Raw genomic sequence first — 144,179 nt, forward strand, 5'->3', positions numbered from 1 at the left:
TCTGACAGGTAGGTATGATACAACACGCCATAGCAGAGCACAGTATACTCTGCAGATCGGTGCATAAATCAGAAACAGAGCAGTCCAAGCTACTTAAAAGAGGTCGAGCATCACTTCCAAAGAGCACAGTAGTTGCAAGATGGTCATCTATGCTGAAGAAGATACAGAAGAATAGAAATGCAAGGCAAACATACCACATAGTTTGGGATTTTAGAGGCCCTCCGGAATTTCACAAATCGTGTCTTTAGGGGAGCTCATGTCGTATTAAAGGAAAGATATTCTACTCTTTTCCAGGTTCATACATGTATTTAGTGTTTCTACTGGAACGTATTTACAAGCTGTAATGTTCAAAAATCTGTTTATTTTTCTCATACTGCTCATAGCTGCAGAAACCCTCTCTGTCGTTGCAACAGAGCGTCTGCGCCTGTCTCTTTAACCCCCCTCTTTTAATCCCAGACAGCTCGGATTGGTCGGCTCTTCCTGGTCTCCGCTTCGCTCTGTCTCCTTGCTACTGGGGAGGACTGATGACAACTGAGTGTACAGTAAGATTTTCTACTGAGCTGTGTGTAGCTGTACTTCGCAAAGTACCACAGACTCTGGATGGATAGATAGATAGATAGGTATGGTAGGTAGGTAGGTAGGTAGGTAACTTTATTTATCCAGAGGGGGAAAATTAGATTAGATTACATTTTCCAGATTTCTTTTTCCTGAGGTCATGGAGCTCTTCAGCTACAATCTTTGAAATATGGCTTTAACACATGCCTATCACCAAATAGACTGGGAAATGTCAGTCGCACAGTTCACTGTTTGTCTCGCACAGTTGGTTCCGGATGCATGATCATAAAAACACTGTGTTTGCATCGCAAGGTTCCTATTTTACCGATCAGCAGCAGGAAGTTTAACTGCCAATCATGTAAAAAATGAAAAGGGTGTTTACTTTTTTTTTTTTTTTTTTACGAGTGAGGCAACGGAAGCGAGCTGTTAAACCCTTCTGGCTAACAGGCGGCATTTTTACGGCCCAAGAAAAGTCAAACAGAGAAGTAACAAACAAACAGAGGAGCCATTAGTGGGACAGCGTGCCGTTTCTCTGTTTGCTCTACCTGTCCCCTGTGTGCACCTATTTGAACAGGTGTCACTGTGTGTGTGTGTGTGTGTGTGTGTGTGTGTGTGTGTGTGTGTGTGTGTGTGTGTGTGTGTGTGTGTGTGTGTGTGTGTGTGTGTGTGTGTGTGTGTGTGTGTGTGTGTATAAACTACAATCAATTACTGTTAGGGACATATCCTGAGTTCAGAATGACACTGACTGTAACTCAAGAAGCGTGGGTGCCGGGTCTTCCTCCCTCCGCTTCTTCTTTCTCTTTCCACTCCCTCCTTCCTTTGTCCCTGGCCTCAGTTTATCGCCTCATCCCCTCCTGAAGGGGTTTAAGGGGGAACTTCTGTAAAGATAATCCTCCTGTTTTTCAGATACAGACAGGAAACAGCAGAAAAGAGAGGAGGAGGAGGAGGAGGAAAGAAGAGGTTCTGTTGACTCAGTTGGGAGCTAAAGATAATGTTTGACTTCCGTCTCGTACAGGCTAAGAAACTTTACCATGTGAGGTGAAATGATAGTATACGCAGAAAGGTTGTGGCCAGTTCTGAAAGTAAAAAGAAATATTTTTGAGTAGAAGTAGTCAGGAAGCAGAATCGCCTTCTTGTCAGGTGGAAGAACTCCTAAAAAACAACGCCGGACCCTGGAGGACACTCAAACGCAGACTCTATTACCAGGTCTTTAAGAGGAGGGTGACTCACTTGACCTATTAAACTGCAGGGGAACTTTTTAACCTACTCTCTATATTGTTGAACAGTTAAAGGGCTGATTAACCTGAAGCACAGTCCAGCAGTTTTTACTGTGAGAGGCTTAATTTCCTTTGCTAGAAACGAGTTTCTATGACAACTGTTGGCAGGGCGATCTGTAGATTATCCAGAATGAATGGGGCGTTAGTTCTGGATTAACACTTTTGCCTTTTGACTCTTTTCAATGTTAATTAATCTGTCGATTTTCTAGATTAATCGATTGGTTGTCTGGACTTAAAGATATTCTGGTTATTGTCCCAGAGGAGAAAGCAGAAAATATCAGGGAGGTGTTCCAGGCACGTCCAGCTGGAGGAGGCCTCGGGGAAGACCAAGGACCAGGTGGAGAGATTATATCTCCACACTGACCTGGGAACGCCTCAGGATCCCCCAGTTAGAGCTGGTTAATGTGGCCCGGGAAAGGGAAGTTTGGGGTCCCCTGCTAAAGCTGCTGCCCCCGAGACCTGACCCCGGATAAGAGGCTGAAGATGAGATGAGATGAAGACACTGGAATAGGATGATTTTGATCGATTATTAAAATAGCATGCGATAAATGTGATAGTTGACAACTAATCAACTAATCGTTACCGCTCTAACTCTTTCAAAAGGTACTTTCTGCAGCGCAAACTTTTTTTCCAGTCACCTCCATCGTGTTGGACGAATACAACTAAAACAATCTGCTAGATACCACCGGAGGTAAGAAAGACAATGTTTTTGCAAATCGGATGAACTGACCCTTTAAATGGACAAACCAATTTTCATCTTCTACCGCTTGTCCCTGTTGGGGTCGCGAGGGGGGGCTGGACCCAGCTGACATCGGGCGTGAGGTGGGGTCCACCCTGGACAGGACGCCAGTCTATCACAGGGCACATAGAGACGAACAGAGACAGACAACCATTCACACCTACGGGTGATTTAGAGTCATCAATGAACCGAACACCTGCACGTCTTTGGACTGTGGGAGGAAACCGGAGAACCCGGAGAAAACCCACGCAGACACGGGGACAACATGCAAACTCCACACAGAAGGGCATGGACATCTATCACATCAGCAGCAGACACAAGCAGGAGATTACTGATATCTGATAAAAGGTCGATATAGTTTCTGACAAATCAAGACGTATCTGTCCCAACACTAACATGTATTGAAACATTGCTTCCACAAATACTCCAACAGTCTATAAATTCAAGGACGCAGATATGCAAACACACGGTTCCGCAGTCGACTTTGAGCGTGCGCTCGCGCCGGTGGCAAATCAACAACAGCACCGGCTGTAAGAGCTCCTCTCACAATATCAACAGGAAGCCCCTCCTCCAGGAAGCTATTAACAGGTTATGGGGTTCATGTTCACACACACACACACACACACACACACACACACACACACACACACACACACACACACACACACACACACACACACACACACACACACACACACACACACACACACACACACACACACACACACACACACACACACACACACACACACACACACACACACACACACACACACACACACACACACACACACACACACACAGTAAAACAAGGCCTGTGTGCACTTAATGAGGCCGAAGCAGAAGTGAAGGTGGAAATTAGTTGTTAAGTCTTTGCTTGCGAGTCTCTCTCTCTCTCTCTCTCCTCTCTCTCTCCCTCTCTCTCTCCTCTCTCTCTCCTCTCTCTCTCTCTCTTCCTCTCTCTCTCTCTCTCTCTCTCTCTCTCTCCTCTCTCTCTCTCTCTCTCATCTCTCTTCTCTCTCTCTCTCTCTCCTCTCTCACTCTCTCTCTCTCCTCTCTCTCTCTCTCTCTCCTCTCTCTCTCTCTCTCTTCTCTCTCTCTCTCTCGCACACGAAAGGGTTTTGCAACAGAGTTTGTGTGTCCACGTGTTTCCACTTGTATTGAAACAAGAACAAGAGTTCTTGAGGCCTTCGGGGAACATTTCTGCTAAGTGAGGTCATTTTGGCTGCTTCACAGTTCTTCAAGGAGTCACATTAAGGTTCAGCTCAGTTCGACAACAGTCCACGTAGAAATCATTATGCGGTGCTCAGTGCTTTTCAACATTTGAAATGCTTTTCATTCTTCTGAGCCCTTTGAAGACTTCTTCTCCGTGTTGGTTTATAGCATGAGCTTGAGGGTTCAGGCTTGACCTTGGAAACAGTAGCGGACAAAACAATCTCAGCTCAAGGTCCATTCACACTTCACAGAAGCACTGCAAACCTAGACATTATCTGGCGGAGCTGTATGTGAGAACACAAATATCAGGATCAGTTGGACTGTATATCAAACGCTCTTTTCCCTGCCATCAACCTATTACAGAGACAGATTAATCTCTGGGTAAGCCCATATGTGAATACACTACAGACAAATCCAATGAACGGCAAGAGACTCGGTTGTTTATGACCAACCTACAAACTAGAGGAGTAATCCACGTCATGTCCAGCATCCTGCCACGGTGCCACCAACCCTCTCCTAAACCAAACGTAGTATCTGCAGTAGGTGAGAACATATACTCTATAAGCCTGTGAATGTTCTCATTTGTCCAGGTCGTCGTTATCCTCAAAGCAATTTCAGTCAAAAGCAACTGGACTTGGTTGTTTGTCTAGGAAGACGTTTCACCTCTCATCCAAGAGGCTTCATCAGTTCATGTACGCATCTGACCAGGCTGGGACTGGACCAGGACCAGGACCAGGACCAGGACCAGGACCAGGCTGGTGTGGAGATCAGGGTATTTAACCTCTCACAAGGCCGATGGATGTCACTGGAACCCTTTGTGCTCCAAGTGTCAACGAGTTCATTTTATTATCATTTTATTTTGCAACATAAAAAACACCATACTGTTAAACAAACCCCCCAAAAAGACCCCAGGAAGTCCCTGTACTGAAAAAACTGTCAATTTGAGGATCTCCCAAGTATAGGAAGAGAAATGTTTTGAGAGCTGTTGTGATAGTTATTTGAAAATTGACGTGTCTGTTTTTGTACTTCACCTATTTACGCATCTTGTCTCTACTGTCGCATGAAACCCCAGGTCTTCCACCGCGTCAATAGTCTCCTCCGTGCAGTGGAGTGAACTGGATTTGGTCCCCCATCCCTGCAAGCAGCACCATCTTATGTAACTGGGAGACAGAAAAAAAGATGCAGGAGAAGAAGGAAAACCATAAAGCCAAAGAGGAAGCAAAGGATGTGGTGGGGAGAGCAAACAGCAGCCGGCAGAGAGATCGCCCTTTGTGTGGCTTTTACTGCTTCCTCCCGACCCGGCCGCGTCGCTCACCACATCTCTACCGCTGGAAGAGCATAAACGGCTTAAGTCTCAACCACGGGTGCGAGCAGCCAAAATATTTCACAGACACTGGTGAGACGAGAGGCACTATGATATGAAATATCACATGAACGAGCATTACCAGATCACAAGCTTGCAATTGTTCTCAGAATCAGAAATACAGGGGGAATTACTCCAGCTACACAAACAACATATTTAACAGAAACAATATTATACAGAGAACATATATTTGGAAAAACAGAAATATATATCATTCATTCATCTTCAACTGCTGGTCCCTATCGGGGTTGCGGGGGGGCCGGAGCCGATCCCAATTGACATCGGGTGTGAGGCGGGATACACCCTGGACAGGACGCCAGTCTATCACAGGGCACATAGAGACAACCATTCAATTTAGAGTCATCAATTTACCTAACACAGGCACGTCTTTGGACTGTGGGAGGAAACCGGAGAACCAGGAGACACAGGGAGAACATGCAAACTCCACACAGAAGGGCCCCAGCCGGGATTCGAACCATTAACCCTCTTGCTGTGAGGCGACAGTGCTAACTACCACATCTATACTACACATATATATATATATATAAGAACACTTCCACCAAGAAAACTTTGATTGTAAGTTACAATGTTGCCTTTGATGCTCTGTGTCCATAAGGAGACACTGAATCCAATTAGGTTAATTGTGCTTTAATGCAATGGGTACACTACATTGCTAAACCTCTCTGCTGTCAATGACAAGGTAAAGAATACGTACTTTACCATCTATTTTTCTCTAAATGGGACCATAATCAACTAAATCAACACCATGCTGTGTTGAAGAAGACTTGAAACTAGAGATTGAGACCATAGACTAGGGCTGCCCCCGACCAAGAACTTCCTTGGTCGACCAGTGGTTGCCATTCAGAGCGATTGGTCGACTAATCGTGGCATATGGGGGGTGATTTATATATCCCATATTTTAGACGTCTATCCCGACATGAACACTGACAGTGAGTGTCAAGACTTCCTGTATCTGGCCCTTCAAATTAAAAGCCCGCCAGCCTTCAGTCAAATAGATTTTCACTTAATTTTGATAAGAAACGGCTCCAAAATCTTTTTCCTGCGACCAATCGACCAATGAAATTTTGGTCTGCTTATGACTTTTGGTCGATCAGTGCTTTGTCGACTATTTGGGGGCAGCCGTGCCATAAACTAAGGAAAATATTTAATGAGGTATGCTCATTTTCTCATTGACTTCTATACAATACACTTCTTCTGGGAGCCAGTGGAGTCGCCCCCCGCTGGACATTAGAGAGAGTGCAGCTTTAAGGCACTTTTTCATTGGCTTCACTTTTTAGACCCCCAAGCTACAAGCTAATTTTTTTTAAAAGTGTATGGCGACAACATTGCTTTCAAAATAAAATTCAGAGCGCAAAATCTTTATCTTGAAAAAGACACAGACGATATTAACAATCTTAGTGCAATATAATAAATCATTTATTCATATAAATTATGTGATGTGTATTTGAGGCAATATACAGCACATTTTAAAATTACAAAAAAGATGCAAAGAGATTACAATAAAAGACACCGAGTGCTAAAACATGACCTAATACAAAGACACACACACGCACACACACACACAAACAAACGCACATACACACGCACGCACGCACACACACACACACACTGTCTGTTTTCATAGTTGCAGCTGTCCCGATTGAATATAACATCCATATCAACACAACAACACACACACACACACAAATACGTACGCACGCACGCACGCACACACACACACACACTGCCCCAGTCAGACTGTGCTTAGCTGTTCAGCTGGATATCCATAAGCAGTGAAGAAAGACATGGGAGAAAATATGTTGGTATAAAACACACACACACACAATCCTGATTAACCCACTGACCCCTGAGGGAGACCACCAAGGTGGACATTCTCTCACACACACACACACACACACACACACACACACACACACACACACACACACACACACACACACACACACACACACACACACACACACACACACACACACACACACACACACACACACACACACACACACACACACACACACACACACACACACACACACACACACACACACACACACACACACACGTCGTCCTCAGGTGAAATGGACAGGTGATCCCTGCGTCTCCTCCTCGCTCCCCATCCTCCGCCTCTCTCCCGGTGATCGCATGTCCTTCAGGATCTGGGATTGGTTGAGGAGACACTCCTTCAGCTTGTCCTCTGTCAGGGTGAGACGCTCCTCCAGCACCGACACAGTCTTTGGGTTTGAGGAGGGGGCATGGGGGAGGGGGGTACAACAATTATGAAAGCATTCATAGAATAATAAATATAAAACCTGAAGAGCAGAGATCAGTCTGAGAGCCTTGAAATCGATCCTGTCGCCATTATGGAAAAATAACACAAGAGCTGAAGAGAAGACAGAAGAGGCGTTTGACCTCGTGTGACACACCAGGGTGTTTTTTCAGGACAGCAGCCTTTTGGCCTCCATGTCTCTCATTTTTAAAAGCCTGTCTAGACTGATTTACAGTTCAATATGTTCAATTTTTGGGGAATTATCACTTATTTAAGATGGGAGGGAATAAATGCACCAATCTTCTAATTATGGTCGGCGGTTTTGTCTCAAATACAAAGTAAATCGAGCAGCAAACTGGAGTCGTCTTGTGTTTTCTGGAGGTGATTTGGTGATAAATGCACAGCAAAATGTGTTCATACTTGTCTGATGGGCTTTTCATTTGCCTGCATATATTTTATGTTGGCTGTTGATAAATATATTAGATGTGAAATGGGAAGACGGAGCTTTAGAACGCCGTTGGTATATGTCAAATTTACTACTACGATAGTTGCTCTGTCCTGTTAACGATGGGGAACTTTGCATTTTATACCATTTTTTCTCCACCACCATTTATTGTTTGTTTTAAATATAATATAATATAATATAATATATGAATATATATATATATATCCATCCATCCATCCATCCATCTTCAACTGCTTGTCCCTATCAGGGTCGCGGGGGGGCTGGAGCCGATCCCAGGTGACATTGGGCGTGAGGCGGGGTACACCCTGGACAGGACGCCAGTCTATCACAGGACACATAGAGACGAACGGAGACGGACAACCATTCACACCTGCGGGCAATTTAAAGTCATCAATGAACCGAACACGTGCACGTCTTTGGACTGTGGGAGGAAACCGGAGAACCAGGAGAAAACCCACGCAGACACGGGGAGAACATGCAAACTCCACATAGAAGGGCCCCAGCCGGGATTCGAACTTCAAAACGAATTAAAAAAAGAAGTTCAACAAAACATATGAAGAAATGAATCCTCGAACAAACACTGCTTCAGTCTGCTAAATCATAAATCTACTGTCTGCTCCGCTACTACTGACACTTGCTCCAACAGGTGCAGAGCGGAGGCAGGTAAACCATATAACTTACATCTACTGTAGTGGCTTCTGCTTTTTGTTTTTATGCCTTTTTTAAATTTGACTTGGTCTCAGATGGAAAAACGTCGAGGGGAAGGGAAGGGGGTAGTCTGGACCTTTACTAATCACCGACCTGTGTGAGAATATCCAACTGTTGAACGATGTGCCTCAGGGTAGAGTCCAGACTTGATGGATGACCGGAGAGAACCTCCAGGGGGTGCGTCTGCGCTCTCTCCTCTTCCTCTTCCTCTCTCCTTCCTCTCCCTCCCCCGCCGTCCCCCGACTGGCTCCGAATAGTCGCACCTGCCCTACTGCTACTTTCGTCCCCCATCCATCCTCCCGTGCGTCGCGCCGGCAAACCGTTGGAGTGGCGACTGTTGGCAGCGGCCTGCAAGTGCGTCAAGTGTGTCTGTCCATTTAAGAGCTGGAGATTAAAGCAAGAGAGAAAGAAAGAAAGAAAGAGTGGTCTTCAACTGATTGATTTTGAATACATTGTGCTCTCCTGTTTTTTAATTGCCGTGCTCAGGTTTGTCAGTATTTTTTACCCCATCAAATGCATTGTATCCCAGAAGAAAGCCACACAGAATCAAATCACCATTGTGACACATTGACATTGAATTGAGGACCTTACACTGAAAACATTGTGTTCTTAAAATAAGGCCCTGCTAAAGGCATCTCTAAAGTCCCACATCAGATACTTTTACTTTGAAAAACCCTGTGAAAATGAGCTGGAAGCACATCTACTCCGTCTCCTTCATTGAGAAATTCTGGATCTGGTCTCGTCCTGCCCACCATCCTTGCTCGCACTATGGTCAAGACTCGTTTGCTGATACATTATAGTATCTCCCGAGGTTTACGGGTTAATCACCAAGAATATTTCTGGCCGGTTACGCACGTCGGCCTATAGCATGAGTGTCAAACTCCAATTCACAGTGGGCCAAATGTAAAAACTGGGACAGAGTTTCAGGCCAAACTCAATATTTACAAAAAAAAAAAAGAAAAAAAGACGGCAAACTTGCATGTTTCCCTTCTCTCCAGATGTGTAACGTTGAACCTTTCCAGTGCAGCTCCTTGTTCTTGTCCTGGTGTTTCTTCTGTTTGATTCTTTGGTCACAGCCACGGTGACAAACAGCTCTTTACCTGCAGACACAGATCATCTGCCTTCCAGCGCTGCTGAAAGATCCTGTTTCCATCTTTCTTTGGGCGTTTTTGGGGAGGGGTGGATTCAGTGTGTCTGCAGAGACTGGTAGCATGGATGCTCATGTGTGTTAACAGAAAAGTAGACGTGTATGTGCTTTATACTCGAGGGCCAGCTCTCAGAGAACCTTGATATGATCTTGGGGGACAAATATAATTTCACTGCGGGCCAGATTTGGCCCACGGGCCTGAGTTTGACACCCCTGGCCTATAGGTTAATTTGTATACATAGTCACAGTCTGCTAATGGCTTTGCTAGCCAGCACAAGGTAAAAGTTGCTCATCAAGCCTTTGCTGAAGTTGCCTCTAGCTCCGAGGCTGACCCCCCTTCACTTTAATTAGGTGGCATGAAGAACAGGGGAACTTGGCTTTGGTCCTGAGGGGTTGTAGCAGTTCTTTGTTAACAAAATATGTAATGTAGCGCACTGCACTGCTACATTATTGCTTAAAAGGAGCCTGCTGCTTGTATAAAATCTTTAAAAACCTGACAGGGACGAGGCTTGCTGGCAGAAACCCTGCAGGTCTGACCATAGACTGCTGAGCAGCTTTCACACGAATGCTACATCACAAATATGTGTGCTGTAAGCTATGTTTTTGTCTTAATTTCTTTAGTTTGTAACGCACGTTTATAATGACTGTGCTTACGCAAGGAGGCCCTGTACCTCCTCAGTAATTCAAAAGCACAACTCAAGAGTTCAACACGTAAGAACGATCCGACAGAATCCTGTTGGCTTGCCGAAGAGTAGACTGCTCGAAAAGCTGTCTAGCCAACTTTATTGCCCTGTCTGAGATGTAAAGCAAAATGAATAAGCCTGGCTAATATCCATTGGTGATACATAACGCAATGCAGGTGTAGCCAACCTCCTTCCTGTCTCATTGTTCGGTCAGTGGAGAAGGCCTTGGCAGACTGAAGGAGGTGGATGACTCATGACTGTGATGACTGGATCCCTGCCTGAACGACTCCGTGACCGACTGACTAACTTTCTGGCAAAAGACAGAATGGACAAAACTTCCCACAGTTGAAACTACCCAGGATAATTACTAAGGGCTGACGTCTTTAAATCGCTTGTATCGTCCGACCAACAATCTAAAACACAAAAATATTCCATTTACAGTGATTTAGAGGAGAGAAAAGCAACAAATCCTCACATTTGAGAATGTTTGGCACTCTTTGGTTGCTAAATTATTGATTAATTACAAAATAATTAGGATTTTATATCAAATGAATGATTGATTCTCTCGCGAACAGCACAAACGATGACACTTTGAACAGCTGTACTCAGTACGGTGTCTAGAGTCTACTCATAAAGAGCACCGAGTGAAGAGAAGTTGGGCTTTCACCCAAAATAATGGTAGTGTCTCTTGTGTGAAAGGTGGACATGGGGGCGGGTGGTGTATGTAGAGGAGCAGAAGTGGGGAAATAAATGAGGGATGTGTCAGGAAGATGGAGGAGGAAGGAAGAGGAGGGTGTCACACATTCCTGGCCCTAATGCATGGAGCAATCGATTCCGGCTCGCTTCCTGCACACTGTCCTCACTTCAAAGAGAGCGTGGAGGGAGGCAGGAGAGGAAGGAGGGATGAAGGGAGACGGAGGAGGAGTGTGAGTGTGTGTGTGTGTGTGTGTGTGTGAAGAAAGGAGGGAGAGTTACTCTTAACTATTAAGTGGTCATGAACAAAGCTGTCAGTGTGTGGATCGTGAGTTGCTCTTGTTATCTCTGTTCGTCCCTCTCTCTCTCTTTTATTCCTCCATGGACACATCTGGCCAACATCTGCTCAGCTCATTTACACTCGGCAGATGCAGAACTCCATCCACCCCCTGCCACCCCCCACCGCCAGGAAGTTTGGGTGCAATCAAACATTTAACAGGCAGGGTACCCCGGCCGGCCTGAGTGTCAAATCAATGCACACACGCAAGCCAAATCAAACACATAAAAACACATACACACACACACACACACACACACACACAGGAAACGATCCCAACAGCAGCAGCCAAACTGGGAAAATAAAGAATTTTCAAAGGAAGCGTAACATGTGATTAAATCAAATTATTGAGAATTACGCAACAAATTTACACAAGAAACTTGTCAGATATTCACAAATTAGACATTAGAATAGGGTTTCATTCGCTTATTGTTATTATTTATGTGCATTCATATGCAGATATCTGTTTATCGAGACACCGTCTCTCAGCCCCATTCTCGCATCTCAAGTTGCTAATCGGACCGGACACAGTGACTGCCGACGAGGACGAGTGACTGAGTGATTGAGGACGTCTTAGCTCAGATATCCACTGGCTAAACTGGAAAAAGCCAGAAATATTCGCTGTTGGCCTAAATTGTCATCAGATAGCCGATTCCACGATTGCTTGCACATTAATTAGCAATGTGCAGGTGGACTAGAGACTGCAGAGAGAACAGATTGAAATCCTGCTTTTCTACATGACTGGATGTGTAACTCAGCCTGTAGTTTTAACTGAAGCTAGGCTATAAAAGCTACGACTATGCTAATTTAGCTAACTTTAGCTATCAACATTAACAATGTCTGTCTGTGTAGTCACATGAAAAGCCAGTGAGACACCGCGGATCCAAGTGTCACTTATCTTCTGATCATGTATGTAGTATATTGTAGTATTTGCTTTTTACTGCTAAGGTTTTATTGCACAGACAGCGACACAGAGTGGAGATGGAGTGGGGGCAGCTCAGTACCGACAGGGACAGAGGATATGCTGCTGTGTGGTAATTAATGACACCAAAACAAGACAAACTACAGATAAAAGAAAGGTACTACAGAGTTTAATTATTGAGCCATGGGGCCTGTTTAATACCGGGTTTTGGTTCCCATCTGTATTCAGAAGAATGTGCAAAATGCAGATCTGCAGTCATACAAGTTCACTTAATCAAATGTACTGACCCAAGCCCATTACTTCCAGCATATTAGACAGAAGCTCCATAAGGACACTGTGCCCCTAATGCATAAAATACGTGTTAGATTAATTATAATTATTTCAAGGCACATAAAGCAAAAGCATGAAATGTAAAACTGGAACCTCAATAATTATAATGGTTATTTCTGAGATAAAATCGTATCTGGTCAGCTCTGTGAAATGTCAGGGGTCATAGCTCGCTGTGACCGCAGGCAGCAGTGGCAGGAATGTGGCGGTGGCGTGATGCCAGCCAGGGTTTTTTGTGTGATGGGAGATGAGTGGGCGGTTAGGCCGGGGGTGGCAGAGCAGAGCAGAAAACTAGCCGCTGTGATAATAAGGGGGGCAGTGGGAGTGACAGGACAGTGCCCCTGTGATTACAGCAAGGCAACAATGTCCACGTTGTCTCCGAGTGTTGTTGTGCATGAAGGACTATTGTGCATCATTGCAAACTATGGGATAAAGAGGATCGCTGCAGAATGTTTAGTGAAAGGTTAACAGGTTATGAGGGGTTTTGATTCAATATATATCTATATACATATATATATAATAGGTATGTACTTTTATTGGTGAACATTTTCTGGTTTCTTTAATCCTTTGACAATAAACTGAATAGCTTTTTTGTTTTGAGGACGCCATCTCGGGATTTGCCTCATTTTCTGACATCTAAGGGCGCACTCACACTGTCCTTCCGCACCGGGCCAAAACAGGTTTTACGGGTAGAGTCTAGTGCGTTTGACCAGTGTGAGTGCAACTGCTCGGCACCTAGCTGCGGCCAGCTTGCCGTCCACAGCCCGTTTGAGAGAGGTGGGCCTTTGTAGAGCGTGTTTGCACATGTACGAGCACGAGCGTGTGCACGTGTACGAGAACGAGCACGACGTCTACGGGGGCTCTCACGTCATTTATGTGCGCCTGTTCGGACATAGAAAAAAAAAAAAGACGGACCATGCGCGGACATTTAACAACAACAACAATGGTGGCGAAAGGTTCACGTTGGTGTGATGCGGAGGTGGAGTGTTTACTGCAGATTTGGTCGGATGAAAAGATTCAAAAACAGTCGACAAGACGCACAAAAACTCCGAGGTCTATGGAAAGATTTGTAAACAAAGCCACGCATCGCGATGACGTCAATCAATGCGTGTGACGTGTTACGGCATGAGGACACATGGACAGGCAAGAAGCATTTGCGTGAGGCCCAGGTAGGGTGAGTACAAACGGGTTGGCCAGAGGGGGGAGAGGAAGGGGGGACAAGTTCCCTAAAGCCCAGGGCGCGGTGCGGAAGGACAGTGTGAGTACGCCCTTATAGACCAAACAACTAATTTAATAATGAAAAAATTCATCAGTTGCAGCCCTGTTTCCACAGAGCTTATAATCAGATGTAGCGTTTGAGATGCTAATGGATGTTTTTGCATTGCTTAAAGCGTTTATAACTTCACGTGACTGCAGCAGATTTACCTAACATGGCAATGTTATCAGCAGAGATCAAAAGGATCCTCCAGAGAAAACAGATCAAAAATAGCCTCCCCTCCTTATCAAACTCAAATCACAGATGTCTGATCAAAAACATGATTAGCATAAGGGCCAGAATTAGCTGCACTCTCTCTGTAGGCAGGAACCCTCAGACACTGTGACCCTCACATGAAAAAGCTGTTTGATGTTAACTCAAGGGCCTCTCTGATGTTATGTCTCTACCTCAAGCCGCATACTCATCAACAAATGCCTGCTGTTTATAACTCAACATTGAAAATCTCCCTCACGCTGTGATTTAAGATCTTCCAATGTTAATAACTTGTATTCGCATTATTCTTGGCATTTTGGGTGGTATTTTATTATTAAGTCGCTTTGGATTTAATCAATTAATCATTCATTTTGGAATTAATGTAATGTATTGTTCCGATACCATTTTTTCTTTACTGATACCGATTCCAATACCTGAACTTGTATACGGGCCGATTCACTGTCAGTTATAACTGAAAAAGAACATGAATAAAAAACTTTAAAGCAGATTTTTTTGGCGGGGTAAATTAAGGGCACACTCACACTGCCCTTCCGTACCGTGCCCAAACAAGTTTTACGGGTAAAGCCTAGTTCGTTTCACCAGTGTGAGTGTAACCTCACCGCGTCTAGCTGCGGCCCGCTTGCAGGCCACGGCCCGTTTGGGGGAGTTTGGCTTTTGTAGAGCGTGTTTGCACATGTACGAGCACGAGCACGGGGCCTACAGCGGCTCTGACGTCATTTTCTGTGCACCTGTTGGGACATAGAAAAAAGAAGGAGGGACCATGCGTGGACATTTCAAACAATGGCGGTGAAAGGTTCACGTTGGTGTGATGCTGAGGTGGAGTGTTTACTGTAGATTTGGTCGATGAAAATATTCAAAAACAGTCGACAAGACGCACAAAAACTCAGAGGTCTACGGAAAGATTTGGGAACAAAGCGACGCATCGCCATGACGTCAATCAATGCGTGTGACGTGTTACGGCGTGATGACGTATAGGCAGCAAGAAGCATTCTCCGAGGCCCAGGTAGTGTGAGTACAAACGGGCCTGGAGGGGGGGACAAGTACCCTAAAACACGGTGCACGGTATGGGCTAACAGTGAGAGTGCGCCCTAAGTAGTATCACATCAGTGCATTGACTTGCGTACTCGCCGATACCAATACCAACATTTTAGGCAGTAAAGCTATCTGAAGCATTTAAATCACATTTAACTTTTTCACCAATACTTAATCTGCCAGATGCGATCTTACTTTGGAAAGAAGCTCTCGCTGATAAAAACTGTGATAAAAAAATATACTCAACACTCATATATTCTGTATATATTCAACCATAAAGAGACACATTTTAGAACTAGATGTGACTCTAATGCTACAAACGTCCTTCTGCAGGTCAGGCTTACTTTTTGAGTGACACTAAATTGCTAAAATCTAAATTGCAAATATAAAATAAGCAGGGTGAGCAGTGAGCACGCCTCATAATGTGGTCAGTCACGTTGGTCAGACGCCTCATAATGTGGTCAGTCACGTTGGTCAGAGTATCATCGTCTACTTGTGAGGATCCAGATGGATCAAGCCCTGTGATGTTTAGTATTCACGTTGAGTTGCCTGTCCTCGTGATGCCAAGCACTGACTGTGTTTATATGCCGACAATAATGCAACAAATATTCTAAGTGCTACTTGAGGGTGAGAGCGTGACTGCACCAAGTCTAAGTGACACTCAAATTACCTATGTGACATAAGGGTTAATGGCTGCATTCAAATGGAAATTATAGCTATAATAACCTCTTGCAACAGGAGTTATTCAAGTTCGAAGTTGTGTAAAGACGAAATGCAGGTAAAAGTCTAGCTAGACACATGCACGGGCAAGTGACAACGAACAGTAACCACCAAAGAAACTTACAAGTTCAATTCAATTCAATTCAATTTTATTTATAGTGTCAAATCATAAAAAAAAGTTATCTCAGGACACTTTACAGAGTAGGTAAAGACCACACTCTATGACTTATTTATGATAAACATAGACCCAACAATTCCCCCGTAGAGTACGGTGGCAACGACAACGTTCCCTATAACAGGCAGGAACGTCAGACAGACCCAGCTCTGTGGAGGACGGACATCTGTCTGCACCGGTTGGGGAGGAAGAAAAGGAGAGAAAAAGAGAGAAAAGACAGACTATAACATCTATAGTAATGTGAATATGAGTGTTTGTTGGTGTTACTTTATCATCATGAGTGGAAATAGTCGTGCCAAAGAACAGAACAGGAATCAGGAACAGTCTTTGATAAACGGTAAGTGGATAAATGTTAGATGCAGGTTTGCAATGTCTGGACATTAAAGGAGCAGATTAGGGTAATGCGATACTAGCTGTAGGTAAAGCTTAAGCCCCTTTCACTCATGCATTGCATGCACCTGAACTTATCCATGCTTATTTGATGTGAAGAGGATGAATATGCCAACAAAAACGTCTAACAGAAGAGACGACGACGACTTTCAGGAAGTTCTGTCGGAAAGGGCACGCGCCCAAGTGGTCAGACAAATTCAACGAACAGCAAGAGACTCAGTTGTCTGATCAAATCTACCCACAGCCACGCCTCATCGAAACAGTATTTCAAGTAAGTGGCAACATATCTGATAAGGACAATGTGCAGAAAAACATGTACGGTAAATTCTATTTTGGTTTGCTTCCATGGACTAGCACCAGCTCCATTGAAAGACTTCCTAAAGAAAAGCACAAATTGGTCCAGAGGTGATTGTCTTGTACCATTTAGGAAAAGTGTTTTAATATGGAGCGGAGCAGACCTGAAAACATGACACCAAGCGTGCACAGGCTCATGGCTGGCAGGCTTGTGTTTTGTATGTATTGGTGCTTATATGCTGCTGTGTGCGCTTATGTGTTTACGTGCTCTTGTGTGTCTTATGGCTAAATCTGGCACATTTACACATTGGACTCAAGTGCTTGTGTTAATTAATTAGCCTCCCTGTTGTGTGCTACATGTCGGAAAGTCTGCACCTGATTCGTCGATAACATTTAATTTTGGGGGGAAAATCAGTGCTGCTCACCAGTTTAAAGAGTATAAGTATAAAACTGGTAAAAAAGGATGTATAATGGCGTTACTTTTGACATTTTTACCATGAATCCTTGCTTAAGGGCTGGCTTATTTACCATTATAAGCAGTGGACAGATCCACAGGACACACCCAGTAAAAGAAAAAAAAAAATTGTGTAATTTTGACTGGTTCCCAACGACGGATATTTAAGGGCGCACTCCCACTGTCCGTCCGTACCGTGCCCCGAGCTTTAGGGTACTTGTCCCCCCCTCCCTCTCCCCCCGCGCCCTAGGCCCGTTTGTACTCACACTACCTGAGCTTCGGAGAATGCTTCTTGCTGCCTATACGTCATCACGCCGTAACACGTCACACGCATTGATGACGTCATCGCGATGCGCCGCTTTGTTTACAAATTGTTCCACAGTCCTCAGAGTTATTGTGCGTCTTGTCGACTGTTTTTGAATATTTTCATCGACCAAATCGGCAGTAAACCCTCCACCTCCGCATCACACCACCGTTAACCTTTCGCCGCCATTGTTGTTGTTGTTGTTAAATGTCCGCGCATGGTCCGTCCTTCTATCTTCTATGTCCGAACAGGCGCACATAAATTACGTCAGAACCGCCGTAGGCCTCGTGCTCGTACACGTGCAAACTCTACAAAAGTCCACCTCTCTCAGGCAGTTATGCGCGGAGCGGGTGCACTCACACTTGTCAAACGCACTAGGCTTGACCCCAAAAACCTGTTTTGGCCCGGTGCGGAAGGACAGTGTGAGTGCGCCCTTAATCTCTCTTGCTGGCATGTTTTTGGAAAAAGACACATACATATTCTAGGTTTTTTACGGATATCTATGCTGCATGATATTTTTTATACTGTCCCATTCTCACGTTTCACTAATTAAAAACATAATTTCACAACCTCCCAGAGGTAGAAATACGCACACAGCTCTTCCCGAACAGTGGGAACACACACTAAACACACAGTCCAATTAGTAATATTTGTAAGCTCTTTCAGCAGAGTAGCATGAGTGCTTCAGACAATCAACCAATCAAACAGGCCAGCGGGTGGTTCCCTTTGTCGCTCTCTGCGCCGCTCACAGGAAACAAACTATTAGCAACTGTCAAGCTCCATCTGTGGAGACAGAGGTAAATAAACCGCTGCTTGACTTCCTCCTGAGCTTTTTACTCAGAATGTCATGATGACATGGCAGCATGGCTTTATCTGGGAGGCTACGAATGACGGGAGAGGAATAAATAAATAATTATTTTCTTTATGGGAGTGAATCTTCATTAAACTCTAAAAGGAAAAAAAGAGGTTGTCATGTCAGTCAGCATGTTGGTGAGTAGGCGCTGTGAGTGAGCACTATTATTATCAAAAATCTGAAATGTCCGCTGTGTCACCTCTGTTTGATATGATGACTGTGACTCAGTTTGATTGCTTACACACTCATCGTATTATGTGATGTTGAGAACTTATAATAGAACATTCATTCATTCATCTTCAACCGCTTGTCCCTGTCGGGGTCGCGGGGGGCTGGAGCCGATCCCAGCTGACATTGGGCCTGAGGCGAGGTACACCCTGGACAGGACGCCAGTCTATCACAGGGCACATAGAGACGAACAGAGACAGACAACCATTCACACCTACGGGTGATTTAGAGTCATCAATGAACCGAACACCTACACGTCTTTGGACTGTGGGAGGAAACCGGAGAACCCGGAGAAAACCCACGCAGACATGGGGACAACATGCAAACTCCACATAGAAAGGCCCCAGTCGGGATGCAAACCTGGAACCTTCTCACTGTGAGACGACAGTGCTAACCACTACAGGCTCAATACTGCTCAATACTAATAAAACGTTAACGAGAGTTGCTGTTGGTGTAAAAATCAGTTTTTAGAAATAAATCCATCTGTATTTAGAAGTTTGTCAAACTCTAGTGCCATCAAGTAACGGCGCCACTGTTCCCTGAATTAGACATTTACTGTGGTACTGAAATTGGTCCTGTGATGGAGAGGGAGCGTTTCCTGGTCACAGGATGCCATGTAATGCCGTTAATAAAGCAGGCTCCATGGAGGGAGGAAATCCTTGTTAAAAATCAAAGGGGGAATTATCTGGGCCTGACCCTGTGCCCTGGTTTCACTTTTTTTCTATTTTTGCAGACCAACACACCCACGGACATGCAAGCAAATTGTTGCCCTCTGGACATGAACACGCACACATGCATTCCAAGCATCAATGGTGGCACGCACTCACACATGCTATTGGCTGCCGTCGGTACCAAAAGATGGACACACACAAACAATTATCGACTCAACAACTAGCGCAGCGCACCCAAAAACAACTCACACAGCTTGAGTCACTCTCCAGAATTTTGTCCTTGATTATTACCAGCAGTCGGGTGCTACTCTCCTCTCAACACACAGTCACAGAGGATGACCTCTTGAACTCTAGGATAATGTCACAGTGGGTTCTGTGTGTTAAAGTGAGCCCGACCGTTTCTACTTTCCACTTTCCAGACTCGCTCCAGTCCTCACCCAACATTACACACGTCTCAAAAAACAGCTTTTTTTGAGCAGGGGCCCACGTTGCTGCAAGAGGACACAGGAAATAAAAAACAGTACAATGGACTGTCACATCTCTCTATCACAGAAATGTGATCCAATCCATGCCTTTTAGTGTTCATTACATATTGATGTGATGTTGTAAGCACTTCAAACTGCATTACAGATGGGGAGCAAAAAATAAATAGGACCCCTTCGGGCGACACGGCTGCATGAGATGACAGGAAACATGAAAACAGTACATTGATGTTTCAGAGGCAGCAGCAACAGTCTTTGGCCAGTGTTCAGAGGGTCAATGGCACTGTGTGAATGGCATTGGTGCAGAGGGGATGCCAAACCTCTCAACTTGTGGGGTGTGGCAATGCAAGGTCATCCAGCAAGGACATGCGTACAAGAACGCATTCCTGGTAGACTTTGTAACGCCAACGTACATTTCTACTGCTAACCTCGCGATCGTAGAGATGAAAGATGCAACGATTGTTACTGATAACCTTGTGTCACAGTTTTTATAAACTGCTGTGCAGTGTTTTGATATTTGATAGGCTTTAAAGTCATGGATTTATTACTCAAACCAAACTCCCCCGATCCTATTTCGTTGTCCACCGTCACTTGAAAGAACTTCAACAAATCTTTTTTTTGTCTGAATTCCCACTCAATCGAAGTAGGACTAGTACTATTATCAGCATTAGTTATTACCGGCAGTAGTATCAGGAAAAATGGATCAGTGGCTCTAATACTGTACTAGCAATAGAAGCAGCATTGGTGCTCTATTTACAGATTAACTGCTACAAGTGGAATTAAATATTACTCTCCTTAAAGATAAAACGGTCTCCAGTGTGGCAGCTAAGACTTCCTCTTCCGAGCGGCGGCCATTGTTTACGGTCCGATTAGCAACATGAGACGCAAGAATGGAGTTGGAGTTGCGAGACGGCTTCTCTATAAACAGATATCTGCATAGGAATGCAGATAAATAAAAACAAAAAGCTAATGAAAAGCTAAGTCGTCGTCTGTTGATAGCCGATGGGTTCTGTGACTGCATGACGGCCAATGCGTTTCGCCTTTTTAGCTCTCCACACATACCGTTTACCTGTATGCAACCAATGCATGCTCCAACGTGACTACGAATGGAAACTAGACCGCTTCCACTACCAAAATCTTGTCCTGTTGCCTACATTCATATACTGAATCTGTTTATCAAGATTACCTGTGCGGTCATATAAAGAAACACCTTTTAACGGGAAGTCAGTTGGCAGGTAGAACTGGCCAGAGATCTGAAGCGTCTGAAGGCCGTTTCCTGTCGGTATTGCCCAGACACCACATCAGAGGATTCATTTTCCATTCATCTCTGTCACATCTAATTGTCATGTACACAGGTGCTCTCTCCACACCCGCACCATGGTGGTGTAGCTCTTCAAACAAAAAACACACACAATTATGGATGTTCTCACTCACACACGGACACACAAAGTGACACATCAAAACAAGTGCAGACTGGGAGAACACAGTCACATGGACACAGACACACGAGTCATTTAACTATAATTTAGCTGGAACCACTCATCTGATCTAACAGGATCTTTGTCAGAGGTGCGGCAACATTGGTGTTTTTTTTTAAATGCCTGTGGTGAAAGACGAGCAGGATGCCGAGACAAGGTTCATGTGGCTTTGAGGAAGTGGATACATCCTCTTTATTCTCACCCTCCCTCTCTCCCCCCTATCTGTCTGTCTCCAACATCCGCACAGCAGCCACCCACACACTCGGTCAAAAATATCCTGCTCGGCAGCGGATTGCCATTAAATACAGTGCATTTTCTGACCGCATCACACTTGCACATAAATGGGGACGGTAAACACCCTGACCATGGTCAATAAAAAGAAAACAGCACAACATAAATTCAACGATACAATACACACACCAAATGCACTCTGAACTTTATAGAAACACATCACACACAAACACACATCGACAGAAAACAGTGTGTTTCTTACATACACATAACAAGGACACGTGCGAGCGAGCAGTTCATGAGAAACCACGGTCCATGTCCAAGCCAAAACACACGGCTCCTCTGTAAACACAAATTCTGTTGAATGAATGCAGCGCCGCAGCAATCCATTCATATAAACGCTCCTCACTCTGAGGCTTTACGTAACAGAGGTCCCGGTTGGCTCTGCTGTCATATCACCGTGTCAGCATTTATTTGATAAGATCCGCATAAATGCTGCGTCTGAATAGAAGTTGTGGATTCAGTCCTGACGGCAGACTCAGTCCGTCTCCCTGCAAATGTGTGAACATTGGCAGATGGAGACAAAGAAAAGCGAGAGAATAAAGAGAGAAATAAAAAGGACGAATAAAACAGAATAACATCTCATTTCAATGTAGATTAAATTCATTATGTAGTCTTATGATTGTGAATATAACAGCATAACGCCATGGCAATCAGTCTATTTATATACAAACTAGATCTGGCATATTTTAATGGATCATACCGGCTGACATAAAGCCCATCAAAATCTCCTCACTGAATCTACTGTGTTTTGTCCACCTCCGTCTGTTGATGTGCAGAGCTGCTGAACGTGAATTATTATTATATGCTATTGGCTGGGTTAAAGTGCTCCCTGCAAGCCGGTGTATGTTCTCAGTCAAAGATTTGTTTATGATAACAAAGAAGCATTTCTAAAACTGCCCACTGTTGAGGGCTTTTATAGTTCCAACAACGCCAACATCTTCTCTCTAGTGATTTTGAATCAGGACCTTTAGTATTTGGATCTGGCACTTTGTAGTCTGGCTCAACGCATATACAGTACTGGGATATAGTCTGACATCCAGTGTGTATCCTCTTGTTGTCCCCTTCCCTCCGTTAAAACCCTTTAAGTACAAGAATCAGGAAGTGACATACAGACAAAAACAAAAGTGATTTGATCGAGACTGAAGGCAGTCTCGGAGCACAGGTAAAGAATAATATAAGTGAAAAAGGAGGAAAGCTGTACTATACTGGTGTAAAGATGAACTCCGCACTCTGACCCAATTCGGCCGGACGAACGAGCGAGCATTTGTCTCCGAAACCCACTAAGGATGAAGATGACTTATCGCCCGGTTCTGCTTAGCTCACTCAGAGAAAGGAGTAGAGAGAAAAAGATGAAGAGATGGAGAGAAAGAGAGGTGCATCCCTCCACTTGATCACTCGTAACCAAGAGCATCAGATGTCCATAAGGGAGTGATGAACATGTGGAGAGGTGGGACCCTCTGAAGAATCTGAAACACTCATCAGCAAAGAATGCTCAAAACTCACTGCAACTGGGACTGAACTTCTATTCCAACACACGTCTCATTCACGGCTAAACGCCCACCAGTACGAACCAAATATGGATTCTTTTATGGTGTATTATCTTTTTAACAGGAACTTTAACGCTGCACTGACGCACAGACGGTCATCGTACACGACTCCAAATGAATGCTAATGTTGTCCCATGTCTGCTGGATTTGAAAATAGGCAACTCTTTGCCAACACAGTCACTATATCGACTTTATAAGGTGTTATTATTACGTCATTGTGTTTTCACCAAGTGGCAATAAAGTTTATTTAACCAGCTTCAAAGCCCCCAGGGGTGCTGCTAATATAGTTCAACATCTATCAAGATCTTTAAAGATGCTTGAACGAGTCTACAAAATTAATAAATATTTCAAACGAGGCAGCATCCGAAAACAATAATCTGCTTAACCGAACGAGATGCTCATGGTGTTGGACAAAGAGCTGCGTTCTATGAAGCCAAACAACAGCAGGAGAAGAAGAAGAAGAATTCCTTTATTTGTCCCGCAATGGGGAAATTCAATTTTCACTCTGTTTTTTTCATTTTACACACACAGGCCCGATATACACACACATGCACAGACAGGACCCATATACATGCAATTAATGGAGAGATGTTAGAGCGAGGGGGCTGCCAGTGACCGGTACCCCGAGCAGTTGGGGGTTTGGTGCCTTGCCTTGAGTTTATGCAGACCTGTACGTTCCAGAAGGCCCAAGTGTTGGCTTGTAAACAATCTTTTCACATGTTCAGTGTATCAGAGAGTGGCCAAAACCTTTGAAAAAAGCATGTTTGTGAGCTCACAAGCTCAAATTAGAAATGTTAAATATAGCAAACCCATTGTTGTAGGTCAGATAATGTAAGAGCAATTATAGCTCATGTGTGTAGGTGAACTAATTATGTGTTTTTAATCCTGCTTCCTTTATTGGATAGAAAAAAAGCACTTACTTTGGTCGGGTTAAAGGTTCCCATTCAAGATAAAAATGGATTCATACAATGATAATAGAGGGCTTTGGTTGAGAGCGTCCTATAAAAAGATTGTTCACTGTTCATTAGATATGGAAAAGCACTTGTAGCGTTGGTGTGGAAACCATGAAGTGACCATGAAGTAGATTGTTTTGGGACCACGAGACAACAACAGCTATTTACCCCCTCCTCATTAAGTAGGATGAGTCACAACAGAGCGCCAGTCGTGATCTGGGCCACTGGCTGGTGAGAGGCCACTTATCACCAGTTAAAAAAACAGACCAATGTTCATGATAAATGCACTAAACGTCCTCGATTACAACCATTTTCTAATAAAGGAAAGGTCTGGTTGAGAGTTTTACAATGGCCGCAAATGTCCAAACAAAGATCGCAGACTGAAAGGGTGCTTCAGTGGATAGATGCAATTCTTTGGTAACATGGTCTATATCATAAACTCATGGGAGTCTAAGGCACGATGCAAAATATAAAAACTGTTAATAGAAAAATGGGAATCATACACAGGGCATATTGCAACTGAAATACAATCAGAAGTGACACAGGGTGTGCAGGTGTCCTAGTGAATCTGTAATCACATCTCAGTCTAAGTCAGCCGGGTGTTGATGCAAGTAGTCCAGTTTGCCTGCCTGCCTGCCTTTGCGAAAGACTGTCTGCCTGTGATCTGGTGTTCTTGTGACAGGTTTTAAGAGGACACTCCTGCCGCTTATGTAATAACATCATGCCAAAGATGAGTCATCGTCATGGGACACGGAGGTTAAGCTTCCTGCAGCTCCCATGAAAAGCAGCAATGCTTTCGTTTTAGGGATGTAAAAGAGAACATACAAAGATACAAGATACAGATACAGCCAGGCTCGCATTTTCATAGTTTTGGCCAATATTTGTCTGGGTTATATATATATATATATACAGGTATAGTGATACCAAGGTGTACAGTATGCTTTGGTATCACACTGTTAGGGTGGGTGATTTTGTCACAACTTCACCGACTCCCACAGTGGACAGAAAGCGATCCTACGTCAAAGGTCAAAGTCTTATGTAGGTCAATATTTCAGCAACAAAAAAAAAACGGATTATTGCCAGGCAGACAGATTTTAGCTCCTGTTGAAAGCCACACAGTACGTTGAAAGTTATGAATTGAAGTGTTGCTGGGGATTTTATGCTACACATTATTCTTATAAATAACGATGGTGATGCAGAAAAACACTGTCATTTGACAGCAACTGTAAGAAAATTAGCTAATATGAAAAGTGAACTTAAATATATTTGTAGTTCATTCATCTTCAACCACTTGTCCCTGTCGGGGTCACGAGGGGCTGGAGCCGATCCCAGCTGACAATCGGGCGTGAGGCGGGGTTCACCCTTGGACAGGACGCCAGTCTATCACAGGGCACATAGAGACAAACAGAGACAACCATTCACACCTACGGGTGATTTAGAGTCATCAATTAACCTAAAACGTGCACGTCTTTGGACTGGTGGAGGAAACCGGAGAACCCGGAGAAAACCCAGGCAGACACGGGGAGAACATGCAAACTCCACACAGAAGAAAGTGGTGACAGTGCTGACCACCATACCACCGTGTCGCCCTATATTTGTAGTCAGCTTTGTAAATGTTTTATAAGGAAGTAGATTCATCACATTAATAAGGCCTCAGTTACAGACAGAACCCTTTTTGCTGGGAAACAACAAAAAACTCCATGAATTATCTTCAACAAAACCGTATCATTTACATACAATTAAGTATACAAAGTACAAGAAGGTCAAACCTGAACTACAAAGTAGATTTACAAAATGCACTTTCGTTGATAACTTCACCTTCATCTTAATTTTAACTCAACCTTCCCCGAAAGAGTGGATAATTGTGTCTTTGGAAGCAATTAAACAGTGCAATCTTGTCAATGATTACCACTGTACGACACGAATGCTGTGTTGCATGTGTTCTGCGTGTAATTTCAGAGCTGAGAACAGCTCATTCGTGTAACAGTGAGGTTAGACGGGCAGGTTGTGGCGGAAATAAACAAGCATGTGTGGCAGTGTGGCTGTAATGCATGAGAGCAGGAAGCTATTAACATGGCATTACCAGACCAACGAGGGGCAGGAAATTAAATTTGGTTGCCTCTGAGAAGGTTATGTCCCAGCCCGCCCTCGTGGTGAGTAATTGATTATCATGGCTCTACAGCTTCTGTACTCCTAAATACATTTTCCACTCAATTATTCCATGTTTTCTACATTTTTGGACGGCACAGACCCTTCGCTCAGCTTTGGGGGCAGAGCACTTGGCAGACGGGTCGTATACTGTAGTGATGCACATAAAATAAACTTGGGATTTACGTTTTTTTATTCTGTGCAAGTGCAGCTAACAAGCCTACAGGAAGTCAGATTGAACCCATATTGAAATATCACTGCCCCCCCGTGCCCTCCCAGTGCCACGAGATGACATAACAGTTTTTAAACATGGTGACAGGTGAAAGGAATCAAAGCTACAGTGTTGGCATGAGTGGTTTTTACTGTGCTTCTCGTCTGAGCGGTGACGAGAAAGCACCTTAACTATCTACACTAAAAAGAACGAGGCTTCAGGCTGTGACGATCACCTAAGATACACGATGTGGCAGTTCCAAACATAAGGTACCAAATTAATGTTGTATATCCCAATTTAATTGTATTACTTAAAATGAACTTTAAAACACAGTCACAGGGTTTATCAGTCCTATTGACAACCCTTTTATCACTGCATATTTTGTGAAAATGGAAGATGTTGAAGATGTCATACATATCTGATGAGCAGTAAAATAACTCAAATGGGGCAGCAGTAGCTCAGTCCATAGGTGGCTTGGCTGGGAACCGGAGGGTCGCTGGTTCAAGTCCCTGTGTGGACCATGGACTGGTGGCTGGAGAGGTGCCAGTTCATCTCCTGGGCACTGCCGAGATACTGTTGAGCAAGGCACCGAACCCCCAACTGCTCGGGGCGCTGGTCACTGGCAGCCCATTCGCTCTAACATCTCTCCTTAATTGCATGTATATAGGTCCTGTGTATGCATGTATGTGTGTATTTCGGGCCTGTGTGTGTGTAACATGATTAATAATAAGAGTGAAAAAATTTAATTTCCCTGTTGCGGGATAAATAAAGTAATTCTTCTTCTTCTTAAATACATACTAATGATCACTCTGCCTTTAAAATATGTTGACTCTCCCTAACTGAAAATATGACCTGACTCGGATCATTAGGGTCAAACACCACCCGTGTCCTGCCGTGACTTTCTTTACACAAAGATAAGAGGACAAAGCAAACATAACCTACATTTACCGGGATTATGACGAGGACAACAAAAGGGCACTGAAATTTCTGGTGTTGATTTTATGTAAGATTAAATGTACTGAGTCGAGGTCGTAACAAGACAAATACAGTGGGTCAGTTCTGGCTGTGCGAGGAAAACTCTCAGCCATTCTCCAGTTTTTACGTCGAGCTGACATCCAGATGATAACTGTAACTTCACTACAAAGTTAGAAAAGGTCACGGGGCTAGAAGGAGAGAGGGGGGAAAAAGTGAGCTGCCATTTAACACGAGTGCGGTTTAGGAGGGAGGAACACGTTTTCCTGACTAGGCTGTATTTCACTCTGCAAACACCCACAGAGCAAATATGCTAATCCTAAAGTGCATATGTGCTTTGGAGGCCTTAACCCCAATGGATGCACACATATGCTATCACACACATTCACACCTGGGACAACAGTGTGCACACTCCTACATGATCACACCCATGCAAACACACCCACACAATTCCGGCCTTTGTCCTGATGCTGTAAATTGTGTTTACCACAGGCTCTAGAGCCCCTATTCGATGTGTTTAACTTCAGCCATTTTTTTTATTTGCACACTTTCCCTCATCTGGTACCTTAAGGCTGTTGCCATGGCCAAGAGGAATTGCCTTCAATATGCCACAGAGTCTGGAGTCCTGGTTAGCCTCTGGTAGCCTGGATGCTCTGTGAAACCAGGTAATTTACGGCCCTTCAACAGGGAGACGTGTTTTCCTGTAACCGCTCAACTTTTGTATTGTTTTGGCCGACCATCCACATGGAGCCGGCGTTATCTGAGCCTGAAAACGGTATCTTTTGAAACCAGGGCCCAGAGTGAGAATATCTGAAAAGGCTCACCTTGGCGTTGTCGTCTGGATGGCGAAAATGCGTATTTTGTTAAACTATTCTTTTCCGGTTCCGGCGCTGTGTAAAGCGGCAGCCAGCAACAGTTGCTTTTTGCCGACCGCGTCTCCGTCTGGACGCAACAATGCGGCGGCTCCATTGTTTACACCCGTGAACAGCTGTTGTCGCTAACACCAACGGCGCTAATGCGGGAGAGGCCTGAAATCCCCAAAGACCTGAGGAGAAAGTACAGGGGATGTAAGGCTGGACGTAAACAACGGGAAAAGAAGAGGAGATATAAACCATCTCTCCCTTCCATCACCATGGGGAACGTGAGGTCGCTGGCTAATAAGATGGACGAGCTGGCGGGCCTGGTGAAGACTCAGTGGATGTATCGTGTGAGCAGCGTGCTGTGTTTCACGGAGACGTGGCTCCACGAGGACATCCCGGACTCGAACGTAACTGTGGACGGCTTTCAGACTGTTCGGGCGGACAGGAGTCACCGTGAGAGTGGCAAGAGGAAAGGTGGGGGACTTGCTATTCTTATTAACAACAAGTGGTGTCATCCTGGACACGTTACTGTAAAGGAGCGTGTGTGTAGCCCGGACATTGAGCTGCTTGCCTTGAGTCTGCGGCCATACTACCTGCCGAGGGAGTTTTCACACGTGATCGTACTGGTTGTTTACATTCCTCCGACTGCAAACGCGGCGCGCGCGATTGACGTCATCCACACCGTCGTCGCGGGACTTCAGACACGGCACCCAGACGCATTCATTGCAATATCTGGGGACTTCAACCACATCACTCTGGCTGCAACACTGCCCACTTTCAAGCAGTTTGTGGACTGTCCCACCAGGGAAAACAAGACACTGGACCTGCTGTATGCTAATGTTAAGGAGGCTTACAGCTCCACTGCCCTTCCTCCTCTTGGAAGATCAGATCACAACCTCATCCATCTGCAGCCCCTGTATAAGCCCCAAGTCCAGCGGCTTCCTGTGACCACCAGGACTGTGAGGAGATGGTCACAGGAGACTGACGAAGCTTTACAGGGTTGCTTTGAACTCACAGACTGGGATTTGCCCTGTCGGTGTTTTTCTGTATGTGCTTTCTTTCTGTTTTCCGGTTTGAGTCTGTTTTCCTGGCAGGTGATCCTTGTTAACATTGATCACCTGCAACTCTGTATATTAACCCGGTACTGAGCCTCATTCAGTGCCGGATCATACCCTCTACATACCCTGACGTCTCCCTGTGTACCTGTTCCTCTTGTGTCCATTCATCGTGTCAGTTTGTATCTAGTTCTTCGTGTTTTTCCTTTGTGTTAGTGCACCTTTTTGTAAATAAGTTTTATTTAATTTGTTAATACCGTCTCCGGAATTCCGTGTCTGCATTTGGGTCCCCTCCTCCGTCGTCACACACGACAAACAGCCAGCAACAGTTTTTTTTCATATGATAAAGAATAACCTACAATATTACTGCACTGCGTTTCTGTTGAAATAGTCTTATTACATACTTGGAATATAAAAATATAAATGACAAACCTACAGTTGCCACTGCCATTGCGAGGTTTAGCTTTGCACTGACCTCGGGTGGAGGTGAACACCATAGTTCCAGGAATCGAGAGGCCACCAGAACTAAAGGCAGGAACTTCATCATGAATTAAAAGTAATTTGTATGCATTCCTGTTTGCGTTTCCAATGTATGTGAAGAAGCGTGAAAATGAAACAATGATTGAAAATACTCAATTGGAAGAAAAAAGTCACCATTAAAGGCTGTCGTGTGCTAACGGAGACGCACACAACGCAGAAAGTACAGCTGATGGCCTTGGTGTCTCGGGTCCTTTATGGCCTCCTCCAGTCTCTTACAAAAGTGCAATAATGAATAAAGAAAACATTTATTCACTTCTCTTCAGCTCTTACTTAGACTTGTAATATTCTGTACTTATTTAATAGTTTTCAAAGAGCAAATCCTCTTTTTTTTCTTGTACGTGCTCGCCAGGGAGGTCAGAGGTCAGTGTCAGCAACAGAACAGTGCCGCTGAAATAATCTGAGTTTTTCTCAAGGGCACTTCTGCAGGATGTTTACGCTCACGAGGACTTGAACAAGAAACATGGCTCTCTAGATCACTTGGTGAATAGATTTAATCAATGTTGCACATGTTGATAATGTTTAAGAGTGACCTACCTGGCAAAACATGAACTAACAACCTCACACAGCGCAAAGCGTGACTTCAGGCACAACAATTAAGGTCGTCGACCTAGACACCAGAGAAGAGGGTTAGTTTTTCCCTGTGCTGTAACTTTCAGTTCCTTTCGTTCTTCGGCTCGTTTTGACTTCTTGGTACATACTATGAGTCAGTCAGCAACTCTGGTTCCTCTTGTGTTTTCTCCCTCTCTGTTCCACCATACTTCCTCTTTAGAGTTCAACTTTTAACTTTTCGTTACGTGCCAAGTGGCAGTGCCTCTTTATGTTATCTGGTTCCCTGAAACTTTGGGCATGCCCTACAATAACCGTTTGCTTAACATCCACTAAGACACCTCTGACCAAAAATGGGAAGACTATGTCTGTGTTAAATGTGTGTTGTTAGGCCATTGTCAAGGCAACACAATTAAGAAATATTCAGAACGTTGCATAATCCCTGTTTGCTATGATTCATTGCATTACAATCCAAGTTAAGTTTGGAGTTTTATGTTGAAACCCTTGCCATCTTATTGGAACTGCAACAGTTTTCTATTTGTCATGTTGGGGTAGCAAGCTGAGTTTTTTTGCTGTTTCAAAGGCACCACTAAATTTCCGGTCCAACAAAGTGTGGGTGGTTTAACGGTCTTATGAAAGAAATCAGGAGTACTCGAATGTGATGCGATCCATTAGCTTAAGGTAAGGGAGCCACACAGGAAAACCACTTTGTATTTAACCAATCTGAACGGTATCAGTGTTGATAATTTAAGCCTATAGCTTTAGCATAGCATTCTTTTTAAATGAGCCTTGAATGAACTGACATCACACAGCAGAGGTTCCTAAGAAAAGTATCTTGTTAGAGAGGAAATGAGGCTTTCGTTGAGAAGTTCAGTAACTCATATCCCAACCAGAGGTTTTTCTTCAGTTTCTTTCCCACCAAAGTCTCAAGTGGAGGCGAATCCTTTCACAGTGAGGAAGTGAATGAGCGTCATTGTGGCTTTGCATGGGATTAGCCCATTTTAAAGCCCCTAAGTAAGATTTACCCACATTATTCACATTTTAATGGACATTCCCACCCACACATGCACATGCTGGCTAAAATCAAAATCTGTGGCGATGAAATGTGGCGGCAGGAGGCTTAATGCAAGGGAAGAAATTTCAAGGTTTATTGACCTCACTCGAGTGTGAGCATTGTGCGGCTACAACGAGAGTATAGACATTATTGAAACGGGGAAAGCAAATATAGGCATTGTACCCTTTTGTATGAGTGAGCGTACAAAACGTTCATGCAGCAAAAGTAAGTCATAATCACTCAGGGGAAGCAGGTGCATGGAATACTGTGTGTAATAAAACATGAGGGTGACAGCGAGCCAGGTGCACAGCACGGCTCTACATGGTCATACTTTTGGGTTTCAACAAAAACTGACAGAACAGCCTCCCCACATCCATAGGGGCTGTCCAGCGAACTCAACGTGTTATGGAAATACAGTATGACTAGGGTCTATTTTTGTGCATTACAGTGTGCTGCTTGTAAAGGGGATGAGAGGAACCAATGTGATTGGACACTGCCCGATGTAACTCCACCTGCTGGAACGGCATTCCTCTAATGTATTTATTACATTATGAACACTGTGCTGGGCTGGGAACCGTAGGGTCACCAGTTCGAGGGGTTACAGGTACAGGTTACAAAGCTCTGGTTAGCCACTCAAGAATTTGGGCAAATGCATGCTGGTAAAGTATCCTGATTTAATTAGCAGTCAGTTCTACGTCACTTAATTAGAAGCAGCACTAGATGAAAGTATAATAAATAATGTCGTGGTGGCAATGAAAGCTATCTGTAGCGGCTGAAAAAGACATATTGGGCTTGCAAACAGAAATGTCAACAACGATCCACAGACAACTCTCGGGCTCCACTGTGGGAAACTCATAGCAGGTGGCTAAATGAAAACAAGGAAGGCCAGCTGATTGGGCTAGAGAGGCCCTCACTGATGAAGCAGCTTGCCCAGCCACCATTGAGTAGCATCAAAGGGAAAGAGCACTGGAAGGGGGCAGGGGGAGTGGTGGGTGGGTTTTTTGCTTGCCAGACTACTTGATTGGCAGCTGGAGCAGTGGGGGGGTTAGAGGTCATGCTGTGTCTTTGCCCTTCACAGTACAGGCAGGAGGGAGCAGAAAGAGCGGCCCCAGGCCCTGGTAGCCACAGGTGGGCTTTGTGGTCTGTCATCATGGGTCCTATAGCACCAAGCTGCCTCTCCGCTCTTTATCAGAGAGACAAACAACAAGCAGGCTTTTCTGTCCACGTATGTGCCCATATGTATATGTGCATCTTCATCTCCGTGCTCCTACTAATATTGTGAAAGGTTTTGCATTCACGGAAACTGCAGTCTACAATGGTTACACTGAAAATACAAACGTACGTACAGGACCAACATAAACATCTCGGGATCTGTTTTTAAAGGAGTAGTGTGGCTTTATCGAAGTGGGGATGTATGAGGTACTTCTTGATAGTCAATGTATTAACCTACAGTAGATGACTGTAAGCACGTCACCAGTTTGGAGAAACAGGAGTAGAGACAGTGTGACCCACAATCAATTCCAGGGAACATTTAAGCTGCAGATCTCAGTTTAAATAAAGCTCCTCCTCTGAGGTGTGTGCCCAAAACAGATTAATTCAAATGGCAAAAGCTATGTTCGGCCTAAGCAGAACATTGTCACCATCCAGACCGGGACTCAGGAATTGAGAATAATACTATGAGATATCACTCAAACAAAAGTCCTCTAATAATGTTTATTGGATCAAGTCTGTGTGCTCCAGACCACATCTCTGAAGTCTGTGCTGATCTAACAGAAAATGCACTAATCAGTCAAACGTAGAGGCAGTGTCAGGGTTGTGTAGATAATTGTATAGGGGAGCTCAGACACAAGCAGAGCTGGAAGTGGGCGGTGTGGGTGGGTGCTTTGGGGGCACAATAATCTACTTTTTGAATTGCTGGAGATGTGATGAGATTAGTTGGCAGAAGAGATTTTTCTTTTGGTAACCCCTGTGACATTCCTGCGCTCACCCGCTTCCTCTAACATCAAAGCCTGGGTTTTACGTAGGCGTAGTCTGAATACCACAAGGGATGGTTACATCAGATTCTATGTAGTGCTAAAATATCCTGTTCACTTCTGAACGCTTGAACAAGGTTTCCAGGTTCCCATGGTTTGCCTGGTTTTGTTCTGCCCTGGCACTTTCAAAGTTACACTATGTGTAGGCTAAACTGCACCTTCGAGGAGACTAAAGAATGCTAATAGAACTTAGCCAGACCAAACATGCTTGTAGAGTAGGAGTAATGTAAGAATAGCTGGTTCAATAATCATGTATAATGCATATAATATAATGCATATAATATAATGCATATAACCCTAAGTATAATACTAAACCCACGCTTGACATTTATCAAAATGGTTAATTACGTGCACAGCTGACATTGCGAAGGGATAAAGTTACTTCCTGGTTTTCTTCTGAGTCACTTTACATTCCCACATTTTTTAACGATAATAAATCTGATGGCTTAAATGGGCTGTGCCATATGCATGCCTGGGGCTGGTGTTTCAACAGTGTGGCCCACTCAACCACAAACACGGGCATGCAAACAAAGAGGGGGTGTGGGGATGTACAGTACACATACAGTACATACTGTACATACATTCACATGTTAAGGTATGACTCTTGTTTTGCATGTAGCCCCTCAAGAACCCCAACACAGCCTGAAAAAACAATGTCAGCTGTGTTCAGGCACGTTGGCCCTTAAAGACCAGTAATCTATGATATATTGTATTCATTTGTTATTTTAAGAGGGGATAGATGCATACTACAGCTTTAAAGAAGACTTTGCAGAGGAGGGAAAAGACTCAAGAGGTAGGAGAGGTCCTACTAAGGAAACAAGGAAAATATTTCAAACAGTATAGCCTTTCTCGTCATTTTCACGGTACCACCTCCACAAGGTCCAGGGGTTGACGTCAAACAAGCCAAACCTTGAAGCCCACTCTGTCCTGAATAAAGGTGGATCAGCAGACTTTCCTCCTGGGCACTTCCAAACACCGAGATCATTGTGCTCTACACTGAGCAGTAGGAACAGAGGGGATGTGGTCGATCATGAAGGCAGTAAGAACATAGACAGCGTGAGAGAGGGTTTGGGAGACGACAGGTGTGAACAGAGAACAAAGATGAAGACTGGGAACAGAGAGAATAAATGGAGTGTGTACTGTAGGAGCAGCAGTAAGATTACTGGTTCGGGAAACCAAATTGTCCCTGGCACTTGCTTGAGCATTCAGGTGGTTCTGTCAGAGTATCCTTAAGTAAGACATCAGAATCCCAACCTGCTCGTTTCATTCTGGGTGCACATTTTGGATAAAGTCCTACAAACCACTACTATTAAGGAATAGTTGTGGAAAACATGCAGGTATCTCTTGTGTATAGCCCAAAATCAACAATAGTTCCTGACCAAACCCAAGCTCACTAAGAGGGAGGGAGAAGAGACGTGTTTACGTTCATGATGATCAGTCACTAGGGCTGTAGTGTCCCACAGAAGATTCTAGCACCTTGTCAACCAACAGATTAGTCGGTGGTAAAAAAAAAAAAGATCCAGATTAATTCAATCTTCTTTTAATTCTTTGCAACGGGAGTGTCGTGCATTGTACCGCTACAAGCAGCAGCGGCAGTTTCTGGTTGCTGAAACTTGGGCGGCATAAAGCGCTGCACTCGTCACTTTCACTGTTTTTGCCCGGCCATCCAATCACAAAGTCATGTGAGAATCACATTTTCAGCTGGGATTAAATGCTTCTGCGGACACACGGCCTTGTGTAAGCAACACCAGCGATTGTCGGACCAATGAGATTTTGTTCGGACGAGAGTCACCCAGTCACACATAAACCTGTAAGAAATTGCACTTCCAATGCTAACACTAGCAACTGGGCAGTTTAAGAAGTAAAAAGAAATGAAAGTCTTCGCTGCTGCTCTTCACAGACAACTACCGCAGAGGTAGTCAACACACAATTGTGGAAAGAACATACAGTGTGACACCATATGAATCCAAGGGAATTTCTTAGATAAATTGGATTCCTGACACCTAATCCAATTGATCCATATCAAATCCAGGGACATCAATGTGCTACTTGTTGACCAGAACTCTTGTCGATTGCCCTCACATGAGTCGTTCCAAACATAGCTCCAGTTGTGTGGCACAAGAAGACTGGATGTTTCTTGACAGGGGCCATGGCTGTCGATTCAGACTGAGGTCTTTGAAGTGGTGAAACTGATTCATCAGGGCAGCGAAGGGACTTTCTAAGAATAACTAGCTGTGCAGATGGAAATAAATGGGTGACTTCCTTTCATTAGGTTCACTTAAGTGTTCAAATATAGCCGGTCACATGGGGGACTCGCAGCACAAAGGTGGCATGTGGACATATTCATTAAGAGAGCGGCGGTGGGTCAGAGTGAAGACAATGATGTTTGTTCCGTTTATACAGTTTACTTCTATACATATAAACCATTATCTCAGTGTATTTATACTTCACTTTGTGTTGCATATATATGTAAGGTCAGAAATCACCATTTGAATTACTCAACTACTCTTTCATTGATTCTGATTTCAGCTGTCAACTCTGATTTTTTAAGGAATCCTGGTACATTTTCTTCAATGCAAAGTAACATATGAGTCATTTCACATTACTATAGATATTATTATAGTCACTGGAAGTGTGTCTGTCTCTGTCTTTGTGTCTGTCTCTCTGTCCATCTGTGCGTCTTCTCTCTCTTTCTCTCTCCTTTTCTTCCTCTCTCCGGTGCAGACAGATGTGCGTCCTCCACAGAGCTGGGTCTGTCTGACGTTCCTGTCTGTTATAGGGAAGGTTTTCAACGCCACCGTACTCTACGGGGGAATTGTTGGGTCTCTGTAAATCATCAATAAGTCATAGAGTGTGGTCTTTACCTACTCTGTAAAGTGTCCTGAGATAACTTTTGTTATGATTTGGCACTATAAATAAAATTGAATTGAATTGAATATTTGTAAAAAGAGAAAAATCGAATTGTATTGAAATTAAAAACAACTGTTAATTCCAGCAGATTCAAACTACCACAAACAGCAATTTGTCATAGAATAGAATATACTTTATATTTCATGTCACCATGAAAAATGCCTTTGGTCTTACTGTTAAAACACATGGGATATATTAGAATTGACACATCCATACATGAAAATTGTTGAATGGTCGGTGTTTCCCATTTATTTTTTATATAAGCTGGACGTGCTAGGACTACCTGAGATTAGGACTATGACATTAAAAATGTTGTATCATACCGTGAAGCAGGAATTGCTTTGTCACCTCCCAAATTAGGCCTAAACTTTAACTTTCATTAATCAATACATTGAAAACAAAAGCAAATTTCTTAGTGAGTATTGGTTGTTATACAATTGTAACCAATATCAATTCAGATCCAGTTCTAGATTAAGATTATCTACCACTCAAATGGGACAAAACAAAACTACAAAAGTGTCAATTTAAGCGTGTTTTATTAGTGTATAACATTTGTTTCTCAGCAGCATCACATGTGTGTGTGTACTGTCTAGCAATACAGGAGCAGTCAACTGTAACGCAGACCATTCACAAGTTGTACCGTTCCTCTGAATGGCGGTTACATAATGCTGTGCAGCTAGACGCACAGTTAATGCTTAAACAACTGCTTCATGACCAAAAACAATAAACGTGGCTTGAAGAACGGATGCTTGTGTTTGAGGAAGGAATGCGCTGCCATATGGTAGGCTTAGGCGTATGTAGGACAGTGGGTTAGCCTTTCCGGGTAATCTTGAAAGATATCCAAACATGAGCGTGACTTACATCCCATTATCTCTGAGAAAGCCAACGTGGAGATTACCGGTACGGGTAAACAACTCGAGACAGGGAGAATAAGTGACAGTGTGAGGACTGACGAACAGCCCACACAGTAATTATGAGTGTCAGTGAAAATCCTGTCCTTCGAAGTTCGTCTGCTGTGAACATTCAGATGAAAGGCTGAGCATAGGAGGTACAAAGAGAGATCACAGCGACGTCAGATTGACTCTGAACATGCACTGCAACATCTTCACATTAATATTAAACCTTCCATATCAAAGGTGTTGGCTCTCACAAGAAAATCGCCATACAGGAGATTGGATTGAGCTGCGTTGCCACATAAATGCCTGCTAATCTGCTTTAGCACTTAACAAAATACCAAAACGACGGCAAAGCACCTGTGGGAAACTCATTTGCCTTTCAGAATAACCCCACTGCTAATTTCAAATTGTCCGCTGTAACACAATGCAAGCTCAAGGCTAGCCCTAATCCCCCTCTCAGACTACGCTAGCCACCTAACATTTCCCATGTTCCCACACATACCGGGCTCGCAGCCACCGCAAAACACTTAAGCGGCTTAAAGCAAGAAGATTACATCTGAACCTTGACAAACAATCAAAGAAAAAAAACAAAAATAATGCAACAAAAAGCTATTGGTAACAATATTACAATAACTTGTTTGGAGACCATAATCAAGGCCTTAAAAAGTGCCTTTGGTCTTTGAGTCAGGACCGGATTACGCCAGAATTTTTTCAAAAGATCAAACGAGTGTCAGTAAATTCAAGAAGCAAACAATCTTAAGATTGTGTGCACTGTGGCTACCGTATTCAAATCTTAAGTGACTTAATTAACTATGTATACATACACACATAAGACCTACGTGTTATTAATTCAAGGGTTTAGAAGGTCAGTGAGGCTCCGTTCAGACCGGTTTCTAAAGTCCAGTTCTAAGTAAAGGGGTCAATAGACCCATGACGCATTGTGGACGCACTGAGGTCGGATCACTCAGACCACATTCGAAGGTGGTCTGGGATGCACCTGACCACATTAATTTAGCAGTGTACATGCGTGTCCTGGGCCGCATTGAAGGACCGCCTACTCAGCGGTACGCAAAACTACATATTCACAGGTTTTGTCCATCATGTCTGAGCTATAGGTACCTCTCTGTGTTGTTATATTTTTAAACATTAGTCATTTTAAAGTATTTCTCATGTCACAGAAACCACTGAGTGAATTTTTGTGTGTTTTGGTAAAATGGTAAATGGACTTGTACTTTTATAGCGCCTTTCTAATCTTCTGACTACTCAAGGCGCTTTCACGGTGTTTGTCACATTCACCCGTTCACACAGACATTCACACTGATGGCAGTGGACATCTACAGACCATCTAATCTAATGTAACCATTCACACCACATTTACACACCCATGCGCAGCACGGGGAGCAATTCAGGGTTCAGTGTCTTGCCCAAGGACACTTCGACATGTGGACGGGGGGAGGTGGGGATCGAACAACTAATCTCTCAAATGGAGGACGACCCACTCTTCCACTGAGTACAAGTACCCTAAAGCCCGGGGCGTGGTGCGGAAGGACAGTGTGAGTGCGCCCTTAGTCTCTGTATTATTTTCAGGACACCCCTGATTCCAGCACTTCTTAATGACTTTATCTTGTATCACAGGTGATCAAATCATATCTGGTCTTTGACTTCTTGTATTCGGACAGCAGACAGGAAAATTGAATTATTTGCATGGATGGGATTTACGGCTTTAAGAGGGGTTGTTGTGGATTGGCCTGCAGATCACAGAACACCCTTGAAATATTTATTGCTGTAACAGAACAGAGTCACGGACGTTTCGTATGCGAAAATGAAATTGAGGAGAAGCACAAAAGAGAAGAAGCAGGTAAAAAAAAAAGGTACGTCATGAGCAGATAGAGTACAGAGATATGAAGAGAGCAGATTAGATTTGGAAAAGCAAGGAGGAAGCGAGTGGATACATCAAACAATAAAAGCCCATTAAAGCCATCCATCAGTGCTGCTGTGGTCAGAGGTGGGGGATCCAGTTATCCCTCTCTGGGGAACAGAGAGATGAATGACTTCCTAACAGGTGGACAATAAGCTTAACAGGAGGGGGCGGGGGGGGTTAGCAGTGAGACGAGGTGGGGTTTAACCTGGGACTGAGGCAGCGTTGGGTTACGACTGCACCTCCGGAGAGAAACCGTGACCCCGTGGCTTTCTCACCTCACAGGAAATGGATTTGTTTCCCTTAGCCCTTTCCCAGTAATCCTCCCATCAGACACACGTATGAGGATTCACACATACGGAGTGATGCACATAAGTACATGTTGGCAAAGAAGACATATGTGCCGATACTTTTAGAGGCACACAAAGACGAAAATGCTCAAGCACATTCTTGGGGATTAAATACGGATTTGGAGGGTTCGTATAACTAACCCTGGCAGTATAATCCATAGAAGAACTGTTCCACTAACAGCTCCAACACAGATTAAGAGAAAAATGAGCCAGTGCTACTACCTCTAGCAAACAGATGAGACAGACACGAATATTTTCAACCCACCCAATGACTCAAAATAGCTTCAAAACATCTACTCCTAAATGCACTGAAAGGCATCGAAAAATAAAGTGCTGTCTTAGCTAACGGTCGCCCTGATCGCTCAAGGTCTGCAGATGGATAGAAAAGAGAAATCACGTACGAAAATGTTAAAACCAACAACTTGTTTTTCTGCAAGGGCCGGATGAGCTGTACAGAAATAACGGCTGGCCTGCAACAGAGCCATGAGGCGTCTGATCTGCCTACGCGGTTCACCAGGCCACATCCTCTCTGCCTCCACTCAGGGAGAAAATAGCTTCAGCGAGCAGCACTGCCAGATATTAAGGTAGCCTGTTATTTTCACACACTGGTCTTCTATTGGTAGAGCTGCAGTTGCGTACCACAGTTAGACAAACTAAAATGCAGTGAATACAATTATCTGGCCTTATGTTAGCCGGTTCACCTTAAACACAACTAGATTTTCAGTTACAGACAAGCCACTAGTAAACATCAGTCAACTATCACCCCTCACCTCAAGTGTGCCAAAAAAAGGAAAACATCTTGCGTCATGTTCTTGGATCTCTATAATTGCCATTAGGGCAACATTAAACTCAAAGATGTTTGTAATTTTCACTGTTCCGTCATGTTGACAGAACACTCCTGATTACCTTTCCCGATGCGTTGATCAAAATCACCACACCATCACAGACACAACATACAGTAGGTCCCAATAAACAACACACACTTAACACTGGATCACAATGAAAACATCCATGTCATCACAAATATTTAGGAATGATGTTTATTGGATGGTTAAAGGGGAATTTCTGTATTTTCCTACCTGTGACTCATGGCAACAGCTCTTTTTAAGCTGGCAATATCATCATCCACTAGTTCTTCCACCCTAGAGGTTCTTCTAGCAAATACGTGACATTGCATCTGTGCAGACCACCACAGTGGGATTGTCTATTTTTGCAGTTTGAAACGGGACGGAGAGGTGGGCTTTTGTAAAGCACGTTTGCACATGTACGAGCACGAGCACTGGCACGAGGCCTACGGCGGCTCTGACGTCATTTTCTGTGCGCCTGTTCGGACATAGAAGAGAAAAAAAAGAAAAAGACGGACCATGCGCGGACATTTTAAACAATGGCGTTGAAAGGTTCACGTTGGTGTGATGCGGAGGTGGAGTGTTTACTGCAGATTTGGTCGATGAAAATACTCAAAAACAGTCGACAAGACGTACAAAAACTCTGCTCACAATCGCGATGACGTCAATCAATCTGTGTGATGTGTTACGGCGTGATGACGTATAGGCAGCAAGAAGCATTCGGCGAGGCCTAAAGTACCCTAAAGCACAGGGCACGGTACAGGCTGACAGTGTGAGTGCGCCCTTAGTGGACATATATTGACGGTCGCTATTTCTCCGTTGGATTACGTTGTAGCCTGGTTCACGGCGGCCGGGCTGCAGTGCTCTCACTCGATACTGGACCAGTTTCAAAAGAAGTCGTTGCCATTAGTCACTGGAAATAGGGTCCCCGCTGAAATTCATTGGAATTCCCCTGTAACCAATAGACATCATTCCTAAACAGAGCACCCCCTAGAACATGTTCTCAAACTAAAGAGGGATTTTGATGCGCACACTGGGAAAAGATTTCAGAGATACAAATCATGTGTTTTGCCAACATGACAGAGCCGTAAAAATGCCAAACAGCTTTGGATTTAATGTCACCCTAATGATAATTTGAGAGATCCCAGAACATGAAGCAAGGCATTTTCCTGTTTTTCGGCACACTACGGGCGGTAGTCAGAGGAACCAACTTCACTCTCTGTCGTAGTTAGTTTATTAAGCAGCATATTAATCTCGACGTATCATGAAACAAAATTCTATGAACTGATCACAAGGGGAAGGGAGAGTACCGAGAATGATTTTTTTGGATGTCTTTTTACTCTCGATCTCTCTTCTCGCCAGGATATCAAAGGCCAGATAACAACACAATCAAATCTTGTGTCTGCTGTTTGCTTTTATTATTATTATTATTATCTCATCTCAGTTCTATTTTCATCTCTCGTCCCGGCCTCATGCCAGCAAACAGGAAAGAAAAAAAAACCCAAAACCCATCATCGTTTGCCTTTCAGGTGTCCCTGGTACCTGCAATAGACCTCCACGGCTATTTTTAGCCTCCTGCACGGAACGACTGTCAGCACGTTCCCAGTCGAGGCCCCTGAGGATACGAGCTGTACCCTTGAGAGAGCACATTCAGAGGGCTGGGGATTGGTGGGATGTGGATGGATGGCAGAGGTGTAATGGAAGAAGGGAAGCCCTAAGAGGAGCGGGAAAGGAGTGGAACAGCTCAGAAATAGCAGAATAACCTACAAACAAAAATAAAATATGAATATAAATCTGTATGATGGAAGGCTTTTTACTGACATCATATGGATTTTCCCACCACATGAATATTATACCAAGTCAATATTTTGATTTTAGGACAAAAAATTTGCTGATAGATTTATTTCTGGTTTGTATTTCGCCTTAAAAGGTTTAAACAGATCCTGATCCAGGTCCTACTTTTACTATGACCGCATTGTCATCCGACCCTCCGCATCCCATAAGTGAGGGTTTGCGTAAGATTGAGATAAAAGACAAGAGTTGCAAGAGGAGACAGGAAGGGCGAGTGAGGTGAGAGGCGAAAGGACGGCTCGGAACCCGAAGAGAGAATCCTCTTGAATTACTGATAAGGCGTGCCCCTCCTCTTGTATTTTTGATGAGGAAGATCAAGTTTTTGGAACACTTGCACGCCAGCACTGAGGATACCGGAGACGCCACAGGGAGTCTCGCAGCAAAACACGGCACTACAGGACGTACACGGTGTCCTGAGACGAGTTTCCGATTTGACTCCGCTGTCGCTGAGGGGAAATGGAGTGGTCAGGAGGTGTAGTGTAATATTCCGGGTTACACAAGCGGTGGGGAGAAGGGAGATAAAACTGTGTTTATCCCAAGAGCAATCGTTGTGCAGCAAATATAAAAGTCATCAGGTAATAATAACAGGAAGAATAACAGGAGCAAATCCAAAATATATACAGTTTTATATACAGTATATACAAATGTATGCAAAAATCAAGGTAACAATAGGGATGGGAATCAAGAAGCTGTAATCAGAATGGTATGCTTATCAGTTTTATCAATGTCGGCACGCGTTTCTGACAGTTGCACATTGCAAAACAATGGCATCGAACTCATGCGTCTACACTGCTGGAAACTCGCAACCACAAAGGGCACACTCACACTGTCCATCGGCACCGTGCCCGAGCATGCTTTTGTAAACAAAGCGACGCATCGCGATGACGTCATCAATGCGTCTGACGTGTCACCGCGTGATGACGTATAGGCAGGCAAGAAGCATTCGCCGAGGCCCAGGTAGTGTGAGTACAAACGGGCCTGGAGGGGGGGACAAGGACCCTAAAGCACGGCGCACGGTACGGACGGACAGTGTGAGTGCGCCAAAAGAGTCATGGCGGAGAGGAAGAAACGGTCCAATGCTTGGTGTGTCAATGACATTAGCGCTACACACGCAGGCTTATACAATTTTTTTTCTTTAAAACAAAAGAAAATCTAAATGAAAAAGAAAGCTGTACAAATATTCTCTCATGGAACCTGCACTGTGTTAAGACACAGAGATAATAAACAGTCTTTTTCCTCCCACACAAAACCAATAAACCAGAAATCAATAAAGAAATCGAAGAGAATCTTACCCATAAGCGGAATCAATATCGGCACTGGTGTCAATAAAATCATTTCCCATCCCTACTTGTTAAGCTGATTGTGTATGGATCAGTATGGATAATCAAGGCATCCATCCATCTTCAACCCAATGTGATGTGGCACCTAGGGCTGTTGCGATGACCGCAAAAATGACTCACCGCGGTACTAAGAGGTCCGCCGCGGTGCATGTTGGACCACCGCACATGACCCCACCTCACCACACTAAAGAGGGAGAGATGGCAGGTGCATTTTGATCAATGCCAAATGTTTCTTCTCTCCTTTGGGATAAAAATAATCACTTAAAGCATGTTCAAGCACAATAAACCAGGTTTATACTGCATACATGTTTTGTATGCCTGCATGTCTGTCAGATTTGGTCTGCATGAGAGCGAGTATGTGAGTCTGTGTGATTCTAGCCGAATATATTATGAATGTACATGTTTGATTGTACTTTGACTGAGTATAACAGTGTGTGGGCATGTGAGTGTGAGGGTGTTATGCAGCCTCTGGGAGTCCTTGTCCTGGTGGAAAGTGAACCCCTCCTCTCCCAGAGCTGTTACTATCTTTAGCTCATTTCCGTCGTGTCTTGTCACTCGTGTTCTCATCTACAGCACTTAAATCTGGTATCTAAACCTCCGGGCCATCCAATATCCTGTACTTCCCCTGCACAGGAAGCTAGAGGGGGGTGGGGGTGGGGCCATCAGTGTAAATGTGAACACATACACACTGCAATTACACAAACATGCGTGACCTTACATTATTCACAGCTGATGAATGCACCTGGATATTCACTACAAGAGAGGACAGAGCGCACATTTACTTCTGACACATGATAAGGATTTTACACTCATGATGGGATGGAAGGACACACACCCACACACACCCCCACACCCCCCCCCCCACACACACACACAGAGAGGTCTGTGACAGGAGGCCTGTCAGTAGAGGACACCTTGTCCGGTCAAACTGGTGTCACAGCTAACGTCTGCAGGGACACGAGAGATGGCGCACGTAACTAAATCTAACCTTCTGCTATCTAATCACCTCTTAAAACACACGCACATGTTTGCACTGTTCAAGTTTGGAGGACCATTTATCAGCTGCATTATTAAAAAACACCTTCGTGTCGACACCCACCTGATCTTAACTTTGACTCTGAAACAGAACTAACCCAAACTGTTGCACTACAAACCAACTTCGAATCTGCCTTTTTATGGACGTTACAACTAACAACTGCTACACACACACACACACACACACACACTGTAGCACTGCTGTCCTCCTTGGCCTCATTTCACGCTTGCCATTCTTCATGTGTTTCACAGCCGGCTTGATATCTGTACAGGGCAACGGGTTTGACACTCTCCGTATCGTCACCCACTCTCTGCTGTCACTCAACTAAGGGGACAGAGTCAAGCAGACAAGAGACTGTGCTACATTTTGAGAGACACGGTCCCTCACTTCAACAATGGGAAGTTTGCTCACACTACCACCAATAAATACAGTTTACTATTTATTTTTAAAGCTTTTAAAGTGCACGACAAAATACTTTTGTCAAGGATACAAGAACGCTATGAGAGGCTTTCTTTTAATAGAAGGCACAGTGCTGAATGCACACATGACGCAAAGAGTCGTTGCACACCACAATGTGTAGGTTGCATATTAAAAAAAGACAATGCAAGTTTCTCAGTTGTACTAACTACTAAATTGAAGACATAGGAATGACCGCAAACTAACATAAGTTAAAGTAAATTGCAGTTATTTAGCCTCATTAGGCTTTCTGCCCCCTGTAGCTCATATATTTAGAGGCATTTAGATGAAAAAGACATGGCTAGTCACAGGCAAGTAGAAAATGATAGCAGCTAGCAGCAGCTGCTGCTGCTTTGAAAGCTCTTTGATCAAATCTCTGCTCTGATACAATCTGTAGGCTCCTCAGTGACCTCCTGAAACCAAACTTGGGGCCAGAAAAAGACTAAATAATGTCACAAAGCTTCCATTAAGTAATGTGATTTTCCTGCTTCTACACTGATCTTATACCTAGTATGAAAGGGTTCAGCGCGAGGACGTACAGAGCAGCTGATGGACACTGGCTGCTGCAGATGAGAGATGTCACTTCATGGCTACTGGTGTGTGTGTGTGTGTGTGTGTGTGTGTGTGTGTGTGTGTGTGTGTGTGTGTGTGTGTATCAGAGCTCTGTAATGTCAACTACAGTGGTTGTGAGGGCACCACCCAGGGCCTCTGTCTTCTGTGCGATGACGTAGTGTTTGCTGATAACACTCCATTCAGAAGCACTGAGCCCTGCTGGGGCCTGTAGCTCACTGCAGAGCTTAATGGCTAATGCAGAGAGAGAGAGAGGGAGAGAGAGGGAGAAAGAGAGAGGAGACAAAGCCACAGCTGATGGTACACATCACTGTCATCGTGTCATTACTGACATCACCTCCCTATCCATTCAATGCAAACTACGTGAGGAAACCCCACAGGCCTCGTGTTATTAACTGCCTTTACAGTAACTCCATGCATGGTCTTGCCATGTGTAAGTAGATTAGATTATTAATTTTCTTTCTTTGGATGTTATAGATATTGTTAACTTATTGGGATATTGCTCTTGGCTCCACTTCATGGCCAAAAATATACAGATGCTCAAACATTACAAAACCACAGCTGTTGTACACCAGATTTAAAAGTTGGCTGCAGATGTGTATCATTATGCGCCCCTACAGCAGTAACATTTCCTTACCACACCATCACAAACAGGCCCTTTCAAACATGTGCACAACATTGTGAATGAACTCAAGACGTCAAGGACAGTAAAAAAGAAAAATGCATAAGTGATGAGTGGAGATGGCCCTAACTTAAGGGTATAAAGCTCACCAACGGCAGCAGTAACTGAGTGCAGGAACCTCCCCATCCTTCCATCCATCCATTCATTCATTCATTCATTCAGCCACCCACGTACCCACCTCAGGCCATTGGCATCTCCCGTCCTTTCCCTCTCTCTGCCCATTGTCTGTCAGGCTCTCTTACCCCTTTTCTCTCTCCCACCTACGCTTGGACCCATTAGGGCGATGGGGGGGAAACACGGGCACAGAGCGGAAGGGAAAGCACTCTGAGGACATCTACAATGGTGGAATGAAGAGGAAAGGAGTATAAAATGACCAGAGGGGGAGAGGAGAGGAGGACTTTCTCCGTGATGGAAATCAGAGCTGACAGGAGGAGTAGCACTAGGGGCTCCCTGCTCGGCCCGTTTTAACCAGGGATGACTCTCGCACACGCTCACATTCACACTCCAAAACCTGGTGACTCGTGTACACACACACAAACGGACCCCTAGTACACACAAACAAGTACACAACAACAACTTGGTGAATTTGTATGTCCGCAGATGCATGTAAAGAAAACACATGCAGGCTCCTTCACTCACTCACACACTCACTTGCACACGGACACAACTGCACTCATACATGAACGGAGACTACGACAAGCTGCAGGAGGAGCGGAGAATGGATGGATGTGCATGAATGAGTCAGGAGCTGTGTGTGTGTATGTCTTAAAAATGTAAACACAATTAACGGACATACTGACAGTGAGTAGGCATGTAAGGATCCAGCACTCATCTTGCCATTTGTGGCAAACATACAACTAATGTGTGTGTGTATATAACACGTGTGTGACACCGTGGTGCAGTGAGTTAGTCAGTGAGTTAAACAGGCAGGCAGAACTCCAGCTAGTCTATTATTAGAGCCGCGGCTGCTGCTGCTGCTGCTGCTGCTGCTGCGGCCCCCGTGGGCCAAGGCATCGGCACGTGGATTCCTGCTCTCTCCCCATCTCTCTGATCTCTATTTCTCCCCATCTCTCTCTCTCTGATCTCTCACGGGTCTATCCATTCAAGCATGCTTGAGCGATTCATACAGGGAGCAAAGGAAGAGGAAGAGGAGGAGGAGGAGGAGGAAGATGAAGAGAGCACGAGAGAGGACAAGAGAGGAAGAGCCAAATCTGTGAGAGACCCTGATATTGGCGACACGGTAGTCGTAGGTCAAACAGTGGCAAAGAAAAAAACATTGTTTAGGTGCTATGTGAAATTCGGCATACACACACAATAAAGATGAATGACTCCGACACCAATTGGTGTTATAATTATAATGAACTCAGTTTAAAGGGTTTTGAGAAATTAAAGGGAAGATGAATCAGGGTTGTCCAGTGGAGTCACTCCTCCCCTTACTGACAACCCTGCTCACCCCTAATCACAGCCTGAAGATGGCTATCGGCCGCTGGAAGACCAACCACTAGCATCTGAGACACCTCTGGCCTACAGAGCCCAAAACTGAAGCCCTGAAGGAAGATGATGTGCACCATCACTTTCCAAACTATATCCATACCCAGGAAAAAAAACACGCCTAAACTCACATTCATGTGATTATGAACATGCACCACTGAGGCTCCGGGTGTGTATTATAATTAACTATGAATCATTAAATGCCACTTTCATATTCAGTTTGCAATGGAAACTTGTAATAATACAGGGATTAGAAAGCAGATTTCTATCGTTTATAAAACAATTATTTCAAGATTTATTGTTTTTTTCATGCCGTACTGTGTAAGTAGATAGATTGCATGAGTGATGGCTGCCCAGCACAGCCAAAGCTACAGTACAATACTAAATGCGTACAGTCAGTTCATATTACTTAATCACGCTGGATGGGTGAATAAAGCAACAGAGTATGTGTTTGTCTTCATAAAACCCCCAGACCTTTCCTTAAATGCCAGTAATTCTTTTCTACAACAGTAGGGGGCAGTAATTAGCTGGACCTTCTCTGGGATGCTGTGTAAAGGGGGGACCCGCTGCTACTCCTACTACTCAGGGACTACACTATGGACCTGTAGCATGTTGACTCATACCTTGTTCAAGATGAACGAGGTATTTCCTCACAAACCTTACATCTTAACCAACCCTCCTCACTTCTGTGAAAGTGTGTTGTTTCGCTAACACTCATTAAACCTGTACACATACATCGATCTCATGTTTCTGCCAGTTTACCCAGGATCAGCAGTAGTGGAGTAAGCTCGGTTAGCTCTGATTCACATGTAGGACTTTACCTTACAGCATAATGTAAACTTACTACTCAAGTTCACGACCAGGTCACTGCCAAACCAGGTGGGTCCTATTAGCAATGATAAAAACTACAGAAAGGAAGGATCTGTAGAATACAACATGTCGTTCACGTGGTTGTTGTTGGGTCAAAAAAATACAAGAGGAAAAGTAAAAAGCTGGAGGAATAGACTTGTAATGGGTGTAAGTGTAGTGAGCAGGGATGCTCAGTGGGCTGTGGTTATATCGGGCAATTTTGACTCATTCAAATCCACAATAAGTCAAGAAAGGAACTCTACTCTCTCGTGTTATAGTCTGACAAATTAAATTTAAATACAACTGAATGTGAAAACTCATTAGAATAGATTATTCTAGGAGAAATATTCATATTTAAACTGAACTGTAATGCAGCTTCCAAAATAGTGGACAACTTGATTTAAGCTACATTCACATTTTAAGATGAATCCAACATGGTACCAATCTAACAGCTGAACTGCAGTCGAATGCGTGAATGTGCAGAACTGTATGATTGGAGTCGCAGCTCATTTTAAACACAAATCAAAGAACAAAGACAGACAGTGTTTTGCGTTCTGCTGGCTCCACCATATCTCTGATAAGCCAAGGCAGTGGGCAGGCGTCCTGCTGCAACAGGACAGATAAAACTATAGATAGGACTGTGCTGCCACCTGGTGGTCATGGGAACACTCCCCCTCTCAAATACACACAACCTTGAACCGGTCCCTCTCCCATAAACAGTAATGGTGAATTAGTATATTCTTAAAAAAGGCACAAACATAAATTTTCAGCCTGTAAAAAACAGTGATATAATTATTTTGACATGGTGACTAAGAGGTTTGTTATTATGTCTAAAGGGAAATATAGTGTGTGCTGAGTGTAGGTAGGTGTGTATATACAGTATTTGTCCCAGGCTAGTTTTTATTTTATTGGAGGTTAAGGTTTATGAATGATAAGGGGCGTGGTCTCTTGAGTGACAGCTAGCCGCTGGCCCTCACCTCACCCCGGAGGTATACGTCAGGCAGATGGACGTATCTCCCTCCCCCTAACGTCACATACATGCCCTTTTTTGGTCAGAGGAAATGAGGCAGAGTCAAAGTCTGACAAGATGGCGACTCCCGTAGGCGAGGACGATTGGATCAAGCTGAGAGAACGCAAAGAGAACGTATATTCACTACGCCAGCTTACCTTGGTGCTGTGAACAGACTGGCCCAAATCTATGACGTGCGGATCGGTGGACTGAGTATCTGCCACTGTTGGACTGATCTGTGTAGAGAGAGAGCAAAGTTTTGACCTTTACAAAAAATCTCTTGATTTCTCGCCTGTAAAATTATGCAGGTCATTTCCTCTACATATTTCTTGTCTGTGCAGTACGACGATAATTTCTCGATTTCATCCCAGGTCTTGTCGGCTCGTACCTTCTTAATGTTAGTTGGTAGATAATGTTAAGCATGTACATTACTATTTAGTTAGAAGCAGAACCCAGCGCAACATTAAATAACCAATTAAAAATGATTTTAATATCATGTTAGATCAAACTGAATGGACCTGAATAGCTGTGGGCTGCGGGCGGTGAAGGTGGGGTCCTCTCGGATGGATGTCAGTCAGGTGGGGTGGGGGATCTGGGGTGGACCTGCGGCTGAGTTGCTGCAGGACCTCCTGGTAGGATTTGGTGTCAAAGTTTGTCCTCCACATCAGCACCTAGTGGATCGAGAGGACCAGCACTTTTATGACCAAGTTCATCAGATTTTCTACTAAAGAAAAGTAAAAATATAACCGTCAATCTATAGAGAGTGTGAGGAACACAGGGTCGTTATGTAGTCGTGAAGCACCGACCTGACCGTCAGCTCCCCCCGAGGCAAAGAGCTCTCCTGCCCTGGAAAAGGCTACTGTGATTACAGCCCCCTGAAAAACAAAGTAAACAGTGACAGTGAATAAAAGCATCATCAAGGACTAATCTAGGGAAATATTGGAACTGGATGGTGGTGAATTGAACCGTGCTGTAGCATCACCTTGTGTCCATGGAGGGTGTAGATGAGGCGTCCCTCCACCAGGTCCAGGATCTTAACAGTGCTGTCACTGGAGCCACTGATCAGGTAGTTGTTGGACGGGTGGAAGGAAAAGCTGTTGATTCCTGCACTGTGGACTGACACATGCACACACACACACACATACACACACAGACACACAGACACACAGACACAAACACACACACACAGCAATTACAGTCTTGGCCCACAGGTATTGGCATGGCTATTTCAGGTAACTACCTTATTTTCCAAACTGAGTGTATACACTGTATATACAGTATAGTATTATTATTATTATAGCTCTGACATACCTTGATAATGCTGAATCAGCTTGTTGGTCCGTAGATCCCAGATTTTCAGTGAACTGTCAGCTCCTGAGGACGCGATGCAGGTGCCGCTGGAGTTGAAACCGACAAACGTCGCCGATCTGAAAAAACAAAGTGGAGTCCGTGACTGCAGCAGAAAGATCAGGGGTGGGCAATTCAGGTCCTGGAGAGCCACTGTCCTGCATGTCTTAGGTTTCTCTCTGCTCTAACACACCTGAGTCTAAGGATTTGCTCGTTATCAAGCAGCTGATGCTCGTCACAGTTAGATTATTGTTAGACTCAGGTGTGTTAGGTTAGGGACAAACCTACAACATGCAGCAAAGTGGCTCTGCAGGACCGGAATTGCCCACCCCTTTAATAGATGATAGATGTAATATTACACAGCAACGCCCTCTGGGGGAGAAACAGAGTGATGACTACACTGGATGTACCAGGGGAAGCCATTGTTTGGTATTGTCCTGTGTGTTATTTATGTTATGTGTCTTTATTTGGTCTGTCTGTCCCAGGTATTGTCGGTTTTTGTACTCTATATTTTTTACATGTGGGCCTTTAAATGTTTGATGTCTTAAAATGCAAATAAAACTGTTAATCCCCAAAAAAAGAACTTTTTTGAAAGACTGAAAGACAGACAGACAAACAGAGTCATGTCCGGAGACTGCAAAGTGCAATTACACAAAAAAAGACAATTAAGTAATTAAGCAATTAAGACAACATCAAGTGACTATAACAGAACAAAATGGTCGTCACAAAGTTAGAAAATACAAGGCGATGGCAAAAACACAGACAAGAAGAATAACAGGACACGTTTAGGACTCACCCTCCACAGTCTGTGAAACAGTTAATGCAGTGTTTGGTGGATGTGTCCCACAGCCGGACGGTGCGGTCATCCCCACAGGACGCTATCAGCCGCCCATCTGGAGAAAACCTGCGGGGAGGAAAAGACAAAATCTTAAACCTGCAGAACCCACTGCTGTCAATCCTGACCACTGAATGTGAAAAAGACTAGCATGTCAAATAGTTAGAAAAAGTGCATAGCTATTATCCCGGTTTGTAAAAAAGTAAGTGGAGAGCAACTTCATTTCAGAAAGTGGTAAAGCTATTTTTAGGAAACCTATAAGACACACACAAAGACATGCTATAGGACGAGACGTTACTGAGGATGTGCTGCTGCTGGGTACCTGGCACAGCGCACCCAGTTGGTGTGCTGGTTGAGGGAGTAGATGAAACACTGCCGGTGAACACTCCACACTTTGACCGACTTGTCGTCAGATCCTGTCACCAGTCTCTGTCCGTCGTGGGAGAAAGCAACGCTGCGTACAGCAGCCGTGTGGGCTTTGAACACTGTTGACTCTCCTTTCCTATAACACACGGTCAAGTGATAATAAATACAACTGACACAGACACACAGACACACGGAAATGTGATAATAAATACAACTGACGAGCCCTTAGCAATGTTGTTATTTTTAAGCTGATTTTCTTCTGCTTAATTCTGCTGCTATAGGCCTAGTCTGCCGGGGGATAATACTTTTCCAGATACTCTGAGCTTCTCTCCTCTCTGTTTGTATCATTCATGTCTCATCAAAGCATGTTACTAATTCAACTTCTTCCCCGGAGTTGTTTGTGCTTTGTCGTCTCGCAGGTCTCTGCTGATCGTGGTGGTGCCTGCTGCCGTGGTCCTGCATGACGCTGCCTGCTGCTGTTATAATCTATCACCTTAGCTGTGCTTCTTTCTACTATTCTGCTGTATTAATAAGTCATATTCACATTACTATAGATATTGTTGTAGTTACTGGAAGTGTCTCTGTCTTTGTCTATCTCTGTCAATCTGTTCGTCTTTTCTCTCTTTCTCTCTCCTTTTCTTCCTCTCTCCGGTGCAGACAGATGTGCGTCCTCCACAGAGCTGAGTCTGTCTGACGTTCCTGTCTGTTATAGTGAAGGTTTTCGTCTCCACCGTACTCTACGGGGGAATTGTTGGGTCTATGTAAATCATAAATAAGTCATAGAGTGTCAAAGTGTCCTGAGATAACTTTTGTTATGATTTGGCACTATAAATAAAATTGAATTGAATAATAAATACAACTGATTTAAAAACCAGCTTCACCCAGTGACACTTCCCCCTGCATCGTAAGTGATCTTACTTAGTCAACAGAGAGGTCCTGATTAAAGTGGAAAAAGAGACTTGAGCCTACATGGAAGGTGTCCATAGTCTGACCGTTCTGTCCTTGGAGGAGGTGGCAACCAGGTTACCAGAGGGGGAGAACTGCACCCCAGTGATGACGTCTTGGTGGCCGACATAGCGGAAAGCTCTCGCCTTAGGAGCCAGATTCCAGATCATCAGGCTCTTATCCACTGAGCCCGAGGCTAGAGGGAGACAAAGGAAAGATGAATGGGAAAGATTCTGCAAAGGTCAACGTGTTCATCAAGAACAATACGCCATCAAAGTGCCGAGAGAAGGCACCACTGTGACAAAAACCAAGATGAGCGTCCTCGGAAAAAGGTCAATTTTAATGATTAATAGATCGGTTGTAGGTAAAAAGTCAGAAAATCATGAAGTTAATAAAGCCAATGTTCAGCTGGTGCCTGCTCAATGTGTTGAACATGACAAATGTAAGCGTCACTTACATGTAGCGTTCATAGAAAATTGTGAGGCTATCGCTAAAGATCTGATAGTGACTAATTCATTAATTTATTCATCTTCAGCCTCTTGTCACTGTCGGGGTCTTGGGGGGGGGGCTTGAGCCGATCCCAGCTGACATCGGGCGTGAGGCGGGGTACACAGGGCAATTTTAGAGTCATCATTGAACCGAACACCTGCATGTCTTTGGACTGTGGGAGGAAACCGGAGAACCCGGAGAAAACCCACGCAGACTCGGGGAGAACATGCAAACTCCACACAGAAGGGCCCCAGCCGAGATGCCAACCTGGAACCGTCTCGCTGTGAGGCGACAGTGCTTTTCTATTGCATGATTGTACTGTTTCAGGGGGTGCACAAGGGTTGTTGAACCAATATTTGATTTCTGGAAGACAAAAGTCCATCCATCATCTTCAACCTCTTGTCCCTAACGGGGTCTGGAGCCGATCCCAACTGACATCAGGCGTGAGGCGGGGTACACCCTGGACAGGGCGGCAGTCTATCCCAGGGCACATAGTGACAAACAAAGACACATTCACACGCACATTCACACCTACAGGCAATTTAGAGTCATCAATGAACCTAAGACGTGCATGTCTTTGGGAGGAACCGAAAAACTGGTGAAGACCAAAGAGCCGGAGAACCCAGAGAGAACCCACGCAGACACAGGGAGAACATGCAAACTCTACACAGAAGGACAGAAGTGTGATACAGAATTGTAGGAAACCAATAAATATTGATATAAAAAAATTACCCAGTTGTTTGCGGTTTGGATTGAAGTCTGCGCAGGTGACGGCATCTTTATGGCCCTTGAAGTGTCTCTCTAGGGTGGGATCCTCCTGCAACGGCACAGCAGAGTGAGCCAGGGACACTGTGTGTTTCAAATCTAGCAGTTAAGGAATCGTTTGATCAAAAATGTATTTTACCAGAAGTTAGGAAAAGGTGTGGTGAAGGGTATGTACAGTGATGAGAGCCTACTTATAACGACTGGAAACTTATTCAATATGTTCACTTTGAGGCTGTAATTAAATTTTACTTCATAAACTATTGACATATATTGTCTTTATCTCAATTTCAATCATCCTCATCCTCATCTTCATCTTCAGCCTCTTATCCGGGGTCGGGTCTCGGGGGCAGCAGCTTTAGCAGGGGACCCCAAACTTCCCTTTCCCGGGCCACATTAACCAGCTCTAACTGGGGGATCCTGAGGCGTTCCCAGGCCAGTGTGGAGATATAATCTCTCCACCTGGTCCTGGGTCTTCCCCGAGGCCTCCTCCCAGCTGGACGTGCCTGGAACACCTCCCTAGGGAGGCGCCTAGGGTTCATCCTTACTAGATGATCCTGAACCACCTCAACTGGCTCCTTTCAACGCAAAGGAGCAGCGGCTCTACTCCGAGTTCCTCACGGATGGCTGAACTTCTCCCCCTCTCTCTAGGGGAGACTCCAGCCCCCCTCCTGAGAAAACCCACTTTGGCCGCTTGTACAGATATCATATATGTTTATTTATGATTGCAATCATCTCTACTAGAACATAATTAACAATGGAAGTGTGATTTCGTTTTTTGTGGTGGTGGTGGAGGTGGACACATGGTAAAGAGTGAGGGACAGTGAGAGCAAACAGCTTCTCTGTGCTTAGATTATAATTATGTAACATTATCTTTGTGTGTGTGTGAATGTACTTATATAGCGTCTTTCTAGTCTCCCGACTACTCGAGGCACTTTCACTCTACTTGTCACATTCACACTGATGGCAGTGAACATCTACATACCTTCTAATCTAACCATTCTCACCACATTTACACACTCAAGCGCAGCACAGGGAGCAATTCAGGGTTCAGTGTCTTGCCCAAGGACATTTCGGGGATCGAACCGCCGATTCCTTGAATGGAGGACGACCCACTGACTCACAGCCTCTCAGTGCATGTCTGTGTGCGTTTGTGTATGTGTGTGTGTGCATGTTTCTGTGTGCATGCAGGTCAAACTGACCCGAAATATATGGATGTAAATGTGGGTGGTATAGCAGCACGTGTGCTCATTTTTATTTTATTTTTACATTCTTACCTCATTAAATAAGCTAAGGCCATTGAGTTTGAGGTAGAAAAATATCATACTTGTAACATTTTTCTTCTTGTAAAGGCTTGAAACGGGTCACTAATGGTGACCCTAATACTATACAAGGGTTAAATCCAGGCTAAGGAGAAATGTTGTGTTGCTTGTGACAGGGTGACACTGCCTGTGTGAGCAGACAAAACACGGTTGCTGTAAGGGAAAGCATCTGTTTGAACAAAGATATAAAGAGCTTAAGTATGTTATGACCAACAACCGAGTCTACTATCCTGCAAAGACTTAATAGAGGAGCCGGGGCGTGTTTGACAGCACCACTCTGCAAATCCTCTTAGCAGATTCGTCGACTCAGCTATCGTGAGCACCAATTAACGTTATCAAAGTCAACTTACTTCTGCTCATTTACCCTTTACGAAAGTATTAGCACGCATACTTACCATAACAGACGCCATTGTGGGCATTCAAGAGCCTAATGTTGTCAGAGGGAAAGTTGGAGCACCCCGCTGCTCTGCACTTCCATGGCTGTCAAACAGGGCGCCTTTAGCAACCGCCTCAGACCTGACCTGTCGAACACAGATAACACGGCGTCCTGCTCGATTTAGCAGCCTTTGAGTTAACTTTGACTTTAACTCTAAATGAAAACTGACTTTTGTGTTTGATATAAGAAGCAGAATAACGACCGCTGTTTCGTTTTAGAGCTGTATAACTGATCAACTGTAGCTGGATCCTGTGGCTGAACCGTACTCGTCGGAGAGAGTGGTGCTGCGTTCACGAAACACTTGAAAACTCGTAGATATGAGAAGCCGAATAAAAATTCCCTTCACAGTTTGAAAATACCATTGTTAATAACATTTACGTTCACACATAACGATGGTAACTTACTGGGAAATTCAAAATTTGGTGATAAATCCCTTAAAATACAATTCGTATACGCTATTACTATTGTACATCCTATTAATTGAGACAGACAGGCCTACAGCCAAATATAAGACAGTGAACATTAAATAAAAGCAAAATCAGAAAACAAAACCAAACTTAAATACTTTAGGGACTTATAGCAACATCCAATGTTCCGCAAAAGAGTCAGAAAGTTTTTTAAAACTTTTTAGAAACAAATATTTGTTATTACCAAACAAATGGTCCGATTATATCTGTTACGTGAATGCAGCATGTTGTTTAGGTGGAGCGTCTTTCGCTGCTAAGCAACAAGCCTGCCGTAGCGTATGAAACTGCTCCTTAGAAGCGATGGCGCAGTGTCCGCTTCTCTGATTGGCTCGCTGAACAACACTGACAAATCACCACCGAGCTTGTTAAACCTGGAAATTGATGTTTGGTATTTCGGTTTGAAAAAGATGTCGCTTCACCGGGGCATTGGCAATGCGCAGGTAACGTTAGTTAAATGACAGCATTACTAAGTTTATACTGCTAACTAACTGGTGCGCTATGGGTAATATTATAATGTACTGTCAACACAGCGTGGAGCAACATAAAGAAATATAGCCACCCTAGCAAGCTAGCTGGGTTAGCCGCGGTCAGTGTTAAGTTACCATGTCAACGACAGTGCACCTGTAAGAGCGGTGTCGTTTCTGAAAGCTCTAGCTCGCAGGCTAACTAGCTCTAACTAGCATGCTTGTCTATTCCTCCTAGTACATGAAAAAAAGGATACCGAAAAACGACAAGTATCAACACGTCAAAACGAGACTGGACACAGGTACAGTATCTTGTCCATGGCAACATTTAATCCAGTCACACACTGCAACCTGTAACTGTATTTTGAGTTAGATATAGATATAATTGCATTTCTCCTAGTCAAAATTGAACTCTTACTAGTTAGAAGGATACTTTAAAATACCCACAACTTCATTCTAACAAGTACAAATGACGCCACCTTTGCCATGTATGTGTTTTGGGCTTTACATTCTAGATATCCGCAGTTAAATTTGAGATATTCTTACTAGTCAGAATGAATTTTGATTAGTCAAAATTACACAATGGGTATCTGGGCTGGTTTTTCATTTAGGGTGAGAAGTTCAGCCATCCGTGAGGAACTCGGAGTAGAGCCGCTGCTCCTTTGCGTTGAAAGGAGCCAGTTGAGGTGGTTCAGGATCATCTGGTAAGGATGAACCCTGGGCACCTCCCTAGGGAGGTGTTCCAGGCACGTCCAGCTGGGAGGAGGCCTCAGGGAAGACCCAGGACTAGTTGGAGGGATTTTATATCTCCACGCTGACCTGTGAACGCCTCAGGATCCCCCAGTTAGAGCTGGTTAATGTGGCCCGGGAAAGGGAAGTTTGGGGTCTCCTGCTAAAGCTGCTGCCCCCGCGACCCGACCCCGGATAAGAGGCTGTAGATGAGATGAGATGGTTTTTCATTTAGGGATATCTGAAGTTAAAATGATGACTTGTAACAGTTGGATTGTAGATACCTAAAATGGGAGTTTTTCCGAGCAAGAATGACATTACAGATATCCAGAATGTTCTCTCTAGATATCTAAAATGTAATTGTGCATATCTAGAATTGAAAGCCTAATACACGTGGATGGCAAAGTGATGTCATGATGTTGTGGATGTTAATGTTAAAACCACTTGCCATAGATGTCCTACAATGCTATAACCCAGTGCCATTTGCTCTGATTATAATCATTCATAAATGCTTTATAATGGATGTTACTGTCATTGTTATACAATAGGATGCAGCCTCTCAAAGTATATGGAAAGACTGGAGGAGATTAAAAAGAGTGAGTATCATATTCAATCTTTCTACTCTATTATGCACTCTCTTGATGCATTCATACGACTCAGATGTTTGATGTTTTGTCATCTCAGATGTTTTATGTTTTGTCTGACATGTTGTCTAAATCCAGCTTGTGAACAACGCATATTTCGTTTCTACTGTATTTTTCAAATTCTGAGTGAACACGAAAAATTGAAACATGAATCAGCAGGAGATGTTTAATTATGGGATATCTCTGACTGGTGTATAAAGATGGCTGGTTTTATTTAACGTCGCGAAACCACCATTTCCAAGTCTTTAAATTGGAATTTCTGTGTCTGAGAATGACAATTCACAGTGGGTTCGATGCATTCCTAAAGGACACGTCGTAAAGGACGCACGCAGCAGCTTAGATCACAGTCTTGACCTAGAAAGAACAGAAAAGTACCTCTGTCCACCAGGATACTAGATCGCTGCTGTCAACTGTTGGACCTGTGACATTAGTTCAGTTCATTGACGTCATGTAAACACCTAGCTTTTTACCACCGTTCTGTCCAAATGTGAACAGGAGGATCGAATACTCCAATTTGGCAGGATTGTGTAGAGCTCACACATGATCAAATCAAAGGTCTTTTTCACAGTAATGCGGTTTGAGTTTGCTTTACACTGAGATAAGATTCGCCAACGTGGCACTTCATTTTCCCAAGGATCTGTGGGTTCCCCTTCTTTGTCTGCCTGTGTACTTCAAAAGGTAAACTGGAGACGTTCTTACCCGTGGATTCGTCCCAGTTGAATACGCTCTTTGTGGACCCCGGTCACTTTGTGTTGACCCTTCCTCTGATTTCTCAGGGATAAGTGATACTGATTCCTTCACTCTCCAATGGAGGATTGTACTGCTGTCTACAAGTGTCCCTCTGTGTGACTGGACGCAGACTGTACGGGGACGTGCTGGTCATGTGCCAGCAGGGGTCTCTGAGAAAGTGTGAGCTAGTGAGGTCACACTGTGGGTAATACCATGATCGAGCATGGATAAAACTGTCTCACCAGCCTGATTTTGAGTGTAGTAGTGGCAGCTTTGGCTGAAAGGAAGCATGGGGACAGACAGGGTGGAGCTGGGGTTTAGCGAAGTATTAGAGTGGGGCGAGGAACAGGAGGTCCTGCGAGACCAAGGTAAGTTGTGTTTAGTAATTATCGTGGTTGTTTTGACGGACTATTATGCCGTAGTAGCTTCAGCTACAGCAGCCATACTAAATGATGCATTTTAAGACTGCCATCAGGGCTTTGAGGCTCCTTCCTCTTCTAACCTTTGTCAGATTGAAGTATTCTTTCCCCTTTTTTCCAGATTACAGGTATCGAAAAGATGAGATCTTCAAGCGGTTGAAGGTGACAACGTTTGCACAATTGGTGAGCTTTAATGTTTATTTCCATGCGTATTACACGTACATTTTGGAGATGACTGAAAGTATGCAGTGAGGAACCCACATCCATTTACAGTGCTTAATAATTGATGGACTTGGGGTGTGATGGGTTTTGGACAGATGGCTCTGAATTCATTTCGCTTGGTTTGTTACCTTCAACTACAGTCTCCAGGATACCAGTCTCTCTGCACCTTACTTCAGAAATGTTGCCTCTTTCTTCCTAGTACAAACATCTAACATTTCCAAACATGTTCACACCAGATACTTCAGGTGGCCTCTCTATCGGACCTGAATGACAGTGAGATTGACGGTGAATCACACGACCCAGAAGGTAACTAGCAAAGTTACTCATTCACTTAACATTGTGGTGCTTTATTCTCCAGGGAAAACCATATTAAACTTTATTGTTTCTGGATATACTGTCATGTTTGATCAATGGATTCAAGACGTGACAGTCCGTTGATGTCCCGCTCCCTGCTGGTTTACAGATGGTCTGTCAGTGGTGTCTGACGCAGACCTGGAGTGTCTGTCCGAACGCACCAATGGCTCCCCACAGCTCTCGCCTCTATCAGATCGCCACGATGCAGGAGACACCAGGGAAATCTGCTACACTGCCAGGTCAACACTGCTTAGGTACTGTACACCTGTGCACCCAGTATAGGCTCAGTGAACACCTCAGACTGTACACAACACAGCAAATCATTCATAGTTTGATGGACAACTTTTATTTCCCAATGCCATGTTTTATTGTGAAGTATTTTCAGTATGTGTTTGCACTGGGGATGACATGCTCCCCTCTGAGCACGTGCAGCTGCAACTTTCTCTGGTTGGCGTCCGTGTCTTAGAGTTACAGAATCTGGGCTATGACATTCACTGTCACTTTTACGATCATACATGGCAACTTTATATTGAGAACAAAGCAGGAACTCCAGATAATGGTTTGCTGTTGTCTCAGTCGCTAGTAGGTTAGATCTACGCTGTACATGTATCAGCACTGGATCGGTTTTAAAGGGCCAGCGTACCTAAACACATCATCCACAGTGTGAAAACCACAGTCCACTCTGGTTCCAAAATGACAAGATGGCAGCGTCAGTGTCCTGGACATTTTGGCTTCACTTTTGTACAGAGGGAGGAAGTGGAGGTGTGTCGTCCTGCTTTATGTGCAGTCTATGCGATATATATATATATATATATATATATATATATATATATATATATATATATATTTAATATATAGTAACACAGTAGGGATCGATTGATACGGATTTTTGAAGGCCGATGCCATAAGCCTTAGCCGATAACCATGCCGACCGATTTTCTTGAGCTGATATTTCAAGCCGATACTACTTTAGCTCCCTCAATTTACATTCCTCCAATCATCAAATTTACAAAATGATGATAATAAATGTTACGAGTCTCAATTAAAAAAAAAAAAGCAACACAGATCTGCCCGTGGGCGCTTGTCCGTACATAATGCTGGGAAAAAAACGGCGAACGCAGCAGCCACCATCGGCCTATCACTAGCACACACGCTCACACACACACAGTCACACCCAGCACCCAACACCCAACAATCATAACCCCTAACCACAAGCACGCCCGTAACCCTACACCCACACCTGTCTCATACTCCCATCCTTCTGTATCCCACACAATGACCTCTCTCAATATGTTCTTAGCGTCTCCTCCTCCTCTCACCTGCGTCCTCTCTCCCCCCTCCTGCCTGAACAGGAACCCCAGGGGTGTAACTCTATCTGTGGTCTCTCCAGGGGGGCCACAGACTAGTCTCTGTAATGGAAGAGCCTTTAGGTCACCTTCACCTTGTGGGGAGGGCAGATGGAGAGGGGAAGTTGGGCAGGGCTGTGGTAAACCTACACTAGGGGAAAGTAGTGTGTTGCTTCAGTGTTTGGCTCTGCTCCATACTTGCAAGTGACTCTTTTTTCCCCCTGTGGTTCAACAGTTGAATGAACTGAAATTTCAGAAATTACCTTTCTTCTGTTATATTGAATACTTTGCATGATACTGACATTAAACACATACACTAATATTATAATAAAACATATAAAGTTAGTACATTTTATCATAGTATATGCCCTTATCAATATATTTTGTGCGGTGAAAAAATACACCATTAAATGACAACCTATTCAAAGCTTCACTGATGGCAGATGAAAAACATAAAAAAAAAATAAAGCTTATATGTATAATCCTTTGTAGATATAAAGTCTTGTTCATAGCACAATACAAGAAATGAATGGTGAGAAATAAATAACAGAAGTTGCTAAAACAATCAAAAACATCAGATTCATTAAATTTATTTCAACAACACATTTACATAAAAGCCTGTATTTCTGACACAGGTATTGCAGCCTCTAACCGCTCTACCTCTTCCAGTGTTATCAGCGGCGTAGGAGAGCTGAACGTTGACAGGAACCATCAGAAGATGGAGAACGAGCCGGCGTCGACCCCCAACCTCGCTGACAAGCCCTACCCCGACTGCCCCTACCTGCTGCTGGACGTGCGGGACCGTGACGAGTACGACCGCTGCCACATCATCAGCGGTAGGCGGCGAGAACACGAAGCGGGATCATCAATTTCTCATGCAAAAAAACGACTGTGTTTTAATCGTCTGTCTCTTCTACAGCACACAGTTTCCCCATCGCCATGTTATCTCGAACAATGAACCCCTACACCAAAGACGTGCTGGAATATGTATCCTTCAACACCAACTACGTAAACAGACAAAATCCATACTGAGGCTTTTTGAAGTTACAACCTACTATTGGCTTTTATGAACTTAACCCACGAACTGTGTAGAAAAATACGGCGGGGAAGATCCTCATCATGTACGATGAGGATGAGAGAATAGCCGGCCAGGCAGCCACCATCATGTGCGAGCGAGGATTTGAGAATCTATTTCTGTTGTCTGGAGGTAAGTTTGAGTCTGGACAACGTCACATCCACCATATAATTGGGGGCTCGTCTGGGAAACGAACCCTGCACCAATCGACAGCAATCTAATCCTTAGTGAAGATGTCATTTCATATGTTCTATATTTGTTCTGTATTGGGTTGTGGCTGTGAGTCGGGTGAGAGCTTTGCGTGTCCGTCTGATCAAAGCCAACACCGTCGCAGGTCCCATGTATCATCCCTCTCTCCCAGGTCTCAAGGTGCTCACTCAAAAATTTCCTGAAGGCATGGTGACGGGCGCCATCCCGACCTCGTGTGTGTCCTCTCCCACGTCATCGAAGGGGAAGAAGGGCTCCGTGCCGCCGCGGCAGCAGCCGGTGCAGGCGGCAGAGAAGAGGTGGCGGTTTTCATCAGACGAGTTGGCCAAGATCCAGGAGCAGCTCGATGAGATACTCATCCCCAGTACCTCCAGCAGTAAGACTTACTTAATGAGACAATGTTAAGGTGTTTTTTCTGAGAAGACCTTGGTACTGAGTATGGGAAAATAGAGCCAAACTCTCCGCAACAGTTATTAATTATTTCAGTTTAGTTAGTTGTGTTAGTTTTTGAAGGGTTTTCCTTGAGAAACGGCTCCATTTGAACCAAATGAAATTCATTATTCTTCGATTATTTGAACTTTCATCCTTCATGTGTGATAGATCGTATGCTTGAGCTGACCTGCTGCACACACAGACTCTGTAGATTATTGTGGGTTAGTATTCAATTGGACTTGATGTCAGAAAACAGGTCTGGGATCAGAATGTCCCATTACTCCTGATTGAGATATGTGTCGCTTCATTTTCTCCACGAAATACAGGAAATCTTTCCTGCCCAAAGCCATAACTCTGTATAACACCTCACCTCTGTCCAGCAGAACGTTTATCATTTGTACTTACTTTTATTTATTTTATTTTTATACTTAGTTTAGTTTATACATAGTGTATTCTAGTCAATTCTTATGTGTATATATATGTGTGTATTCTATAGATGCATATCTTATATACTTTATATTTTACCATTTCCATGCAATACATGGATAACCTGCTGCTGTAACAAAATAATGGGATCTTTCTATCTGTCTATCTGTCTGTCTGTCTATCCACCCACCTGTCCGTCTATCTATCTATCCACCCACCTATCTATCTATCTATTCACCCACCTGTCTATCCACCCATCCACCCACCTGTCTATCCACCCACCTATCTATCTATCTATTCACCCACCTGTCTATCCACCCATCCACCCACCTGTCTATCTATCTATCCACCCACCTGTCTATCTATATTTCCTCCCACCTGTCTATCTATCCGTCTATCCACCCATCCACCCACCTGTCTATCTATCTGTCTATCCACCCATCCACCCACCTGTCTATTGATCTATCTATCTATCTATCCATGCATCCACCCATCCATCCTTCCATCCATCCATCCATCCATCCATCCATCCACCCATCCACCCATGGATTCGGTTATCAGGCAGGATAGAAATTCCAAATCATAATTTCAGAGCATAAACTAAAATTTACCCTCGAGAAAGTGACTCAAATGTAATATTTTCCTCGTTACTCTGCTACCCTTCTCTATTGTTTGCATGTGTGTTCACCGCAGGCCGCATGTCCAGCCGCATGTCAACTAGCAGCTCCCAGTCTACGGCATCCAGCGCTCGGAGTCGACAGAGTTTCTCTACGACGTCGAGGGAGAGCAGCCGGGTTCAGAGCAGCAGACCCTGGAAATGACACCACCTCCCACCACACACATATACACTAAACAAACATACCTCCATAACAGAGTCCATTTGCTCCATTTCTCACGCTGCACGCTGATCCTAGTGCAACACAGATGCTGACTGAATACTAACACCTCTCAACATCAGTGACCGAATTATTCTAAACTCTAATTAAGACCGCACTCATCCGTGTACACTCTCTGGAGATTTATGTCCGACTGAAGCGTCTTCCCCTTAATCATATTTAATAAATGGTGTATATTTGAATGTTTGCACAGTGGATGTTTTTGCACTCATTAACTGTTCGTGTAACATTATTCTCTTCCATTTTCTGTTCACAAGCTGATGATCGTGTACAGATGATTACTTCATTCTCTTGATTCTTGTGTTCTTTTTCTTGTTTTGTACATTATTATGCACAAATAGGTCACGTTTAGCTCCATCAGTATCACAGCAACCACATTAATCCCATTCCTCAAAGACAATTGGTTTTGCTGGAGACAGAATAGTTGAATGTTGACGTGATATGAAGGAAATGCTGGACATCTATGTATTACATGGGATGTGATTTATATAGATAATGTGATCGGGCTTGATCTATTTTGTCAAAAAAAGAAGAAAAGCCGTGCTGTATTTTTGTAATTCCTCTGTCCTATTGTCGTCTCTGATGGCCTTCACTCTGCGTGCAACCCCTCCATTCGCCTATGCCGTTACGTGGGTGTGGTTTTCTTTGCGTGTCGTCACACTGACCGATTATTTGACGCCTTCACGCAGAAAGACGACCATTATCACAAAATGGCTACCTCACTTAAGGAAGGAAACAGTGGTTACTGTCGAAAGTAGAAGCAGCGCTTGAGTACCCACAGATGCATTTGAGAAAACAGTATTTGCTCATTTACGGCCTTTTATTTTGTTGGCGTGACTTATTGGATGGTTCTCTCCTCCGCACACACTCACACAGTCTCCTATGAAGTGCATTTATGAAAATATGCATTACTCCGCAGCCTTTTTTTGTGTGATTTTAGTCCAACTTAACTCCCATTAATGATCTCATCACATTGTTTTGTTTGTAAACTGATGTCGAATAAAGCGTATCATTGTTTGCTGGATCAGACTCATCTTCTTGTGGAGTGCGGAGCAAAAGTGACTAAATCATGTATTTTGTTCGGTTACTTTTACTTAAATCGAGCGTTTAGAGAGGGACTGATCTATTTCAGTAATTTACATGTACATGCATGTGAACAGAAAAAAAACATGAATTATTAAGCTTTTGAGGTTTTTATAATTATGCTTTTTAGGCTTGTATGTGTTCCACAAGCATACGGTAAGATTAGCACACAATAAAGGATTGAAATAAATACATTGAGCTCAAACAGGACAAGAATAAAGTGTCATGCTGTGCCACGCCAACATTAATGTATTCATTTATGGCTTAAAATATCTCTAAAAAGCAGGTGAAGATAGTCCGAGTAATGAGAGGTTTGAAGGGCATTTTAAAGAGGTATGAAATGCAGAAATCATAAATGTGCATGCGTCTATCATGCACCCAATTAAAGGGCTTTAAAGTCATAAAGAAATAGAAACTGCAGATTCCAGCGTGTTCATTTATTTGTCTTTGTGTTTTTTTTTTCATGCTTAAAGAACCATGATGATGATGATGATGATGGTGGTGTTGGTATTAGTCTCTAAGATGACATTTAAAGATAACATTTGCCAACAATATCCTCTCCATATGGATTTCCATTTGTACACACACACACACACACACACACACATTAGTAGGGGTTCTTGTAGGTGTGGTCCATGATAGCCATCAGAGCCAGCCAAGTCTCCCTGGCAGTGGGGATGATCTGATTGGCTGGCAGGACGAAGCCATAACGGCCAGTGTCCCTCAGCTCGAAGGTGTAGGAGTACTTGATGCCCTGGTTGTAGGTCCAGTCAATGGTGCCACCGCTAGCTTGGTCTGCAATTGAAACATGCTTTGCTCAGGGTTTCTATTTTCTAAAGATGGCAGCCATAATAGAGGTCGTTAGCTCTACAGCAGCATCTGATTATGTAACATCGGCTCCCAGTGGGTTTATCTCACAGTTAAAATCTATATGTAGAGTTTAAATGATTCTTATTAATAATACTTACAGATGGTGTTGATGATGCTGCCGTATCTGTAGCGAGTACCGTACAGGGAGGCCAGGTCAGTGATAGCCTTCTTTGCCACATTGTGCTGTGGGAAGATATTTCCACAATCACATACGAGCATCTATTCATAGTGTCTCATATTGTTGCTGCGTGTTCTGATTTCCAACATTTCAGGGGAAACGACAAACTGACGAGAAGAGGTCTACAGCTCAGGGTAAGGAAGTCGTAAAAGGGAAAGATTGTGAATGTTACCAGCTCATTCTGGTCCTTGACTGGAGTCCTGGTGTAGCCGTAGGGGTACAGGAGCATCTGGGAGTAGGCGTGGATGGAGACGAAGGACTTGATGTTACCGTGGGACTTCACAAAGTCCACAATGGCCTTGACCTCAGACTCAGAGTGAGCCCTGGGTCCACGGTAGGTCTCTGAGCACGGGCTGCCGCTGGCACCAGCTCCTACACAGGAAAGGCAACAGAGTCAGAGAAGGTACAAGAAAACTGATGCCACCGTCTGCCTATAACACGTGGTCCCTCCCTTCAATACTACAGAACAAGTGTCTCCATAATGTGCAAAGGGACAAAACTGAACCAGTGACTGAACCACCAAATCAAGCGTCATTTAATTGTATTTTGTGTCCTTTGCTGCATTTCTGAGAGCAATTTATGGCAAATCTGTAGAACTGCTGTCATTTTGACCCTCCTGTTTTAAGGCACTGTGTAGAAATTAAAACATTTTGTACTTGGCACCATCTGCTGGTACGATCGAGCAACACACTGGCAGTCGACAACGCAAATCACTGAAATTCTACACATATTATAATAGTCATTTTAAATACAGTGATTTCTTTAGAAGATAGACCAAAGTTGTAAACATACACATTCTAAATAAGTCCCAGTTTATTTCCTGTTGCAGTGAATGTGAACGGCATCAACTGACAGGAAGTTAACAAGGACCAAGGCTGTTGCCGAGCAATATAGGTCTATAGATTTGAAATTTCAAGTTTAGAGAATTGCTTCTACTAGGTCAGGGGTGGGCATATTCCGGTCCTGGAGGGCCACTGTCCTGCATTTTTTAGGTTTCTCCCTACCCTAACACACCTGAGTCTAACAATAATCAAGCTGTGACGAGGTTCAGCTGCTTGATAACGAGCAAATCAGTAGAATCAGGCGTGTTAGAGCAGAGAGAAACCTAAAACATGCAGGACAGTGGCTCTCCAGGACCGGAATTGCCTAACCCTGTACTAGGTAATACTTTACCTCCAAAACCAGCATCCCAGTTCCTGTTGGGATCGACTCCCATACAGCTGGAGCCGGGGTTGGGCTTCCTGGTCTTACGCCACATACGGTTCTGGACACATCAGAGCAGCTCATCACAATTTGTTGTTGTTTTTTGTCACTTTGGGTTGAATTTCACCTTCTTTTCTGTTTATGTAACTTTGATTTTTATTTCATTTATCTTTGATTGAGACAAACAAACAAATATAACCTGAGCATATCACCTGTATCCTTTAAAATCAAGTCAATCAAAAGCCTGAATAGCTCTAAAAATCCGTCAGTAAGAAACTCACCCTGGTGTGAGTGTAGGCGAAGCCATCGGGGTTAGTCACAATCTCCAGGAAGATGTCCATCTTGTTGAGGATGGCGGTGAGAGCGGAGTCACGTCCATAATCAGTCACAATCTACCCACAGAAATGTAGAGAATACAGTATATTCAGTGCAGCAGGTTAGGGTTCACAATCGGCAGAGGCGGTGGAGGAAAAAAGACAAAAACAATGTGACAATTATCAATTAGCACCTTTTTGGCGAACCAGGTGCCGCTGGCCTGAGTGACCCACTCCCTGGAATGGATTCCAGTGTCGATCCAGATGGCGGGACGGTTGGTTCCACCAGTGCTGAACTAAGACCCGGGAAATTAGAGGAGAAGTCAAACAAAGACTAAATGAATAACGACTCTATATCTTCAGGAGCATAGAAGGTTATTTCACATCACATGGTTTGATTTGGTTGGTTTGAAGTGTTTTGTATTTACCTTGAGCACATTCAGGGGACGACCCTCGTAGCTCTGACCGATCACAATCTTGCTGACCAGGTTGGGGTTCTCAGCCACCAGCATGTCCTGGAAACTGTAGATCTAAACCAAAGACAAGAACATTATTTACATTCTTAAGGATGAGGGTTGCGACATAATTATGGTCCTGAGCAAGTTTAAATTCGATGTTGAAGTCTCTTAGCTCTGGGTCGCAACATGATAATCATGATAATCTAGTTGGAAGCAAAGCGCTCTACTGATCAAGATCAGAGCCCTCCAGTCCTCCTAAAGCCAGAGTGAGAGCTGTGTCTGCATCATCAGCAGGAAGTCAAACATGTTTTCAGTGGTGGTCGGGCTACGCCAGGGTTGCCTGGTGTGGATAGGATCTCCTCCTGGGCGAGGAGAATGTCCAGTTTGGGGACCTCAGGATTGTTTCTCTGTTCTTTGCAGATGATGTGTTTCTGTTGGCTTCATCAGTTCAGGTTCTTCAGCCAGCGCTGAGGCAGTTTGCAGGCAACGGTTATGTGGTCAGGATGACAGTTAGCACCTCCAAATTTGAGGCCATGGTTCTCAACTGGAAGATGGTGGATTGCTCAAACAGTGAGTTGCTGCCATCCGAATAAAGGAGCTAAAGAATCTAGTGTCTTGTTCATGAGTAAGGGTAAAATGGAGGCCCCCTTTTCAGGGCATTTCCAACTGGAAGGAGACCCAGAACATGCTCCAGAGGTTATATATCTCATCTGTCTTGGGAACACCTTTGGATTCCAACAGGAGAAACTGGAAAACTTGCTTAGATTGTATGCATTTGCTGGAGAGAGGGACTACCTTCATTAGATTGCTGCTATGGCAACCAAGCCCCAGATAAGTTGCAGAGAAAATGGATGAATGGATGAAGAGACTTTTGAATTTTATGCATTTGTTCCCAAATATGTATCAGTGAATTTTGAAATTGTCATTAACTATATATTAGTTGGGGACTTTGTCACATTTAACTCAACAAACAGTTATTTCACTCGTCCCTTTGTTGAAATGTGGCCCTAAAATGTCTTTATTGTTTTCAAAAATCAAACATAAACACTAATTCAAGACTATTCAATAAAAATAGTTTGTGGTATAAATGCTTTTCAGTAGCCAGAGTGAGCGTACTAACCTCGTTGATTGTGTGGTAACTGGCGTAGTCGAAGCTGCCAGTGCTTCTGGGCTCAGCGACACGAGCAGCAGACTCCATCTCCTCCTTCTCCTCATCCAGCATCATCTGCAGGACAGTAACATCATTTGGGTAAGTGGTCAAGGCATACACAGTATATTCTTTAAAAAACAAGTCTCTTACCTGAAGGTCTTCGATCATGATGGAGTACTCGATGTTCTGACTCTCCAGGTGGATTTTGACAGACTGCAGGCTGTGGAAGGGAACTCTGATATCCACAGGAGTGGCCACATCAGTCACCCCCCTCCAGAAGTCCAGCTGAAAGAAAACACAGATATCATACAACATTCATTCATTCATCTTCAACTGCTTGTCCCTGTCAGGGTCGTGGGGGGCTGGAGCCGATCCCAGCTGACATCGGGCGTGAGGCGGGGTACACCCTGGAGAGAACGCCAGTCTATCACAGGGCACATAGAGACGAACAGAGACAGACAACCATTCACACCTACGGGCAAATTAGAGTCATCAATTAACCTAACACGTGCATGTCTTTTGGATTTTCATACAACATATGAAATTTAATCAAGGCCCTTTGGGGTTCCATACAAAAATTTGATTTAAAGCTTTGCTGTTTTTTGACTTTGAAGTACCTCAAACTCAACCATGTCCTCCAGGTCCTTGACAAGAGACAGCTGGACTTCATCCTTTGCAACAATGCGAAGCACCTGATGCCTGCGAAAAGATAACCGCAATGTTTAACATTCCTCGACTCAACTGAAGAGAGAAGTTGGCACACATGAGGTGAACAAAGATTTCTCAAGGTTGAAACTACGTACATCCGGCATGCATACAACAATAAACTTTATGTATTGAGCACTTTTCATGCTAAAGACGTGGCGCATATTGCTTTACAATAGAGGAAAATGTCATACATTAAAACAAAGGCAAATAAACAATAAAATTAGACATTAATTAGACAGTAGATTGTCAAATATATATACGTGAAAGTGGAAACAACCATTAAGACTAATACAAATCAGAGCAATAACAGCAAATAAAGAATGACGTTAGGTGAGGGCCAAGGTAAATAAATAGATTTTCAGCTGCTGTTCATGAATGTATTTCATAGTCTTGGAGCCCAATTAAAAAACGCTGCACTGCCTATTTTATTATAAGTATTGTGCATCTTTAAGAAGCCAGCAGTGGATAATCTGAGAGCTTGTGACGGATTATAAACTGACCGAGAGCGCAATGAAGGCCAGTTCCAAACTATAAAAAGCTTTAAGAACAATTCAAATAACCTCAAAATATATTGTAAAAAATGTGAGCCAATGGAGTGTAGCTAATATGCTCTTGCTTTCTCGTTTTGGTTAAAAGTCTGGCTGCACAGTTCTGAATAAGTTGAAATATTTAAATTGACTGTTTCAGTAAAAACAGTATTTTAGTAAACTAATCTACTTGAAATATGAATTAATGTTTTTTTTGCATCTTTGAAATCGATCTTGAGTGATAAAACGCTGTTTTTCCTATTCAATTCTGAATCTAGAACGATGCTCATGTTTGCAAGACAGTAGTTCCCTTTTAGCTTGTGGGGCAAACGAGAGTATACCGGTTGTATCTTCGTTTGGTTTCAAGAAGTTATTGCTTATCTATTTTTTTTATCTGCTGCCATCCCATTACTAAGGGAACACAGTGTCATCATCAGGCCCCAGTGTAATATACATCTGTGTGTCATCTGCATAACAACGAATATTTCCTATATATATCCTAAAGAGGGTTAGGGTTAAAAAGTAGTGGACCAAGACAGCTTCCCTGAGCAACACCAAATTATTATATTATCCTGATGCATGATATCCAACAGTAACAAAACATTATTATACAGATCACTTACAGCCTACACAGCAGTGAGAGGCTCTGGCACGCCTACTTACCCCTCAAACGTCTCTTTGCCGAGAACGGCCACAAACAGCGCGGTGAATGCTAGCAGCCCCCTCATCGTGACCAACAGTGTGAACCTGTCAGGGTGGAACACAGGCTTTTATGGCCGAGAGTACCAGGTCACATGTCCAAACCACCACCTTGCTTAAGGTGATAGAAGTGTGTCAGCGGCTGGTCTCTTTCTCACGCCAGCATGCAGATACCAGACCTCATAGTTGCACCATGCATGTTTATGACATTTTGTCATCGAGCAAAGTTAAGTTTAGAAAGAAAACGACATGTGAACTGCTGACATGTGAACTGCTGGCTTTGGTTTTGGTTTGTTTCTGGCTTTTGATTAAGTTAAATTTATTTTGGGTGAGTTCTTTGATCATTTAGTCTTTAAAAAGTGACAATTTCAGCGAATGCGCGACAAAACATCACTTATAAGTAGCTGCAACCAGAGAACATTTCATTTATTTTATATAGCCTATGTAATAGTTGGCTATTGTTTATTTTTACAACCTCAACACTAACAGCAACTAAATCCACTATGTACGTTGTTTTTAAAGAAATAAAGTGTCTTGTAGAACCATAAGGGTCCTGTGTATTGCATGTGACGTAATATTAGGTTTTAAACATTGTTTTAAAAATGCCCCCTTCAATCAATGTGTGTCAAAAAGCTTTTACATTTACCCATCTGACCTTCACATCATGTCTTTATCTCACTACTATATTTTGTCACAGTGTCCTTGTTACTTTTCCCTGTTGTTGTCGTGTGAATAACCACAGTTTCAAAGGAAAATTAGGTCATCGCCCAAGGTCTAGGTCTAAATTCTGTTTAATCTCACTGCTCAATAGGAAGCTGCAGGGGTGTCTCAGCTTCCTTTTTTGTTACTGTTGCAAGTTGTCCCCGGGGCGAAGCTGTACGGACACACGTACTGTGAATATTAGCAGTAACACACTTTCAGAGAAGATCTCAGAGAGCAAAAATGCTTTCTGCATGGTTTTATTTCAGAACAAGAGACATCCACTGAAAAATGTGAAACCATCACGAACATAAAACCTGCATCAAAGCAACACTCACTTGTAACATAAGGGCCAGCTTTTGCCTTCTACTTCTAAACCAGTCACGTTTTAGGGAGTCAGTGTGAGTCTGTGTGACGCTAAAATTCATTTCGTATGTCCTTATCACAAAATACTGATCACACACTGGTGCATGTGCTTTTTTAAAGCCCAGTTCACATGATATCAAAGTAAAAGATCCTTGATATTCCTCACTAATGTGACTTCTCTCCACTGTCCCCAGAGTCTGCAAGTGTGTGTTGTGCAACCCAGCTGATAAGAGAAGGAAAAGTAAAGAGAGAGAAAGTGAGACAGAGTCAGGGGGTTGAAAAAAACACCTGCTGGAGGGTTTCACAGAGACTTACAGTGAAGCAGACAGCGTGTCCGTCCACATCCATATGTCCTGTTGAATGTCCTTGGGTGAGACGCTGAGCTCCTACCTGCTCGTTTTAGGTGTCACGAGTCTCGTATTGGCAGATACCATACACCGGCGCTCGAGTATAAGGCATCACTGAAGGCATCAGCCAAATGCATAAAGCACAGACGTGTGTGAATTCTGTATTGGTCACAGTGAAACAGCATTTTGAGAATGTTATAACTTCCTTATTCTGATGTATTCTTTTTCTAATGAAACATTTAGTCAAATATTTGTTGCACAAGAGGGATAGGACTCCCACAATGCAAATGGGTTTCATTCAAAGCTACACTGAGGTTATTCCTCATGGTTTTCCGGTAGAAAACAATCTTTTTTTGGACAGAAATGCAAGAAAATTTACATCCAATTATATTAATAGATGTATAGAGCCAACAAAACACCATCTACTTCTAACTACTGCTGGAATTGGCTGGACGATGACTATGTTGATGTTGATGTTGTGTTTTACTATTTAGTCGAATGAACAATGGTGGTGAATATGGTCCAACTTGAAGTGACCACAGTTATACTTTGAAGGACACATGTGTAGGATTTAGTGCCATTTAGTGGTGAGGTTGCAGATTGCGACCAACTGAATCCCCCTGGACTCTACGGTGGACACAATCCTGTCTGCCACTGTGCACAAGACCTTCTCTATATGTTAAGTGTCTTGAGATAACTTTTGTTATGATATGGCGCTATAAAAAAAATGTAATTGAATTAGGGCGGCATGGTGTTGTGGTGGTTAGCACTGTCGCCTCACAGCAAGAGGGTTCCTGGTTTGAATCCCGGGTGGGGCCCTTCTGTGTGGAGTTTGCATGTTCTCCCCGTGTCTGCGTGGGTTTTCTCCGGGTTCTCCGGTTTCCTCCCACAGTCCAAAGACGTGCAGGTGTTCGGTTCACTGATGACTCTAAATCACCCGTAGGTGTGAATGGTTGTCTGTCTCTGTTCGTCTCTATGTGCCCTGCGATAGACTGGCGTCCTGTCCAGGGTGGATCCCGCTTCACGCCCGATGTCAGCTGGGATCGGCTCCAGCCCCCCCGTGACCAAGACAGGGACAAGCGGTTGAAGATGAATAATGATGAATGAATGAATACTTTCAACCCTGGGAACCACCGAAAAAACACAAGGTGTTAGGTTAATTGATGACTTTAAATTTCCCGTAGGTGTGAATGTGAGTTGTCTCAGTTTGTCTCTAGTGTGGTTGAAGATGAGCGTGTGTGAAATTGAATTAATTGATGGGCTCATTCTAAGGTAAACGAAAGCACAAAGATCTTTCATTTCAGGTTCAGGTCCCATTTCTGCCGATAGACCCTCTCTAAGTTCTGCACACTGGTTCTTTAAAGCTGCAACAACAACTTCTGCACATTAAAACTATGACAACAATGACAAGGAATCTGTCTACTCAGGAGAGATTTTGATCGTGTTGTTGTCAGTATGCAGTGAACATTTGTAAGTGAGCACTGCCAATACAGACAAACATGGCAGCCAACTAGTTATTATAATGACTCTGCTTTGATGGGGCCTGGCCACGCAGAGAGGGCAGGGCAGGGTGAAGGGTAAGTTACCAAAATGACATGTTGTCAACTTGTCTTTAACATCATCACAATTGTACAGTTGTACAATGTATGTTCACTGTATGAGTGAAAGAGTCCTCAGAACATATCTCAAAATAGACAAGTCACTGCACTTTTGTTGAGCTGTTGCCCCTGTTGTTGTTTTTCCAAGTTAAGGCAATAATAGAGAAAGTTTTTCTTGTTCCAACAACCTCCACATATACATATGTATTTAGTTTCCTTTATTTATAGTTTTTAATTTGTGGAAAATACTTTCTGACTGCACAGACTAAAGGTCAAATGATGTAAATCCACAGTGTCTGCGGTCAGGACACGCACACTGTTGCAGTCACGCTTTGTGCTCCAAGCTGATAAGGTGGGTTTATTTTTAGGTATCGTTTCCATTGTTCTTAAGTGTGACTTTAAAATTCCCTTTGATTCAGCTGTCCTTCTTTTTTTAAAAGCCCACATATTCTTGCCACATGAGGTGACATTACATCATTGAGTCAGGCACCTTCTACACCATAAAGGCTGCAGGACATGGCATCATACACGTTCATATCACATGATGAATTAACTTTTGGATCCTGCAGGAGAATAGAAGACATCTGCGGAGATGGGAGAAGCCCGTTGGCTGTATTACAGATGTTCATACCACACAGCATGGACAAGACTGTAAAGTCTCCTCTCATCTCATCTTCAACCCCTCTGGGGGCCGGGCCACATTAACCAGCTCTAACTGGGGGATCCTGAGGCGTTCCCAGGCCAGTGTGGAGATATAATCTCTCCACCTGGTCCTGGGTCTTCCCCGAGGCCTCCTCCCAGCTGGACGTGCCTGGAACATCACTATATAGTGATGCGTAAAAACAGCGTTCACACTCATCAAACCCAACTGTGTGACAGACTCACACTATCTGACCTGTCAGGGAGTGACAGTGTTGTTTCCTTGAGAGGGCCAGCAGCAGTTCACAGAGGAAGTTGCTAACCACATGGTTTCCTGTCACTGAGGCAACACTGCAGCTGTTTCACAGGCGTTTCATTACCAACTACGAAACATCATGACAAAGGAGACTAGCTGTGGTGTGGAGTAGGCTGTGTATTTTTCTGCATATGTGCGTACCGATATAATCTACTACTGCATTCAAAACTGTCTTTTTAACACAAAGACGCCACATTTATCATCATAACAGTATATCTCTCTCTGTCTCTGTGTTATGTTTTACAAAATGCCACAAAATATCAAGATTAGGACAGTAAAAAGTGAACTATTTGGTAGATAAATCAGTAAATCTTGAATAAGAAAGCCTAAAGCAGGTTGAATCTGTCAAAAATACTATTATAGCCTTTGTTTGACAAGAACACGCCCCTTCTGCGCTCTGATTGGTCGCCCCCGCCTCTCAGCGCCCACTTTCTCTCTTCCTATTGGTCGATATGAAGATCTATCAAAGCGGAAGTCCCCCTCTTGAAAAATCAATGAAAAGTGAACGGGACCTCCAGAGTGAGAGGAGAGTCAAGCTCGAGAGAGGACGTGAGCATGTTTACGGAAGTGAAGAAGCTTTACCTTCAAAATAAAAGTCCATGAACGACCGCAACATTAAAAGTGCAAAGAATGTGTGCTCGTGTAAATTTACTTTTTAAATGTTTTTCACTCATTTAAAAAATGACATTTTACTTATTATTATTACTATAATATGATATATATTGTTTATATTGGACAATAAACACACATAGGCAGTCAAGACAAGAAGGGCCTGAGCCGGCTTCACTTCCTGAGGAGGCTCAGGTCCTTCGATGTCTGCAACCGGATGCTTCAGATGTTTTATCAGTCTGTTGTCGTGAGCACTATCTTCTTCTTCTTCCTCTGTGGTGCAGGCATCAAAGCAAAAGACACAAACACACTGAACACACTCATAAAGAATGCCGGGTCTGTGGTTGGCTCTAAGCTCGTCACCCTGGAGGAGGTGGTGGAGCACAGGATGCAAAACTACTGGTGATCATGGACAATGTCTCCCATCCCCTCCATGAAACCCTGGAGGAGCTTCAGAGCAGCTTCAGCAGCAGACTCATCCGACCTCGTTGCTTAAAGAACGCCACAGGAAACCATTCCTACCTGCTGCCATTAGACTCTACAACGCTGCACAGCAACGCTCAGGGAATAAACTCACACTACTCAAAGTGACCTATCACTGAAATGCCCCTTTCTCTCTCTTGCACATTAAAATCCACATAGCACATTGTAATATAGTGTTTTAAATCTGCGATACTGTACTTTTATTGTTGTTCATGTTCAGTTCATTGATGACTCTAAATCACCCGTAGGTGTGAATGGTTGTCTGTCTCTGTTCGTCTCTACGTGTCCTGTGATAGACTGGCGTCCTGTCCAGGGTGGACCCCGCCTCACGCCCGATGTCAGCTGGGATCGGCTCCAGCCCCCCGCGACCCCGACAGGGACAAGCGGTTGAAGATGAATGAATGAATGAATATTTTATATTTCATATTGTATCTTATTTGTAGTACTTATGATTGCTTTGTACTGCTGCTACGATGACCTCATTTCCCCTCGGGGATGAATAAAGTTATGTATCTATCCATCCATCCATCCATCCATCTATCCATCCATCCATCCATCCATCTATCTATCTATGGTAGGTCTACAGATTTCCTAATCGTTCTGTCTTCTATAGGGTAACACAGGATAGTTGTAGCACTATCAGTTACTGTATATACCCGTAGACCTGGACCAGGGCTGCCCGACCCTGCTCCTGGAGGGCCACTGTCCTGCATGTCTTAGGTTCCTCCCTGCTCCGACACACTTGAGTCTAAAGATGTTCAAACCTGTGACGAGCTTCAGCTGCTTGATAACGAGCACATCATTAGATTCAGGCGTGTTTGAGCAGAGGGAAACCTAAAACATGCAGGACAGTGGCCCTCCAGGAGCAGGGTCGGGCAGTCCTGGTCCAGGTCTACGGGTCTATACAGTAACTGACAGTGCTACAACTATCCTGTGTTACCCTATAGAAGACAGAACGATTAGGAAATCTGTAGACGTACCATATATAAACATTTAATATGATATATAGTAATAATAATAAGTAAAATGTAAATTTTAAAATTAGTGAGCAGGGTTGGGCAGCCCTGACCCAGACTGTATGGTGTAGATTTTGACAACAAGGCTTTTATTTTGAAAGTTATGACCGGAACCCCCCCCCCCCTAAGTTGTTTCTATTTACTTGACGTCAGCGCGGAGCAGCAGGAGCTCCGAAGGAAGAACGGGACAGTGAACCGGGCTGTTGTGCTCCTCTGGTCCGCTTTCGGTTACTTTTTGGGGGGTTTGACACTTGTTTTGACAGGGACTCGTCCGTGCTCTTCCTCTGGACCGAGTGAACCCCGCGACGCAAGTGACTTTGATGTATTTTCCAGTGACGTGCAGTCAGGGGAGGCAGGTGAGGCTGTGCCTCCCCTGTCATCATGAGAGGAAAAAGAAACGAAATAATAAAACAACACAAGTATTAATATTTGTCCTCTGGACTATGATTTTAGTGTGGTTCTTAATATGTTTTGACCGTTTTTATAGTAAAAATTGCAGAAAATTCTGCATCTCCTGCTAAAATAAACGGAGTCTCATCGGAGACGAGAGGTGAGGCACGGACAGACGAGAGGTGAGGCACGGACAGACGAGAGGTGAGGCACGGACAGCGCAGCCTCCCTCCAGATTGCGCAATCACTCACAAACTGGATTGAGCGCGTGCAGAGGGCGCGTGATTGTTCCCATTTCTGTGTATGTTTCCAATATGATGGTTGAGGACACTTTTATGTAATAAAAGCATACGTCTTCTTTTCCATGGTGTTCAGTGATGTATTTTACGTATGTGTGTAATATTTACATCTTATTGATGTGACATAAATCCACAGGGGAAATGCCTGGCTTGAGGCAGGCAGTACCTCTGCCTCAAGTTAGGCAGCGATAGTGAGCAGCCTGATAGCCAGCAGCCAGATCACGGTGAACTCTAACCTGTGTGCATAAAGTAAACACAGAAGTGTGCTGTGCGACGCTGTAGAGCTTAGAGACAAGCTGTCATTTCTCCCCCTGAAAATGGAGGATTTGATTTCTAAACTGAGACATTTTTCAAAGCTGGACTTTCAGTCACAGCAAGAAGTCATGTACAAGTAAAGGTCAGATATACTGCATTATATAGTTGCACTGGTGTTTTAAAATGGTTTTCAGCCTCCTATTCGCTCCTGTTCTCTCCTCCTATCCTATTGGCATCCTACTGTATGTTTGTAAATCTGACTTGTGAGTCAGTGCCTCCCCAACCCTCACCCTCACTGCACGTCACTGGTATTTTCCCGCAAAGGCATGACGATAAATTCTACGCACACGTGTTTACACGAGCAGGTTTCCAAGACAAACATTTAGAAAATGAATTAGAGATAGATATGATTAGGAAGAGCAAGTCGCTCTCTTCCTGTTTACTGTCACAACAAGTAACAAACAAGACTCCACTGACACATTTACTCAAACAAAACTGTAAAGACACATCAGGGAGGTGACGTTATGTTTAACATGCATGAAAAACGAAATATGGAGGCATATGAGCCTAAAATGGGGTTTTTTTTCTGCCTGTGTGCAATGATGACTGTTATATCAACATTATATCTTCATTCATGACCAAATAAATATATTTTCATGAGTTCTGAGGCCTGTGGATTTTATCTGACAACAGTTAAATTACATTTGTACACTGACTGATTTATTCTCAATAGTATGTATCAAGTCTTACCCTGAACCTGCAACACAACAAACCACTAGAGGGCTGTGAAGGGCAAACTTTCCCTTTGCAACAGGAGAGTTTCTACAGTATATATAAATAATTTTAAGTCCTTGGAGGAACGTACAAGTCAGGTTTGAAGACTTCAGAAGCAACTGCAAGTTCACGTGAAGTCCTTTATCTTTGAGCACAGCAGCAGTTTTAATGGAGTTGGATGTTTTCCATCCAAACCTCTTTTAATGTTTTTAACACGGCTGAAGAACAAGTTCACTGAACGCACTTTAATGGAAGTTTCATAAGATACAAAAGGTTGAGCAGCTTGAGTACAGGCGGCATGACTAGACCTCAATATTGCAAAATGAAAATAACAACATTATAATCATTAGTAACTTAACACAGAAACGGCATGCGGTCTCAATGCGCATGCGCCGCAGTCATGAAAAATGAAACACAGAGGCATTAGCGAGGAGTTAAGGCCGGTTAACGGGTCACTTAAACCCAAACAACTGTCTGGAGAGACAATCTGTGTCCGAGCAGTGAAGTCTAGGTGCATGCCGGTGTTTCTGAGGCTGTTCTCACGTCTCATTCTGCTGCTGGTGTCTGTGCGGACCTTTCCTATCCTTAACCGAAACATTAACCCAACGTTACTCAGTAGGCCTCCCCCGGAGTCACACATGACCATTGGTCTTTCCTTCTCAAACTGCGTCACAATGTCATGTTCATCAGCCCAATTTCAAACATTTCCCCCGAACCCCGAGCTGAAAAGGACTCTAACTTCTGGGCTACGGCCCCAAATGTTTTCACCAGCTCACAGAACTTGAGGGTGGCTTGGTGCATTTCACCCCTGGTGTCTATGAGATCCGAGAAAACTGGTATAGCACATGCAGCGATAGCTCCAAAAATGAGGCTGTCACATAGTTAACCGTTCAATGATACTGTAGCAGCAGTTGGTCTCTAACTTGGCAGCCTCCAAGTGATGTCAGTCAAACCTCCTGTACAGCAGGGAGATGACATCAGTGATTAGGTAATAGCCTGTTAGATTCTCCATTGGTTATGGTGGATTGGGCTACATTTACCAAGGGAGCAGGCCGGCAGCTTTCTCACAGTCACTCCGCGAACACATGATGCCCTGTACGTATGCATATTTATATAAACACACACACACACACAAGATGGAGAATATATCGTTTACAAACAAACACATAGACATTAATACACTCCAGACACTAGGCGCACACACACCCCGCTCAATCACCACCCTGAGACACACACACACACTCTTATATTCCACACATTTCTGGTAACTGGACACCTGTTTTCTCCCGCTCTGACTGACAGGCAGCAGCAGAGAGTCCAGATCCAGTCCCAGCTCTTCCTAATTGGATTTGAGAGGCATCCTGCCGCAGGCCTCTAATAGCCTCTTGTAAGCTGCCCCGGGTATGTTGTGGACCACTTTCTCCCTGCGCTGAGAATAAGGGACCTCCTGAAAGGCATTTTTGGCTGCACACACTGATTCCTCAGAGCCATCAGGCACTTGTAGATTTTGAGGGGTTTTGACAACAATGTCGGAACAACAGATCATGCTAGAAGGAAAGACAGAACAAGAAGCAGAGGGGTTGTAGCATTAGGGAAGGCAGAGCCACTGCCAGCTGATGATGGTTTTAAAAGCTGCAATTGATCTTCATGTTTTTTTTAAAGTGACTTCCTTTACAAGCACATGCTTAACTTTCAAACCCACACTTTGTGCATTCACGTTTGAAAAATGGCACAGCCCTTTAGAAGTGGTTGTTTTTTCAAAGGTTACATTTGTGTGTTTTAAGTTAAAACACACAAAGCGGAAGTTAAAACACAATAAGCGGATGAAGACGAGATGAGATGAGTTAAAACTTTTAACTCATCTCATCTCATCTTCATCCGCTTATCCGGGGTCGGGTCGTGGGGGCAGCAGCTTTAGCAGGGGACCCCAAACTTCCCTTTCCCGGGCCACATTAACCAGCTCTAACTGGGGGATCCTGAGGCGTTCCCAGGCCAGTGTGGAGATATAATCTCTTCACCTGGTCCTGGGTCTTCCCCGAGGCCTCCTCCCAGCTGGACGTGCCTGGAACACCTCCCTAGGGAGGCGCCCAGGGTTCATCCTTACTAGATGATCCTGAACCACCTCAACTGGCTCCTTTCAACGCAAAGGAGCAGCGGCTCTACTCCGAGTTCCTCACAGATGCTGAACTTCTCCCCCTCTCTCTAAGGGAGACTCCAGACCCCCTCCTGAGGAAACACATTTCGGCCGCTTGTACCCGCGATCTCGTTCTTTCGGTCATGACCCAGCTTTCATTAACATAGGTGAGGGTAGGAACGAAGATGTGTGTTTTAACTGTTTTAGGTGTTTCTTTGGCTAACATGTTAGCTTGTTCGCTGTTTCTTCCCCATCGGACTTTGTCATAGCAATGTTCCCACGTTCCCAGATCTCACATTGTACGATGTTATGACCTGTAGAAACATGTTGTAATAAAACAGAATTAACTTTCAGGTGCGTTACCAAACTTTTTTTCAAAACTTAGTAGGTACTGTGCCATGATGATTCATTATTTTTCACTTGGACTAAGTACACTGATACTGTGTCATTGTTTTGATAGAAGAAGAAGAATTACTTTATTAATCCCGCAAAGGGAAATTTGATTTTTTCACTCTATTATTATTCATGTTACACACACACAGGCCCGAAATACACACACATGCACAAACAGGACCTATACATGCAATCAAGGAGAGATGTTAGAGCGAGGGGGCTGCCAGTGACCAGCGCCCTGAGCAGTTGGGGGTTCGGTGCCTTGCTCAACAGAAATAGGAAAGGTAATACAAAATACAATACTATTTGGGATTAATTTCATACAGTATCGCACAATCTTAAGTTTTGTTAAATTGTATAAAGTAAAAACTAATCATTTGTAATATCATAGTTATTTATTGCAATTAATTTATTTGATAACTTCAGTTACTTTGCAGATTCATATTATTAATGAACAATACACACATCAACAAATGAATCCTTATGTGTTATTATCGATTAAACTAGCAGCAGTGAATACAATACCCTGGCAGGGGAGACTACATGATCACGGCGGTGGGTCTCCCATGGTGAGGAACAGCTATTGCACTGAGGCTGTCTGACCCGTGCGAATTCCCCAAATGTGGGAATATCGACTGCAGAATTTGTGGAAGTGGGGGACTGCGTCTCCCCTGAAAATAAATAAACAAATAGAATAAAGCTCCACCACACACATGATGTAAAAATAAATTATAAATGAATGTGAATAAACACTCTCAAGGTAACTGTCCTAAAGATAAGAGAAATCTTAAAAACTATGTAATGTAGGGGATCTGGAGAAGCAACATGAAGCCATTGGGCCTGTAAATAATGTGGGTACATATGTTAAATGTGTAGAATACATTAGAAAGCAGACGTGAGACAAGGTGATTTTAACAGAACAAATTAAGATATGAGCCTAAAATGTGTTTTTTTTCTGCCTGTGTGCAATGAGGACTGTTATATCAACATTACATTGTCATTCATGGCCAAAATAAATATATTTTCATGAGTTCTGAGGCCTGTGGATTTTATCTGACAACAGTTAAATTACATTCGTACACTGACTGATTTATTCTAAATGGTATGTATCAAGTCGTACCCTGAACCTGCAACACAACAAACCACTAGAGGGCTGTGAAGGGCAAACTTTCCCTTTGCAACAGGAGAGTTTCCACAGTATATATAAATAATTTTAAGTCCTTGGAGGAAGGTACAAGTCAAGTTTGAAGACTTCAGAAGCAACTGCAAGTTCACGTGAAGTCCTTTATCTTTGAGCACAGCAGCAGTTTTAATGGAGTTGGATGTTTTCCATCCAAACCTGTTTTAATGTTTTTAACACTGCTGAAGAACAAGTTCACTGAATGCACTTTAATGGAAGTTTCATAAGATACAAAAGGTTGAGCAGCTTGAGTACAGGCGGCATGACTAGACCTCAATATTGCAAAAAAGAAAAAAACAACATTTAATCATTAGTAACTAAACACAGAAACGTATAAACACGAATGTAAAGTGTACAGCTAGTTGTAATACTGTTCTCTAAAACACGCCGAACAAGAGGAAAAACATGAAGCACTTTGTTTTCTCATTATTTTGAGAAATATAATATTAAATCTAACAACGTCGAGTCCCAGAGTTTGTGTTTTGTCTCCTGACGTTGTTTGTTTAACTTCAGACATACACGCAGGTACGTTAGCTTGGTTTGTTGTTGTTGTGAAGCGTCAAAACGGCATGCGGTCTCAATGCGCATGCGCCGCAGGCAGGGTTGCCAGCTTGAGATTAGATTTCCAAACCAGACACACACAAAAAAATCAAAACAGTCCAATCTGGCAACCAGGCTTACTCGTGAGGTAAGTGTGTGGCTTCTGAAAAAGGCGTGTTTTGATTGTGTTTTGCAAAATGAGGGACATAATGGATATCATGATTTCATATTAAAACATTGTTAAATCAACAACATTTATCGCACAACCCTAAGCATCCACAATTCACAAAAATGTAATACACTTAATACCTTTTTATTACATTCCATTAAAGTCTTCACTGCAAGTCTTGAGTCTGGACAGTCTAACTGTAACTTGACCGGTTGGTACGCTCCGTACCTATCCCCGGGTCCTATGTACCCCGCTTTTCACAGAAAGGGTCCGATGTTCCATGGTCTGTTATCATTCATTCATTCATCTTCAACCGCTTATCCCCTGGTCGGGGGTCGCGAGGGGGCTGGAGCCGATCCCAGCTGACATCAGGAGCAAGGCAGGGTCCACCCTGGACAGGACGCCAGTCTATCGCAGGGCACATAGAGACGAACAGAGACAGACAACCATTCACACCTACGGGCAATTCTTGTTATTTTTTCCACAAATAGCGCCGAATCCCACGACATATAAGCTTATGTAGACCCTTACACTAACCCCCTAACCCTTACCCTAATCCTGACCCTAACAAAATGCCGAATTAAATCAGCCAAGACATAAGCTTATGCAACCGGGTAATATAGGACCCAGGGAACATAGGGATGACCCGACTGGTTGTAGATTGTAGCTGATTTTTTTTTCCAAGCTGGGGAGAGAGTGTAGGACATTTTGTGTAAGACCAAGCTGATATTGAACTGTTATTGAACTGTTGGTGTCTCGTAAACCCGTTACATTTGGACACTGTGTGCATGTAAAAGAAAATCAATCAATGTAAATTAATAAAACGGTTGTACGTAGAAGCCAACTGTGTGTGTGCGGTAGTTGTAGTAACCGCATATGTTCATCCGTAATTCATGAAGTCTGCCTTTGTCAGTGTCTTATGTTAAATTACCTCTGAAAAAACACGAATCAGTCTAAGAATATTACCGAGCAAGGGATAGGGCTTATGAGAAACTTAGAAAAAGAGGAAGATGGACCAGAGGTGAGCTGGTCTATTCATTCCAGAGCCGAAGAAGAAGTAGAACATCAGTGTTGAGTGATTAGAATAACAACAGTGAGCAGACAAGTGTAGATCTCCGCTGTGGAACATACGTGACCACCGACTCCATTTTTCAACCGCCTGCCACCAAAACGTTTGATCTAGCTATTTCTTCATGTCAACAGCTGTGTGTATGTGTGTGTGTGTGTGTGTCTCTCTCTCTCTCTCTTTCACACACACACATACACACACACACACACATACAGGGGCCTGTCCTCCCCCACGTGAGGTAGTGCGGGAACTAGGGAGGAAGGGGAGGGAAGCTCTTATATTAATGGCTGCGGTTAACCTGAGAGGGTCAAACCCATTGGAGCTGTTGATGGATCTGGTCTGTAGGAGCTTTCACTCTTTCTGTATCACACACACACGCACATGTGTACATGCATGTGCAGGCCTGGTTGCATGACAATCAGTCTCTGGTTGTGGAGTCACAGTGTGCAGAGAGATAAAGATGGCGGGTAGGAGAGGGCAGCAGGGATGCAGAGGTGGTGGTAAAAAAGGAAAATATGACAAATGTAAAAGAGCATATTGGGGGTAAATTATACAGGCATGTTTATCAGAGGCAGAGCAGGAGGAATTCATGTCACTGGATGAGGTAAACCTAGGGGGGGTGGGTAGTCCCAGAAAACCACTGTTTCAAGTTGGTGAGCTGCAAAGAAAAAGGAACTTTAATCAGAATAGAAACACTTTTCCCTGTTTCCTAAATCCATGACCTATCTCAGCTAACCTAGAGCAAACAACTGAAACTAGAGGACGGTCTGCAAGTGTAATAAAATACCATAATACTTAATCGTCTCATCTCATCTCATCTTCATCCGCTTATCCGGGGTCGGGTCGCGGGGGCAGCAGCTTTAGCAGGGGACCCCAAACTTCCCTTTCCCGGGCCACATTAACCAGCTCTAACTGGGGGATCCCGAGGCGTTCCCAGGCCAGTGTGGAGATATAATCTCTCCACCTGGTCCTGGGTCTTCCCCGAGGCCTCCTCCCAGCTGGACGTGCCTGGAACACCTCCCTAGGGAGGCGCCCAGGGGGCATCCTTACTAGATTCCCGAACCACCTCAACTGGCTCCTTTCAACGCAAAGGAGCAGCGGCTCTACTCCGAGTTCCTCACGGATGCTGAACTTCTCACCCTCTCTCTAAGGGAGACTCCAGCCCCCCTCCTGAGAAAACCCATTTCGGCCGCTTGTACCCGCGACCTCGTTCTTTCGGTCATGACCCAGCTTTCATGACATTAGGTGAGGGTGGGAACGGAGATTAACCGGTAGATCGAGAGCTTTGCCTTCCGGCTCAGCTCTCTTTTCATCACAACGGTGCGGTAGAGCGACTGCAGCACCGCCCCCGCTGCTCCGATTAATCAGCTCAAGTCATGTTTAAAGACTGGACCCACATTCACTGCATGTGCATTTGCAGATTTGTTGGGGAATCTGTACTACGAAATTATAACATCAAACACTTTTGTCCCTGCCTTATAAAGGGGCTTTGTGGCAAAGATTTTAAGACCTTTAATATTTGAGTTCCTAGGCTATTTAGTTTATATATTGCATATACTGTACATGTATATGTTAAATTCTGAACATTATCAGTAACTGTTTAAAATTCAGTATTAAGTAAGTTTAATCCACAATCAGCAACTAAAAATGTGTAAAATATTATAAGTTCAACAGAAGAAACGTGTTAAAAGCTAAGTGAGAACTGCTAACAATGATTAGACAGACAGGTTTATCCTCAACTACTGCGTAGATGGATATGAAAGTGAGCATGGAATTAAACGTTGTCTTATTTATAACGATAACGCAGTGTGTCTTTGTTAAATAGGACCAAGAAACACCTCGCTGCGTCATCGTGGAACCCACCCAACGGTTACCATGGACACTTCAGGATCAAAGCGTCCGTGTTATGATGCGTGCAGATAACGTACTCGGGTTTGTACTTTTGAATGGCAGTAACCAGGAAGTACCCCAAGGAAACAAACTTGTTTTCAAACCGAAGCATCTGACACAAGTTAGAGTCCTAATTGAATCAAGCCTACCGTTCCTATAGACGGGGTTTCCCTGAGATGCTATCCGCCGCCGACTGTGATCTCAGGGCAAAACAAAAGGATGATGTCAGTAAGGAAAAAGAAGAGGAATAAGAGGATATGCTCCCAATTACATGACAGTGCAATAGATTAAAGAACAAGTGCTGCATGTTTGAGGAGAAACATGTAGCGTTGGGGCCCCATGGAAATAGCTACGATTGATGAAGAGATTAACTGTGTTTAATGAGCTGACATGATGTTTCCAGACTACAAAGGTCAGGCCTAATGTTGGATGGGATTCAAAGGATAAGGGTGGTTATATTGTATATTTTTCTTGTTGTCAGCAAATCCCATTTAAAGACCAAGTCCAACAATGAATTTAGCCCAATAACAATTACTGTGGGTCTATTGTAGTAAAGTATCGTGCCATAAAAGTGTCCATTAACAGGGATTTTCTGGGTTTCCCTGAGAAAAGTTTACAGTGGCCCGGCGTCGGCCAGCGACACACTGATGGCAGCATTGAGGTACGGCACTATAGCTTCTGTGATAATAGAGTCAGGGACGGATTTGCACAATTGAGAGTTGAAAAAAGCTATAACACATGCTCCAATTCACTTCCATTCATTTTTATTTATACTGCCAAATCATAAGAAAAGTTATCTCAGGACACTTTACAAACTAGGTATAGACCACACTCTATGACCTATTTATGATTTACAGAGACCCAACAATTCCCCCGTAGAGTACGGTGGCAACGAAAACCTTCACTATAACAGACAGGAACATCAGACAGACCTAGCTCCACAGGGCCCTACATTAAGTCAGTGTTAAAGTCTGACTGGATATCTGAAAAATATACTGTGTAAGTTCCAAACTGAGCCACCCCACTGTAACTGTAGTTTAATTAATGCATTAGAAATACATTTTTAAAATTTCTCAGATGCTTGTTGAGAGGTTAACCTAGACCAGGGGTCTACAACCCACGGCCCTTCAGCCCCCTTTTCAGTGGCTCTCTGTAGCTTTGCCAGAAAATAACACGGAAATAAATAACGTGTTTTTTGCACAGGGGAAAATCTAGAGTTCAAGGTGATTTTGAAAAAATATTAAGTGAAACTAAAATATGGGTTACATTCTACGTCTACGGCCCAGCGCCTTTCCCTGCAGGTGGCTAATCTTGTATTTCTGACCCGCTCTGTCGGTATGCTAACCACGGACAATTACCCCCTAAAACACAGGTAATAATAAGGATACAATGTTTTCTTTATTTTCGTTCTATAACTTAATAAATGCAGCAAACTATAGTTTTTGTATATAACTATAGATAAAACTTCATAAGCTGTGACATCAAATATGTTTTGTGGCTCCAGACAAATTTTATTTGATGTAAGAGGGGGCAAAATGGCTCTTTAGGTAGTAAAGGTTGCAGACTCCTGACTCCGGCCTAGTGGGGCACCGAGCTCTTAATACATTGGGGAAACTTTGTGCTGAGTCCTTTAAATCCCCAAAGGGCATTATCCCACTTATACTATGGTCACCTGACAAAACAAAACACGACCATCAATTTGTATTTTAATGCATTTTGAAATCAAAATCTGTTTTTCCGCGAGCCATAACTCTTTCCCTACACCTGAGGGTTTGACTAAAACCTGGAACAGTCATTCCCATGAGGTTCCTATGCAATGGAAACATTGTTGACTACTCCAGTAAATAGGATGAACCTTATTGAAGACTTGGCAATGGGAGATCTTTCTAGTCCGCTCAGCTCATAGATCCCCAGCTACAAGTCAAAAAGCTAACATTATGCTAGCAATATTCAAAGTCAATTACGCTGCGTACTTTAACAAACAGTAAAAATACATTTTTGTAGCTTGCGTGTCGCCATCCTGTGTTGTTCAAGCGAGGCACTGAAGGACAATGTTGTAAAAAAGAGATTACACATTTTAAATACCATACCTCCGGAGCATCCATTCTAGCATCAACCCTGATACTATTAAGCAAGTGCATTCATTTACAACAGTGAATGATTTCAGTACTTTCAGTACCCACTGGACCACAAAGCTCCATCCAAACGATTAACCACACTGTTGCATCCATGTATCCTACAACAATACTTGTTCATTGTTGTTGTTACTTTAAAAACTGTAATTTTTCTCAAAAAAAATGTGCAGCCATGCTGGAATCAAGCAACATTCATTTATTATATTTTCAACAGATACATTTAAAACACAAACTGTTTTAAGAACCTGCCTCCTCTGCCTGCGTCGTGTCCCTGTGATACACAACAGAGGCAGACAGCAGAGATTACAGAGCTTTGCTGCAAAGCACACAGACACGTCAGTACGTCAAGTTAGTTTGTCTCCACGCTGCTCATCTTCAGTCCTGAGCTGGAACGAGGGAGGAAGATGAAGGACGCGGGTAAAGAAAGCTTATTCACAGTGCTTAGAAAATGCTGTAGTGGTTTGGGACCCTCCCTCTGGATCCACATGTACCCACACTGGGATCAGATCCCACTGGAGCCTGGAGTTTTTCTTGCTTCACCTCCCTCGCCTAGCTTCAGATCTTAATAAAGAGGAAACTCCCCGACCCCCATCAAAATAAAAAAACAACAACAAACAAAGCCACAGCTCTCAACTCAACAGATCACGAAGGTTAATCAACCGTCTGGTCTGACCAGAAAGAACCGCGGGCTGTGACACAATGCACTGGGCATTACCCTGAAAGTCTGAATGATATGAATGTAATGCTCAGTTAAGCTACACAACAGTCGAGCACCTGAAATGTCTTTGACCACTTGATTGTCTAAGTTTCTTATTGAAAGTACAAGTCCAGCCTATTGCAGATCGGCCTCAGCCCACAAACACAGCTAATTGTCTGTCACACGAATGGTTATGAGGATTTATTTACTTGCAGATTTTTGGAAAATCCAGAGAACCTCAGATTTTCCATTTCAATCCGGATCCTATTTGCTTGACTCAGCAGATCAAATGTTGGTCGGTTACATATGATGCAGATCTAAATAGCAGGGCCATGTGGTAGTGAAATTGTCCATATCACTCCATCGCTGATTTAAGTGAAAACAAGTGACATCTAGTAGATGACAAAAAATGTTGTTAGATCTGTACTGTGAGTGACAAACAGCTTGTTTTGAATATGATTTCAGACTCTTTGGGTAACTTCCACATTTGGTACAAACTGGAAACTTCTACATTATCCAGACTTTCCAGACATGCACAGGAACCCTGATCACATGGCCCACGAGATATTGGCCGTGTGCTCCTTGGCCTTCATGCGCAGCACGGCTATGCTGGACGAACGCCTCTCAAACTCTGGCTTGGTCTCGAAGGCATGGTGGCCGTTGGCGGCCGGCGTGAGGAGGGAGTCTGCACTGAAGAAGTTGTTGAGGGAGACGTGGCCGAACTGGTTCTGCTGGTTGGGGAAGCCCACGTAGCCGTGCTCGGCGGCGGCGGCTGCGGCCGATCGAGGGGAGTGGGAGTATGATGTGACGCAGGGAGGGGAGCCTCGAGGCAGCATGCAGGAGGAGACCACAGAGCCACCGGGAGCAGGGCTCGGCCACAGGTTGTTGGGAATCTGTTGGGTGAAAGAAGGTTTTAGATACTGAGAAATAACTTAATTTCATGAGGATGCATTGATTGGTTGGTTGGTTGGTTGGTTGGTGTGTTGATAATTTTGCATATACTGTAGATGTTTTTATGAAGTAGCATTATAGATGGATACAAACTTTACACCATTTTTTTATTTTGACATTGGCAAACATGCTAATTTCTCTCATGCACAGTGATATTTTAGTTGTGTTTCACCCATATAACAAAAGATCTCACTTAATGGTATCTGAGCATGCAGGACATTTTGTGTTTGGGTTTTGAGAAATCTATCTGTATACACATACGCAGTACTCATTGGAACCACTTGAAACAGAGATATAGCCTCTGTGAACTGTTGACAGCCACGTGTGTGGATTATCCAGATTAAAAGGGAAAGTTTTGATTGTTTTAAGTGTGGTTGTATGAGGTATTTATCCATATAGCCAGTGTGTTATCTACAGTAGATGGCGTTCGGCACGGCCTCGTTTGGAGAAGCAGACAGGAGCACCGACACAGAACATAAGCATTGTGCTGCTGTGGACGGGGGCAGCAGTTAAACGTATTTCAGCCACCTAAAAAAATAATCCGTTCAAAAAAACATCAGTTTTTAGTGTGCGCTATATATATAGAATAATTTTGCAGTTTAAGTTTAAGTGTAGGGAACTGAAGCTGTTATCTATGCTCTCATCAAAGTCACCAGACTTTTACGATAACATGGGAGTTGTTGGTCTGCCGCTGCCTTTATTGGTTAATTCCTAACCCTTTAAAAACACCAAAGTCACACAATAAGACAAACTGACTAACTGATCAAGGCGGCAGTAGACCATTAACTCCTGTGTTCTGTGAGTTAAAATGACTGTTTTAGTGGAGTCTGGTGGCTTTGAAGAGGACAGCGCCCGTTCCTCCATGTAAACTTAAACAGAGCGGTCTGACGGAAAGTTAAATGGTGAAAATAGTCTAAATATTATTTGCTTTTATTATTTTTTCAGGGTGGCTAAAATTTGTTTAGATGTTGCCCCCATCCACAGCAGGACATCGCTCAGCTTCCGTGTCCCCTGCCTCTCCAAACCGGGGGTGTGCCAAGCAACTTTATCTCTTTAGCACAGACACAGAGGTTGTTTTTGAGTTCTCAGAATAATTTATTTTAAAGCGTTAAGCCCCAAAAAAAAGGAATTTCATTCACCCCCATTGTACTGGGGTTAAGGCCGAAATATCAGGGACATTTATAAAAAAAATAAAAAGATAACACTAGCAGTCAATGTCTCAAACATCATCTGACTGCAAACAAACACATCCGAACAATTGTAAAAACATAGAGCGTCTTGTGATTTTGGAGGAGGTCACATGTTTTCTTAATCAATCATAAAAACTGTCGTGCAGCCTCTGTTAGCATTTTTGGAGACAACAGAGCAAACAAGAGGCAGAGAACAAAGAGACAGAAACAGAAAGGAGTCCCATCTGGTCAGCACACAGTAAACACCACAGGACTGGGTTTTAAGGCAGGAGCTGCAGACTACAGAACTGCATGTCTACAGGGCTGCATGTCTACCTTTAACGTAACAATGCAGACTGAGCCGACAGCTGTATCCCAACGAATGACTTCATTCACTCTGAGTCAGTTCATTTACCGAGATTTCCATCAAACTGGGAAGACAAGCCGGCGTAAGTGAGTAGCATGTGAACAGCATGCAAATTCATTTGTTCCTTAATTGTATCTGGTCAAAATGAAGTCTACTGAAATTTGGCACTATATAATTTTCTTCACCACAACATAAATTAATTTTAAACCAATAAATGCACCAAAACAATTCCACACATTACACATCAAAACGTATTTACCTGCAGCATCTATTCAGAAAACTGCAAACTGAACCGACACCTTTTGCCAAAGCAAAGTTTACAGACACATTTGAACAAACCCCACAAACCACTAGTGCTGTGGTAAAGAGAAAAGCCCACTTTGACATTTAAATAAGCTTCTATTGTAGCACAAAAACACGGCTGTATAGCTTGAGAATCAGCTTTGCCAACATGTTCCTGACAACATGTGTCATGGATACTGTAAACAGGACCTCAGCCTTTACCCAAAAGACAACATCGGCCAAAACCTCATAGTCGACTAAATAAAACAAAACTCTTTAAAACCCACAATAATGCAATCCATGTCCACTGTGCCGAGGGAGACCGAAACGCCCGCTGCCAGCACAGTTACACGTAGGACAGTCCATTTAATGACAGTAATCTGGATCAGCTGTAAGAAAGGGTATGGCTGGTATCCAGGGGTATCTATCAGAAACATGTGCGGGGGAAAATACGAGGCAGTCCTACAGATTTCTGACCTGGTCCTGAGCCAGGGCGTGGAGGATGGAGGAACCGGGACTGACTTATTCTGCTTTTACTTCTTTTTTTCTTCACACACCGACTTTTTGAATAAAACACATAAGATGCTTTCTGTAGGCCTCAAATGTGAACACACACGGTCCTCTGAGGAGCTGCATACTTCCATCTGAAATACTGCAAAAGGCTCTGCAACACATGGAGGCCCAATCTCAGTTTGCGATAGGGAACACCTACCAAAAAGGACAAACTGACACCGCGCATCTCCTCTCACCTCATCTTGTACCTGACCTTTGTCCGAGCAGCATGATAAATGTGCGGCTAACATGAAATCTGATATGAGGCCATTCATTCCGCCATGACACCTCACAGAGGCTCTAATCAGTGGCTAGCTCCTTATCTGAAGATGGGTTTCATATTAAGTGATTAATAGGGCAACACTGACACGCGCTGATTAATGCAGGTAAAAGCAGTTATTTGTTAGGACTTAAATAAAATGAGTAGTTCAGGATAGAAAGAAGATCGCAGGCCGCTGTGAGCATTACGCGCCACTGCAGTCATATACACCTACAGTATACGTTTGAGGAATACATTTAAATAACCATCAGAGGTCCGTTTGACACCGACAATAAAAACCTTAACTCGAAGGGAAACTTTAAACCCAACTCGCCTGCGTGTAGCTGTCGGTCCTCGGTAACACTGCTAAATCGTAGGTGGCTGCAAAGTGGGTCTTGGCTTGTTGGATCTGCCCGTAGCGCTCTCGTTTCCTCCATTTTGCTCTTCTGTTCTGAAACCACACCTAAAGGGAAACATCGGGAATTAAAATTAAAATGAAACAAAGCAAAATACGTTTCGATAAATGTGACTTTCTGATCGAAACGGCTTAGAAAAGAGGTGCGTGCAAATTATGGCAAAAATAATAATAAACACACTCAAATTAAAAGACCTCCTTCTGCACTGGTTTATTTTTATTTAAAAAAATAAAAGTATGTTTAATCAAGACTTTTGTTTTAATCACTGCGTTTATTTTCGTGGTGTAGATAAGAGCTTGATGGATTTGGATTTTTTTTTTAGGCATAGCGGTGTTTGGCTGTTAAGGCCCGTCTTTCTTTCATTTGTGGCTTCTTTTCTCCAACACTTGGAAGTTAACAAAATAAGAGCCCGGTGATAAACTGTACCTGCACTCTGGCCTCTGTTAATTCCGTCCTCATGGCCAGCTGTTCCCTCACATACACATCTGGATAGTGCGTCTTCTGAAACACTTTCTCCAGCTCCTCCAGCTGCACGCTGGTGAAGGTCGTCCGGTGTCTCCTCTTCTTGCTGCTGGACACGTTGCTGTCGCACTTGTCTCCCATGTCGTCCAAATCCGTTTTCTCCTGACCCGTTGTCACGGGAGACGCCCTCAGAGTGCAACAATTGTCCATCGACCTCCCGAGGTCCGAGTGCAAAGTGTCGTCGTCTGTTTTTGGCACACCGTAATTGGCTGGAATGAATACGTGATAAATAAATATATAACAATATATGATGTACAGTAAATACGCATGTGCCATTACATTATAACTTAGAGCATAACAGATATATGAGTAATTTAAATTACTTCTCAATGTATTTTTCATTTGCAAAAATAAATCTTCCTTGGATCTATTTAGTGTAAAATAAGCAACATGTGGATAAACTTAAATTAACATTACAAAATTAAACGTAGTAAATGAAACTTCAGAAAAGTTTTGTATAAAAAAGAAAAGATTGGATGATGCATATCCTTCAGTTTTCCCTCTTTAACTCGCACAAACACGCGGACCGACTCCTGTAAAACGGCGCAGTTGACGCAAAAAAAAAGGCAAAAGGACAAAAACAAGCTTTTACGCACCGTTCTGGTCTCCGCAGGGCGAGGCGCGGTGCTCGCCGCTCTGGAGCCCGAAGGCCTGCACACATTTCGGGGAGGACTTGGCGAAGTACTGCGCGCTGTCCAGGCTCTCCATGACTTGGTCCATGTAGTAATCGCTGGCCTTCATCGCTTGGCTTTTCAACGCGAACTTGTCCTCCATGTACTCCATCATCATCCCCGCTCGCTCTAATCGAAAGTCACCATTAATAAAAAAAGAAAAAAGAAAAAGAAACTAATCGCCGTCGCGCACCGATGAGCGGAGCGATGGCTCGTAATGCAATAATTCGCCAATGGAGTTAATTTGCTGTGTCTTGAAGGCACAACGTCTTTATAGCCCCGAAGAGAACGAGACCCTGGAAGAGCTCCCCTCCTCTCTGAATATGAAACAGCACCCAACTCCTCCCACGCGCCCTCACTCCAAACCAAACAGCAGTTTAAAGTGATCCTCGACTCTGAGAGGAAACAATCAAAAGTGACTTTAATTTACAGCATGTTTAGACATCCACAATGAGGCAATCGGGTATCAGCAGCCACGCGTTGGGACTGCGAACGGGATCTAATCTGGGTCTTCGGATGCTCCAGAGTCGCTCATCTCTGCTCTTCATCTATTTCGATTTTTTTGTTTTTGGACACTTTAACTTGGTACCGGAATAATGAACTGCTGTGCTGGATGCTCTAAAATGTCCTTTAAAGATGCACGAGGGGGGAAACATTTACTTTATAATATTATAATTAATATTCTGTGTGCTTTATGTCAGGTTAACTGATGTGTAACCCTGATAATTAGGCCCTACCGTGTTAGTTAAATAACATTTAGATGCGGTGTGTCACTGATTTCACATTTACGAATATGTACTCTGTGTAAAAGAAAGAAAATACATTTTTAACGTTTAGCTTGTTTTTGTTTTTCTTGTAGTTTAATAAAAAAACATCACTTATTTAGTTTGTACTTATTTTATTTCATTATGCTGCTAAACTGAACAGTGCTTATTGTTGTATATTGTATAAACCTGCGTTTAACCACAATGTCTGTTGCACTCTGTCACATTAGTTATTGTTTGATTTATCTGATGTTAGCTTTATTTTGATTTGATTGATGTTTTTATGCTTATTGTTACTCTGATCCTTGCCCACCTTTGTATTGAAGCTGTTGCACAATCATTTCCCTTGTGATAAATAAAGCTTCTTGAATCTTGAATCTTGAAAATCATCTGCAGCTTACAGACAGTGTGTTTGGAGCAAAGAACGCCCCGCTCCAAATGCATTTGTTTTGTTTGTTTGTTTTTATTTTAATACATTTAATCGGTGTTAAACGCGCACGGAGGCTCCAGACTTCACCGTCCAAATAGTGTATTAATTAGGGTTATTTTTTTAAGTCTTATAACAAGACAAAAAATACAGAATTTCAGATGTGCAAAGGCCTCAAATAGAGTTTTCTCTAATATCCAGAACGACCTAAACGGCTTATTAAATTCCGAGTTGCATCGAAAAACTTGTTAAAAAATGTGCATTTGTATTGTTTCTGCGCGTTTAGTGCGCAATAATGTCGACGTGTTCGATCATTTGGCGCGTGTTTATCCAGGAATTGCAGTATTCGCTGTGAAATTTGTGTTTGGGTGAGATGTTTGCAAAATGACTGATACATTTTTGTATTGAATAAGGTACCAGTGTTTAATTTTACAAGCATAAACCTTAGCCATGCTGTTAAATTAAACACAACCACTGCCCTTTTCTCGGTGAACACTAATGAGCTTTGTCAGTTACCCTTTGTGAAAAATAAAGTGTGTATAACATCAAATTTGGATTTAATTTAACAATCAAAAATGCTGTAAATGAGGCATTGGAGAGCAAACACACACAGGAACAAACACACACAGGACCCAACAGGGAGATTTACCAAAGAGGACAGGAAGAGCGTTTCTTTAGCATTTATTCTTATTGGAGGAATTAAGTTACCACCAACCAAAGTCCATCTCCCACCTCCACACCTCCACCCGAAGACACGCACCACCTGCGATGCACGACACGCACATAGCTTTGGTTCGCTCTGGGGTCAGTGGCAGTTACCTGGAGCTTCCCGGTGCCACAGGAGTAAAAATAAAAATAAATAGAGGTGCTCTTAAGTGGCAGGGGGGTGTCTTATTGGGCTTCTAAGATGACCTCGCACACCGGCTCACGCTGAGGAGAAAATGTGAAAAGTTCACTGCGGTTTGGTGGGTCTTCAGCTGGAAATTCCTGCCACAATAGATGCTGCGTGGGCCCGTAGAGTTGGAGGGCTTGGTCACTTTTAGGCCGACTAATTCTTTAAGTGCTGCAGCCAATATGTCATGTGAGCCACCTGGAAAGATCTTTACCTTCAGCTTTAATAAAAACACGCAGTGCCAGCTCTGTAATAACATTATGTAGCACGCATCACGGTCGAAAATATGATTGAACTGTACTAATTTTCATTCATTCCAGTCTTAACCTGACTGATCACAGTCCAACACGACCCAACCAGGGCCTGAGAGGCCAAGACGTGCCACTTCAGAAGGCAGAAACATGAGGTCACGATGCCCAAAGCCACCCTCGGGTCTAATTCAATCTATTGAAATGTCTTCTAACTCTGGCTCGCCACAAAACACAAAAACGTACGGTTTGTTTCCCCCCCAAATGCACACGCTTTGTGGAGCTCATGGATGTCGTTGGAGTCTGCAGAACATTTGGCTCGTGAAGCCGAATATCAAGAAGTGAAAGCAGCGCGTTCGTGCTTTAAAAGTTTGTTTTCATTTTGTTTGTTTGTCCTTTGTTTTCTTTCCAGGAGTCAGGCATTCCTGAGCTCTCACTCACTTAAGTCATCTGGGTTTATGTCCACATGTTATACAAGTCACCTATGACTGAAACCAGAACTGACCCGGCAGCGGGGTCGCCCGGACTAAATCCAGATGCTGCGCTGTACGAGACTGAAGCAAAGTTCAATACAATAATCATACGAAGAAGATTTTTCTCATCTTCCGCGTTTCGATTTAACAGCTAACGTTGTTTGCATGAGTAGCACCGATAGAGCGTGCAGCAACACTCGAATGCCAGGTGAGCCGACACATTATCACATCCTTAACAGAAAGAATGATTTCTTAATGTTTAGCATTTTTAAATTTAAATACACGGCAGATTTAAGAGCAAGAAACACAAAGAGAAAGCAGCTGCACGCCTCTATGACAGCTTGAGTTCAGCTTTGAGATGTTTCACTTTAATATGCACTTCATTTAAAAGATTAAATTGCATTTGTAAAGAGATGAACAAACATGTAAATTACCATAACAGTGCAGGCTCATTAACAGCTAAAGTATAAACAATATAAACGTCTTTAATCCTGCAGCAAAAAGAATCATTTAAACATCAGCTCCACATCAAACAGGCCCATAATCTAAACTCTCACTGCAACACACACACACACACACACACACACACACACACACACACACACACACACACACACACACACACACACACACACACACACACACACACACACACACACACACACACACACACACACACACACACACACACACACACACACACACACACACACACACACACACACACACACACACACACACACACACATGAAGGATATGGATTATGATAAAAATGTAGATTCTTAAAAAATGTGTATACAAACGTGCCTTTCCTTCTAGATTACTTCATGTAAATTAAAATTCTGAACATTTCATAACATGTATTAAATATGTATGTATATGTAATATGTGAGATACATGCATCATGTTCTCTTACTTCCATGTGATGTCCTGAGAAATTGAAAGGATCCTGTTTCTAACTTTATTAATTTACAAACATGTTTTTTCCCGAGGCTCTCTACCTGTGACATCAGTTTTGCGAAACATCGTCTTTGTGATATTCTCAGGGAACAAATGAGCTCTGACTTTCACCGGGGTTCAGCGTAGAAGACTTTCTGCCTGTGTGAGTTGATTCCCAATTTCTTTATAAGTTGGTTTCACATTTCCAGGAGAGTTTGCACATTCCTCAGAGTTTATACGTCTTTACTTTGGCTAAAGGAGATGGCTAATTGTGTCACGAGGTATAAATAAATAAGGATCTCTTATGCCATTTATTTTTTATTGGTGGGATTTGGAGTAATTTTATGTTCTGAAGTATTTGTGCTGAGACTCAGTAAAGCCATATATATATATATATACTATAATTTGTGTTTAAAGGATTTGTTCCTACAATCCTAATCACTGCATTCGTCTTTTTATGATTTACTGTTCACTTGAATAATAAATATAACAGCACATTACTTGACCTTTAAATCAGCTTTACTCCACATTTCAGTTAGTGTGTCATGCTTGCACACACATGCTGTGGGGTGTCCTGCGCTGCCTTTTAGTACCAGAAACACTGTCCTCATCACAATATGTCTCCGTATGGTGCTGCCAGTCTTGTTTTTTACACTTTACACTGTAAAGCTATAATTTCGCAAGCTACACTGTTGTATTTCAGAAATGTTATGTTTCCAGGCAGCGACTGGCGTTCGTTTTGTCAATGTTACATCCTATTGGCTCTACTAAAACGATAATATAATATGGACAAAGTAATGTGTGGAAACCATAAAATGTCCACAAAAAACTAAAATGAAATGGTCAGCAAAAATGTAGAGTATACAAAAATTGTGGCTAAAACTTTCAAGCAGACTGTTACGGCCCTTTAATGCATCTGAAGAGAGGAATCCTCTCCCTGCCAGACTCCATCTGACAACATTTGCTGACTTGAGGTCAGGCTGGCAGGGCAGTCTGGGCTGAGAGGGACATTCTTCATCTTATCTAAATGTGCGGTGGAGCGCTCATTTCACCAGGCAATGGATTTTGTATGTCTTAGGTTACATATAATTTAGCCATAACCCAAAAGTAAACAAATCTAATGAAGACTCGTTGGACTATGGTTTAACAATGTAATGTCAGAAGCAGTGTAGAGAAGAACCCTGAGAGCCCGGGTAAATCTGAACTTGTGTCAAACAATACAACACTAGTGACAAGACACATGCAGTGTTTTTATATTACCTGTCTATTCATGTTTCATGTGCAATAAGAATCTGAATTCCTCAGTATCAAACTTGTTTAATGACAGTTTGATGACAGAAACACCCCCCTGACGTCCCCCAGAGAGCCTGAAGACTCGGTCTCCCCCTGAAGGAGGACAGTGCTCTTGGGTTTCACAACAACCCCCCCGAGTGGGCAGGACCACCACCTCTCTGGCATACGCCACCCTCCCAGACAACGTTCCCCGTCAGCTCGCGTACAGTCAAAACACACCCTTCAGACATGTGCAAGTTGAAAGATAGGGAGAAAATAAATAGACAGACATGCATTTCCTGCCAGGGAGCCACTCTGCAGCTCGGACCATTTGTTTTGACATTCATTAAGTTATCATTTCCAGGCGGCGGACCAGCGAGGTACCTCCAAGCCTGAGGTTCACCGCCTCCGGTAAGGGCAGTGTTTGCGGACAGACGCCTTTTAGCTCTCCAAATTCAAAACACAGACAAGTCCATTATAATCCACGACTGAAAATAAAGAAAACGTCATTCTAATTCTAACACCAATGTTTGTGCTCGGCTCATAAAAGCAGTAATTTCAAGCCCGCTGTTGGCGAGCAGCAGCTAAGTATAGCAGGAGAATGGGGAAACTGCACTTAAATCTCTTGGCTTTATTAAACTTTACTCTTAAGAGGGGGTGAGAAGTGGAAAAAGCAAGTCTCTTCCCATGGCTACAATATATATTTACTATATTTTCTTGTCATGAGAGTAAATCAGTACAGAAACATGAATCCGCAGGTATTAAAACGGGCCCTGCTTCTTATTTCCTGCCATCGTTTGCATTCGAAGCGTGTCATTTTGTTCCATGTGTTTGGTTGCTGCTTGGCTGCGATCACGTTCAGGCAGTGATACTTGAGCTGAATCAACACAATGAAACTGCCTGAAGATATTTGGGCTGGTCCAAGTCCTATTGGTCTTAATTAATTCTCAGGACAGGGAGCTCGAGTTTTCAGCTGAGTTTAAAAAGAACAGCTGCAGGGGGACTCAGCGCAGGTGACAAATAGCAGTATAAATAAAATAAAGGTCTTCTTCATGGAAGGAAAAATAGCCGTGTGAGTCCTTATTGGTGTGTTAATGCCACAACGCAGGTTGTTGTGGGCATCATGTTTCATCAACAGGAAGCATAAATATACTTTGCTGGACTAGATGCACATATATTATGTACCAAACATGTAGGGGTATGGATCAGAAGAGGTATACAAACACTAAATGCATCTGCCTTTAAGTTGCTCAGGGTGTTGGGACACAAAGGTGGTGTCGTTGCCTAAGAGTTTGTGTTTTACTTGTAGACTTTGTCCCTTTTCTTGCCCCCTCCCCAGCCGCCGCTCAACTGGACAGGGTTGTCTCGGTGGGAGATGCGCTCCCTCTCTCTTTTTGATGGAGCGGACGTGACTCGCCGAGGAGATGGAACCTCTTTTCCTGGAGAAGGAAAAGAAAATGTGTCAATATCTCTGTCAATATATGGTAATGCATACAAGTTGTGCTATTTAACTGACAAACTTGATGTTAAACACACACTTTAGAGCCGTGTCAATCATGATTTTTGGCTGATTAGGTCTGATCTTAGGCCGTTTTTATGGTCATCAGTAACATACTGTAGGTTAGGTTATCAATATGTTGTCATAATATTTATCAATAATCATCATAAACAGCATTCTAGAGGAAGGACTTGCGTATGCCTTCCAAACATACTGTTGTCCTTAAAGTAATGTGTCAATTCTTGTTTTTTCCGTGGAAGGACCTTTGGTCAAAATGTGGTCTCATGTTTTCTTTTATGGAATTTCAACTTCCTACAACAAACCTGAAGAACAGCGCCTTGTGATCTGTATGATGTAAGTTTGTTTTTGTATTAATATGCAATCAAACAGAACGCCTTTTTGAGTGAATGGAACCACAAAGGAAAATGAGCTCTTAGTCGCTCTCATAACTTGCTAACCCGCCAATCAATATTGCCATTTATCAAAGCATTGGCTGTGTGACTGTTAAAACATTGTTTCATGTTGGGTAACTATACCTATACTAACTCTACCTCCCAACAAGGTATTTGCAATTTTTGACCTTGAATGTAACACATTTTGACCCTAGTTTGGTCCGTGTCTCATGAGACTCAACGCAACACAATATTAAATCTCACTGTAAAGACTTAAGTCTGAGCAGGTGAGTTTTGTGTGCTGTGTACTCCGACTCCCAGGAGCGCTGTACGCTGCATCTGAGGCCCTTCCATTTCACCTGGGGATCAGTACAAAGCTTTTCAAACACACAGTACAAAGGCGGCGCTTCTACCGGGCATGATGCATTCCACGTGTATAGAACCAGGGCCGCGGTCTCCACAGCCGCCCCACACAGGGAGCCAAACAGCGGGGAGGGCTCTTGGAGAGGTGGGGGGGCCTGGGATGTATCCCAGGTACTGACCCGGCTCCAAATATCTGCACAGCTTGCACACTGTATAGAATATCCATCAACTCTTAAGTTATACTTAATGGCACCTCTCTAGTGTTTGATTTTACTCATGTCCACAGTGCAACGCTGTGCTTTTCCTCTCCTCGCGGTTTGTGTAATGTGGTCTTTTGTGTTTATTTTCAGAAATGTTAGGCAAGCTTTGGTGGCTGAATGTAGTTTATTAAAGACTTTTGTTAAAGTTATCTGTTCTAAATCAAACGCAGAGCGCAACAATCTGACGCACATGTTGCTAATTTCAACTCGGGTTGTGCAACCGTGCTATTAAATGTACGGAGATAACGCAACGGCCACACATCTGACCCAACCGCTGTGACCAAATCAATTGTTTTCAATGATTTTGCTCCTAAGAGTTGAACAGCGGACAAAATTGAGGGAGCAGATATGAAACTTAAGCAACTTCCTCTGCAAATGTAATGAAAATATTTTGTGGGCCTTGAAACGCATTTTATGGCATCGTCCCAGCAAGTGGTGGAGTATCGCATTGCAACAGGTTATAGAGTAGGTTATAGAGTATTTATATCGTCTTTACTGCTGTGGCAAACTAAGTGAACCTTCTGACTTTAAACCTTCACTTTGATGTGTGCATGCCCCTTCAGAGGCAAAGGATATTCAACATTTCGGTTGTTATTTTTTTTTGTCTCACACTTTTACTGGCTCGTGTGGGCGGAGCACAGCATGAAAAATATTTTTTATTAAAGAAGTTGCATTGCTTTTTTCCTGATTTCACCCCAGTAATCCAATTCCTCTGGCATGAGTGGTTTTGATGAGACCGTTAAATGCCATTTCCACGTTTATGGAATATCTAATTGGCTTTTTGATAAATGCCCTTTCCTTACACATACATTCATATTTCAATTTGCCCCGCACAATTTTTGGTGAGTGGTGTTTTCATCAGTGCACACACAGAGGCTTTCTTTCTCCCCGACCTCACTCCTGAGGAAAACAACAGTCTGCGTGCTTAACAAGACGACACTCGCTCCCGCTGCACCTCGTGGAAATCATTTTGAAATCATCACCGGAATCCAATTTGGCTTCGTTAACGGGGACAGGGCTCTCCTTCACTCGGATTCCTGGACCTGTTTAATGTGGTCATCTGCCGTCAGCCTGTCAGTAGCATCTTTGTCACTCAAACTCCTGAGCCCCACTTCTCCTGACAGAAGGGCCAGTCATTCTTCACTGAAAGGACTTTTTTTTTTTTTTTTCCTTTCTGCCCGTTTCCTGTCAGAGGAGAAATTCACGGCACTCTGTCCCCGGCCCGACCTTATGGCTCCCCTCCCCTCCCGAAACACTCGACCGGTGGACTCGGTCTAGGCTGAATAAGCAGCAGCCTTTATCCCTGGCTCAGCACACTCAGGTCTATGTGACCCAGGACCAATGGGTGCAAGTGTTTCTGTGCAAACATAGAAACATCTGTACACACACATGCTTAATGTACAGGTACATACACACACGTGCACACAAAGATATGCATACTATCACGAGCTATGATTTCTTAGGTTTGAGCATGAAACTGCTGAGGAAATGTGACTTTGGTTCAAAAGTCAGTTCAGCTTAATAATAAGTGCTATAAATAAGATATTTGCATAATATATAGGCTACTAGTTATGTTATATAACCATACTATTATATGTTAACAGCATATAAGCGTTCATCTGTCTAGCTGTCTATTATTAAATCCGAACTACAATATGTGTGTATGGATGCTTGTTTGTATGTAAAAATTAACATTATATATTCAATGTTTTGAGTTAACAATGATCAGTAATGACGAGTGATTAATGAATAGGAAAGCAATCTAGATAATCTTTAAATTATTTATATTAATTGGCTCTATTGTGTCTCTATTACCTTTAATCTGGATTAGGAGTTATTGTGAGAGGTTAAAAAATAAGAGTCAGTGACACAAGAAAATTACTTTAAATAGCGTCATGTGTTTCAGAACATTAAATAAATGTTCTTTTAAGATTCTGTTTAAAGTTCAGTTAAAAGTCCCTCGTTTCAGGCAGTTAGGGGGAGAAAAACAACTGTGATGTTGCAAAGACTCACTTGCATGACCCAAAGAGTTTCTACGAGGATAACTGTCCTCTTTGCAAGGTTGGACAGCTAAACTGTTGTTGGCCCACAATCCATTGGTGTGATGTAGACGTTGTGTGTATCCTGGGTCCGCCTGCACGCAGCACACAAAGAAACACACATAAATGAGGCCCAACACAACATGTCTCACGCAAGCGGCAGGGCATTTTGAAAAACATTCAACAACCAGCGGTTCTGCAGTCTGAACATAGCCAAGGCGCAGGAGGAAGGGGGCAGCGCCGCTCCCAAGTGATCATAACTCAAGCTGCCCTATAACGGCACAGGCGGACCTGCAGTTTCCGACTTCAAAGACCTCACGAGCATCAGTATCGTTCACGGGTTGAGGCAAACTGCTCCAAAGTGACACTGGGATTTCTGCGAGTAAAATGAAGAAATTGCAGCCAGTTGATCCAATTGAAAGTGTCACTGCGGAGCTAAACCTCAGACTAACCTCCCCCCTGCCTCCTTTAAATCGAAAGCTGATGAGACAAGCTCCAGGAGAGGGAACCATACAGCGCGGGACATGACATGACTGGTGAATGTAAATACTGCATACCTTTACATACATGCAACTGCCCCCCCCCAGAAAAGATTAAAATCAAGATTCATTCATTGTCATTCTATGAAGTGAATGAACTGCAGGGGGAAAACAGGATGGGGGGGGTGTACTCACCACGAGCTGCACTCTGCCACCGTTCAGAATGTCTGAGCTGATCTCTGGTAAGAAATGCTCGCTGAGAATAAGAGCAAAAAAAGAGCCAAACATTTATATTTCAAATCCATTAAATGGCTCTATGCGATTAACTTTGACATATAAAATAAACACAGATGCCATGTCTGATAATCTTAACGTCTTCTTGTTATGTAGGGGTAGCACAGGCGTACATACTCATGTTACAGACACCCTGTTGGTATGCTTTTCAATATACAGTTATACTGAAGGGTCAGCCTGTTGGTGATATTTTGCCACTCAGCATAAAAAAATCTGTCCTGTTAAAATAATTTTATTTGACCACTTTTCAAATGAAAGGCTCTTGGATGTCTGACATTCACGGTGCAGAATGATGTATGTGCAGAGTATGACTTATAGGTCTGTTTTTAAATTCAAGTTTAACCTTTAATCCAAGTTTAACGTGTGTCCATACGAGCAGGATTTTGTGACCTCACAGCCAGTTTGGAAGCCAATCACGGTCAAGCATGCAGTTCAGAGAGTGATGTGGAAACATTTTGATGCACACATAGAAGGGACCTTTTAATGAAGTTGGTGATATATCTTGTCTAGCAGTGAAACATTGCACATTCATAGATTTTGAACTCTTCTTGCAGAAAAAACAAAATATTATTCCAAGCAAAACTTATCTGGAGGAGGTCTTTAAGAAATTATTCCAGTAATGATAACAGTACATTAAAGGATCAGTTTACCAAAATTACAGAAAACACATTATCCCTAGTGGTATCTAGCCATGCAAATTGTTTTATATACTCAGGGGTTTCTACCACAACCCCTTTAGAACAGAAGTGAGTGCTTTGTGATGCTCATATCATAAAATGTTTGATTTTGATGAAACTCAAAAGCAAAGTATCTTTCCAGAAACGACATCCCAATTATGAACCACATACCTCGCTGTGAAATCGCAGACATGAACAGATAAAAGAACACCCCCTCCCCCCCAATGACCCACATTAAGAGCCTCACCTCTCTGAGTCCCTGTCAGAGTGAGCAGCCTGGGTGTGCAGCCACCGCTGAGCTTGTTCCTGCTTCACTCGCTCCACCTTCTCTGCCTGCTGAAGGCCCCGCGCAGCCTCGCTAACTGCAACAGAAAACATCAAATAAAAGCCACGAGCGATTTTCCCGCAACTCATCTTGTCAGATAAGTAACATACTTGATGCCAATGGTAGTAAAGAATTAGTGTGCTGCCTAATCAGCGAAGGTTGCGGTGAAGGTGGCATGTTTCCTAATGACAAGAGGCGTAATCAATACTGCAGTGAGGGAGTCGTGTTAACAGATGCTCACTAAAGTTTGAGTTAAACAAATAAACAGCTCAGGGGCCTGTTCTGTAGCAACGTTTGACATGTTTCACTGTAATTACAGCAGGCCAGGGTTCACAGCGCTGGGAGACATCAGTGGTCAAAGCTCCCAGCGTTTATGTTTGGGCTTAAGGTGGTGTATTTGTTTGGAGGACTCGGGGGCATTACAATAATACATTTAAAGTTGCTGAATGATGCAAAAGGAGGGGATCTGCTTTTTCCAACAATTAGTGAGGATTGCGGCTCTTTGTAAAACTGAATCCAAGCAATGTTCCAACAGTCTGTTGAGGAAAGGAATCTGAAGGGCCGCTGATTTACGAGTTATGCTGAAATCCCATAATAAGGTCGTAATTCAAAGTAAACATTTATGTTGCGCTGACAGTAATGCTGCCGTAGATGGGTGTAAACCGATAATGAATTTTGACAGTCCAATGCTGGAACTAATGATGCATTTATTTAAGCCATTTGCTCGCTTTTTGCTGAGCTGTAAAAGTGAGAGAAAGGCTTTACAGTTTTCATGGGTTAATTGAGAAGCCCCACTAAAAATGTCAAGTGATAGATGCTTCCCCCCGGGGCAGCAAAGGCCAGGAAATGGCTACTTGCACTTCTTAAAGCTGAAAATACACAGAGGGACAGAGACAGAGAGACAGAGCACAGGCTGTCCAGAAAAACACTCTGCTCATATACGGTACTTATAGCGCTCCAAACAAGCACTCCTCACCGACTGCTCACAGTTTTCATATACTCATTGTCACAGGATCCTACATGGAGAGATCGAACGTTGCAAGGAAAACTGATCATTTTAAATCCCCAGAGGTGAATGCATGAATGGGGGAATGCAATCACAGTGTGTACATGGTGATTCAAGATGAGCCCCATGAAAAAAGTTGGATCTTGCACTCCAGTAGCACGCAGAGACTCACCTCTTCCTTTTCCCCCTCTAAACCCTCCACTAAAGCCCCCTCCTGACCCCCTCTAACCTACTGAATGCCCCTCCAGTACTCCTCCAGGACATCAGGAGGGGACCTGTAGGAGTCATGCCTGTTAAGAGGGGCTCTTAAGCACATTAGGCGAGGGGAGAGCTCTGACTTAATATCAGAAGAGTCGGGGGAGAAGAGGGGGGGGGGGGGGGGGGGGGCTTTGGCCCGCAGCAAATCAGAGCTGAAGGAGAGACACAATGCTGGCACTTTGGAGCCTCCTCCCCTCCAACCTCAACGCAGAAACAAACAACACAGGGGAACTCAACAGGGGAAATGAAATGGTGCCATGAATGAGCTGATGACTGCGTTTTGTTGTGAGTGAACATCCTGAACAGTCAAAGTGAGCTGAGACGAGGGAACAAGGGGCAAGAAACACAAGCCGTCAGATAATCAGAATGTAAACGAACAGGTCGTAAACAAGCCAAAATTTTAGCCAGTTTATCCAAACCACTTTATTTATGTGTCAAAGGAGAATGAGCACACCTGGGGCTGGTTTCACAAAGATAGACTTTGACTTTGGCATACACCTAACTGCCAGTCTGACGTCTTAATTCATCCGAATAACATGTCTCTTAGTCCACAGTTAGCTTGGGGTCAGAGTGGTTAACCTTCAGGCTTTAAATAGTCTAAAAATGTTTAGACTAATCTAGCAGCAAAATGGCTGTAAGACTGGTCTAACACTAAAGACCAGTCTAAAATATCTTTGTGAAACCGGCTGGGATGCTGGTCATAATTCTGCTTTGCGTGGTCAAACTGTGTACGTAAACAATTACGGCAAGTAAGTCGAACCACAGAGTCCGTCTGTAAGAGATGTTTAGAAGTATTAAGGCCTCATGCTTAAAACAAACTAGTGGGACGTGTCCTCTCACCGCGACTAAAGGCAGCAGTGTTTGCCAAGTTTAGAGGGTGAGGCAAAAAGCCTGCCAAGTTTAGAGGGTGAGGCAAAAAGCCTGCCGTCATCGGAGAAGAGGGGGAAACGTAAGAAGTCCTTTAAATGGGGAGAACACCTCTGGACGATGTCTCTTTAAAAACATTATTAGTGTTGTACTCAATGGTACAAACACAAAGTTATAGAGTTTGTTGTGTGAAGAATGGAAAAGGGTATTTTTCCAGAGAGAGAGAAAAGTTCAGACCTACTTTCTCACCACTGCCCACCTGGCCATCATCTCAAATGAGGAGTGACTGTTGGGAGTGTTGAACGCCCCCCATTTTGCTGACTCAAAGGGTTATAATACTAGTAGATGACTTAAATATATAGGGACGGGAATCGATAAGACTTTATTGATACCAAAGCCACTGTAGACTCTTCTTGGGGCGGCAGTAGCTCAGTCTATAGGTGACTTGGCTGGGAACTCGCTGGTTCGAGTCCGTGTGTGGACCATGAATGGAGTGTGGACTGGTGGCTGGAGAGGTACCAGTTCATCTCCTGAGCACTGCTGAGGTGCTATTGAGCAAGGTGCCGAACCCCCAACTGCTTGGGGTGCTGGTCACTGGCAGCCCCCTCGCTCTAACATCTCTCCATTAATTGTGTGTGTGTGTGTGTGTGTGTGTGTGTGTGTGTGTGTGTGTGTGTGTGATAATAGAGTGGAATTTGAATTTCCCCATTCTTCTTCTTATCGGTCTGATTCTTTATTGACGCCTGATAATTCTTCTGTCTGAAAAAATTCAGCCTACGCATGTTTTTAAAATCAACTAAATAGTTTTTGTTTATGTGCAACCTGTAGATTGAATACATTTGTAGAGCTTTTGTTTTGTTTTTTTCAGATCTTTTCTAAGGGAAAAAAATCCGCTGAGCCTGCGTGACACACTTTGGAACATTTCTTTCTCTTTATTATGACTCCTTCTTGTTGCAAGTTTCCAGCAGCGTAAATTATTTTGCAATGCACAAATGTCAGAAAAACACGCCAGCATTGATAAAAGGAATTGATGCGCTCAGCGGCAAACGACTGGTTCTTATTCCAAATTATCACTGCTTCTCAACTGGAACCGGTTCTCGATTCCCATCTCTAAATCCGTGAACTATAAAGTATTCTACAACAGTCCGATAAGATCTTAGCGTGACGCATACTGAGGTCTTTACTCTTAACTTTTGCTTTCTCTTCTGAATAAATTTCTCTAAGCTTTTGTTTGTTTTTTTAAATTACAAAGATAAAACCCAAAAAATAACCAAGTTGTGATACACTGATATTATACCTATATCATTAGATCTAGGCATTACTACAACATGTGCCAACTATACATTCAAAGTACTAATAACTAACAGGTTTGAAAAGAAGTGTTCACATGCTGTGTCATGTTAATGGTCAGCATTCAGAGACTTCACAGACTTGCTATTTGCTTATGAAGTTTTATACTAAATATGCCCTAAAGAGCATGAACTTTGACTTTGGACTTACTCTGACGGATTTGAATCTTGCCCCATCAGGCTCACAAAGAGCTAAGCAATGGCTAACCCTTACCTACTAATACTAATACGTTTTGTATTGCATCATGTTTCATGACATTTGCAGAGTGGAAGTATAATCAGAGCGGTTCTTAATTTTGGGGGTTTAAACTCAGTGTTTTTGGTCGGGTGTCTGTCTCTGTGAGTGACTCAGACTGCTGCCCAACTGTACATTGGCTCTGCATGTTTCTCCCTTGAGTGTGCCAGTGCATCTCAAACATTCGAGGAAAGAGCTCCACTGCCTGAAGTAAATAGAAGCACAGAGATTACGACGCGAAATTGAATGCATATGAACGGTGGTAAATAGTCTGACATTAAGTTATTTTGGATGAAGGATGATAAACAAGATGATTGTGTTTCAGTTGGACTTTGTAGATGATTTGAAGTGTGAAATCGAGTTAAGTGCTCAGGAGGTAGGGGTTCCAGGCTGAAATAAAAATATATACCCTCGCGTCCCTCTGACATGAGGACGGATGTTTGGTGGGGTGGGATCGCAGTTTGGATGGAATAAGGAGGTTGGAAGGGGGGGGGGTGCCTGGGGGGGTTGAGTGAAAGTGGTTGTTGGAAAGCAAGAGGAGAAACGCTCGGAGGCATGCAACATCTTCAACATCTGCAGCAGCCAGACACTTGATGACACAAACCATCAAAAAAAAAAAAAAGAGAAGTGTATTTCTATATTTTTTTGCCTCTAAAAGAAAATGTTTTGTGGCTCTGCTCCACGCTCTCCCTCTCTATCTCCCTCTCTGGGTATGTAAGCTGATACCCATTTCAAGTGGGTTACTCATGTCCAGCACATCCACACAAAGAGCCCGGATAAAATAAACACGCCGCGTCGGATATCTTGGAAAGAATCTGTCATGGGTTTGGGGCTAATCACCTCCAGAAGGGGCTTGACTCAAAGCCTGAAACGTTAGCCCCTGTCGGGGAGCACAGGCTGGGTCGGGCTGGGTTGGCTAGTCCCCGGGCACTGGGGATGGATCCGGAGGGGGGGGGGGGGGGGGGGGGGGGGTTCCTCCCACAGGTCAGGACCAGGGGAGCAAGAGGGGAGGCTAGCTTGGGCCCATTTGCAGAGACCCACGACACACCACCTCTGCCGCCACCGTCGCCACTGCAACACGGTCACCCTGTAAAAAGGCAGCAGGAGTTGTTTCCTCCAGAACCGAGCTGGTTCAAGTTACACTTTTTACAGGACCCCTCACAGTTGAATTAGAAAACTGATTAAGGGCGCAGGGTATTAAGCAGAGAGGGAAGGGTGATGTTCTAATCAGCGACCCCGGTTACTTTATCAGCTGATGTAGCTGCTTCACTTCATTACTCAAAAACACACAAGTCCTGTTTGATGAATTATCAAGACGAGGGTGGAGAGGAGAGATAAGGACACTGGAAATATTGCTGTAACGTAATAGGTCATTTGGATGGAACCGGTCCTCCACTGCCAGTTGGCTGACAGCTTATCCACAGCTATATTGTGCTCAGACACGATTTCAGTGTCAGTAATCATAGTGTTGGAAAGTTGACATAATGCACCTGCAGTTCAAAATAAACACTTGATAACATAATGACAAAATAGTTTCGCAAAAAGTGACTAGTGGGGGAAAAAAATCAACTGCTATCGCTGCCAAATGCTGCAGATAAGTGTGTCCATCATTGTCAGATGAAAGTGTCTAGTAAGTTTGGCAAGTCACTGGCTGCTGACAACATTTTTAAAAAGATTTTGAAGAATCTTTGCGAACACTGAAATAAGTTGCTGCTTGCTCTCTGGCTGCACAGCAATAAATCAGCTTTAAGGGAAATGAGGCGACTCCTTCACAACTATTTTACAAACAAATTACTCAAGCGATCCACCCAAAAGAGATAAAGAGAAACGAAAAACATCCCACAGTCGAAGGTACAATTTGTTCCCTTTTTTAAAAACTTTAACATGAAATGACAAGCAAACACTGTTTTTCTCCATAGCTCATTAAGGGCTATTTCATGCTTATGGCAGCATTGGACTTGGACCAGGCACTTCACTGCCTGTTGGCAAACGCTGTTGTTGCAGCGTCCCTCTGACTGCTGGATGACCGCGAGCGTTGTGCTCCCTGGATGTGAGGCCTTGACCCTGTCGGGCGGGGGTGGAGGTTGGGGTGCAGAGGAAAGATGGAGACAGGCATGATAAAAGCTGACTTCCCCCCTGTCCTCCCTCCTGCCCTCCCTCCAGCTCTTCCCTCCCTTTTTAAGTCTGGCTGTGGACGTCACAATGCCAAATCATCTCTCCACCTCAGGGCAGGGCAGCAGGCCAAAGCAGGAAAGATGGAGGGAGAAGTTTGCCTCTTCCCAGACTATCTGATAAATTATGAAACCAGACAACTTCAGAAACAAACAGGTACATGGTTGTTGTTTTTTTAAGTCTGGGAAAAGTAAAGTAGATTATTAATCTGTGGGTGCACCAACATTTAAAGAAAAATTCTGGTTTCATACAACCCTCCTCACTGCTACCGTCTTTTGTCCAGAAACATGACAGACTTTCTATCTAAGTGATATGAAAACTTCCTCAAGTTTCCTCAATTTTCTGATTATTCCGACACCACTTGAATGCAGCAGTAATGTCCTATCTCTCTCTCCTATGTTAATGGAAGTGAAAAATAGTTTGTTCATCCGCCCTGTGAATGTAATGAGTCCTTCCACCTAGTTTCGTGAAAACTGTTCCAGTAGTTTTTCCATAATCCAGCTGACAGATGTTCATGTCAGACCAGGAAGGACTCTTCATGAAATATAAGCTGTTTTACAGGTGTTACTACGGGGTTATCAAATGCGTAGCAGGTCTAATTCCTACCTTTTATATAGTTCCGGTTGTGTTGTGCTGGCCTGTTTTGTGCCTCCACTGGACCCAGCTGGTAACTGCAGTTTCGGAACGAGGCAAGACGGACAGAGGGATCTTGGAGGGTAAGAGAGACAGAGAGAGAGAAGGTCAAAGAAGGACAAGGCAGGCCTAAAACCAGAAGCAGAAAACCAGGACCTGACATTCGGAAAATTTTAGAACAGCGCTCTGGTTCCACTGAGGCAGATGCCATTAAGAGTTAGCGCAGACATAGACCTGTGTGTCGGTGGAGCAAGATGACAAGGGCCCTGCTTTTGGAATCGAGCTTTTGCAACTGTGATCAAAGAGCAGCCTCCCTCTACGCGACCGTGGCATGAAAATCGTGCGGGACTACTGTTTTCTTGGTGCAGAGCGGAGGTGAGGTCACCTTTCACCGCAGCCGCACTCAAACCACTACAATGAAGCGAAATGAAAGTCATCACGGGATGACTTGTCGAGAGGTTTCTTGGCAAACGTCATTTCCTTTGCAGGCTCTCAAATGAGGCTCAATAAGAGGCGACAGGTCCTGGCTTCTGCTGTCCGTTATGGCTCGTTAACGTACACGGGATGGAAAGGTTCACTGCTGAAGCACAGTTGAAGGGGGAAAAAAAATAGCGTGGACTTTTTTTTTTACCCATTTTAGAAAATGGATTTATGTTCCAACAGCAGCTATTTCTATATCGTGTGGAATATTTGGTGTTAAAAGATTAGGAATCTTTTAAGGTGTAGAAGGATTACTGAACAAAGGAAGCTTTGTATTTGAGACAATTCAACAAAAGCACGTGATATCTTCTTATCTGCCCTCATAATCTTCATATTTACTATTTTTCATACAAACTGCAGCCTCCAAAATGAACGTACACTTGTATCAGCGACTCTCTGCAACAGTTTCAACAGAAATTGAACATTATAAACTTCATAGAGGTAGGATTTGTTGCAGGATTGTTGTATTATACTGCATTTGGTTTTAGCTAGGTATCTTTACAACCATGTTGTTCTAAACACACTCACCCCGACGTTTCTTCTGCTGTTGCTTCGCTGACTTCATCTTCTGAGCTCTCTTGAGCATCAGAAGAGCCGTGTGGCTGTCGGTGAAGCCCCTGCAGACAAAATCCCATTCAATGAAATAGCTAAACTCAAACTAGCATTGTCAGAAGACACTGTAGTATTATAAGTTGATGATTTACCATTCTTCCAAAATCTTCTCTGATCTTTCAGAGAGACCGCTGAGCTGTGACGTTGAAGCAGGAGACTTGCTTCTGAAAACATCAAGAGATTTTTCTTCTCAAAAATACAACATGACGTGCTGAAATTTACAAATTCATATTTTATAATATGACCTCAAATACTTATGAACCATCAAATTGAAAACAGCAAAGCAATTAGCACAGAAAGCTCCTTGTTGTATTTCAAGTATCTCCTACTGTACTGATCCAACTTGCTGAGGTCCACTGTTTCTGTGGGGTTTAAGGCCACGTTTCCAAAGTTTGAAATGTGGATGATGTTGATTCAGCCATGACACAAGTATGTCAAATGTGGACATAATTTAGGTCTGAGTCGTCATGATTTCCATTTGCTTGTTTAATATTATCAGTTTAATAGTGTGTTATTAGTGTTGTTTAAAGGTGGAGTATGCAATTCAAGAGAAAGATTGTTAATATTTGAACTTAACACCCAAATACATATACTGTCCCTCTTGCTCCCACTGCCTCCCATGACCTTTCCCGTGTCCTGTGCACAAGCATGAACGTGGCTGTTACTGGCTGAAATAGTGTTGCGTGTCCTTGTTTGTTTCCCATTTACAGAGCCACGGCTGTGTGTGAACCATAGACCGTTTTAAAAATGGATGTAGCCTCTCCGTCAAGGTCCGTTCTCTCAACTTGATCCAATCGTCCTCGCCTACGGGAGACGCCATCTTGTCAGACTTTGTCTCCGCCTCATTTCCTCTTACCAAAAAACAGCATGTACGTGACGTTGGGGGGAGGGGGATACGTCCATCTGGCTGACGTTTACCTCAGAGGGGAAGTGACGGCCAGTGGCTGTCTGTCACTCTACAGGCCAGTCCCTAATTATTCATAAATTTTAACCTCCAATAAAAAAAACTAGCCTGGTTCAACAACAAAAAACACTCTGTACTATAACTATAACTACTTGGAGATTTTTTTCTTTCTCTGTATGAAATGCAGTGAAGTGACAGGGAGAAATGTGGCTGAAAGGTTGTTCTACCTGCTGAGGCTCTCTGGGGAAACTCTCTGTCCAGCAGAGTCCACCTGTTCTCCAGACATCCAGGCCTGCTTTGGCCTCCATACAAGCGGTGGTGGGAGTGTATACTGGGAGGGTTCAGGAAAGTGCACAGGAGGCTGAAATACATCCATGAATCAGAGTCAGCAATAATTTATCACTTTATTTTCTGAATAGCTTGCTATTTAGACGAAAGTATACACAGCAGCCAGTTTTTATATTGGTTCCAAGAAGTGTTTCATTAACTGGAGCAGTTCTTTACATTTAGATTTAAATTTTTAACTTGGGAAGCTTCTGCAGAGTAAAAACTGAATCCTCATTTAAAATGTATTCAGAAGGTTGTGATGCTGGAGCTCAGAGTTGAAAAGTTTAAGTTTAAGGCCGGTTTAGTCAACATACAGCCCTCTGAATATGTTAAATATATAGGAAAATGGAATATAATGTTTCCAAGAATGTCCACTCACATTAAACTAAAGTGCATGTTTTCTTTCGAGGTATTTGGCTGACAATATTCACACTCGGGGAACGCTCCAGTCAAACTAACTGCTTAATTATTCTCCAGATACCATTTTCTCTTTGTGGAAGCGCTAAATTGATCATTCCCGCCTTTGATGTGTACCTCAGTGTCAACACATTAAGGCCGGCAACAACAGCAGCTGCACTGCATCAGCTGGCCCAAACCGGCCACCATGATGTACAGCGCTGAGCATGCTCCAAAGAAAAGATCCAGCGAGAGGTAAATGAAGGGGAAAAAAACAGGACAACAGTCGGCCAGCATGAAAAATGACATCTGCTGGTGCGGAACAACCTTCAGCCCTCCAGGAAATAAACTTGTTTTTCAAGGGAGTAAATTTAAAGATCAATCAGACGGAGTGAGACAAATCCTGGAGGGGGCGATAACCAAGATGAGAAAGGGACGGGGCAACTCTTCCATTGACACATCACACAAGGTTTGGTAATTCCCCAGGTTCTCTGGCTACTTACACTGTAATACCACCACCAGGTTTTAATAATCTTACAGAATGCCCCAGGACAACCGCTTTACCTTTGGAGACAGTGGCTCCTCTGGCACAGGGTAACGTCTGGGAGGTGAGTCCTCCGTAAGAGAAAATGTCCAGTGTTTCTCCAGCGCTGCCTATTTGGAAATAAAAATATATATTTATAGCTATATATTTCTGGACAGCAACAGGTGAGGGAAAACCAAAAAAAGTGTTTTCAGAACATAATATATACTTTTAAAGTGTATATACTGTAATAAATAATAGTGAAGGGAGCTCTAGTGTGTCAAGTTAAAAATGATAGCTTGGTAAGATTTGTGGTTATGTGTTTTGTGTGTGTGTGTGTGTGTGTGTGTAGGTTAGTGTCTATTGTGCGTCTTTGTATGTTTTTCTCTTTTTGGGTATGTGCCCAAATATGCATGTGTGTGCATGTGTGTGCATGTGTGTGCATGTGTGTGCATGTTTCTGTACGTATTTTAGCAGTTTTGCATGTGTGCAGGATTGTGTGCGTCTCTGGAGACAATGTTGAGCAAGTATATGTTTGCATTTATGCATTTTTGTATCATTCTCTGTTCAGGTTTGTGCATCTGATAGGTCGTGGGTTAAAGAATGACTGGATCATGAACGTGGGGACTTATGAACTCGTGTGCGTACCTCGTCAAAGACAAATTCATCCACGTCCACCTCCTCAAAGGTGTCGTCCTCTCCGGTGTCGGGGCATGTGACAGCAGCCAGAGCAGATGCGAGCCTCCTCCTCAGAGTGAAGCCCCTCCAAAATGCCTGGAGGTACCCCAAAAAGAAACAGCAGAAAACCCTCCATGAATCACAAAACAAACGTAAATATTGTGTGTTATCCCATTAGGGAGATAAAACATGTTAACCCCTGTTTTAATTGCTGAGTGTTCTGCTGTCTGAACTCTGCGTGACTCCGGGCTGTTCCGAGACAAATGGAGCTCCAGTTTGCCTCTAAATCCTCCAATTCCCAATGGGCTGCGGGGGGCACACTTCACTTCAAGTTGAGCAGAGCAGGAATCCTCGAACTCTTACTACCGCACTTCTTTGGAATCTGATTAATCACTCATGTACCCCACCACCACCCCCACCCCCACCTTCTCCCTCAGAGAGCCCTAAAGCGCCCATCAAACACTTTTTGTGTTGAGATGGGATTTGGAAGAAGTGGTGAGTAGCATGTTTTTCAGAACGGCAGCAAGCACCTACATACGGAGGATTAGCTGAATGAGCCGCCAAACCCCATATGAGGCCTGAAGATGGATGTTCAAGGGGGAAAATGGACATTTTTAGATATTCACTGTGTGAAAGTGACTTCAGTCTTCAGCCACAATACTGGAAAACTCTAGTTGTAGCAGTAAGGCTCTTAATTCCAAAGGTTAGATATCAGTCTTTATCTACTGTGTGCTAACTAGGCTGCTACAAGTTAAAGGTTTGATTTTTTTTGCTGTTAACAAAATACCAAACACAAACACACAGACAAAACAGACATCACTTTAAACTATGGGAAATTGTGGCCATGTAGTTTAAAATAATGTCTGCTCTCTTATACCTCTACATTGTTAGCTTCTTAAATGCAGATTTCCTTAGATTTACAAGGCAACCATGGACATAGTGGACAAGTACATAATTATTGATAATAAGATTATATAGATAGGCCATTCTAAAAGAAGAGATTTTAGATAATTGTTGTTGATTGATTAAGTTCAGGGTGGTAGTTAGCACTGTAGCCTCACAGCAAGAGGGTTCCTTGTTCGAATCCCAGCTGGGGCCCTTCTGTGTGGAGTTTGCATGTTCTCCCCGTGTCTGCGTGGGTTTTCTCCGGGTTCTCCGGTTTCCTCCCACAGTCCAAAGACATGCCTGTGTTAGGTTCATTGATGACTCTAAAATTGCCCGTAGGTGTGAATGGTTGTCTGTCTCTGTTCGTCTCTATGTGATAGACTGGCGTCCTGTCCAGGGTGTACCCCGCCTCACGCCCGATGTCAGCTGGGATCGGCTCCAGCCCCCCCGAAAGGGACAAGGGGTTGACAATTAATGTACAGCTGAGGATTTTGCAGATATTTGGTCGTAACCTAATATTTAAGCAGATGAAGCTGTACATTAAAAGTTGAAGATGAATGAATGATTAACTTCAATTTAAATATTGAAGTTACGCAGTCACAATGATGTCTGGGTGGGCAAACTGGACTCTTAGGGACTCTGTGGGTATGTTGCACTGGGACCATCATTTACATACTGTATTCTGTCAGGATAGTTGTTTTTTAACCTAGCGGCAATACTAGGTATTAGGGAGTTGTTCATTTCCTGTATGTAACAGTATCCTTTTAAAAAAGCTTCAAAGGGAAACAAACACGAGCAAAAATTAGCAAATGAAAAAAAAATGTTTTCTATGCAACAAACACATTCAGTTGTTGCCCCTAAATTACAGCCTGACTCCACTTGTTGGACTTGAACTTCTGTACAATAAGTCAAACAAAAAGGTCAGAATTTCTGAAAGCATTCCAACAGTTTTACCTGGATGACAGTTGCTGCATTATCTTGGCCAACAGCGCTCCCGTTAATATAGGAAGGTCCTGACTCTGGCTCTCCTCCACCTCCTCCTCTTCCTCCTCCCTTCTCAGCTGTGGAAGGGCTGCTGTTGTTCCCACATTTCTGTCTATATTTGCTCCACTGCTGCTGAATCATGGCTGCTGCTGCGCTGCTCAAAAAAGGACAACACACATAAAGTGAGGGATATACTGAAACCGCATGATGTCATGGCACGATTCGTCTTACCGACATAAATTTAGTTCTGTGCAGACATCTGGAGAGCATGACTCTGGAGACTTTCAGCCTGTCCAGAGCCACCCCTTCGTATCAAAGATCTATCGTCCTCCCAAAGATAGTGCGGTGTTAATGATGAAGCTGCGTGTTAAAATGAATAAGATGTTCAACATCTTCTGCAGTAAATCACACAGAGGAGGCTCCAATTATGACAAATGCTCTGCAGCAGAAACTAATAAAATGCTGAGCTTCTTTAAAAAGAATTCTAATAAGAAGAGGGTGTTTGCTTTAAGTCAGCAGCGGCCACTTGTGTAACGTGGAAGAATTTGGAGGCTTTCTCATTAGAAACACTACATCAGCTGATCTCACTGATCTGTTGTCGACAGCGTAGTGTTGGCAGGCATGGATGCATAGAAGTGGATGCTACTGACTCAGAACATTTGGTGAATTACCTTTTGAGGCCCAGTTCTTGACGGTTGGAAACAGGATCCATTTCAAAATTGGAGGATGTTTTTTTCCCCTTTGTTGCCGAGGAGTGAACACTGCCAGAGATGGCTTCATTAACTGCTGGCCCTGTCTTTGGATCTGCTGCAACAGTGATGGATGTGTCATGCTGACTCTCTGCCAATAACTTCTCCTCAAAAGTCAAGTATTTGCATCTGATTTTATCCCTGTTTGGAAAAACTGGTTGGACTTTTTCAGTTGACTCCATTTCTGGACCATTCTGCTCAGTCTTCTTCTCAGCGTTGCTCCTTTCCACGCCAGGTGTTTCCTCAGGTGTTATTTGGCCTGCCGCCGTGAGTTTGTCAGTCACAGTGGTGTCACCATATTCATGGGCAAATCTCTGATCCTTAGCCAGCTGCAGAGCTTGAGTCAAGTGTTGGCAGGACGTCTTCACAGCATCCAGGGAAGATGAGGCATTACTGTGAACATACACACACAAGAACAATGTTTTAGGTCTGGATGTTCACTCCTTTGAGAATGTCTTATAAAACATCAGTGAACTAAACAGCATAAAGATAACAGTATATATATATATATATATATATATATATATATATTAGGAGCAGATGTTTCCCAGCTTTAAAGCTTTTGTTGAATGTAAGGATGCTTTATTTAGATTTTGAAATGATTTCTGTCGTGCTGTGATTTGTTTGAAACTCACAAATTAATTTGGATGAGCAATAAAATCAGTAAATCATCTCAGAGCTGTGGATCATTGGATCTAGGAAACAACCTGTATGACGTGGATTCTGGGCAGTTCAGGAAATGTTTTGTTTCTAAAACAGATTTCCACTTATTAAAGTAAATCAGAGCATAGACTCTAAATATATATATATATTTATTCTGAAAAAAACATTCAAACAAACACAACAATGAGAGAAATTTAGTCTGGAGCTGAAATAGTATTAGACAAGCTTAACTCTGCATTCTTAATTTTATGAGAAATTCAACAGTAAATTGATTGGAGTATCAGATTTTGCTGATATTTAGTTCTTATTCTTGACCAGTTTATCAGAGGTAAAATGAAAGAAGTGAGTGTGTGCATGTGTGTGAGCTGCCTGCCTGCTCTGTGTGTGCCTAATACCATATAATGTCTCTTTCATTGAGGGGATAAACTGGCTACAAAGCCACCTCAATGGAAACTTAATTAATCTATTAGTAATGCTTGGGCTCTGCTCCCCTCCCTGTCTTCAACCCTGAGGGGGCAGAGACGCTTCAGTGCCCAGCCAGTCTAGAGAGCCAGTAGCCTTAGGTACTACAGCCTCTTCTCTACAAAGACCTAGCTCTTCGCTCTCAGTGGGACAAGACAGAGGGCAGTCGGGAGGTCCAAAAGGATTGTGACCCCACTGACCCGCTAACCCCCTCGCCCCCGTACCTGCTGGTTCACTCCAGGGTCACAATCAACATGTATACCACTGATATAAGAGAGCAGGAACGCCCGAGAGACCACTGCCAGAGCTGCAGTACAAAATGTTTTTGACTGGGAAATAATGACAATACCGAAATCCACATTGTTTGCTTGTCTTTTCAATTCAATTTCAGGACATTTGGGGACTCCAGCGTTTGGTATGGCTGTGTCATATGGGTGCACCCAGCACAAGTCATAGCTGCGATAACTGTTGCAGGAAACTGAAGACAAGCAAAGGTCAAGATGAAGCCTCTGCTTCGATATAACACATTTAAATTGATAATTTCCGCAGAGTGAATCTACTTCTACAGACACAGGTTACATCAACCTCAGGACAGACACCAGCTCACCAAGATAACTAAAAAGTGGTGGTGAGTGAAGGGTTACGCTTTAGAGACTAAAAGCTAAAACATGAAAAGAGCGTAGCTTGCTCACTTGATTCGTCAGCCTCAGACTCCTGAAGCCACATATAAGTTTGAGCCGAACTTTGAGACGCAGAACAGGGACTGTGAAATTGGATCCCCATCTCTTACGTTGTAATCATGTTAGGAAGAGATCTCTTGGACACAAGGAACAATTTCAACTAATGACTCTTTCAACGTGCATAAGGACATGTGAGTATTGTTTTGAGATAGACTTGAAAAGACCTGAAGCATCCCAGTATCCTCAAGAAGTGTATTCATGTTTAATCATTTACAGTGCACAAATACATGCAGTGTCAACGCTCAGTGGCAGGAAGTAGGTCGCCCTTTATGTAGAGAGGTGGAAAGTAAGAGAGGCAAGGTCGGGGTGGGTGTGCACCGCATCTGACGTCGATGCCGGAGACGAGAGTTGGGTTCTGTCTTAGAGGCTTTTTTTTAACAAACATCCAAAAAAAGGCAGTTTTTTGGTTTAATTGCATTATTTATATGTTTTAAAATGTATCAATATCTGTGATGTATTTTATTTGTGCGTGTATAGTCATGTCCTGTTGGATATTGTGAAGCGAGAATAGTAGAAAAGAGAATAGTAGACATTCAGTCTTTTCCACTGCATTAACCATCGAGCTTGTCTCAGAGACGTTTGTCCTGTTTGGTAGCAGGAGAGAATAAAACAGAGCCAGGAGAAGAAGTCAGAAGCAGCAAGACAAAAATAACTTATTTTTATGGATTTCTCTACCAAACATGATCCCTAGGACACAGAAGTATTTGCTTTACTTAAATCTATCCTAATAAAAATGCAGAAGTTTATGTTGCTTAGCAAAATTCCTAAAATGTAAACTTTATGTATAGAATGGAGGTATTTTGTAAGAAACAGCGGATTCAGCCCTCCACTCTGCACCCTGTAGAGAAACGTTGTGAAACCATACCCCTGATAAACCCCATGGTTCCCCACCTTACAGTCACCAGCGGACCGGCGTGTGGCACTCTTCTCACCTCCTCTAAACCTCAGTCAGACACAAGGTCAGGCCAGGGGTTAAATGGCTGTGTTGGTCCTTGCAAAGCCTGCAGAATGGCTCATTGTCCGGAGGCCAGGGGGGTAGAGGGCACACAGTGAGGGGTGAAGCGAAGGGAGCGCCACGCTACCCCCCGAGGCCTAGGAGTCCTCGGTGTGACCCGCACGGGTAGCCGCGGCCACGTTTCATCTTTTGTGCTGTGTAATTTGGAAGGGTCATGAAGATAAGCAGAAAGTTGACCACTGTTTTAAGTGTTGGTGGTCCGTCTCGCAGAGGAGTGTCAATGTGTGCAGAGGCCAGTGACATCGAAGGACTTGTGAAAATAGATGGACGTTGTCTTTAGCCTCACTACGCCCTATGTATCAGACATAACAAGAGGATAGCTAACATTCCTGACTGATTTATGTCTGTCTGTCTGTCTGTCTGTCTGACAGGCTGAGCAGCACACAGTGAAGCGTGTAATACGAACTTTGCAGTTAATCTTATCGCCTTATCTTGTTCAATTTTATTCTGGTTTGCCATTTGAGTTGATTTGTTTGTCAAGTGTGATATAATCTCCTTAGGGTTCATGTTTCATCACTTTCTTTCTCTCTTTATCTTAAAAGTACTAATCGATCAAATGTAATCTTTAAGAAATTGCAACTTTTAGGTCATTTGGTGTGAAATTAATAATTACTTGTCATATAGTTTAATGAAAAGTTGGATAAAAAAGAGTGAGAACATGCTATCTGTAACACTGGAACTACAGTATGTGGTGCATTCATTACCCTTTTTTTATTAGGACCATCTCAAAGTCAAATTTGAGTAAACAAATGTAAGCTGAGCATTTCTCCCCTTCCTTCCCATGAGTTGCTTCCAAGCTGCTTCAGAAACCAGACATTTCAGTTTACCAACACAGATGATGTCAGTGTGTTATCTAAGAAGGCGGAAAATCCCTGAACATCCCTAGTGTCAATATTAGGAGAAAATCATTATGATGACGATGATGTTATCGGAGTTAACAATAAGCATCACAGAATTTGTTTTTCCTTCATGGGTCCATGACAGCTTTGGAAAGGATTAACACTCAATTTTGGAGTAAGACACCTATCCAAGTAACCGCGTTCTCTGACCAACGGTGAGACCTGCGTTCAACCGCGCTCGACACACAGCGCACTGACCGTCCATCTACACAAGCAGTCATTTGTCTCTTACCTGAGCTCTCTGAAGTGCTGCTGCTGTAAATCACGGGTCTGTTGAAGCTGAGCCCGACAAAACATTAGGAAGCTGCCTGAGGCCGAGCTGCCCTGTTGAACAGCAGGGGGCGTTAGAAAAGAGTCTGTCTCCTGGTCATCGATGGTACTCAGACCGGGCGCTGCTTTCTGCAGAGAGGACCTGAAAAGGAAAGCACATTGAATACAACATCAGACGTCATTAAGGCCACATTTTAACGGCCTTCATTTTTAGCTACTGTAATATCAACAAGAAGTCTTAAAGTATCAGTTCAATTTCTTTTTTTTTAAAAAGTATTGTATTTAACCAACACACAGAACCATTGTGGTTCACATGACTTAAAATAAAACATGAAACCATGATATCAACAATCACAGTGGCAGCAGCACTTGACAATACCCCTGCATTTATTCAAATATTAAAATGAAAAAAGTAAAGTAACAGTAATATATAAAAATATAATGTCTAGGGCGGCAGTAGCTCAGTCCATAGGTGACTTGGCTGGGAACCGTAGGGTCGCTGGTTCAAGTCCCCTGTGTGGACCATGTATGGAGCGTGGACTGGTGGCTGGAGAGGTGCCAGTTCATCTCCGGGGCACTGCAGAGGTGCTGTTGAGCAAGGCACCGAACCCCCAACTGCTCGGGGCGCCAGTCACTGGCAGCCCCCTCGCTCTAACATCTCTCCATTAATTGCATGTATATAGGTCCTGTGCATGTGTGTATTTCCGGCCTGTGTGTGTGTAACATGATTAATAATAAGAGTGAAAAAATTCAATTTCCCCGTTGCGGGATAAATAAAGTAATTCTTCTTCTTCTTCTACATAATAATACAGCATGTTTAATACACTCTTAACCACTGTGAATTAGTGAGTCTTATAATTTGTATACAACAAAAAACAAAACAAAATATTCAAAGAGGATGAAGGTATTTGATTGTGGCTTGAACAAAACACAAAAAATACGTTTTCAAAATGAGACTCAAGTCAGAGAGAGGCTCTATCAGTGAGCGGGAAAAAGACATATCATAGCATAGCATTGTAAACCCATATGTCTGTCTGTATGGCTCAGTTTCTCTAATACTGAAGAGTTAAACAGGCGATCTCTGTTTAGTTTGACAAAAAAGAGAGAAAAGATATTTTGGGGTCCCACCGAGGCCATTCATCGCACATGCTGTTCTGTATGCTGACTACACTGACACTAATCTATTTAATACATTTTGAAATAGTTAATGTAATTGTTAACTTCGTATTGTTTTCTAAAAAGTGTAGTCACGCAGCCACTTCGGGACAAGAAAGAACTCTCGTTTTTCAAACTGGAGGGGAGGCCGGACTGGTTGTGAGTCTGGGGGAGAGGTAACCGCTGCCCGGGGCTAAGGATGTACAAGCAGAGGAATCTCAACTATCTGCCAGAGAAACAGAGTCAGAGCATCCACTAGCAGACGCCAAATGTGGTCTGTGTTCAGTGGGAAAATGCGGAGCTGGAAACTCAACAGGACACTTGGGAACAGCAACAATAAGACTCGTAAAAAAACACACAAGCCTTCAGGCTACAAAGTTGATTTCTTAAAACATTTTCAACAACTGGGTTTTTCAAAAACTGATTCCCAGCGCACAAAATGCTCTTAATTCTTACTGTGTCACCAGAGGAGGATTAAACGCATGCTAAGGGCAAACGTTTCATATCATCGGCTCCTAATGTGTTTGTTTTTTGTGAATGTATGGATTTTTAAAGGTAGATCCTGCTGGGTTATTCAAAAACCAGCTCTATTTTACTGTAATCATCCACAGTTCTCTTCTGTACTACTCATTAAGAGGAAGCAGAGAGCAAAGTATTAAATCCAGAGAACAAAAGCTGATAATGGAGTTCTCTTCTCGGAGTCAGGTATGGACTGTGAAGCCTTTTCTCCAGACCCTTGTAGACGATTTAAACCCATGTAAATGGTTCATACTGTATTCTGATAGCATGCGGAGTTCTCCCCTTCCCCACTGCCACCCTGAGACAAAGACATGACCGCGAAGGACGGGGTCTGCGTACTGTAAGAGGGATACGGTTTTGATGTGGCCCACGGATCAGGATTAGATTCCAACCCTTCGGGCATGTTGTCTGGCTGGCTGTCTTCAAATGAAGCTCCAAACCAAAATAGGGCCCTTTGACGGTTACATGAGCTCATTGAGGTGGGGGAATGTAATTCAATTCAAGAGTGAAGGCCACTTAGACACACTTGGGAGAACCAGAGCAGACCTGTGTACAAATATTGGAAGCCATTAGTTGTGGATGTTTACAAATGGGTGATTCTCATTAAATAATTGGAGAGTTTCTGGTTTCAGAAAGACGATTCTCTCTGTACTGTGAGCTCTACACTTAGTTTTTAATTCTCTGTTTGAAGCGTAGAGCATTTTTCTGTTGGAGCAAACTGTGCATTTGAAAAGACCAAATAAATGAAAGTCGTTGCTTTAAAAAGAAGGTAGGAGCTTCACAGTTTAGATGCTATCTTTCTCTCCATTGACTATAATTGGACTTCAACCTGAACCTTTCCTAAATTGATAAAAAATTTCATCCTCCTTTCTGAGGGAAACACTTTTCTTGGCTAACATTCCTTCGCCCTCCTTCTCCAGCCCGCACGAGCACAAGTCCGTATTTCATTCAGTGAAGACTTCCTCCAAACCACATGCTCTTAAAGTGGCCCTGATTAATCAGGCCCAATGTTTTCTTCTTCCACGTCTCCTGGATCAGGGACTGCCTACAGGGAGTGTAATTCTTAGCGCTTGCCTTTTGGTGCTTTAATTTAGCCGGTGTTATCACTGGCTCGGGATGAAAGGACTAGGGCATGACTGTGGAAATACAGAGGGTTAATTCCACTGTTGGCACTGGAGGTTAGGTAAAGTTCAATGAAATATTAAGGTGATGTTTCAGTTAAGACTTAAGAAATATCCCCCCTTGCTTTTAGGATGTTTTTTGGACAGAGAATAACCCACTAAGCAAGAAAATCTACAAATAAAAAACAGAAATGTTATGTTCAAACATCATCAAACTGGACAAAAGGTAAAAAATGTGTGTAACTGACATTGATTAATGATGTTATAAACTCATTTTTTAAACTGAAACATCCACGGTTATTTGGAGGGGCAAACAAAGTATAGTTTTTCATATTTTGGTGTCACTAAATGGGTGTGAGGGGCTTTGAGGAGCCAAACAACTTTGCGAACCTGCAACAGCTGACATCATCGCTCATGTCAGGCCAATAGAAACATAAAGAACATGAGCGCTCATTGCATATTTTTCATATAAACTCATTTCAACTGTCTTAAATTGGGTAAAATATTTGGGCACGTTAAGTGAATGAGCAAATTGACAGTAAAATATAATTGATTTTTCTGTTGTATCAATATTTTTGGAATTACGAGCACTTAGCTTCGGCGTACGTAAGCACAGATGTCGGTGGCACGTCCCAGTAATCTAATAGCGGACGCGGATCACAGTGCTAATCCTAGGAAGTGGACAGGAAGGCCTGTGTTCTGCTGGAATGTTTAGACTACCTGAGCCAGTAGACCGAATTTGCGATAAAGAAATAGCTTTGCACTGGTATGTGCCTTTGAACGTCCATCCCGGCGAGTGATATTTCAGAGCGTAGGAAGCAGAAACTGAAACTTTTGTCCAGAGAATTTCCACAAAATTGGGAATTTTCGAATCACACTTTCTTGATTTGAAACCGTGTGGCGGGTACTGCAGAGGAGAAGGTGCGAAAGTCAGAGGTGAACAGGCATCAAGAAAAGTAGAGAATACAGAGCACGTTCAAATGGCCTAACACAATAGCGCGCATGCATCCGCGTTAGAAAACAAGGAATTTATATGATAGAAAACAGTAGTCCACACAATTTTCTCATAACTCCTACCTCCAGCCCCTCTCCTGCTGAAGAGGATTCCCTGTCAGGTGGACTTCTCGCAGTGATCGACATCCCTCCAGACTCTCACACACGTTCTGGAGCTCTGAAAGAGAAGTGGAAACACATCTTTGCCTTGTCATCGTCTGCTCTTCTCGCTCACCAGTGTCTCTACTTGTTGGGCAGAGCTACATCGACTGGAAAAAATAAATAGAGAGGTGTTCGAGAGATTCGTGACCTTACGCATCTTATTTCCATGGAGTTCATGACTAAAGGTGTGGTGCATTTACATTTATAGCTATTGTCACTTGTTTTGTAGAGGCCAAACTGATATATCTGACGACATGCTGGTGTCTATTTGTATCGATGAAGGCTCTATAGGTTTTCCGATATGTGCCGATATAAAAATCTTTTTTACAGAACATATAATAAAAAAATGCTGCTCACAGTGATTAAGAAATGGTGCTATTTTATTTCAATTTTTTTATTTATCTAAATGTTCAGCAACTGACTGATGCTGAACATGATGCTTATTTAGCCATTTGTTTAATCTTTATTTATTCTTTAATGTAATACATTGTAAGTATATTAATGAATAATAATGTTGAATATACTTGAGTAAAGTGATTTGTTTAAGAAAGCAGCCTTCTGAGTACCTTTGCAGAATCATATCGGTGCAAAATCAACATAGAAAGAGGTCTATTTTCGTTCCAGCTCAAAAATTCACCATATCTGTAATTGTTAACATCTTCCCCTCCAAACTCAGTGTTGGTATCAGCCTCAAAATCCCAAATCATTCGTACTCTATTATTTTGCTAAGAGAAATCAATCCGTGGCTGAGTGGGAGTAAGGGACTGGAGAGATAAAGTCGGCAAAAAGAAGCTGAAACAACAGAGGTTTTAAATGTGTCCACATTACATGCACAGTAGAGATATGTACGCCTTTAAGATGAGGAAATGGGTTTTAATCGAGACAATCTGTTACCTGACATGCAGTTAAATCGAAGATCCAGATTCGCAAGGGACACAAAATCAGACATGGAGGGCAGCTGGGTAATTCTAGGACACACGTAGAAAAAGTTCTTTTAAAAACTGCAATATGTCTTAAGTGCTTTTATCACACACTGTACAGGCCTTATGCAAAGACAGATATCAAGTAGGACTGAAGAAATATACCCATTCTGAGCCACAGAGAAATGCTGCAAGAGGGGAAGCCAGTAAGCGGTCAGGCCCTGCAGGGAGGAGATGCTGTTGTCGTCTAGATGCAGCTCTCTGAGCAGGACCTGGTTGTTCAGGCTGGGGGGCTGATGGAAAAACAGGGTGAAGTTGTCAGTTAACACTTGTCACACTGTGGGGTTAGACTAACTTTCTGCTGCCACTGCTGCTGGTCCAGCGACACCTAAATTACCCCGTCCATCAATGTCAGTTGTTTTAGTCCTGCTGTGTTTACAGTCATTATTGTTGGCCACAGGTTACATCACAGCCTCCTTTGGTCCAATTTTGTTGGTCTGAAGGAAGGAAAATGTTTAAACCCCTTCCACGTCCTGTTGAGTGTTGCAGGGACTGTGTTGAACCAGGTCGTGTGAAAGCTTTTCCTAGCCATGGCTTTTACTCGTAGAGTCACAGGGAAATTTGGTGCAAAGTCTATCGTCAAAGAGCAGTCTTTGGTTTTGTCACGATAATCTGTTCAATCTCTGCTCAAGGTGATAATATGAGGCCCTGAATTGGCTTCCTCTCATGAGTTGCTGATTTAAATGAATCAGCTCATGCGTATTTGTAACACTTCTGAGCTTTTAGTTTGAATATTTGGCACACATTTAAGCTTATGACTAACTCTACACACCTATCCATGTCAGAAATCCAATTAGTGATTAGAAAACCAATAAAGAGAATGATGTGTATGGGTATGCTTCAGGATCTTAATAGGAAAATGAAAAAGAAAAGCAGAAACTAGTTTTCCATCTTCTGTTTTCTGCATATAAACTTGTTTTTAATTAGCCTTTTGTTGCATACATGTAAAATCCCTTCTTTCCTACATTCAAATTATTCAGCCCCTATGAGATGAAATCAGAACGATGTGGGTCTAATTCAATACAACCTGTTGAGTTACAAGTAACCAAACTCCCCCCCAAACATCCAAATCAGTTTCTATCAAGATCTCACAACATTGAAACACTGAATAGTGACGTCAGAACCAGAACATTTTAATAGGACTTTCAGTGATGAGCTGTAGCTATTTGTTACCTCTGTTAGGCTGTTGGCTCGCAGGTCCAGTGTGTTTAGCAGAGCACTGTTCTCCAGACCCTCCACGCTTGCCAGGTGGTTGTGTGAGCAGTTCAGGTGCAGGAGGGTGTAAACGTCCCTCAGTCCTTTGGTGCTGATCAGCTGGTTGTGATCCACTGACAACTTCTGCAGTCTCCTCAAAGACTCTAGGCCAGCTGGGATGTGAGATGGAAAATGGAGATGGCACAAACGAAACAGAATGAGTCTGCATATAGCAGTAAACAAAACGTAAGCATGACTAAATAAAAAGAGACAGAGAGACCATCCAAAAGCCCCCTTCCTATGAGATTCAGTTTAAGAGGGGAGTTACGATGTTACAGTAGCTGAATATACAATTCAATGGCTTTGACTTCTTGCCTGGCCAATATCTATTTATGACCTTAGACTCCGAGCTCCAGCTGACTTCAGTAAATAAATCACTCTTCAATGGATATCACAGCAAAGTGAATTAAGGGCTCTAAAGAAGAGAGCTGAAAAGAAGAGAGATGCTGCCCTCTTGTGGAGTCTTGAGCCGTGTCTGTGTTGAATGGTTGTATTGTGTTTGTCTCCTAAATTAAGTTTTTTTTAATTTCATTGAAACAACTGGAGACCTCAGATGTGGCACATCAACATTCACACATTGTAATGGCAATAATTTGTTATCTATTTTTTACAATATTCTAATAATAACAATAAAAATATACTTTACTGATGCCTCTAGGGCACTGGTTCTCAAACTGTGGTACTTGTATCACTGGCTTTTTCTGGTGGTACATTAATTACTGAATAAATATAATACTAAGAAAATACTTAAACTTTTAAGATTCTTGAAATGTAATTTAAAATAAGTTGAGCATTTCTTGTAGTCATGGGTTTTCTCCGGGTTCTCCGGTTTCCTCCCACAGTCCAAAGACGTGCAGGTGTTCGGTTCATTGATGACTCTAAAATTGCCCGTAGGTGTGAATGTTTGTCTGTCTCTGTTCGTCTCTATGTGCCCTGCGATAGACTGGCGTCCTGTCCAGGGTGGACCCCGCCTCACACCCAATGTCAGCTGGGATCGGCTCCAGCCCCCCCCCCCCCCCCGCGACCCCGACAGGGACAAGCGGTTGAAGATGAATGAATGAATGAATTTCTTGTAGTCATGCCTAAGTGATCATTTATGATGGCAAGATAGTGAGCGGAGGTAAAATGATTGGTTTGAAAACACTGACATGTCAGTTCTGATGCTGCCCTTTCATACAGCGTGGCTGTGGCTGAAGACCGTCAACAATAAATAATCTTCTGATCAGGAATAAAAAAAAATAGTGCAGGCCTACGCTGCTGTATTTCAACATTGGTCTTAGTGGTGGTACTTGGGAGAGCCTGATATTTTCTAAGGTGGTACGTCATGTACAAAGTTTGAGAACCACTGCTCTAGGAGAAATACAGTTTTCCTTCTTGTTTGTTATTTTATCACACACAGAAAACACACACACACGTGCACATGCAGTGGAGAGACATCAGAGTGAGGGGGCTCCCATGGACAAGCTCTCCTGAGCAGAACTGGCACCTCTTCAGTGACCAGCCCGCCCTCTGTTCTTAGTCCATTGAAGCTGCTATTTATATAATGAGGCATAAGGTACGTGTAATTAACTTTACAGGCCTCACCAATGCGGGTGATGGAGTTGTGTGAGAGGTCTAGAACGTCCACATTTTCAGCCCCGGTTAAACCATGGATGGACGTCAGCTTGTTGTGGCCGAGTCGAAGAACTCGTAAACTGGTCATATTTTCACAGTCGACGAATGAGATGTCATTTTCCTGTGACCAAACAAGTGAAGATTTTTGGACACAACAAAATACGCCGGCACAAAATAGAAGTAAATAAAGATCTTGGATTATTTAACGTCCCTTGAAAAAGGAAGTGGCATTAAAACAGTAAACTCCTTATTTTTTGACTGAATATCCACCTGCACATCGATGTAGCAGAGCTGTGGTAACTGGTTGATGCTGTCCAGGGATTTGAGGCCACAGCGTCTGAGGGTGAGGGACTGAAGTTGGGTACACTGAGTGAGAGTTGATAAGCTACAGCCAGGCAAGTCTTCCAGGGTCACTGTGGTCACCTGGAAGACAGGAGAAGAGGCTTCAGAAGTCACAGGTCTTTCTGGCTTTTCAATTCAATTCAATTTTATTTATGGTGCCAAATCGTAACAAAAGTTATCTCAGGACACTTTACAGAGTAGGTAAAGACCACACTCTATGACTTATTTATGATAAACATAGACCCAACAATTCCTCTGTAGAGTACGGTGGCAACGAAAACCTTCCCTATAACAGACAGGAACGTCAGACAGACCCAGCTCTGTGGAGGACGCACATCTGTCTGCACCGGTTGGGGAGGAAGAAAAGGAGAGAGAAAGAGAGAAAAGACGGACAGATGGACAGAGAGAGACAAAGACAGACACAAAGACAGAGACAGACCCACTTCCAGTAACTATAATAATATCTATAGTAATGTGAATATGACTTATATGTTATGGCAGTTAATACAGCAGAATAGTAGAATCAAGCACAGCTAAGGTGATAGATTATAATAGCAGCAGGAAGCGTCGTGCAGGACCACGGCCTCTTTTGAGAGGTTAAGTTGGCGTGTGTGACATTGCACATCAGCCCCAGAGTATTGGTACTTCAGACCAAATCCCCCAGACTCACATATCCATGGTCAAACGACTTCATCCTTTATAAATGATATAGTCAGTGTGTCTGTATTATGACTGAGCACTTGTACAAATCCTACCTGTTGTAGGGATTCCCAGCCTGTGGACTGAAGCAGAGAGTGCGGGCACAGAGGTGGCGGTCTGCTGGCATCGGCAGCCCCTCTCAGCCCCCTCCGACTCCGGGCAGATCCTTTCTGCTTCCTCCTGTTCTGGAGACAAAGATTGGACCACGGGATGCAGTCCTTCATCCAGGACAGCCTCTTCGTCTCTGTGTGCTCTGGGAGGCACACGGGTAAGGGCACAGACACAGCGAAAGGCCTTGCCGCTTGATATTTGCAGTCCTCAGTTCTTTCTACGGAGGTCTGACTGGTGTTCTCTTCTGGGTCGTGTTGTCTTGGTTTTGCTTCAGTCCAGGTGGTGCTGTCTTCTTGTTGTGAGACCACGGTGTTTTCTGTTTTATCCACATTATTGCTGTTATTGTCTGTTTTCTCTTGGGGAAACAGAACAGCTTCGTTTGCTCTCATCACCCTTTCGTCCCCTTCCCTACCTTGCACCACTCTCTTTTCGCCCTCCTCCTTTTCTTTGACTCTTATTTCTTCTTCTGTTTTTTGGTTAACCTTGTTTCCTCCCACCTCTTCCTCCGTCGTCTGCTTCTCTGCTTCGTCATCCCTTCTTCTCATCTCGTTCTTTTCTAGCTTTTTTTCTTCCTCCTGCTTGTCTTTATCTTTTGGTTTGCTTTCATTTTCCCCTTTATTTCCACCGTCCTCTTGTCCAATCTCTTCTTTCTGCCCCCTCCTCCGTTCTTCCACTTTTGTGTTGATTTCATCCTCCCTTTTCCTCTTCTCATCCTCTTCAATGGGCCTTAGTTTGACTTGTTCCCCTGCCTTTTTTCTAACCATGTCCTTCACCTCCTTATCCTTCATTTTTTGTCTTTCCTTCTCTCTCTTCCTTGCCTCCTCCTCCTCCTCATCCATCCTTTTCCTTTCATTTTCTTCCTTCTTTTTCACCTCAAGTTTTAGTTCTTCATCTCCATTTCCATGTTCTCTTTCATCCCTTTCCTTTTTCAGAGCCTCCTCATCCTCTTCTTTCTTCTCTTGCATGTCCTCCTGCATCTCCTCAGTTCTTCTCACTTCTTCCTCTAATCTCGTATTTTCCTCTTCCCTCTTTTTTCTCTCGTCCTCTTCCTTCTGGCTCAACTTTTCCACCATTTTTCTCTTCTCTTTCTCCATCTTCTTCCTTGCCTCTTCTATCTTTTTTCTCTCATCCTCTTCCTTCTGGCACAACTGTTCCTCTCTTTTTCTCTTCTCTTCCTCCATCTTCTTCCTTGCCTCTTCTATCTTTTTTCTAACCTCCTCTCTTTCCCTCTTCTCCTCCTCTTTCTTCTTTATCCTCTCCTCCGCTTCTTTCTTTTTCCTCTCTTCTTCAGCCTTCCTCATTTCATCTTCCAGGTTCTTCTTTTCCAAATCTTTCTTGTTTCTTTCCTCTTCTCTCTTCCTCTTTTCCTCCCTCTCCATTGCCCTCTTTTCCTCATGTTTTCTCTCCTCTTCTTTAAGTTTCATCTCTTCTAATTTTATCTCTTCCTCTTTCTTCCTCCTTGTCTCATCCTCCATCTTTTTCTTCTGTGCCTCTATCTTAATTTTCTCCTCTTCATTTCTCCTCTTGTCCTCCTTATCCTTCATCCTCTTCTGCTCCTGTTCCATCATCCTCCTCTCTCCCTCCACTCGTCTCTGTAAGTTGCTGATCATCTCCTAATTGGTAAAGATAGAAGTACATAAAACAATCAACATATAAATCGCAAACAGCCCGAAGCCCAGAGTGGATTCAGGCATACCTGTTGAAGCAGTAACTCCTGTTCAAGTTTTTCCTGAGCTCTCTTCCCCATCAGCTCGAGTTCCTTCTGATGGAGCTGGACACAGAGAGCAATAATAAAGAAATAAGCATGATAATGGTCTACATTAGGACTTTTTACACTTTTAAAGCCTCGATTTTCATTTTGATATCCGTCCTCCCACAGCAAACATGATGTCCCACAGGCTGCCAATTCACCATCTATCAACTATCTATCCTGCTGTCTTTACTCAACTGCCAAAGGTTACATTTATCCTCTGCTGCAGTATGGCGTGCGTGCGTGCATGCATTTGTGTGTAAATGGGAGAGAGAGAGAGAGAAAGAGAGGTATGGAGCATACAGCAAAGGACCACAGGTCGGAAATTCAATCCAGAATCCGTGGATGGTTTTCTGCGCTTCGTTCTTCTACACCACTGGATAAAAGTGTCTACTTCGCCGCGTTGTTGTGGCGTCTGTACTACCACACGTCACATCCCGCTGAGAGCTACATCCAATCAGCAACCAGGCTTCTCTCAGTGTTTGAGCGGCCATTTGACCGCTCTCCGACAGGGCCATTTTCTACCCGGTCAAATGTCCTCCTAAATGACTCACATGCAAATTATGGGCGTTTTTGGCGAGATAGACCCGCCTCATTCAGGGTAGTCAACCATAGTGGAAACGCACCTATTATATTTCTTGAAACGACAAGGAGGCAGTATCCTTTTCAAGTGCATTTGAGCAAGGCAGCAGTTTCCCTAATTAATACATACATAAGAAGACATATTTGACATGCAGAGGTTCTATTTAGGTAAGCTAAATAAGAGGAAGAAAAGTCAAGTCCCAACACAGTGACGAATTACAAATTTGCTCACCTGAAACACTCACCAAGACCTACACCTGCTATATAAGGAATTATTACCATAAGTAATCATGTTGAGTAAAGAAAGGCCAGAGTGACTCACCTTCTCTGCCTCCAGTAACTTCTTCAGCTCCTTCTGGAAGTCTCTTTCTATTCGTCTCTTTTCTTCCACCTTCTTCATTTCCTCACAGCGGCGTTTCTCTCGCTCTGTCTCATATTCCAATGCCAAATGCCTCTCACACTGCATATATTCATCTGTGACAAGTACAGAAAATAAGCACCAATGCGTTACACAGGGACGCATTGGTGCACTGGGGGTGTAGCAGTTATGGTCTTTCAAAATGTTAAATTCAGAATTTTAACTACAGCATTTTCCATCAGCGACACATTTTTATGTCATTAGTTGCCAAAAAAGCTTAATTACCATCACTTTTTTAACCTCTGACAGGATTTAAGGAAATGATAAACTTGTAAAATACAGTATATCCCTCTATTTTCTGTTCAAAGGGTGGGATTGTTATTCACTTCAGTCATTAAGAACAAGAATAGGACAAGGGCGACCTCTTGTGGGCAACTGTTGAAACACCAAAGAAGTGTCAGTGAATGATCAGGGGCAGGATTTACCAAGCCTCTTAGAGAGCCATTTTACACTTAAGTCCTGAGAATTTGTGGAATTAGTCATACTCTCAAACTTAAGAATAAAAGCTAAAGACATGTGCGAGAGAGACATGTGCGAGAGAGACATGTGCGAGAGAGACATGTGCGGTCGTTCAGGGAGCGCTCAAGTTTTTGCCAGGTGGTCCTCCGCCTTCATAAGAATATAAAAATGAATTAGATAGATATGATGGTGTTGCATGCAAACAAATTAAAAAGAAGCACTAAATACCAGTGGTCATGGAGCAGGCCTTGAAAGCTGCATGAATGTTATACCTCTTTTTCTTGCAGTCAGCTGGTGACCGATAGCAGAAGGCCTGAGAAGCGTATAGTTGATTCGTTATGTCCGGGGAGCCCAATCCTGCTCCTGGAGAGCTACTGCCCTGCATGTTTTAGGTTTGTCCCTGCTCCAACAAACTGGATTCTAACGATGTGCTCGTTATCAAGCAGCTGAAGCTCGTCACAGGTTAGAAAACAGTTAGAATCAGGTGTGTTAGAGCAGGAAGAAACCTAAAATATGCAGAACAGTAGCTCTCCAGGAGCAGGATTGGGCACCAATGCGTTTTCTTCCCATGCCTGTTTTTTATCATGGCTGGTGAAAGTCTGGCTGAACTTTACTTTACCTTCCTTTCCTCGACTAAAGCTCCATTATTAACAGCGTCTCCTCCTCTCGCCAGTTGGGCTTTCTTTTCAATTCCATGTTGATTCCTGCATGTAGCTGCAGTAGGCTAATACACATAGAGCCACCAGTTTCAAATGAGTTGCCTAATTAATTAATTGGATCAGGAAGAAAAGGAAACATTTCTCTCTTTTTTTTGTATTATTGTAGATTGTTGTCAAAATATACACTCCCATTGTCAATTTCAATATTTCTTAGATATTTCTTTATCTTAGACAAGGGATTCCCTTCACTTACCGGTCATTTCTATGGACACAGAAGTGACGTCACCTTAAATTCCATCTACGGTACCGAGTACTGTCGTAATTCAGCTCTGAGGGTGACACTCGTGGTTCAGTCCTACACTTCGCTGAAAGTGTGAGTAGGTCGCTTGATAACTAACTTTTGAGTGCAGCTTCCAGCAAAGATTTTTTTCTACTCATAAAGTCAACTCTTAGCAGGGTTCTTAGGAGTATTTCTAAGAGGCTTGATGAATACGGGCCCAGACCTTCAGCTAATGTGATGCGTCATGTAATGATAAAGGGAGAGAGAGGAAATACATGTAATTTAGCATCAACTTCCAGCACATCTATGCTGTTAACGACAGTATTTGATATGTTGTGCTTGTGTTTGTTAACTTTGAACTTACATTGTGCTATATAATACATAAGCATAAGAGTACCAAAGCAATAAGGTTCATGAATCATGTTTTTTTTTTACTCTTTTATACAGTTTATAAAACTTTAGATGCACAGTTTGAGACTTTGTCACCCTGTGGGGTCTCAAGCATTCTCACTTAATTGAAGTTTATATTTTTCTAAACATGTGCTGTACCTTCACTGTTGGGAAGTGCTTCTGTCTCTGTTGGTGACGGAAGGAGGCGGGTGTCAGTGGAAGTGTTGTTCTCATCATTTTCTGTGTCACAAATGACCTGCATCAGACAAACGTACATTTAGAGCAGTTGCCACGGCTTGTATGTTTTGGATGCTTCATACAGTAAGAGACTTGAGAGACTAGATTGTGAAAAAGAGATATTTACCTGCACATTTGGTTTCACTGTGTCGTCATTGAGTACAACTGGCAAGTTCATTATGTTCTCCCTATGATGTGATGCAGTGAGGTCTGAGAGGCAATTCAATGAAAACACGCTTATTATCCATCATCAAGATTAATCATCTCAGCCATGACATCATGTGGAGGTCTATTAATGTACTATCTAGAGATACACAGTATTAACTGATAGAATGATAAAAAAGCAAGGTTAGAACAGTAATTCAGCAGCGATTTTCAAAACACAAGAGCAGGGAAGTAGTGCCTCTGGAAGCATAATGTTGCGTTACGTGTGTGTGGTATTTCAGGCTGTCGTACCTTCAGGTTCCTCAAGGATGAGCTTCTCACAAAAGGCTGCTCTGCTTTTTGAAGTCTCAAAGTATCTGAGCAGAGATGGGGGGATATCATCATCTGAGTCCTGTTGTCAGAAAGTTGGTTTATGTCAGTTTAGTCTCATCACAAAAGGTACATTTTCATGTTGGGGTATGGATATTGTTTCATCCAAACGTGTTTTACTAAGCCCGTGGAGACAAAGTGAAAATGGTCGGTGTGATAAATACAGAAATAAGAACTGATGGGCAAAGAATGCTTCAGAATTTTCCAGAATTCATCGAATATCTATGCCGCTTATCCTATTTAGCGTCCTCAGTTGTGTGTGTGTTTTAAGATATGGCTCCCGTTTAAACATTTTGAGAGTTTTCTCATCTTTAACACGTTTCGGTGACTTACCCAAGAGTTTTCATTCATTCTTCCAACACTGGGTTTCTTCATTCTAGTATATTAACCACCATAACTTGTTAGCCATATTCATATTATTACTGTAGACACATTACAGATAATGTTAATTCTGTGGTTGATTGTATCCCTGGGTCTTCCTCCATAGAGCCAAGTCTGTTAACATAAAGGTTTTTGTTGTCACTGTGTGTGCAAGATTGCTTCATCTATACTGTATAGATATTATTATTATTATTATAGATATTAGGACTTGCTGCCGCTTATGGAGGAATTGTTGGGTGTTGAGTCATAGAATGTAGTCTTTACCTACTCTATATGTAAAGTGTCTTGAGATAGCTTTTGTTGGGATTTGGCACTATAAATAAGTTGAATTTAAATTAATTGAATTGTGTTGTTATGTTGTCTTCATTATATTTATATGCATCACATATCTGGAGCAAACTTCCAGGAAACTGCAGGTCTGCTGCAACACTTTTAAATCAAGACCAGGACTAAAGACTTAACTGTAACCATCTTTTATATGTTTTAAATGACCTTTAATGTGTTTTTAATCTTGAATATGTTGTATGTCTTAAAATGACCTGTTGTATGTTTTAAATGACCTGTTGTATGTTTTAAATGACCTGTTGTATGTTTTAAATGACCTGTTGTATGTTTTAAATGACCTTGTACTTGTTTTAAATGTATATGTTTTGTGTGTTAATCCTCCAAATGCTTGTAATGTTTCATGTAAAACACTTTAAATGACCTTGTTGTTGAATTGTGATATCCAAATAAACTTGCCTTTCACCTTTACCTCTATTGTTCCCTAGGGTAAATTTGACTTGCAGCCAGGTGAAACACATGAAACATAATAAAAAAATATGAAACATAAAATAGAAACAGCTGTGTTTCGCACATAGGGTCAATGCTGAAGCCTCACACTCAAACTAGCATAACTTATTAGCCAGTGATAAGCTAACCTAGCTGCTGCTGGCGACATTTAGCTTGCTGTCAATATCACCTGTCTAATTAGCAAGTATTTAGCATTTATCATCATATTTCAGAGGTCTGGTCTTTGTGGACTTACTCACCATGTCTTTGTGGAGTGAAAAACTCTGCTGTTCTTCTTTAGTTTCATCATTATCCGGGATGACGTGATTGTTTCGCTCAAGCATAATTGTGTCATTTATCTCATTAACATCCATTTTAAAACGTCAGCGACTCGTTGGTTTTTAATTTATAGATTTATTTACGACAGTTTTTCGTCAGAAAGTGTTTCTTAAGTTTAATTCATTGTCTAAAACACCCATTTTCCTGTTTCTCTAAATTATACGGTGCTTAATCTAAGTCGAGTCGAAAAGAGCCACTCGCGTCTTGGAGATACTTCGGTCTCCATGGTAACAGCGCGGTGAGCTATGAAGTCTCGCTAGGGACAAACCGTGCAAAAGGCAAAGGCAAAATGTAAGGTTGATCCATAACACATTTGTATTTGTGTTTGTTTATCTGTTCTGAACAAGTAAAGACATAAAATTAAAATTAAAAAAAATAATAATAAATAGTAATATTTGCAGAGAAATGAAAATCATGAAGTAAAACTGAAATACCCAACAACTTTTTTCTTTACAGCTCGAAAAGGAGAGAGAAGAAAGATAATTTATTTACTCTCACCCCTTCTCCATAACCCTTCTTCCATATTTAATCATTAATAACTTAACAATAATGGTTTTTACATTACTATAAGTACCATTGCTTATAATAATACTTGTAATAATATTAATAACAATAATAATACCAATAATGATAATGTATCAATAGTTATTCAGTGTATTATCAATTGTATAATATATGAATTAGACCATAGACGTACCCTAGACATTTTTAGACACACATGCAGACATATGTATACGTACAACATGTTCTTAGTTGCTTAGTTGTTATATTTCTTTCAATTACATGTTAACTTTTATTTAACATATATTTGTTCATTGTTAATTTGACCAAAAATGGGATTATGTCAGCACTGTAGGTTTTTGGTAAACATTCTTTATGGATCAAATTCTCAAACACAATCAGTGTGTAATGTGAAAGTGTAATGTTGTAAAACTTTGCACACTTCCCAACTACAGTTACACTTAAAACGAAATGTTGTGTCATGGACCCGTGTGGGCATTTTGGGCAGCCGGTTCCAAAGGAGTCAGTGAGCCTAAGACCTCGTAGGTGAATCACAGGACCAGGAGAACAAAAAATGTGTCAGGTTGTGAACAATGCGCACTTTTTCCACGGCATTTCTGATCACAAAGACCAGTTCCTCCCTCCCGCGGTGAAGTCTCTGCGCTTGTGCTGTACTCCTTCTCTTTGAGGAGATTCCAGTGGCCCACACAGGTTTTCTCACACACATTCCCGAGGGCTTTCTAAAAGGAACCCAGTCTCCTTCCTCAAAGTTTTCAAAGAAGAACAGCGTGTCCTCCATCCCAGACTGTTTGCTCCGGAGACACACTACGGCCTGTTCTCCTTTCTCGTGACGTTCCCGGACAAAAACAAAACAACAGAATGGCGCCAGATCAGACTCATTTTTCCTTCAAAGGGCCCAAACTGAATTCCACAACGACAATGAAAGGCACCACATCTACAATACGTATGTGGCCTACGGGGTCAACGCCATCTGAATCTTCTCAGGTCCACCCACGGACATGGTTTTTATAAAGGTCATTACGGTTCACAGCACAACTTCAGTTCTGAGGATGATGGGCAGAAACAGGACACTTTGGTGCCGTCCCCGTTGTTGAAGTCAAACGGCCTGTCCCTTATGTTTCATTAAGTCCTCTAAGATTCATTGACCAAGTTCAATTGCTCAAAAAGGCTCCATCAGCAACCCTTGTCCACTCCGATTAGGGCCAGGCCCTTTGTCAGTGGGCAAGGTGTCCGTCCCTTTTGTCCAAGTGCACAGAACCCAGACAGCAGCCAGACAGGGCCAAGCTGCAGATTTATACAGCAGATTACACCAGTCAATGGCGGCTCCGGCCCAAACGCAGCAGCAGTTTGGATAGCAGCCGTGTGTTTACACTGTCAAGGGTTTTCTGTTACTCGTCTGTAGCCATTATGTTGGCAGTCGTTGGGCCTATCAAGCCTATCATTTCAATCTGGGGGCTTTGACGAAAGAAGGGATTGGAGGGAAAAATGGCCACCGCTCCGATCTACCCTTTAACTTTCTCTTACTGCCCATTTTGAATACACAGATTACTAGTCACTGATGGCAATTATGAGATTCTAATCATGCATGATATGGTTTACTAAGTGTGCTGCTTAAGTCAAAGGTTCTATGTTTTAGAAAGTGAGATTTTTTTATTACAAAGCAGGTTGAGGTGCAAAATAAATACTGTGGAAGTGGAAACGCTCAATCCACAGACAAATGCACACAGCCCGTATTCAGAAACTGAGCTTCTAAACAAGCCGCCAGGACTTCCTGTAGAGCTGTGATGTCACAACTCGACTATATTCAGGTAGATAGATAGATGGATAGATAGATAGATAACTTTATTTATCCCCAAGGGGAAATTAGGTCATCGTAGCAGCGGTACAGAGCAATCAGAAGTACTAAAAATAAGATAAAATATAAAATACAAAATGTGAAATATGAACAATATGAACAACAATAAAGAAAGTGGCGCTTTAGAGCCGCTACAGTCATTCACCGGTTGCAGTGGTGGCGCAGAAACACCAGAGAGCGCAGATGCGAAAGACCTGGAAACGCAGCCCAATCAGAGCAGACTGGGCTTTTTTTCAGCAGGGGGTTTAAAGAGACAGGCGCTAAAACGGAGCGTTTCAGACGGACGGGATGAGAACAAACGTGTGTTTTTTTAACATTAAAGCATGAACACATGTTCAATTATAAACCCACGTCATACAAGTATGAACCTGAAGATGAGGATAACATTTCCCCTTAAATTTGTCTCATGTCACCTTGTTTAAAGATTTACCATGTGTAGTCATTTTGGATTTAATCACAGGACCCTAAATCGAAATACCATTCATCAATGAAAGCAACACTATGAACTCAAGCTGACATTTCAAACCCCCAGTGCTGGAAAATGGATGATTCTTCTCAATGCACTGAGCCAGATTATAGGCTTCTGAGGGTAAGGCGACTTGTATATAGACCTGATGGTCGTTAAAACTTATTAGGTGCATGTGAGGGGGGAAATATTTAAGCGAGCTAATCCTGCCGTTGTAAGCCTAATCACTCTAATGCCACATTCTTGTAGTTATCTGTTGTCAAGTCAAATCCTTGCCTGTACAAACGGATGTTGGTTCTTCACAGAGGTTGCCTTCAATTAGTGAAGTTCAACCGGTTCATCCTCAACACCCTCCTAACCGAGATTATTCCTCCTTCAGTGCCATGACAACCCTAGTGAATCAGTTGGACTTGGACGCAGATGTGGATTGTCATTACGCTGCCAGTGTGACCAGTACATCTAAATCTGCATCAAGTGACTGTGGGATTACTGTAATCAGAGTTTCCCCCAACACACTGGGGGCTGTATGGAGTTTCTGCTGCAGGTCCACTAGTTTTTATCCATTATTAAGATTCTTCTTCACAGATATTTGCTTCGTAGACTCTATCTGATACAATTACATTTGCATCTGGGTAAATATTTGTACAATCACATTGTGAGAACACCCTTGCCCTATCAATGGAAACATTGACAACCAGGGGCAGAATGAAATGTGAGCTCTTTTTGTTTGCTTGAGGGAGGGAACACTGTATATGTATATAGAATAAATCAAGCTAAACTGCGGTGCTGTGCCACAGTCTGTGTTAATGCATGCTCTGTGTAGAGGCAGAAAGGCTCCCTGTGATCACAGACAAGCTGTAGAGGACACTCGCTGCCGGCTGTCTCAGATTATCCAATGCAACATTTGCTTTTTTAACAAAACATTCAGAATAAATTACATGAAAAGACCTTTTCGTCTTCTAGATGAAGCTGTTATCACTGTGTGTTTTATAGTAATATGTAGCATCGTATACATTAATCTTAAGGCAGAGGAACTTTTGACTCTGGAACAATGCAGCCATTCATAAGAGCGCAGGGTAGAGTCTGCTTACTTAGTATTTATATGGTGTAGACCAAACCGTCAATGTAAATTTATATAGTTTAATTCCATTAACATGACCTCAGCATTGTTCAGGCTGTCCTCATTTACTGTTCGAACATATAACTATGAAAGGAAATGCACTATAATGTCTGCGAATTCAACATATTTATTACTGTAGAAGTCACGCTCAGAGCAAAGAAGGAAATCGGGTGACGTAATATAAGACGCTGCGTAGAGTCGGGGTGGGATGGGTCCCAAAACACGGGACTTTCACCCGGTGTTCTCGTGTCCTGGGGTCCTGAAAGTACCAAACCAAACCATGACCTGAATATTAAACCCTAACTGTCACCTATTTAAGGTCAAGTTCAAAGTTTTATTAGTCATATGTTTGTAAAAAGAGCATTTGCATACAGTCAAAAGCAGTAATAACTTGGTCTGACAATCAATGTGCAAATTACTTATACCAGAATAAATAATAGTATTAAAAAACACTGGAACCAGGATAGAAATAGTACTAAAACCTCCTTGATGGGGTGGTGCTATAAAAACAGTCAAAAAAGAATTTCTCATCTCATCTCATCTTCAGCCTCTTATCCGGGGTCCGGTCGCGGGGGCAGCAGCTTTAGCAGGGGACCCCAAACTTCTCTTTCCCGGGCCACATTAACCAGCTCTAACCACGGGATCCTGAGGCGTTCCCAGGTCAGTGTGGAGATCTAATCTCTCCACCTGGTCCTGGGTCTTCCTCCGAGGCCTCCTCCCAGCTGGACGTGCCTGGAACACCTCCCTAGGGAGGCGCCCAGGGTTCATCCTTACTAGATGATCCTGAACCACCTCAACTGGCTCCTTTCAACACAAAGGAGCAGCAGCTCTACTCCGAGTTCCTCACGGATGCTGAACTTCTCCCCCTAGTCAGAAAAGAATTTGTATAACATCAAAAAATGCATAGAAAATTTGATCCTGAGTTAAATCAAAGTGCCAAATGCAAAAATTGTAGAAAGTAACAGTTATAGAGCCCCACAGTTTAGCAGTCTAACCGCCTGCGTAAAGAAGCTCCCCCACAGT

The 144,179-nt window shown here is 43.1% G+C and overlaps 4 protein-coding genes across 4 annotated transcripts; 1 reads left to right on the forward strand and 3 right to left on the reverse strand.

The window, feature by feature from the left end:
- Window positions 1-7,239: 7,239 nt before the first annotated feature.
- Window positions 7,240-56,244, reverse strand: poc1b (POC1 centriolar protein B; the record flags this gene model as incomplete). The annotated part of the gene is made up of 12 exons (XM_083916151.1): window positions 56,167-56,244; window positions 54,420-54,504; window positions 53,223-53,394; window positions 52,210-52,389; window positions 51,849-51,956; window positions 51,017-51,132; window positions 50,688-50,821; window positions 50,512-50,580; window positions 50,224-50,376; window positions 49,864-49,941; window positions 8,704-8,994; window positions 7,240-7,401 (listed from the first exon to the last, which is right to left on the reverse strand). Exons 1-12 carry the CDS (start codon window positions 56,188-56,190, stop codon window positions 7,240-7,242), a joined length of 1,572 nt encoding a protein of 523 aa, XP_083772277.1. The 5' UTR covers window positions 56,191-56,244.
- Window positions 56,245-57,023: 779 nt separating this feature from the next.
- On the forward strand, window positions 57,024-64,681 carry cep41 (centrosomal protein 41). The gene is made up of 11 exons (XM_083916158.1): window positions 57,024-57,114; window positions 57,377-57,440; window positions 58,416-58,463; window positions 59,781-59,842; window positions 60,118-60,187; window positions 60,345-60,489; window positions 62,251-62,417; window positions 62,501-62,568; window positions 62,674-62,788; window positions 63,018-63,239; window positions 64,415-64,681. Exons 1-11 carry the CDS (start codon window positions 57,082-57,084, stop codon window positions 64,540-64,542), a joined length of 1,122 nt encoding a protein of 373 aa, XP_083772284.1. The 5' UTR covers window positions 57,024-57,081; the 3' UTR covers window positions 64,543-64,681.
- A 1,459-nt stretch (window positions 64,682-66,140) lies between these two features.
- LOC310948929 (carboxypeptidase A1-like) lies at window positions 66,141-73,321 on the reverse strand. The gene is made up of 12 exons (XM_083916230.1): window positions 73,188-73,321; window positions 71,772-71,855; window positions 70,491-70,572; window positions 70,024-70,158; window positions 69,844-69,948; window positions 68,694-68,795; window positions 68,460-68,561; window positions 68,233-68,343; window positions 67,922-68,012; window positions 66,921-67,120; window positions 66,669-66,753; window positions 66,141-66,495 (listed from the first exon to the last, which is right to left on the reverse strand). The coding sequence occupies exons 1-12, from the start codon at window positions 73,214-73,216 to the stop codon at window positions 66,308-66,310; spliced, it is 1,314 nt and encodes a 437-aa protein (XP_083772356.1). The 5' UTR covers window positions 73,217-73,321; the 3' UTR covers window positions 66,141-66,307.
- A 17,032-nt stretch (window positions 73,322-90,353) lies between these two features.
- alx1 (ALX homeobox 1) lies at window positions 90,354-95,112 on the reverse strand (the record flags this gene model as incomplete). The annotated part of the gene is made up of 4 exons (XM_083917156.1): window positions 90,354-90,698; window positions 93,720-93,848; window positions 94,228-94,532; window positions 94,920-95,112. 4 exons carry the CDS (start codon window positions 95,110-95,112, stop codon window positions 90,354-90,356), a joined length of 972 nt encoding a protein of 323 aa, XP_083773282.1.
- Window positions 95,113-144,179: the final 49,067 nt, after the last annotated feature.

This window comes from Echiichthys vipera, assembly GCF_963691815.1.
Source record: "Echiichthys vipera genome assembly, chromosome: 7".
In the NCBI taxonomy this organism is placed as follows: Eukaryota; Metazoa; Chordata; class Actinopteri; order Perciformes; family Trachinidae; genus Echiichthys; species Echiichthys vipera.

Excerpts from the sequence above, each read along its gene's own strand:
- LOC310948929 (XM_083916230.1), bottom strand. The coding sequence starts at position 73,216 with ATGTGGACGGACACGCTGTCTGCTTCACT. Across the intron at positions 70,159-70,490 it reads AGGACATGGTTGAGTTTGAG|CTGGACTTCTGGAGGGGGGT; the intron begins GTACTTCAAAGT and ends GTTTTCTTTCAG. Across the intron at positions 67,121-67,921 it reads CTGGGATGCTGGTTTTGGAG|GAGCTGGTGCCAGCGGCAGC; the intron begins GTAAAGTATTAC and ends TTTCCTGTGTAG.
- cep41 (XM_083916158.1), top strand. The coding sequence starts at position 57,082 with ATGTCGCTTCACCGGGGCATTGGCAATGCGCAG. Across the intron at positions 59,843-60,117 it reads TGACAACGTTTGCACAATTG|ATACTTCAGGTGGCCTCTCT; the intron begins GTGAGCTTTAAT and ends TGTTCACACCAG. Across the intron at positions 60,490-62,250 it reads GCCAGGTCAACACTGCTTAG|TGTTATCAGCGGCGTAGGAG; the intron begins GTACTGTACACC and ends TACCTCTTCCAG.